Source organism: Ascidiella aspersa, chromosome 2, assembly GCF_963924565.1.
Source record: "Ascidiella aspersa chromosome 2, kaAscAspe10.2, whole genome shotgun sequence".
Lineage (NCBI taxonomy): Eukaryota > Metazoa > Chordata > Ascidiacea > Phlebobranchia > Ascidiidae > Ascidiella > Ascidiella aspersa.
The window spans coordinates 5,751,554-5,895,732 of NC_139448.1; the positions used below are offsets into that span (position 1 = coordinate 5,751,554).

At 36.0% G+C, this 144,179-nt stretch overlaps 6 protein-coding genes across 8 annotated transcripts in view; 3 read left to right on the forward strand and 3 right to left on the reverse strand.

Moving 5' to 3' along the window:
- LOC146163309 (low-density lipoprotein receptor-related protein 2-like) overlaps positions 1-9,368 on the reverse strand; it is a 20,812-nt gene extending 11,444 nt beyond the window's left edge. Inside the window, exons 1-7 of one of the 2 annotated variants that reach the window (XM_083381662.1) lie at positions 9,029-9,368; positions 8,775-8,943; positions 7,863-8,093; positions 6,742-6,885; positions 3,733-3,886; positions 491-635; positions 41-169 (exon numbers count right to left, since the gene is read on the reverse strand). In XM_083381662.1, coding sequence (XP_083237788.1) covers positions 41-169; positions 491-635; positions 3,733-3,886; positions 6,742-6,885; positions 7,863-8,093; positions 8,775-8,943; positions 9,029-9,101 — 1,045 coding nt within the window. In that variant the 5' untranslated portion in view covers positions 9,102-9,368. Of the gene's footprint in view, positions 1-40; positions 170-490; positions 636-3,732; positions 3,887-6,741; positions 6,886-7,862; positions 8,094-8,774; positions 8,947-9,028 lie in introns of both variants that reach the window. The other variant, XM_083381661.1, reaches the window with a different exon arrangement.
- Positions 9,369-15,759: 6,391 nt separating this feature from the next.
- On the forward strand, positions 15,760-33,008 carry LOC146163310 (uncharacterized). The gene is made up of 10 exons (XM_083381713.1): positions 15,760-18,925; positions 19,636-19,752; positions 20,389-20,537; positions 21,180-21,225; positions 21,529-21,687; positions 22,457-22,542; positions 24,910-25,066; positions 27,020-27,110; positions 30,057-30,363; positions 32,160-33,008. Exons 1-10 carry the CDS (start codon positions 15,818-15,820, stop codon positions 32,248-32,250), a joined length of 4,311 nt encoding a protein of 1,436 aa, XP_083237839.1. The 5' UTR covers positions 15,760-15,817; the 3' UTR covers positions 32,251-33,008.
- A 2,964-nt stretch (positions 33,009-35,972) lies between these two features.
- Positions 35,973-42,395, forward strand: LOC146163311 (kelch-like protein 23). Its single transcript, XM_083380439.1, has 7 exons — positions 35,973-35,999; positions 36,161-36,311; positions 36,730-36,947; positions 37,654-37,741; positions 40,257-40,421; positions 41,113-41,266; positions 42,290-42,395. The coding sequence occupies exons 2-7, from the start codon at positions 36,197-36,199 to the stop codon at positions 42,393-42,395; spliced, it is 846 nt and encodes a 281-aa protein (XP_083236565.1). The 5' UTR covers positions 35,973-35,999; positions 36,161-36,196.
- A 1,228-nt stretch (positions 42,396-43,623) lies between these two features.
- LOC146163312 (ATP-dependent Clp protease proteolytic subunit 1, mitochondrial-like) lies at positions 43,624-48,968 on the forward strand. Its single transcript, XM_083380440.1, has 5 exons — positions 43,624-43,668; positions 46,804-47,059; positions 47,657-47,844; positions 48,227-48,332; positions 48,683-48,968. The coding sequence occupies exons 1-5, from the start codon at positions 43,624-43,626 to the stop codon at positions 48,790-48,792; spliced, it is 705 nt and encodes a 234-aa protein (XP_083236566.1). The 3' UTR covers positions 48,793-48,968.
- Positions 48,969-49,856: 888 nt separating this feature from the next.
- LOC146163313 (podocan-like protein 1) lies at positions 49,857-74,596 on the reverse strand. 2 transcript variants are annotated; one of them, XM_083382026.1, is made up of 12 exons: positions 74,439-74,596; positions 71,276-71,338; positions 65,697-65,835; positions 64,817-65,022; positions 62,027-62,220; positions 60,466-60,605; positions 58,014-58,146; positions 53,934-54,076; positions 53,315-53,521; positions 52,489-52,648; positions 51,748-51,883; positions 49,857-51,158 (listed from the first exon to the last, which is right to left on the reverse strand). In XM_083382026.1, the coding sequence occupies exons 1-12, from the start codon at positions 74,539-74,541 to the stop codon at positions 50,875-50,877; spliced, it is 1,908 nt and encodes a 635-aa protein (XP_083238152.1). In that variant the 5' UTR covers positions 74,542-74,596; the 3' UTR covers positions 49,857-50,874. The 2 variants fall into 2 exon arrangements, with proteins under 2 accessions (XP_083238152.1, XP_083238153.1); XM_083382027.1 differs by lacking the exon at positions 71,276-71,338.
- A 20,386-nt stretch (positions 74,597-94,982) lies between these two features.
- LOC146163314 (phospholipid phosphatase 5-like) lies at positions 94,983-98,665 on the reverse strand. The gene is made up of 6 exons (XM_083381627.1): positions 98,325-98,665; positions 97,528-97,636; positions 96,919-97,094; positions 96,309-96,427; positions 95,819-95,989; positions 94,983-95,209 (listed from the first exon to the last, which is right to left on the reverse strand). The coding sequence occupies exons 1-6, from the start codon at positions 98,405-98,407 to the stop codon at positions 94,986-94,988; spliced, it is 882 nt and encodes a 293-aa protein (XP_083237753.1). The 5' UTR covers positions 98,408-98,665; the 3' UTR covers positions 94,983-94,985.
- Positions 98,666-144,179: the final 45,514 nt, after the last annotated feature.

Genomic DNA, 144,179 nt, shown 5'->3' on the forward strand with positions numbered 1-144,179 from the left:
AGAATGCATTTCACGTTTTGGTTTTATTTCGTTTACTTACCTAACTTCTGACATCCAGTATCTCCAACCTTGCGATATCCATCGGAGCAAACACATATCCTACTAGTGTTTACTTGCGCCAGACAAATGTGGTCGCAAGGTGGCACTGCCGAGCAGGAACCAAGTCGGTCTGGTGAAGAAACGACGATAAAATACATGAAACAAAATTTTGTACCATTTCAATAGACAACGATCAAAAGTAAAGGGACGTTTTATGTCAATACAATTACCACAGTCGATTAGTATTTTTAAACGTTATATTTTAGCTTTCTGTTGTTACAATTCTCATAATAATTAAGGATAAAATACCTTCCGCTAACTTAGCAAACTGCATGTAAGTCTGCCAATATATTTGTGAGTGTCTGGAAATTCTCTTTATGAGGTCTGTGAGCAAACTTTAAAAGTTGTAGTTCACTAAGAATACTGCATTTTGCTTAAGTTGATCAATTACCTTCATTTACTCCAGAATTTTTTGAAACCGTTGCAGACTTGACGAGCGTGCAGACACCTATGTCTAACGAGGAACTGGTATAGCTGTCCTTGCCAATCTTCTTTATACTTGAGCCTCTATTATTTTGGCCGACATAGACAAAATTCTACAAAAAAAGTGGAGAGTATTAATAGGATAACTAGCTTTGCGGTGCGAATTGTCTAAGAAAAAGTACAGGGCATTCCTAATTAAAATCCTAAAATGCGAGTCTATATGGTCAAGTCGGTAAACGGGTGCGCTTGTGCTGTAACCACAATGGTTTTCAGGAAAATGACGAATTTGTGTTAGGTTTACATGCCGATAACTGTTGAAGCGTCAATTGTTTTACAACTGCAGTGTATGAATTCCCATTCTGTTTTTTCCAAATTAGATGATAGATTAATTAACATATATTCTTAATAGAATTTTGTTAAACGCTATTTAACCAATATTGACTTTGTCGACAGCTTTGGGCCGTCATTAGTAAATGTACTTGAATTGAAAATAGTGTGCCCACACAGAAATCCTACATGCAGTAATCCTATAGAAATCGTATACGTAACACTCCTACATGTTGTAACATGCGCTCACATAAGATAAATCATGCCAGTGTTGTAAACAAGGTATTTTTAAATGACTTAAGTAACTGCCCAGTCATTCCTAAAATTACTTTAGTCCAAGCCAAGTCTTTTCGAATAAAAAACAAGTCAATTCCAAGTCATGGTTGCCCCAAAAGACCCACTTAATTTATAATTAAAGCGAGTCAACTTCAAATCAAGTCCTTCGTAAAATAAACCGTTGACTGATAAAATCGTCCGATCATAAGCAACACCAACAGTAAAAGATATCATAAATACAAATATATAGCTGAAACACTTTAGAAAGTAAGGATCTCCCGCGGACAATAAAATATAAAAGAAAGATTCTTGTCTTCGTATCCAAAGATCTTAAGACTGTTTATTTATTAAAACAGATAAAACATAAAATCATTTCTTAAAGTCTTACAGAAATATATATATTACGCCTATAAGGCATCATCCGTTTCTGTACAAAAAACAAACATGTAAAAATGCCAATATGGGTGGTTAAAAAGTAAAATATATAAAATGAAAAATAGTAGGATAGCGTATAGGTCTAAAATCGTAAAACACCTGCAGATGTCAGATGCAAAAGCAACAACTATCCAATGGCATCAAACGACAACGTGAAAAAATGGAAAGAAAGAGAAAAAGCACGCAACTGATAAGCATGTTATCAAACGGTTTCGCAGAGCTATCATTAATGGCAAGAAATAAAACGAGACAAAAACAAGCCCTGGGCAAAAAATTTCCTTACGCGTGGTAGTATCATTTTTTGGATATTTATTTCAGCTTTGGTTTTATTAAGCCATCCAAAAGACTGACTGGCGGCATTTGTACAAATACAACAGAAAAACATTGGTGTACGTGCGGCTTTCTTTGCAGTGTTGTGGTATGTTGATCTGCATAAGGCCGTAAGAGCGCAGCTCGGTCGTTGTTGGCCGAATAATCAAACGTCTTCCAAGTTGCTCGATGAGCATTCCAACGTGTGGAAAACTTGGTTTTAGTTTGACCGACATACTGCTTGTCACACTTCTTGCAGGTGGCCACATAAATGCTGTAATGGCTACACGTCAAATTTTGACGTATAGCTGCACACTACCCGTAGGTGTAGTTAAAACAGTAGTTTGTGGCACCATGTTTTGGTGTTTGTCAAAATTGCCACAAAGAGCACATTTACCACATGGACTTGAAGAACCAATTTTATTGCCAGTCTGCATCCTTGACATACCCTTTAAAATTGGTGAGGAAATCTTTTGTATGCGATGCAGGGAGGGGCTTCATCGCTTTATCATTTTGCGCATCGGGGAATGACGGAGGACGTACTTAACATCGCAGCGTTTTGGAAAGAACGTTTTGGGCCGAAAGGTAAAAGAAAACCTCACCATCGCATTGTTTGGGCTACCGCTTTTCCATCGCGCATTTCGTTAACGCAAAAGGATAAAGCGATGGAGCCCCTTGCCTGCATCGCATACAAAAGACCGCCCACATTGGCACATTTCTCACAAATTTTAAAGGTATGTCAAGGATGCAGACTGGCAATAAAATTGGTTCGAGTCCATGTGGTAAATGTGCTTTTTGTGACAATTTTGACAAACACCAAAACATGGTGCCACACACTACTGTTTTAACTACACCTACAGTCAGTGTGCAGCAACGTCAAAATTTGACGTATAGCCATTACAGCATTTTTAGGCCACCTGCAAGAAGTGTGACAAGCAGTATGTCGGACAAACTAAAACCAAGTTTTCCACACGTTGGAATGCTCATCGAGCAACTTGGAAGACGTTTGATTATTCGGCCAACAACGACCGAGCTGCGCTCTTACGGCCTTATGCAGATCAACATACCACAACACTGCAAAGAAAGCCGCACGTACACCAATGTTTTTCTGTTGAAACTAAAACCAAGTTTTCCACACGTTGGAATGCTCATCGAGCAACTTGGAAGACGTTTGATTATTCGGCCAACAACGACCGAGCTGCGCTCTTACGGCCTTATGCAGATCAACATACCACAACACTGCAAAGAAAGCCGCACGTACACCAATGTTTTTCTGTTGTATTTGTACAAATGCCGCCAGTCAGTCTTTTGGATGGCTTAATAAAACCAAAGCTGAAATAAATACCCAAAAAATGATACTACCACGCGTAAGGTAATTTTTTGCCCAGGGCTTGTTTTTGTCTCGTTTTACTTCTTGCCATTAATGATAGCTCTGCGACACCGTTTGATAACATGCATATCAGTTGCGTAATATATATATTTCTGTAAGATTTTAAGAAATGATTTTAAGTTTTATCTGTTTTAATAAATAAACAGTCTTAAGATCTACAAATATATATCAATCAAATTGTTTTATTTGCAAAAATTAAGATAGATACCTCAACTTTATTAAAAAAATGCTTAATAAAAAAAACTTTTTTCCGAAACAAGTCATTTGTTCAAAAGGCTTAAGTCAAGTCAAGGCATTTGCTAAAATGACTCAAGTCAGATTATTTTGCCCGCAAGATTTAAGTCAAGTTAAGTCACTTGAAAACAGTGACTTAAGAGCACTCAAGTAAAGTCATTGACAGTCATTGAATTAAGTTATTACAACACCGAGTCTTACAAATAGTATAAGTATAAAAAAAGAACATTTTTCCTCACTTTAAACGCCGCGATGCCACGCAAGCCCATGTCCAAATCGTTACAGGGCACCAATGTCTTCTGCAATCCGTCCGTAGAAACGCCCGTGATGATATCGTAATACTCTGGAATTTTGGGGTCGGATAAATCGGGGATACTGTAGAGAAGATACACCCTGGTGGTGTAAAAAATAGTTAGTTTTGCTCCAGAGATATATCAGAAATTATGAAAATCATTGGCAAACTGAATGTGTGAAGTATGAAGATATATCCTCGCCCTTACACGTTAATTTTACACTTTTTTTTTCCTAGAGACTGATGATGCATTGTTTCGTGGCGAAATGTATTTCACTTTGAAATGACTAGAACTTATAAATGACTGACTTTAACCGAGACATTACTGAAATGACTGACTGAAAGACTCATACACACATATTTGTTTTAATATCAACTGTGATCTAGCCCCTCGGAAGTTGCTTTATGACCAACGATTGCGGCTTCCGTATCAATAGTACACCGAAAAGTCATCGCAGACTCGCCGAGTCTGTCGATTTAATTGTACAAGCAGGGCAGGCCAGAAAATCAACCGGAAACAAAAAAAAAACTTGTTTTTCTGGCCTGCCCTGCTTGTACAACTAGATCGACAGATTCGGCAAGTCTGCGATGGCTTTTCGGTGTACTGAACTGACTGACTTTGATCAACTTTAACTAATATTTTTGAAAAACATTTTGATTAAAGTTTAAATATATTGCGCTTTAGTTTCATGCCCGGCAGTTTAAACCAAGTAGCAGGTGGTAAGTCAGTGGATCCCATATTTTTCTAATAATAAGTTCACGATTTTTTGTCAACCGCTTTGAAGTAATAACAAATCATTACCTGTACCTGGCGTTTTGTAGAGCTGGCAAAAACGAACACGGATGTATTGGTTTAAATTTATACGTGTTTAAAAAAGTTCAACAGTTTAATGGACGATACTGCCTGTTTTTCAACGAAGCACTAATAGCTACCATACACTTAACTTAACCCCTGTAAAAACGTCACATTTGGGGCAAAATATTGTTTAAAAGCGTTCTCTATTAAAAAGAAATAAATAAATAGTTATTGAATTAACCAGTTGGACTGAAATAAATTTATATTACAGTTTACAGTAAATGGTTTACATACGCGTCTGCAAAATAGTGATTAAAAAGCAGAAACTTGCTACCAACAGTGTTGCCAGATTGGCTTTTTTGACGCCAAATTCTTCAAATTTGGCTCTGTTTGAACATGGTTGGCGTCCAAAAATTCAGTTGGTTTTTTGGCTTCTTTATTGGCTTTTTGTAAAAGCTTGTTAAAACTAGTAAGATTGCATAGGTCTACTAAAAACTCCAAACTTGCCTCAAAAAAGGCCAAATTTACTACAAACTTTAACAAGCCCATGCTTTTCCTTAAATTGATACAAAATGCAAAAAAATACGGAAGCCGTAATCGTTGGTCATAAAGCAACTTCCGAGGGGCTAGATCACAGATGTTATTAAACACATATGTTTGTGTGTGTCTTTCATTGATTGATACGGACTGATGATCCCCCAGTGTGAAGTTGCTTGTACTAACAAAATGTGCAAGTATTGGCGCATGGTTGTTTCTCGACTCGCTCCTCTCTGAGCCTGCATAGCTCAGTTGGTAGAGCGACGGTCCCGGCTTGACCGGAGGTCGTGAGTTCGAACCTCACTGCAGGCCAGTTGTTTTTCTGGCTTGCTCTGCTTGCATCATAGATCGACAGATTCGGCGAGTCTGCGATGGCTTTTCGGTGTACTATTGATACGGAAGCCGTAATCGTTGGTCATAAAGCAACTTCCGAGGGGCTAGATCACAGATGTTATTAAACACATATGTTTGTGTGTGTCTTTCATTGATTGATACGGACTGATGATCCCCCAGTGTGAAGTTGCTTGTACTAACAAAATGTGCAAGTATTGGCGCATGGTTGTTTCTCGACTCGCTCCTCTCTGAGCCTGCATAGCTCAGTTGGTAGAGCGACGGTCCCGGCTTGACCGGAGGTCGTGAGTTCGAACCTCACTGCAGGCCAGTTGTTTTTCTGGCTTGCTCTGCTTGCATCATAGATCGACAGATTCGGCGAGTCTGCGATGGCTTTTCGGTGTACTATTGATACGGAAGCCGTAATCGTTGGTCATAAAGCAACTTCCGAGGGGCTAGATCACAGATGTTATTAAACACATATGTTTGTGTGTGTCTTTCAAAATGCAATAAACGTTCATGTTTGTAAATTAAATTTCTCGTTTTGCAGCAATTTTTCTAATTTTCTGTCGGTTTTGTAAAATTTTTTGCAATTTTTTTTTTTGTAAATTTTGTTTGGCAATTTTTCTCTTTTTGTGTTAGTTTGATCTCTTCTGAACATAACACTCATGATTTTTTTGAATAAAGCAAAAAAAGCCTAAAAAAAACAAATTTCATTTGTATTTTTTTTTGAAAAAATATTTTTTTTTTCAAATTTGGCTTTAAAAAATCCTAACTGGCAACACTGATTTAGCTTTTTTTTTTAAATTGGCAATGATTCTAAGCAAGATATGTTTTACACACTTGGCAAATTGCAGGCAATACAAAGAAAATGGCACATACTTGAATTTGAATTTTTACAGAAAGTGTTGATCGCTTAAATAGTGAAGTGGATAAAGTAAGCAAAGCCCCGGTTCATTACTTTTGGCGGGCAGCACAAAAAGGTTCCGAAACACAGCGATTTAGGGTGAGCTTATCAAACCAAGTAGTTTTTAAGCTGAAATCTTCTAAAAATATTACATTTTCAGCCTAAAAATCGTAGGATAATTGAGTTTTTCCAAAGATAATTTTCAATTAATATTTTGCTTTTTCTGGCTTTTTTATTTGCGGTTTGGCTTTTTTTTCAAAATTTTCATCTCGCAACCCTGGATAGGCCCACCAAAGGTTTTGGATTCTATAAGGATACGCCATTTTATACAAGTTACAAGGTTACACTGATAAATAAAATCAAAAGGATGTAAGTAAGAATCTTACTTGTCATTTTCGTTGTCCACAGTAATGTGATCGATACGTTGCAAATAATTGTCATCCTCCAATATTACCTTTCTCTCTTCGCCTGCCAAGTTGCTCCGGATTAATCGCGTTTGGTTGAAATAAAGTGAAGAGAAAAACAAGTACCTAAAAATACTTGTTTTTGGCCAGGCATGGGATACAACTACTGACAAATTTAACACCATATTTGTCAAACATAGGGATCATAATATTAGCTCGTATTCTTTAGATTTAAATAGGTTGCCGAAACGTTGGTTAACTATTACAGCTACCAGAGGAACAGTTTTTGATTATTATTACTATGTCTGGAAAAACAGTTTATATTGGAATTATACATTTTGCTAGTAAAATCAGGGATCATTATGCTTTTATCAAAAAGGTCCGGAAACTGCAATACCCTGCCGATCGCCGCCAGATATATAACTTTGAAAATTGATGATCGCCGGCCGGATAGAAAGTTTTATGCCGAACTTTTTTACTTGATTGTTGTTAAATGAAGGAAAATAAATACCTTCTTAGCAAAAACTGTATTCAGTGAGACTTATGAAAGGATTGTTTATTTAATTTTGCACCTGGTGTTCAATTACTTCCGACATCATATCCACTGTATTTTATCTTAATTTGGAAAATATGCGACGGGCTGGTAGAATGAACTCACGCGTTAAACAATAATTCAACAATTATTTTGTTTAAAAACCTTTAAACACGAATTTTGTATTGCGACTTTATTTGTTAAGCTTTTTAAAACGAGTGTAAGTAAAAGAGAATAAATGATAAAATCCCATATTCCTAATAAATAATTAAATAAGTTATTGGACTATTTCACGTTTTTATATATTAAATTAAACACCACCATCGCCATAGTCAGTATGTCGGGAATACAATTATGCAACATTTTTACTTTGAAACGAACTTAACCCTGGCCATATTTATGCCATAATGCTTATTTTTTCTAGTCTGCCCTGCTTGCATCAATGATCGACAGATTCGGCGAATCTGCAATGGCTTTCAGTGCAACATTGCTTAGAAGGAAGATATTCTAGTTTCAAACGTACGTTGCTCAAAATACTACCAGCACTTTTCAGTTGAACTTCATATCCCACCTGTTTGGCGGATTTACAGCTATAGTGGTGATCTCAGCCCGGCTGGTGTAAATGCTCGTGGAGTAACGAAACCGATCATCCATAACCAGAATGGCTTGCACGTCAGCGTCGATGGCATACAGGTTTCTGTTGATCCAATCGTATGCGATCCCCGTGAAGCGTCTTCCAGCTCCCGGCACGTGATATTCGGTCGTGTTTGTCACCGTGTCGTAGGTTCCGATTTTGTACGACCTAAAAGTTTCCCTTGTTGTTTGAAATTAAGGCAAGGGGGTCTATTGTAATAAATTAGCACCGAATTACTTTTTGCAGCGATTTTTTAACTGGATTTTAAGATTAAACTTGATTTTACTATGGAAAAAACAATGAGCCAGGCAGCTTATGTGTGGCACCTGCACAGTACACGGATGTTGCATGTTTTTCTGTAATTTCTGTAATGTAAGGCTTCTCAGGCCAGTGCGGTAAACAAGTCATTTTAAAATTACTAAGGTGGTGAAGAGCAGTCAAGAAATTTGAAATTCTTTTGAAAAAAATGCCAAGTTAAGTCCCAGTCCAAGCATCAGTTGCCTAAATCGAGTCATTATTAACTTTAATTGACTTAAAAATAAAACATTAAACTATCAAATTGTTAAACTCGGCCACTTATGAGCAATATCTAAATTAAAAAAAAATGAAAAACGCAACGTATAGCAAGCAAGTTGTTTTACGTGCATGCAAAAAATCGAGTTATTTGACTATAATTTAAGCCAAACTCAAGTCATTTGTCCATATACCTTATGTCAAGTCAAGTTATTATTGAACCGAGACAACTTAAGTCATGAAAAGTCATTTGAAAAGAGTCTTCAGCACTGAAGTCAAGTCATCAACTTGAGTCTTTACAAGACTGTCTCAGCTTGAACGCTCAACCTTACTGACCGGGAACTTGTAAAATAGACTTTGTCGGTTCCATGTTTCGGTTCCATAACCACGAACTCGCCAGAAGTAAGAAACTTTACTTTGTCAACTTCGGGTTCAAGAGTAGTGGTGTTCAGCGGCACTGAATAGAGTCTCAGACAAGACGACATTAGAAGATGAGGCGGCTTTTCTACTAAAATAAAACAAGATTGATCATTAAGCTACATTACAGACCCGTGCATAGTGTATCAAAGCAATAAAACTAACGTAGTTACCTGCTGGTAAAACCTTTTTCACAAAATGACCGGTGATAAGAATAATCAGAAGGAAATTTCCGAATGCTCCCATCCTAAAGTCTGCAAGAAGATATTAATGTCGCGTCAAATTACATCTAGTATTGCAGTATGCCAGACATTAAGTTGGCGCTAATCTAATCAACCCTAAGCAATGCATTAGTAAACATATAAAATTCTCAATTATAGGCAGGGCCTATAATACTCTTCTTTTAAATTATCAACTTTTTGCTCTATTATCAGAGTAGAAAACACATTGCCTAAAACTACGTTGACTAAAAAATCAATTTTACAATTTGAGTCTCATGTATAGGCCTACAACCACCGAACACTGCATCCGCAATTTCAAATCATAACGACAAGAACTGACTGCCTATCCGTTGTCTGTTATAATTTAAGGCCCAAATCCCAGCGGTTAGAGAAGCAACGAACAACACGTTTTAAACCAGTTTTCTACGCAAGTGGCGGTTTCTCTTGCGTCAGCCGCTGTTTTCAATGCAATTCGCTGATCAAGTCCGCGATTATCTCGGCTTAAATTTGAGTGCATATTCTGTGATTAAATAAGACCTTTGCGCGTTGGATGCAAATAGTCAGGTGCATCTGAAAATTATCTAACCTCAAGAAAATTTCATCTTATTAGTTGTCTTTTAGTCCTAAATTAAAGCTAATTATACAGAGAACGATGTTGAAAATTAATAAAGAGTCATTTAAAACGTTTAAAATGCTACCTACTTTTACTTCTAAGTGGGTTTGATAATTTTATTACGTCTTACAACAACCTCCAACCATTTTGCTCCAAAGCTAATAATTATGTTCCGAGCAAATTGAATGCCCTGTAATATTAAATCCAGTTCACGGCTATTGCAAATCAAGCTTACTCTTAACTGTATGTTATCTGTTAAAACTTTCAAAAGTAACGTAGTCAACAGTAAAAAAGTGAACATCTAAAGAAGTCAGCCAGCGAAAAACGTTTAAAACTATTTATAAACGGTTAAATTTGTCTCCAACATTATTTTACTGTGGAAAATATATTTCTCTGTGAACCGGGAAACTGATTAATCACATCTTGATACTGAGGAGGTTGAATCAAACGGACCATTTGATCAGACAATGTTTCGATCAGGATGATGATGTCTTCATGTCGGTTAGGATTGAACAACACAAATGCAGTACTTTGTTCAAATCTTTGTCGTGAATCATATTAAACACCGCGACACATGTTTTGTGTGGTTATATATGCGACATATGCTATACAGCAGTGGTTCTCAACCTTTTTTTCACTACGTACCAAAACTTACTGCGTACAGCGTACCACCCAAAATGACTTCGCGTACCACTGGTGGGACGCGTACCACAGGTTGAGAACCACTGCTATACAGACACCAGCCACTATACAGTTTGGTGGGCTTTGATAAATTTCTTCGTGATTCGAATCATACAAAATATTGTAAAAGCACAAACGTGGCATGGAGTAGATCAGTGGACAGTGGTATTCAACCTTTTTAACAAGCGACCCCAATTTGAATGAAATGAAATCTGACTTTACATTACGACCCCATTTTTTTGGCGAATAAAAATATTTCAATTAATTTTGGAACAAAGTAACACGATACAATATGTGTAATTTATACACAATTCCAGAGAACTGTGGCTATACAAATGTGCAGCAAAATGATGGCCTGTTGGAAGTTTTAGTTAATATATAAATTCGAATTTAACAAACGAACGAACACAAACATTTCAGTTTGTTTTAACGGTAAATTGCATTCAGTGCGATGGTTGCGCCTGCACAGTGCACAGTGTCCACGTTTTTTAACAAACGCGGCCCAGTTTAACCGCATGTCATGCTTTACTTCCAAGCGATTGCGATCGTTATTATGGCTCGTTTCGCTAAATCAAGCTTCATAAAACTATGTGGTTGAAAACGGAATGAGTATTTCAATAACATAATTAAGCAGATGGGGTGTTGATTACATCACATTGATTCGGCAGCTCTTATACGAGCTAAAACAGCAATTTAATGTAGAAGAAAAGTAAGCTTGTCTCCCCTATGCACTTACTCAAAATAAATAAATCGTACTAAAACAGTAGAAATGTGATGAGTTATTGCGAACCCATAAAAATTTTAGGCGACCCCCCTTGGGGTCGCGACCCACAGGGTGGAGACCACTGGAATAGATATACAGAATTGCATCTTTTGTAACCTGCGCAATGATTCTATAATGAGCAATAACATGGGACTTTACATTTAGTTTTGATTCAAATTTCTAAACTGTTGATTTAAGGTTCCAGACCGCAAGTCATTGAGAAATCATAGACAGTCCCGAAATAAATGTCATAAAAATGATAATAAACGAGATAAACACGCGTCAGAAGGCGATAATTTAGCAGGGAGGCATTAAAATACTGCTGGGGATTCGGACTTATTTTTACTGGGCTTCAATAAAGCCCTTTCCACTTGCAGAGAAAGTCATTACTTTCCAAACCGTGGGGCGTACGCAACCGATCAGACGCCAGTGACATCACACGATTAAATTACCTGCAAAAAATTAACTTCAAGTCACCTAGATAATATTGTTGTAAGTATTTAAACATTTAGTGCGTTATATGTTCAATATTCTAGTATAGCTTACTAATATATACATTTAGGGCATATGAGACCATCTCCAGGAAGTATTACGGAACCCGAATCTGTTTTTTTTAATTTAATGGTAAGACTAAATACTCATGCTGTTGATCTTCCAATTATAATTATGGTTGTCTTTAATGTGTGTATTTTGTCCAGTTACGTTTGACCAGGGAAAAAAAACAATATTTTTTCGAAAAGTTATTTTTTCAAATTTTTATCATACTTCTCTCTTTTTCCAATTAGGCCTACCTGTCAACTTTAAATGGTAGAAACAATTATGGTTCCACGTGATATTCCAAGTCATCATGAACAAAAATATTTCAAAATAAAAATCTTTCACAATCCGATTCCAATAAATGTTTTCCAGAGCACAAACTCAAGAAAACAAATAGAGATGAAACCATTTTACGTGTACAATAAGGAAATATAACCAATTAAATCAAAAGATTATATCCGAGCATAGCTGCCCAACAGACCTGGTTTATATTTCAAATCATTTTAGGGACGCGTTGAATGGAAACTAGATTTTAAAATGTGAAAACAACTGACACATACATACAACTATTTCAACATCTTTACTTTATAATACCTTACTAACCGTTTTTTTCTGGCAAAACTCTAAAAGATAAATGACTGATTTTTACTCAGACAACAAAGTCGAAAGTATATAACTCTAAAAGATTAAGATTTAGTTTTTTCTTGCCTAGTGGGACTTTTTGTTGTTTGTGTAGATGACAAGGTTTAGCTTAGCTATACGCACGTCGTTTGCGTATATCTATACCAACAGGGAATTTCCACAGCCTCTCATGCCTGGCTTATTAGCATACAAATTTCAGTGTTGACTTTAGAGAGCCTCAAAAATGCAGCGCAGTTATTCGAGTAACTATGCGTAGCCTGCATAGCGTGGGCCTATTTCCGGGTTTTAAGCTTTAATTGGTCGCATGTTTCTATAAGATGAGAGCAAAACAGCATGATCTTGTAGTTTTATGTCATTTTACCGTGGACAAGCAATGAAACATGCACACACATTACAAGCAAACAATTTTTATGTAGTTTCAGTTTGATCGTTTTAATTTTATTATCTTTTAGAAGTATGCCTCCCGTTGGCTTTCAGTTTAGTCGTGGCAACAATAAAGCATTTTCAATGTTGCCTAGGCTATATATAACCGATATAATTAACTATTTTTTGGATGAAAAAGTTTATTTCGGTTATAAAAGTACAAGGCTGGTATTCCTAATTCAAATTCCAAATTCGAACTGGGTAGGTAAAACTAGCCGAATATTGTACATAGTTAGGCCTGATTATCTTGGGCCTGTGCATTGGGCTTAAATAACCTAAATTCATGTAAATATGTAATATTATTGTCACCTCATCATAAGGAGAATATTTACTATGTTCTTGTCTATTGATGCCAATCGATTTGTTAAGGACTCTTTCTCTTGTTTTTTTTGTAGACTCTACAAGCCTATGCTGACTCCACATTTTTGTTTGTTTAAACAGGTCTCAGCCTTTCAAGCTACATGCGACGTTTATTTAATCAGTCGCCGTAATTGTTCCTGAGATGTCGAGTTTTACAACGATCGGTAATGGGGCACGCCTACCACTTCATACAGGTCACTGCAAACCGCAACACTGTCCCTAGTTAGCCTATGCAAAATTTCAGCTTGGGTTTTAACGAAAAAATGTTTAGTTGCAAAAAAATAATGCCAAAACTGCTAAAACACAATTCTGTTTGTTTATTTTTATTGGCACTTTACCTAGTTTTTGAGTTTAGGTAGGATATGAATACCTTTTGGGTTAACAGGCTTACTTAAAACCGGCGAAAACTTATCATAATTTAAACAAATTTTCGTTTATGCAAAACTTGATCAAAAAATCCTTGGTTGAAAGCGATTCTCTTGTGGCTTCCGTACCCGCCCTGTCCAAATTTTCTAGGAAGTGCAACGTACGTATCACGCGCCATAATTCTGGTTATGGCGAACGTATTACAATCATATTTGTGTCTGTTACTCGTAGGATCACAAAGTTTGTTGACTTACAAGGCAAAGCCCATGATTCAAGTGCAAACGTGTCAAATTTAACGTTGATTTCATAAACGATTTATGCCTTCACGTTAATTCACTGCGATTAAAAAAAAAAAACAAGCTCGTACTGACTTGAAATGCATAACAGACACTGGAGTGAGAAAACCAGCATATATATCCCAGTTAAAATAGCGGACATTAACCAGCGTTATGTGTTGCCAACGTGCGCAACTGCGCTGTACCGGTAGTCCATTTGCGCAGTGAAATTGCTTTTTGTGTACGGTAAAAATCTGCACGTTATCTGGACATGAATTCAGCAATCAGCTTGAACAACGTTTATAAACATTGGAAAAGCTCAAAATGGAAGCCGTTAGTTATACTCACACGCACTTTGTTCGTGTTTGGTAAAATGCCACGCTCAATCTACTAGTTCACAAAGTTTGAAATTCGTTCGACTATCAGCCATAAGAGATTCATTCAACCTCACCAAAAGCAAACATTTGCTAGTTAGTCAATTTCCTTACAGGTAACGTTGACCAAAACAACCCAAGCCGCTTTGAATCGTTTTAGTTGTGGTTCGTTAGAGAGAAACCAGCACCCAGACAACGTTGCGAAGAAAAGAGCCATCGAAACTGCCAGCAAATCCGACCTGCGCGTGTGTGTGTGGCGCGCGCAAGTCCAATGCACCTTTACGGCGGCATGGCGTTAGTAAAGAGACGCCCAAGTCTAGAACAATTTGAGCCAAACCATCTTTCGCGCCATTATTGTGTTTTTGGAAAAATTTCCCAGCCGGGTTTTTAAAAAAAACGTGACCTATGTTATATAACGTATGCTGTCTGCGTTTTTTTGGCTTTTTAGTCTTATGTACGTTGCTAATTGTGGGTGTTTTTGTTCAAGACGTACACCCATCGTGTCAGAGGTTTATAAGCTGAGGGGTGTTTCCCTGTAGGCTTTCTGCAACGCTTTAGAATAGATTATAGACGGCCATTTGAGTGGAAAGATGGGATGACTCTATTTCTCATGTGGCTTATTTTAAACATTAGGTTATATGTGGTAAAAGTTTATTTATTTTTACTGAATTTAACTGTAACCATTTTTAAATAACAAAGTGTAAACTAGTTTAATCAAGTCAAAAAGTATAGAGATGAGTTGATTTACAAAGCAAACTATTCATCAAATATTTTTTTAGTGAGTGTGTATTTCTATGTACACCATAAAGTTGCCTCATCAACTAGTAAGGCAAAATAGTAAACAGATAAAATATGTTTTGTATTACAGTTGGATTGTGGTGAAAAAACGCAATGTATTACATACTCCTAAATGTATACAAAATAAATTGATTCTAAGTTTATTGGTGAAAATAACGGCCCAAATAGACATAAAAAGCGACATGCTTTAATATTCAAACGTTTCGGCAAATGCTCATGCCATCATCAGTGAAACATTTGAATAATAAAGCATGTCGCTTTTTATGTCTATTTGGGCCGTTATTTTCACCATTAAACTTATGAACAAATCCGTATATAGTGTTCCAAATTGATTCTAATTCCTGCAGTATACTGCGGGCACAGTCACAAAACCTCAATTAAATCTGTTAAATGCTTACCAGAATATTAAACAATTCAAATCAATTGGGTATTTATTTTAGATTTTACATGATTATATTTGCTACTGTTCCTCAGACATAGTTTGTATTTGTCTTTGGTTACACACCCAAGATGTATTTTATAAGCAAGATATATATTTTTTTTTATGAATTAGTAAACAGCACACCTAAATCTGTATGACTTGTTAGCATGAGTAACTGAGGTGATCATAATTAAACCACAATTGCAAACCTGAAAATGTTGCATTGCACACTAAAAATCTTGGTGAAAAATTACCTTCAATGCAAAAAATCTGATTTTGAAAAATATTTGAAAAAGGCAAATTCGAAAAGTCGGACAAAAATTTCAAAAGTTACCTAGACTGCCCTGTTTGTTTAAATGCTAATGTCAAACTGTGTTTTACCAAGTGTTACATCTAAAAAAAAAGAAAATTATACCTTTTAGGTTGATAAACAGATGTTTTATTTTTGCTACGCGTTTTATAAAGTGAACTGAACTCGACTACTTGTGATGAACAGCACTTTAAATCATGGGATTTTAGAGAAAATGTTCTTCGAAAATGGAATAACCGACCAACCAGTTGAAATGGCTGATAAGCAAAGTCCTACATTTGTAGACGTCCACGAACTAATAAAGGCGTTAAGTGCCCGAATCGACGCAGTTGAATCGACACCTAAACAACTACCAAACTTTGATCTGCTGTCAGATGCAGTTAAAACTTCAAAGCCGCCAGACGAAAAGGCAGTTTTACCAGACGATGAAAATAAGCCGTGCAATGAGGTTATGGATTGCACGGATGATTTTGAGGACCAGGAAAAAGGGACAGAAATAAATATTGAGACTGAAACTGAGGATTTTATATCTGATGATGATAGCCAAAGCTGTGGCGATTTTGAAACAGAAGGTGATTTTGGAGTCCCGAAGCGCCAATACAGTGTCATGCATTTGGTTTTGCTGAAAGAAAATGGAAAGTACCATTGCGCCGAATGTGAATTCATAACGCCAAAGTACAAGACATTTTATAGTCATTACAGAAGGTGTCACAAGGAAATGGCGTGCGACATGATGAAGCGCTACTTTGAAATCAACCAACAACACAAAGCTTCAAAACGGTCTTCAGAAGCGACAACAAATGTGTCGGAAGAGAACGGCGATAAGGTGAAGTACATCTATCGCTGCAGCCTCTGTAAGTTTGTTACACTGAATATCAAAGGTTTCAAAGTGCACACAATGCACAAACACAATAAGCTAAGCTACACAAACGTTGTCCGATACCTACCTATAACCCATCCGAAAGCGGCAGTCTACTACAAAGCCTTCCTGAACACCTTAAAAGAAGGCAAGCAACGAAGAAGTGTCATCAGAATTTTTCGGCGAATGTTTTACGAGCAGAATAAAGAAAAACAGGATGTAGATTCATCGCCCATTAAAAAGCCTGATGAGGCAAATGGAAGTGAGCTCGACTACTTAATGATGAGATGCATGATGTGCCCAAAAACATTCATGTATCCAAGCTTTCTACATAAGCACTACTCAGGAGAGCACTCCACTTGTGGTCCAGGTCGTCATAATAGCGACAAGCTTTTGCACTGTGAGCTATGTTCCTACACAAGCGAAAGCTACCGAGAATTACACCACCACTTTGAAAGGAAACACGAATTCTTTAAAGATAAATTTACAATTCCTCTTACAGATTCAGAACCAGAGGAAGATATTGTTGAGAAACCCAAAGAACTCCCCAATCTGCCTTTGTTTGACGAACAGCAAATTAAGGAATATTCGCCTCCTACGCCTGAAAAAAGTGACTGTTCAAGTGACCCTCCAGATCAGGACACGTCGTTTTCTTGTGATCGCTGTTCCGCTAGGACCGTAGATTTGGAGAGCCTATTCAACCATTACAAGCACATACATACGCGAAACTATCCAAAATTTTTCTCCAATCGAATTTTCAATGAGTATCAGCAGAACGTTGTGATGGTGGAACTGCCAAGTGCAAACTTGAGCCCGGATTGGGTAAAAGGTTGGATGAATGAAAGTTGCACACGCCTGGTTGTGGATCCCATTTATTTCTGTCAGGCGTGCGATTACAGCTCGTATGTATTTGCGTCGCTGACGACTCACTACGTGAACCGCCATCCTAAAATCACCTGTTCCCTAGGCTCCGTTACCATTATGGAAAGCAATAAACTAGAGTTGAGTAAACCGAATGGCGTCTACGCCACGTTGCAGCGTGAAGTCCACAAGTGCAAAGTGTGCTCTTACAGCGCCTGTCTCTTTAAGTCTATGCAAATACATTATAAGAAAGAGCATCCAGACATTGTTTCTGAAGACACTAACTACGAAAGCCTCATATCCGACTCTTTTACTAACTGGTGCTTTAAATGCACGAAGACATTCGACAAGGCCCATGACCTGATCAGCCACATAGAACGCGAACACTTGAAGGATGTTGTAAACTTTTCCTTGTACAAAAGTGGGGGATACCAGTGTCTGCTTTGTCAAAAAGTTCTCAGTCAAACTGCAGATCTGGTTGAACACATGGCCAAACACGAAGAGGATTACAACACTTGGTATCACCAGAACTATATAATAGCCTACTGCTGCTCAAAATGCCGTCGCGTCTTTAAAGGCAAGCGCTTTATGAGACACCACTACACCAGAATGCACGTCAGTTGGAACAGCTACATTTTCAGAGATGTTAAAGTGCCAAAACGATGCATCGATTCGGCAGAAAGGGACGAGGTAACTACTGATAATGAAATGACTTCAAATGAAAAAGACATTGATACGGTGAACATCGCAGCATCAGAAACAGGGGTTACAGAACTCGCAGAAGCTAAGGAAGAAACCAGTGACGAATATGCAGTATCTGTAACAGAGATTAAAACTGATGACACAAACAATATAAAATCCAATGTATCCCTGTCCAGGCGCCAATATACATGCCATATTTGCGACTTATCCACAAGGAATAAACTGGCAATGAAGTTGCACATGAAGCGTTTTCATTCCCGTCAGGTCACGGACAAATTTATCGAAAGCCTTCACGTGACGAACACTGGAATAATCGAAAACAGTTGCTCGCATATTCCTTGGATGCGAAAGTCGCCAAAGGTTTTCGAGAATCACGTCCGGCTCCGACACAACGTTGTTGAACCCCACCAGTGCCCGCATTGTCCGAAGCGCTATATCTGCGAGGTGGTGCTTCGTATGCACACCAGAAAAAAGCACAAGCAATTCAGAGGGTCCAAAAAGTATATTCCTAAAACCAAAAATGTGAATAGTGTTTGTTTCAGCTGTACGCACAAAAATATTATGACTCGCAGCCCAGACATGTACAAAAGACACGTCAAAATCAACCACAACCAAGTTAATCCGTTCCATTGTCCTGAATGCCCCAAGGTCTATGTTTGTGGCAGCATTTTCACACTGCACCTGGAAAAAATACACAGCTTTAAGCAAGCGCACAAGATAATACGAAACTATTGCAGGCCGCCTCAAAACAAGATCAAAGAACCTCAGACTCAGCAAGTCGTCAAACATTCAGAAGTACTCAGCCAGTCAAAAAGACCAGTCAAAAAAGACATAAGTTCATCTAAGGATTACTCTAACCCTAAAGTAGGCATACTTAAAAATATCGGTCCTGATTCGGTAAAAAACATATTGTTGAGTTTTTTTTTAAATAATTGCTTTTTTCATAAACAAGATTTTCTAATCATGATTTATATAGATTAAAAAATAATTCAAATTCAAATCTACATTTAAATTTTTTTGTCTTAGTTTAATCTATATTAGTTAAATAGCATCAAAAATTCACTTTTCATACTAACAGCACATTAAAATGTTGTATTAACAGTTGTTCATATATCAGGATAATGTTGCTATTATTTATAAGTTGTTTCATTTTAATACTGGTATCATTGTAATTCTAGCCCCAACAATAAAGTTTTGCTCCTTAGATAACTGGCTTTTTTAGTTAGTTTAGCAGTGCTTCCCAACCTTTTTCTTTGCTACCCACTTTTAAAGCAAGTTTTATTGAGCGACCCACTATGAGATATGATATGACCAAACGAATAAAGTTACATAAACCTGCATTTTTACTACTACTGGTGTACATACTGATATTTTGCATAAATGCTACGTAATGATAATGAATTAATTTCCCGGTCTACTAGAAAAACTGTAACATTTAGAAATGCTTTGCAACCCACCTGAAATAGCTTACCCACTGGTTGGGCAGCACTGGTTTAGAGCATCCTGGGCACTGCTTTGAAGCCTTTAAAAATACATTGTTTTTTCTGCATTGACAACCTGATTTTTCTTCGAAGAGTGTTATAGTGGCGGACAACGAGTGGCGATGCATGTATTGCGACAACGTCGACCAGCTGTACGAATGCTACAAGACGCTAAGGGCTCATGTCAACAAAGAACACCCGGGTCAAAATGTAAAAATAACAACTTTTGTGGATTGTGTGTTTCCCACGAATTAAAAACAAGTTGCATGGTAGATAAGATTACACTTGTCAACTTTAAAAAATACAGTTTTGTCTACAGTTCCACTCGATTTTAGTTTTCAAATAAGAAAAGATCTGCTATTTATCAAAATTGACAATATATATATATATATATAGTCTATTTTTTCTCGTAAAAAGTCACATGATTGTTGCTTAAAATTGTAAAACACAATCATTATGACGAATGTACCACATTTAAACCAGGAGATTGAATATCAAGGTAGGTAGCTTGTTGTGCTCATTTTATAAAATAAACTTTTAATTCATTGATTTTTATTTATTTGAAATGTCCACAAGACGCTACCTAGGCTTTGATATTTATTTTAAGTCCACTATAACCTAGAACAATTTTGCCCCAAAGCACTAGCTATTTTCCAAGTAGTTTTAATAACACGATTTTGGTAAAAGGTGTTGGTTTCTCATCAGAAGAATTGGTATATACATCTATTTTTCTATATTTGCTCAAACTTTTTTAAGTATATGTTTCACAAATTTTAGTTTATTTTAATTATGGAACAAAAAGTTTGTTCGGTTGTACATTGTATCAGCCTAATTTTTTTCGTTTAGTTTATTCGATGTCGTTGGTGCGATCACGTCAGTAAAGCCAGTGTCGAAAACACGAACCATGTCAAAATTCACCAGCACTTCATCAGTAAGCAGATGCAGGAACTGCGGCAGATTTGGCGAAAACGTCGACTCCAGTCGTGCATGTGGGGGTAGGTGTTGTTATACATTAGTATTTCACAACCTTTTTTGCTTGCGGCACCCTATAGAAATTATAAATAGTTTGTGGCACCCTAGCTTAAATGCGTGCTTTTTTGCAAAGTGGTTAACTGTAACGTTACAAAATAGGAGATTGAAACAGCCCATTAACTGTGCAACAAGGTTGAAAAAAAATTTTTTGCACATTTATCGTACACAAAAAATCCTCACCGATAGAGCAAAAATTGGAATCCTAAAGAATTTGAAATATCTCTCAGTACCCTTGTATGTTAAAAACGGCACCCTAGACTAGACTGCGCAGCACCTGGTTGAGAATCACTGGTATACATACTTAATGAAACATATTATCTCTTTAAATTTTGTTCCGGCACCCAAAGCCAAATCTTTTAAGAAACCTGTTCCTTATAAAAATAATTTTGAACAAAACGTCAAAGATCTCTGATATTTTTGTAATGATTTGCTTGGTTTTCTAAAACCTGGTTTTATTTTAAATATTTTTTGGTGGTTTAGAAACCAAGTTTTACCCTACATTTTTATGTATAAAATACAAAGCCTTTTAGAGAACCATAAAAAGTAATTTGTTTTGTGACTTTTAATATTAAAAGGATACTTAAGATAACAGTCTTTGTATTTAGTTCCCAACCATCGAAAAGGAAAAGTGATGTTCCTGAAGCTATGGAGGTTAGTTCAGATTTGAAACTAAACCAAGCTTTCTAAACCTAATGCAAAATGTAGATTTTCGAGTGCTAACTAATTAGTTTGTGGTTTCTGAATTTAAACATCAAGACTTAATAGTACCCTATATAAACCATATATATGGGGAATGTGCTTCCTGTAAAAGAAAAAATTCTTCAATCTATTTTTTTAATTTGATGAGTAGTAATTTAGCAGTAATTAATTTGCTGCTTTACAGGTTGTCTGACAACCTTGTTAATGATTTTCTAAAATGACTTTGTTTTGTCTCTAACAAATTTTCCACCCAAGGTTAATGACTCAGTGCAACCAAACGTGGATAGTGACTTCAGCTCGACCCAAGAAACAACGAGTTCTTCAATAATCCCCCTTTCCCCACCTTCTGGCGATAACGAAAAGATGCCACGAACTGCAAGAAAAACGATTAAGCGTACCACCCACACAACCCAGGTATTATAAATATAAAGATTCAAGTGCAAAGTCAAAAACACAAGTGTCAAAATGTTTGCATTAGTATTTTTTAATGCATAGTAAACAGCCACGTTTTTAGTTTGTTAGGATAAGTTTTTTTTAATTTTTCGCTTTGTATATAAAGTGTGTTTAAACATTGCTTGTTGTATGGTACTAGATAAGTATAGGTGATTTTACTACTAAATTGATAAAGGAATTTGAGCCACAAATTTCAATCCAACGCAGCTGTCTTTATCTTGAAAGGTAAATGGTCCAGAAAATAATAGGACACAACCTTAACTGAACTTTATAACGCCGAAGTAAATTAGGTCCAATAACCTGATAAAATAACTTATCGTTTTGGTTTTATCTATTTTACTGGTTTGAGCATAGTAATGATAGCTTTTGGTACTACATCAGATCCAATATTTTTATTCATGATATCTGGTATCTGGCACAAAATAAAATGTCAAGTATCATCCATCCATCATGAGAATCAATAAATTCTAAAAGATTGCTGGAGTATATTTTGGAAATCCAGAAACTTAACTGGAAAAATCGGCGTTGATATTATTATGTTTATGAACAGTTTTTATCTCAAAATTATTTTCAACTTTGTTGCCTTCGTGGCGTACATTTGTAAATTCTTAACATTCTTTGTAATTTGCTTTAATTTCTTATCATAAAAAAAACCTTTTTAACTCCCATAAGTTTTGTATTGTGCTGTGTAGAAACTTATAGGTTGACATGACTGTTTAAATATTTGCAGGCAAATAAGTCTTTAATGAAACCAGAAACATCTACTCGTTCCAATCTAAACGACGGCTATGTTGTTCTACTGGATGGAAGGCTTTTGTAAGTAAAACAGCGCATTAAAATAGAAGAAAAATCTTCTTAAATGTTGCAGTTCGTTTTAGTTGTTTCATCAAGTCATTTAGTGATTCACATGTTGTTTTATTTGCTTCACACACTCACTATTTTACAAATTGGGTAGTTACAGTTGCAGTCATTTTTAACTGCCGAAAATATCTGATAATTTGGATACATGAAGCCTTGGATACACAGTTTTATGGCTTAATTGAGTTGATGGGGAATTCCAATTTTTTTGATCGTAGAACATTAAAGTATAACAAAATACGCTTTGTGTGAAACTTTATCCATAACAATCCACTTAACATTCACAATTTTTGGCTTTAACTAGATCATGATTAAGTTTTTTCTCTACAGAAAGCTTAAAGAACGTTGCTCCTGGTTATTTAATAAACCCGCTTGTAAGGCTACGGATGGAATACTTAGTTTTAATCCGTTTCACTTCAGCAGTTTGAGTAGAGATGCGTTTCTCTTATCTTATTCAAGTTACTTGTCGACCTTGTTCAATTTCACTTCCCGTTTCACATTATCTGTGATGCTTGTTGAGTCAACAATCCTTAAACTAAACAATAGAGATCGACCGAGACCACGTTTTTAGACCGATGCCGATTCCCGATTTTTTACAATTTTGTCAACCGATACCGATTTTTTATATACCTGGGAAATGTATAAAACTTTAATTAATCGAAAATGAAATTCAAATAACATTTTAGTTTATATAGCTTTATTAATTAGTAAACTATTACTTTTCATATTAACTTGGCGTGATGCTAAAAAAAATTTAATATGAAAAAAAGGCAAGTTGTTTGCTGTACAAGAAAAATTATATTATATTTTTGTACTAAAATATCGGCCAAAGTATCGGCCTACATTTACCGATACCATTATATCGGTAAAAGCCAAATATCGGCCGATATTATCGGTGAACCGGTATGACTATATTTCAAAAAGAGTTGTTTACCAACAAATCCCAGGACAAAAATTCTATTTTCGCCATAAGTGACCTACAATCTTGCAAATTAAAAGCAAATTAAACTCTATTCTGCGGTTGACATCGAGGTTAGTTGCTCTACTTTACCAACTTTGTAAATTTGATTTTAAGTTACCAAACAACTGGTATTAAACACTCGACCGTGCGAAACATTTTTCATATACCTAAAACTACTTCGTCAATTCAACTTTCATATTATAAGAGCTGCTGTCGAGGTATAACTACTCAACATATTTGCTAAATCTAGTTTTGCAAACTTCGAATGTTAGTCATTAAAACTTTTTTTGCAAGGTGTACTTCGATTTAAGTTTCAACGGAACTTTTAACGCACCCACGTTTTTCAAGTTTTTCGAAGGCCTTTTTATCCCACTTCTGGAAGTACTTTTAAGAATTAGCAGCTACCTAATAAGATCAAATAATTGCGTCATAACGTTAAACGAAAGTACATTTTCTAAAAACTATGTCGTACACCATTTTACGAAAAACATAAAAATAAAACAAGTACCAGGTTACCACCTTTTAATACGACACTGGCCACAACAAAAATAATTTAAGTGACTACCTTTAACAATATATGTTAAATTTTTGAAATCGTTGAACGTTTTGATGCTTGTAATTTATCGCACAGCAAACAACCCAAACAAAACCAATAGCACTTTAATATTTTTACATTTAATAATATTGACGAAAATGATCCGAAATGTATTCAAATTCAAGCACGTAATTTTAAGGCAACTTATTTGCGTAGGACAAACCAAGTAATTTTATCCAATTGACTTCAGTCAAGTAATTTGTCCGAAATCATTTGACAACAGTGACTTAATTAAAAGCTAAGTAATTAATCCAATTCATGTAAGTCAATTATTTTTTCTCGAAGTCATTTGACAACATTGACTTAAGTTCAAGCTAAGTAATTAGTCCAATTCACTTAAGTCAAGTAATTTGTCCGAAAGTCATTTGACAACAGTGACTTAAGTTCAAGCCAAATCATTTTATCCAATCTTCTGGAGTCAAGTAATTTTGATCGACAGTCATTTGACCAAAAACAATGACTTAAGTTTAATCCAAGTCATAAGCCAAGTAATTTGTCCGAAAGCCATTTGACAACAGTGACTTAAGTTCAAGCTAAGTAATTAATCCAATTGACCTAAGTGAAGTATTTTTTGACGAAGGTCATTTGATCACTGTGACTCGAATACAATCCCAAGTATCCAAGCTATTTTATCCAATTCACTTAAGTCAAGTAATTTTGCCCTAAAGTCATTTGACAACAGTGATTTCAGTAAACTTAGGTAAAGTAATTAATTACAACACTGAAAAAATCCCGCCAAACACTTCAAAATCTCCTATTTTCTATCCAGATGCAAGTTCTGCGACTACACTACGATCGACCGCAGTCGAGCCCTGATCCATATTCACGCCACACACGCTCAGCTGTCCAACTTCAACTGTCGACTGTGCGCCTTCTCCGGTCGCCAGTATCCTGACGTCAAAAAACACCTCACCGAGTACCACAAGGTGGAGCTCCTGCGCGTGATTTTGCCTTTTTTGTTTTTTTATTTTTTAGTTTTAGATCTAATCAAAAATAGACATACAAACACATATGAATATCAAAGCCCATACAGAAGTAGGTATCATTGAAACGTTCAAAATGATATTACCTCTGTATGAGCTTTGGTATTCTTATTACGACACACACATATGTGTTTGACCACTGTGATTTAGGTGTAGGGTACACTATGCACGGATATCTAAGGTAGCTTGATGATTAATGAATTGCAAAGCCAAAAAGGTCGAGTAGATCGACATCATTTTAATTACGACGTTTCGATACGAACTTGTATCACCTTGAGTTATGAAGGTGGATGTCGATCTACTCGACTTTTTTGGCTTTGCAACCCAATGTCAACTGTGATCTAGTCCTTCGGAGCTGCTTTTTGACCAACGATTACGAATTACTTATTATCAGTACACCGTCCCAATATGGTCTGAGGTCGTGAGTTCGAACCTCGCCACAGGCTAGTTTTATCAGCAGGATGTAGCAAGCATTGGCGTATGGTTGTTACTCCAATCGCTCCTCTCTGAGCATGTGTAGCTCAGTTGGTAGAGCGGCGGTCGCGGTATGGCCGGAGGTCGTGAGTTCGAACCTCACCGCAGGCCAGTTGTTTTTCTAGGCTACCTTGCTTGGGTGAGTCTGCGATGACTTTGGGCGCATTTTTAAATATCTCGATTTGCTGTAAAGTATTAACTTTTAAACCATTCCTGACTTAAGCATAATGGTTTAAAATTCGGATCCCAATTTGTACCTTCCATTCGAATTTAAAACAATTCTTTAAAACGTAAACGTTGTCAATAAAATAAATTAATTTTTAACATTTTTAAATTTTATCCATAAAAAAAATGACTTGTAGAGATTCTTTAAAAAAATTGCGATATAATATAGTTGCTTTTTAATTAATTGCTTAATAACGGTATGGTAAATTTAAAATAACAGTAATTTATTTAAATATGTATTTTGAACTAAATAAATAAATACGTAAAACTCTGGTGTTTGACATATGTTTTACAGCAAAAAATCAGATCTTGAATAATCTTTAAGAATTTAAAAAAAAAATGTGCTAATCTTAAATTAACAGAACATTTTTAAAGCGTTAACTTTTCAATGTAAATTTTGAAGAACTTAAAAAACACAGCGAGTGTAATAGAGATGTTCGAACAGTTTTTTAACCTGTTTAACTTTCGTGAAATATATTCGACAGTGTAGAAAAAATGCCCACCGAAGAAAATTCAGTAAGTTTTGGGGGACTGGCAGAACATTGCCTTGCTAAAGAAATTTAAAAAAAGCTTGACAACACTAGTTGTTGTGGGCCCAACTGAAATTTAAATGACTTTGATTGCGCACACATATGTGGAAATGCTTTAATATGAAACATTTGCGTTGTTGGTTCGTATCGCCGAACTTAACGCACGCATAAACCAAGCCAGCCATGTGAACCTTTCGCAGCGACCCAAATACTAAACATAATTATAATAGCGAAACTTTGGCGACTTAATTCTCTTGGCAAACTTAAAGTGGACAAAGCATGTCTCTGTGCTCTGCTTAATGTTTGCAAGTTGGGGGAAATCTTGCTGAAAACCATTTTCATTAAAATCTATAATGTAAAGTGGTACAATAGGTCACCCAAAAGAATCAAAGGGTCACTGGATGATTGGTCGCGACCCATGAGTTAAGTACTTGAAGCACTGGTTTACTACTTGTATAACGATTGATGATTATAATTATTAACAAAATGCTTCTGAACTATTTTTAACGCAGTGGGCACTTAAATCCTTTAAAACACAAAATGTCATGTGGTTTGGGTTTCATGTTGAAGTTGAATGTTTTTCGAACACGTTTGTTCGTTCTCTATTAGGTTCCGCAAGATGTTTTTTGTTTTATCGTTCCAACGCCTTGTATTTTGCTTGTTGCAGATGGAGAAAAATCACCACCTATGCATTGACCTCTCGATCGATATACCACAGGAAGAGAGGCAACGCTTTAGCAGCGTCGAGTCCAACAAAGGTTTGTAGCTGCGCCACATTCCTGCTACAGGAAGTATTGTAGGAACGATTTCCTCTCTAGCTTAATTGTAGGCGTGATTCCGAATGCTATCAAGAGCAGTATGCGACGAAGCGCTCGTTTTACTGCAGTTGCCAGAAAGTGATACCATTAAGACCAGTTAGTTGTCGAACTGGACAAAAACGTCAGTCTAGCTTTTTTTGCTTTTTTTGCTTTAAATGACAAAATCATATAGGATAATGGCAACTTAACATTCTGAGCCCGTGTATTTCCATTTTTTACAATTTCCCTAAAAAATCTTGCTCAGAATTTCATTAAATCTGACGATGTTAACAAGTGTAGTCGGCGACCTGCGACGAAGCGCTCGTATCATTGCCGTTGTCAGAATGTGAAAGTCATATTAAACTCATTAAGACCAGTTGTTTATCGAGCTGGCTAAAAACGTCAGTCTTTCCAGGGGTAGCCAACACGTCGATCGCCACATTTCACCTGGTTGATTGCGTTGAATATGTGTTACGTTATTACAATAGCTGTCGCACACAAGCGAAACATTAAAATGACCAAATGTTGCCTGGACAAGCCTAATAAAGCTTCCTTTGACGTAACCAATTAACCTTCATTGCTGGCTTGGAATGCCATTCACGTTCAAAATGTTTAATAAGGGTTCTTGTGACTTCTTTACCGAACCAGTCGACCGTGGGCCTAAAAATATTTTAGTCGACCGCAATCAAACAGAAGTTGGCTACACCTGGTCTATACCATGGAATGGTTCTTAACCATTGTTCCGTGTCGTTATAAATACTCAGCGTGGGGATAACAGCGAAGCTTTAGCGGTCAAGTTCCCTTCAATAAACTTTTTGGCTTTACGTGACATAATCATATAGGAAAATAGCAATTTAATATTATGAGTCCATGTATTGTATTTTTCACAATTTTCTCAAACTCGAAAATGTTGCTCAGAATCTCATTAAATCTAAATATGTTAACTACTCTAGACAGCGACCTAATGGGTCCAGAAGTCCATTCTATATTTATCTTGGAGCGTCGTTTTAGTTCTATATCACTTACTTATCTTGTTAGCTATAAACCTTTAACTTAGAATCTGCAAGTTTGAAACTGTCAGGTTAAACATCTTAACAGACATTTGGGAAGATTTTTTCGTTTAACTTAGGTAACTAAGTTTTAAGAAGTTAGCTTAAGTTCCACGTTTTTTTTTTCATTAAATATAGATTGCCAGACCATAAGTTTCAAAATAATCTACAGAGTTAATCAGTGTCTTACATAAAAGCAAATTTGAGTCGCAAGTGGCAAAGTTTACCAACAACATATCAGTTTGTTGTGTTCTTTGTTTTCAGATACTTTCCGTCTGTTTTAGTGCAAGCTCACAACTTTCTGTTCCTGTTTTCTGTAGTCACTGTTGTATATCTCAAGTGCAAAAACATGACAAGTACTTGAATTTATGCTCTAATCGTGAGATGACTTGGACAACTAATAACTTGCACTAGGACCGGACCTGTTATTTATTCTAAACTAGTTGACTATTTAAAAATACTTGTTTAGAAAACTGTCGGACAAAGTTTTAGACAAGTTTTAGCGGCTAAGTATTCTAGTCTTAGACGATTGGGTGCGAAATGTAGTTTTAGGTTTTGTGTGCAAAATGTAGTTTTACATTGAGCATAGATAAATTCTCGTTTAAAGGAATATGGTATCCCAGTTGTAGAATCAGAGGGGGAATCGTTTCAACATGGAAAGGTCTACTTTTTAAACATAAAGGCAAATCAAAATAAAATAATTATAAAGCAGCCAATAAATTTAAGCCTATAAGTAAAACAGTCAATTAGTCATTTATTTTAAGGTAAAACATCGCACAAACCGTAGTTTTAACTTCACTTAATCTACCTTATAGAAGGTTTTTTTCAGATGTAATACTTAGATATAGTTATATATAGTACCTTTAAATTGCCAGTTAAAAAATAGACACTCCAAACAATATTATTTTTAACTCCTAAGTTAAATATTTTTTTTTGCAAAACATTGGAAGACCAAATATGTTTTGTTGTTGTAAAAGATCACATGCTAGGATCGATACAGGAGCTTATAGCTTATTAGATTTTTTTCTTTTATAGTTACTGGCAAAAAATATATATAGCTTCGATCAATTGTTTTAAACGGATTTAAAAGAATAATTTGTTTTCGAAAAAATATCTTCGATCAGATTCGAACTCGCGACCTTTCGTATTTTGCCAAATCGTTTAAATTGTGACAGCTAGAAACGAGCTTATTTCGATTTCAATTGTTGGATTCGAGTTATAACTGGACGCGAATATTTAAAATGTTTCAATTAAGTGTAGGATGTCGGAAAATATTGCCACGTAGATCGGAAACGTTGATCTAGCGGTTACGTCCAATATTTCAAAAGCACGCTGTCTCTCCAAAGCAACATTTTTTATCGAGTGAATCGTGATGTCTTCATATAACCCGCAGTACTGGACAGACAAATACCAGGCGATTCTTGATTACTCGCTCGATTAAATATTTCCACCAATATAAGTTGGGTTATTTAATACCGTAGTTACAACTCCAACGTATAATATTTAAAAACCTTAAATAAACATTTGGCTTCGGCCGGATTCCAACCCCGAACCCTCGGAATTTTGCACACCCATTACCTCGCAGGTTTCATCGTTGTGTAGAGTTGATGTTGCTTTAGTTCTATTTATTGTGATATTGTAGTGATTTACCTTGTCTTGTAGGGGTGCCGCAATCTATATATTATTTCTTAGCGGTGACGCAAGCCAAAAAAGGTTGAGAGCCACTACTGTAGTTACAACTCAAACGCCTGCTATTTAAAAAAAACCTAAAAATAAACCTTTGGCCTCGGCCGGATTCCAACCCCAAACCCTCGGAATTTTGCAAAACAATATATCAGAAACGCACGAAACTTCGCAGGTTCCTCTCGTCAAACGCGCCGCGTGGGATTCGAACCGGCGCCCTCAATTCCGGTAGCCAGAAGCGAGCCGCGAGATTCCGACGACCCAGAAATGGACTTTATGCGAGAGACGACCTCGACCGCGTACGGCAGAGCGGAACAGACGTCAGAAAAGTCCACGGGAGGTCGTCAGTCTTCCTCCTTTAAGGTGGTGAAACGAAAGGGCAACGGCTTTAACAGAAGGTCTGATCGATTTCGATGCAAATATTGCGACGCGACGCTGCCTTCTACTTATGAGATGGAGTACCACATGCGCAGACACGAAATGTGAGTCTGGCTGGTTTAAGTTTAATGAAATTTGTTAAAATTTTGCTTAAATTCTTCATTATAAACAAATTGCAACGTAAGACGATTTGAATTACCGGTCGAAAGATTTTTATCAACGCAGCATTTAGGGCAGTGGTTCTCAACCTTTTTGTACCCGTGGCCTCCTTTTAATGCTTTCAAATAGTCGCGGACCCCTTACATTTTTCTGTTGTAAAAATGTCTGTGTTAAGTTCTTTTTAATAATTCATTATATCTGCCTAGTGCACCTTATGTTGAGTAAAGTAACAGACAACACCAAATTACTTAAGACACGTTGTTTTTAGTGTGATTTATGTTGCTATATCTCCGAAGCAAGTTTTAAAAAGCTTTTTTGTGGATTCGGTTATGATTAACGCACATCATCTTTGCGAACGATCACATTTACCAAAATCCAGTACATGTGAATAATGCTGCCCTCCGTCTTACAATCAATTTATGTTACATCACTAGGGCGATTATTTTTTGACCTAAAAATTAAGAAATTTTGACACATTTTGACCTAAAAGTAATTTAGTTTGACAAAATTTTGACCTACTAGGAATACATAGATTTCAAAAATACTTGTATAAAAGTACTGCATTAACGTTTCGTCGTCGTCAGTCATTTCTTGTTGATGTTTTACTGACGACCAGTGGATTACAAATTTAGTTATTTTTTCGGGATTATGCAAATCTTTTAAAAATGCTTAGTTGATTTTTATTTATTTTTTATTTTTATTTTTTTTTTAAAACACAAACAAGGCAAAGGAAACACGACATTAGGTATCTTAGAAAATTGTTGAGCAAATAGTTTGGTTAAAATATATTAAAAAAAAAATTAAGACCTAGCATATTTATCGAAATAGAAATTAATTGCAAATTACCACCAAAAAAAAAAAACGCACTCAATACTGTTCAATACATTTGTTGAAATCAGAGATACACAACTTTCTGAAGCAATAACGAACTTCGCGACAACCAGGCCTGGAAGGCAGAGTTGTATAAACATGTCATTTAAAAATGACTTAAGTCCTAGTCAAGTCGTTTGTAAAATAACATAAGTCCAAGTCAAGTCTTTTTGAATAAATAACAAGTCAAGTGCCAGTCAAGTCATAATTACAGCAAGTGAAATTCAAGCCACGTCCTTGTTATAAATATAAAACGTTTTATGAGAAATAACTGAAGTAAAACAAAAAGAAAAACGAAACACACAGCAAGAAAATTGTTTGTGTGCAAAAATTTGGGGAAATAGCTCAATTTTATCAAAAACTCCTAAAGAAAACGCTTCATTTCATGTAATTTCGTAACTTAATTTGATGATAAACTGAACGACAATTTCAAACAGCTCACTACAGCTTTTGTTAATTTGGAAAACGACGTCTGTGGATTTTGTAAACGATTTTGAATAAGTAATTTTGACAAATTTTTGACTTTTTTGACCTGTCAAAAAAAATCTCCCTATGCATCACAATAAAGTGTTACGTCACACCTAATGCGATTTACAACATTTTTCAATGTAATTTTATCACTTACTAAGATTGTGATTATGCATGTTTCCCAGCGGAACCCCGGTTGAGAACCACGGTTTAGGGTAAATCAGAATGTTAGATGAGAATTTAATTTAAAAAAACAGTCAAATCGCCAATTGGAATAGAATTAAAATTAGCGACATTTAACTCCTAATACGCTGAATTCAACATGAGGAATTCTCTATACTCACCCCATCTAATTTATTGGACTTGCCTTCCAGCTCAGCATCATGAAGGTTTTCTTTTTCAGAGGAACAATTGAGCAGTCGAACTTCATGGAACATCCATGGGCGATGCCGAACCTCCACAGTTTCGCCCCGCGTTTTCCGCCTCATAACTGATGACGTTACTGGAACAACTGTTTTTTGTATTACGTCATGCGCCTCTTTTATCGGACCCTTTTGTACGCTTCTTCACCTTGGCAATTTCGCGAAAAGAGAGCCTCAAATTTGCTTGGCATTTAAGAAATTGATTCCACGTCGAACTGTATGTGCTACAATTTGTTTTTAGTGTCACGCTCTTTAAAATGTGTCGCTGCTTAATTTTGATTTTTTTTATATGTTAGCCGTGTAATATTTGTTTAATTGTTTTTCGTCTTTCGCTAAACGTGGATGCCGCAACAATTAAAACAAGGTAAAAAAATCGTGTTTTAAGTCATTTTGCAGAAACGATATCTTGTTTTCTTTTTACTTCTAGTAGCTTTGGAACAACTATGTTTGTAATAAAATTATGCTGAAACACTGTTTTTACATATCTACTGTTTTGTCGTAAAGAACAAAAATTCTGGGTTGCCAAAGCTTCAAAACCCTGACAACTTCTAACAAGATATTACACTGAATCAAGTGAATGAATTTAATTCTTAGTGAAAACCATGCTGTTTTTACACTTGGCCTTGTTTTTTGGAACTGCGTCTTTTGTTTTGCCATCTGTAAACCACTTCAAGAACGCCTTGCTTCATCTTTTTTGATCGTGGATTGATAACGTGATGTATCGACGTTGATTTTACGCTTATAACTTAGGAGCTATACATGCTTGTGTTCGTTTGTCGTTGCGTGTTTTAGTGTTTGAAGGTTCTTGTTACGCAGTGACAATAAACCAATTCGCTCTTTTTGAAATTGAAAACTGCTGAATCTTCGTCGAGAAAGTAAATTTTAATGTATGTTTCGTTTCGATCATTGAAGTCTCATATTTACAACTATTCTACTCCTGTTTGCCTTTTTTGTTAGTTAAATTATATTTAACATCTTAGCCTTTGTTATCCGCCATTAGATTCCGTTGAAATCCCTTGAAATTATATCGTATAGAAGCTGTCAGATCGACTTTCACAACATTGCGAAAACAACCATGTTCCTCTACCCGACGATCTAAATTATGTGGAGTGTGTAACCTTTTCCCATACGGAGTAAATGTATTAATGCGGATGACACCGTCGCCCCAATGCATTTCTCATCAACCAGATTCACCTTAACTGAAATAATAGGGACCTAAAGTCCATTCTCTACAAGTATTTACAACCTCAATCGATAAGCGGAAATAGTAGTTTGGAAAAAAGCGCTCTCCCTTCTACTACGTTAATGATAAACCAAATTTAAACCACTGTAGTTAAGAGGTCGTAAACTGAGCGACAACGCATCACACATATTAGTACTACAATTACCAGTCTTGTAAACAAGTCATTTAAAAATTACTTTTTAAGTCCCATGTCATTTGCGAAATTACATGAATTCCCATCCGAGTCATTGCAAAATAACTCACTACTTTTCAACAAGTCCAGTTCAAGTCAAAGCGTTGGCTTCAAAAATTAAAATCAAAATTTCAAAAATGGTGATCACGTTCCATTGACGAATATTCGCAAAGTAAAAGCAAAAACGAAACAATAGTAATTTAACGCTTTACATTTTATGATTGGCCTAAATAACTCAAAGTTTACAATTAAAGCACCTATTAACATATGTCAAGTCATTTGTGTAGGCGCTTAAGTGTACATAAGTCATTTTTAGACAAATGCTTTAAGTCAAATCAATTTATTCTAAAGACTTAAGTAAAGTAAAGTTATTTGAAAACAGTGACTTAAATGCGCTACAGTCAAATCATTAACTTAATTCATTACAACACTGCTTGTTACCGGTAAATTTGCAGATAAATGCTTCACACATTGGCTTTGCGATTGACACGTTTTATTTCAATATGTCCTGAAATTTATCGTCGGTGTATTGGTGTCGCGGGCCTAATACTAAAGTCTGCCCCGTGAGCCACACTTTTCTGCTCTGCGGACCGAATTTGGCCAACTGGACGCACTTGCACTCCCCAGCAATATTTAGTTAGTTGTAACTTTTAAATATCAAGATGGAAAAGGAACGTTTCGGTTCGAAACCGAACCATGTTTGCTTTTAACTTCAACTTTTTGACGTAAGCTTTTTATCAAACTCGCAGACCAGGTTTTCTTATCTTTAGCAATTACGCCCAACACTTTAAATAGATTTACTGGTGGGCCAAGTGAGTTGTACAGTAAAATCAAACACAAATGTTGCAGGAGTAAAACAAAACGGTAAAAAGTCCAACGCCTCCAAGGATAAGCGTCTGAATTCTTGTGCCGAAACATTTTTGAATGTTATGTACATAAACAACAAATCTGCGACAATTTTTTCTTTTTAAGGTAATTAAATATTATAAGGATATTAAAATCGAATGCATTGGCGGTGAATTATTTTTAAAGGGATATATGTTTGAGTGGTCATGACAGTTTTCCTAAACGACGTCATAAAGTTACGTATAACTCGACATCACAGAATAAGCCTATACCTTTAAGAAACTTGCCTTCTCGGGTCAAACTTGTGCTAATAATGTAACTAACAGTAATACATTTGAAATGACTGCGCAAAAATTTGTAGGAAAGCCATAAATTTAACTTTGTAAATGGCCTAGAATTGTAGGATACGTGACTTATTAAACAGTCTTGTGTGATTTACCGTTTGCTTGGTATAATGGCGTTTATCTATAGACAACTTTAAATGATCAGATTGGAAGGGCATATACCATTTTATTGGTATAATATGAACCAAAGATATTAAATTACCTTTGGTATGAGCTGTTTTTTTAATTTGGAACGGACATGGATGAGTGGTTATCGTCATGGCTCGTTAGCGATTCACCGCAAAATTTTGCAAAATGTAAACAAAAATAATGCCGAATTTTCCAATATAGAAAAAAATGACTCAAATATTTCCACATTGATCCTAACTGGTATAAAATAGTTTCAATCTGCAATGACGTATTCAATTTTACCCAAAGTGAAACTTTATACTTACTGTACAAACAAAAACAGGAACCATTTATTCAACATAGGGAACTGGTTGTCAGTAGGCTACTCACGTTTCACGAACTGTTTTGCCTGGGTCATTATACAATCTTACAGGTTTAGGGCGTAAGTAATTAATGTTCAGTTGGTAGTCAAATGTAAACTTGTATTAATTTTAATAGAGAGTTTTCAATTTAAAGGTTACTAACATCATATTGCTGTGGATACAGCGATATGGCAGCAGCTGATGTCGAAAATATCTAGGAGTATGAAGTTGAAAATAGACTGGAAATGCTAAGATTACTTGACAAGTAAGGTTCTGGTAAAATCACGTGTAATTTTTAATGGTTTCAAAAAGCCAGTATGCGTTCTGATGAACCTAAATTTATTTAGTATAAGTTTTATATTGTACTTACTCACCTGATTTGTAAGTTACCCACCTACATGTAGTTAAGTTGTGACAGGATTTCAAACTTCAAGTGTGGATAAAACTAAGATTACACATATACAGCCATAAAACTTGGCATTGCATACCGCAGATTTTGTAAAAGGTGACTTAAAATGTATACTGGCAAACTGTTTAAAGTGAAATTATTAGCCGGTAAAGTTTCAATTTAGTGTTGTGGCTAATAGATAGCTCATTTTGATTGACTTACAAAAATATTTCATTTTAATGTATTTACTATAATTGCAGCCAAACAAACTTTCTGTTTTTTGTAATTTGTAAAATTAAGAATCATACCTGAATATTTTTTTTATCCAAAGTATTTTGATAATCTATTCCGATCTAATGTAAGTTTGCATACATGGTTAAAATATTGGAGATAATTTTCTCTGCATTTTGAAGCCAATTTTCATTAATATTTTTGAAGTTACGATTTTCTACTTTACTACTACAATAATTTATTTGGTAATACGGGGATTTAGTGCTACTTGCCTTTGTTTGTGTTTAGTTAAAAGAGAAGTTTGCCGCTGTCATCAAAGTAGAAATGGAAGATGAAAATCTGGAAAGGGTTCTAGACTACATTTATACTGATGTTGTTAATATTTCAACTGAAAATGCCTTGGATATACTGGAGGATGCTGAGTATACACAGATTGATGGTATGTTTTAAATTGGCTTACAATCTTGATTTCTTAATGGTAAATTAGTTAGCACTGTTATCGAACACTGATTCAGTTGAGTTACCATTACTGAATTGACACTGAATTTCAAACGGGAGAACACATTAGACAAAATACATGTAAATGCCTTTCGCTATTCAGCAACAGTCGCATGGTAAACATTCCCTAGTTCTCTCCCGTGCCAAGACCTGATTTTTAACTTCAATTTAACCCTGATTTATGGATGCAAAGTAAATACACCAAAGAACGAAATAACTTTCCTTATTTAAAACTTTGATTTATTGGATTAAATATTTTAAAGCCTGTAACCTTTGTTCAACTCAATAAAATAAACTGAGCGAGCGAGCATTTTCTTATCCTTAAAACTTTTATTCTTTAAATGACATATTTCCTCTAGTTCTAAAATACAAATGTGCGAATTTCATCTTGAAAATGGTGGATGTTGACAATTGCTTGAAAATGCTTGCTTATGCCCAGCGGTACAATTTATCCAAACTGGTCGATAAAGCAAACCAAGTTATTTCTGACAACTTTGCAGCTGTTGTACAACAAGAAGATTTTAAACAACTGAAAGATAATGCAATGTCTGCAATAATTCAGCATAAAAACACCAAGGTTTCTTACAATAGATTAAATTTGTTTAAATGAATGAACATTTAAATCAAATCCATTTACATAATAGATTGAAAGTGGTAATAAAAATTCTCTTTTACCCTCATATAAGCTAGAGAAAAATTGATTGTAGGTTAACCATTATATTTAACAATAAAGTTTTAATATTAATATTTTGTACAAGAATTAGTTTTTGTGTAATAACATATATTCTACATAGTGCTATTCTATGTTAAAATAATTCTTTCTTACTGCCTACTGCAGTGGCCCCAACAACTTTTAGCTAATTAGAAACAACAAAAAAGTTATATTTTTTGTGGGACCTTTACTAGAACGTCAGCAAAGTAGTTCGCTGTCATATATTAGAAAATTATTATAGCAAAATGTGTGGTGACATTTAGACCCAACATGAATTTAATTTAGAAACAAGAGGAAATTGTGTTTGCTGGAATAATCCAATGGATCAATTTCAAACCCAGTCGCAAACCTGTATTTGTGAGTCTTTTCTCGCAACTTGATCTTTCAAATTTTTCGGGTGAATTTTTGAACTCAACCGTTATTACAGAGGTTAGTATTTAAATACAATAACTTGCTACAAGTTTATATTATTTTATTTGTGATTATATATTAACAAATTTTGAGGCTTCAAAAACTGAAAACTGATCCTTTTAACAGAATTAATAAAAAAATAAAACAATAGGTATTTTAGGATTTGGTTCTTGGAAATCATCAATGCTGCCTTGCTGTTATGGCAGCAATGAAATCTTTCCTCCCAAAAAAGCAAATGATACCAAAAGGTAATACCTGGTATATTTTTTTAGAAGAATAACTAAATAAACCGTTTTTGTTCTGAAATTTGTTCGTAATAGTAATTAATGATTAATATTTGACCTTTTTTATTGCATGTACCTTGCCTTAAAGAACCAAAAAAAATACTTCCATTCAAACAACAGCATCCGCCACAAGGTAACTATTTAGGATGTATAAAAAATTAAAAATGACCTAAAATCATTTGTTAACTGTTTAAAAAACTTACAAATTTATTTTCTTGTTTTTTATGGAATTAGGGAAGAAACAACACATTCCACAACAACCTCAACACCAAGGTATATATGTTTTAGGATGTCTTGTTTAACTTTATATTGTCAAGGCAATACTGGTGTGGGCAGTGTTCTTAGTTTTTAAGTAAAAATAAGTCAGTTGCTGTTAAATGTGTTCACTGTTGCCTGTAATGACATTTTTATTTTCATAAAACATTGAGTTAAATATATTCTTTTCGATTAAATATTATATGTTTTTTTCAAGCAAAATATACCATTATAAGTGAATTTTATGATTTCTTTGTAAGACTGGTTTTGTGTGATAAAAGGGTTCAAAATTGATATGCATGTAGAATCATTAAAAACTAGTTGCAGCTGATTTAAAATTCTGTTTGTTAAATATATATTTTAAAAAAAGTGTGTTTTTTTAAGGGTCAACAAACGTCTTACAACTTGGAACCATTAAATCACAAAAACAATGCATTCTACATGATTTTTCAACCAAAACCTACCAGAGGATGCCAGTATATCTTCACTCTTTTTTGTATTAAATCATCAAAAAAGACAAATTTTAGTATTATAGTATAACTGATATGTCTATTAGTGATAGTTTTATTATAATATTTTATTTAATTATTTTATTGTTTTTTAAGGTTTTAATTATCAAGTCAAATCAATTTAGCAGTTTCTAGCAGCGTTTGTATTTATTTTTTGATTAGGATATGCTTGTTGGTGCCAATGGGGCTACTATAGTGAAATGCAACGATCGAATATTTACATTTGGAGGAACTGCCTCTAATATGAACAGTTGCCAAGTGTTTCACTTTGCCAATAAGACATGGTTCCGTTTGCCCGATATGCCAGAACGCCGACATGATGCAGCATGTGCTGTTCATAATGGTTAGACTTTTTTAATGGTGATTTTCATATAAATAGTAAACAATCGTGTAATAAGCGTTTGCTAACCACTTATGCAGTATCATTGCAACTTCGGTTTGTGCAAAAAAAAAATGCTTGACAACCAACGGACAAAACAACTTTTTTATGTGGTCTCTTATGCTGAGACCGATTCCAGTGTTGTAATGACTTTGGTCAATGCCTTTGCACTCAAGTCACTGTTGTCAAATTACTTGGCTCAAGTCTTTCGGACAAATTAATTGGCTTGACTTAATTCTATAGAACAAATAATTTGAGTTAAAAAAAGTGTTTTTAATTAGGTTATTTATCTACATTTTGCACAACAAAAATTGCTTGCTATGTGTTGCGTTTTTGTTTGACAACACAAAGCACAGCAATGTATTTTTATTTGGATTTTGCTTGATATTTATGCACCAAACCAGGTCTAATCTACATAACTGGTGGCTGGGGACAAGACACACAATTGTCATCTTGCCTAATCTACGACCCCAACGCTAACCGCTGGTTCAAGGGCCCTGACTTGTCGCAGCCGAGATCTCAACACGCAATGGTCGAATACAATGGTAAACTGACTGAACAACTTACAAATTACATAAATATGCTGTTGCTACCAGGTATAGTATATTTTAATTACAAATTACATTCTTGCTATCAAAAGCAAGGCTGTGGAATTGGGTAAAATCAACCCGAGTTCGACTCCCGAAAATGAACCCGAATCTGACTCCATAGTCTCGACTCCGACTCACACCAAATGTGCCGTTTTCATCGAGTTCTGAGTCTGTCTCCGACTTCCCCTAATTGAAAGTAGTAACAATATAAATTTTAAATATTGATATACCTATATGAGGGATGTCTACCATTGAGTAGGGTTCCAATTTGGTAACGCATGAAAGTTAAAAGACCGAAACTAATTTTACTACAAAAACGTACTGACTTCTAATTAATATTTTACCTGCGCAATGCTTCCATGGAAAACTAAACTGTGTTTTTTGTTTGATTGTAGTAACAACACATTTCACCATAGGAGAGTGTCTTGTTTTTTCTCTTTCGTTTTGCTTAGTTGAAAAACTTGTTCTATTAAAATTCAATATACTGAAGAGACAAAAATGAAAATAAAGACACTGATTTTTGTCTTTTACGTTTTGTACTTAAATTCTATCAAAATCTTTCTGCAAAGAATTAAAAGTCAGTCCATATGTATACAAATAATATCTGGAATTATTCTTTGTAAGGACTGACAGGTGAAATAAAAGAATTTATCGCTTTTTATCGACTTTATATTATCTGACACTATATTCTAACGATCAACGATTTTTTAGCGAATGAAAAACTGTTTGTGTAAACTTTAATACAGGTTCGCTGGTCGTGATTGGTGGAATCAAGTGGGTGGCCGGACTCGATTCATGCGAGCGTTTAACAAATACTGGATGGTCGCCTTTCAAGTCACTCAGCAGTCCGAGATCAGGCCTGGCTACTGTTGTCCTCGGAGAGAGCATATACGCAATTGGCGGAAGCAATGGTATACACTTTTTAACTGTCTTTAATTAGTTGTATGGAAAGTGCGGGACCCATGGAACACCTCAATCTTGCGCAACCTGTTGGCAAAACTGAAGAAAATTTTGGTTGTGGGAATGTGATTTTGTGTACATAACTTCGTCTAAAAAGTTCTACAGCGTGCTTTGGGAAATGGTTGATTTATTACAATTTTTCACTCTTTTATGTGAAAATGTACTTTGTTAGCTTGTAATCATATTCTTAGATTTTAAGGACACTAGCATGTCAACTTTTAAGACCAGAGCACCTAATAAGGCAGTGCTTCCGAACCATTGGTGATTGAGCTGCTATTTAAGTTGGGTCGCTAAGCATTTCTAAATGTTACAGTTTTGTATCACATCGGGAAATTGTTGCATTATAATAACGTAATATTTGTGCAACAAAGTAAGAAATACGTAACATTTAGATGCGTTTTGTCGCATTAACTATTTCAGTACGTATACGCCAGTAGAAGATGCAGTTTTTATGTAACAGTTAATCTTTTTTTCAGTAAGTTGCATTTTAAATTATTGCTAAACAATTTAGTCATACCTCATTTTGGGTCACACAATAAAAATTGCATTGAAAGTGGGTCGCGAACTGAAAAAGGTTGAGGAGCACTGTAATAAGGGATTGTTTACTGGCTACGAAGTTCGCTTATCTACATATTTTTGTAGATCTGTGGTCGGACGGCAAGCCTACGGTGGAACGATACGAATCCAGAAACAACGCGTGGTGCAAAATCCAACCCATGAACCATGGACGTCAGAACCATGGACGTCAGAACCACGCAGTTTGTGTGCTGCAGGGAAAAATATACTCCGTAGGAGGGTAAGAAATAGAGCAACAAAGATAAGTCTTTAGTTTAAATACATTTTAATAAATCAAAAGCACATAGGCTCGACTGTTCAGTTTACAAAGATTGTTGCAGTTTAGTAATTAAAGTTACGAATAGTTAGACCTAGTTATGACAAAAGTTGACGTTTTGTAGTTGTTTTAACTCCATACTGTTGTAGCTATATGTGGTTTTGCCAGTGCTCCCTCTAAGAAAATTTCCAACTGTGCAAATATTTTTTGTAGTGCGCAAAAATATTTTAAGTCTGAGTTTTGATGACGTCATAAAGCGTGACATCATAAAACAAATATTCTTAAAGAAGTTGATGTGTAACTGCAATTGTGTTGTAATACATTCAAGAATATGGCAACAAAGCGGCCGCGCAATCCGATTTTTTTTGGTTAAATTGACAAAACGTCCAATTTAGCACACAATCTAGATTCGCAAAATACTCGCTCATTCGCATTTTTCAAGATGAATATGCTAACATGTGAGGGCCATTAATTGACTTCACAGCTCTATCTGCACAGAAATCACGTAAAAAATGAGGTTGTGTTAAAAATATTCGTCCCCCAAAATGCATTTCGGTTTCATGATCATGAATTATTGTCAAACACTCCACTGCTGTGTTCAGAACTTTTCTAAACTAATTTGAGAATAATGTATAGGTGCGCAAACGACAAATCTTATTGCGCAATTTGCGCATCTTAGAGGGAACACTTAGTAAAATTGCGTTAATCAACCCCCCTACAAAGCAATCGGCAATGTGTTAACGTAGCTTTTCGGCTTGTCACGAGCAGGCCTGTATCTCAGTAAACTACGAAACATTCAGCTTTACATCAAATCCAGTTACGTAATAAGTTGTGGGGTTTTAATAACACAGGCAGTGCAAGAATTTTATTTGCACTTTAAATTACCCAAATCAATATCTTAGGTGACTGGTAAACGTTTGTTTTGACAAGTTGAATGGGTGTACAGATGGTGTGTGTGCAATGTGCATATTTTTACTATGGTTACAGATGTAACAGCTTGACGGTGGAAGTTTTCGACCCAGAAGATGGCAGATGGACCGATTTTCGTCGATCTGAACTTTTGGCTGGATGCGTTTATATTGTTGCTGTTTAAACTAAGGAATTGTAAAAGCGTTTGTATATTTGAATAAAATGCTTAACAATCTCGTCTTGTTTGGCGATAAATGTGTTTTTTCTAAAAATTAATGCTGAACATGGAATTCCTTTATTATTACATCCTTGATTGTAGACCTGTGCACATGCGGCTAAACTCGGTGTTTTAATGACTTAAGTCAATGACTTAGTGACTTATGTGCACTTCAGTCGCTGATTTCCAATGACTTGACCGAAGTTATTTAGTCAAATGACTTATATCTTGGTCTTAAATTAGTGTGCTTTAATTCAACACAATTGAGTAAAATCTGTTTTTAAGCCTATTATGAAGTGCAATAAATGTTAACTTACTCATTGATTGTTGTGTTTTCTTTAAAATATTAGTCAGACTGTCTTTAATATTTGTTTTGCATTCAAAAGTCGTGACTTGAATTTGAATTTTTTTGGCAATGACTAAAACTTAGATTGTTATTGTTTATAAATAACTTGACCAATACTTAAAACTTAAGTAAACGAACGCGATCTGACTCCACGATTAAAGCAAGATGCACACCAGACGCGGTTGGCGGCAAGTGGCGCGTTTTTGCGTTCGACGGCAAGCGACGGGGTATTCACACCAGACGGCGTCATGCCGTGACGGCGTGATTTTTTAGCTTGAAACGGCTGACGGCAAAGTTAAATCAGATTTAACTTTTCCGTCAGCCGCACTACTTGCAGACTGAAGAGCTGTGTGCAGAACCTTGTTGCAACGGGACAATTTCGTAGTTTTAAGCTGGTTTGCTTGAGGATAGAAGGTTTATGTAATATTTATTTATGGTAAGGGTACAGTTTGTCTTTCCCTAATATTTTTTTTTTTAAAAGTGTCGCAAGAAGAATAAAAGACACGATGAAATGTGAATAATGTTGGTTTGATTTAATTATTTTGGTGTTGTGTTGTAGACTTTTGTTAAGATAAACTTTTGCTTAAAAAACAATGGAATTCAATGAAATGCTGATACAATTGGTTCAGGATTCTCCCTGTATATATGATTCTGGTAGCAGCCAGTACAAGGATCAAAAGCGGAAAGAAAATGTGTGGAAACATATTGCCCAACAAACTGGCCAGACAAATAAGACTTGATACCCGGTAAATTATTTTAATCATGACACGATTATCAATGTTGCAGTTGAAACTTGCATGAAGCGCTGGAAGAGTTTGCGAGACCGCTTTGCTAAAGAAAAGAGGAAGAATGAAAATGCGCAAAAAAGTGGTGCTGCTGCTGCAAATTTACAGGGTGAGAGCACTATGAGGCTCTTAAATTTTTGCAAGAGCATTTGAGGCATAAAGTGTGTGATTTTTAAAATTAATAGAAATTTTTTTAATGTGCTCTGTTGACAACTGTGATTTTTCATAGGACTGTTGGCAACTTTCGCCAAACCTCCAGTCCAATTATTAATTTCACACAAGATGAAGCTATACCAGAAGATGGTATTTTTATATTTGTTCGGTTTCAATCAATTCAATTTAACATATACTAATGTATAGTGTCTTGCACTTTTTGTATGCTTATGTGCACTTTTGGACAGTCTAGTTGTTTTCAATTTCATATGCTCCTGGTGTTGTGTTAGTGTCTTGTATTTTTATATGCTTTTTTGTACTTTTTATATTCCAAGTGTTAATTGTGTGTACTCATGGTATTCTGTTACCTCATTATATTTTTTGTTCTGTATTATTAGCCAATGTTTATGCTGTTTCTGGCTTATCAAACATGAAAATGTGCAAAAGCTTTGTTTGCTTTATTGAATATGTACAAAAACAAATTTAACAAAACAGTGAATGAAAAGAACGAGGTTCATATGTAGCAAAGGTAATGCAGATCCTTACTGGGCTTTAATAACAAATTGTTCACATTGCTAAGATATTTGTCTTAATAAATAAAAAACATGCATGACTATTTGATTCTTTACTGGGGTGGGGTTTAATATACTCCTTCTGTCAAGCACACTGACCCACTTTATTTGGCTATAAGCGTCCAAAAGCGCAAATAACCATGGACACATAAGTTATGAACCGTTACTTTTCGTGCCCTTTTGACTTTGGCAAAGCCTTTGTTCAGTACAAGATGATCCATTCCTATCCCGCTGTGTTTGCAAGACAAAAACACTTCGTCGCCGCGTCGCCAAACGCATAGCTGGTGTGAACGCCGTTTTTGCGTCAAACGATACAGGAAATTCTAAACAATTTACGAAACACGAGTATAGCAATATGTTAAGTGTTTAAAGAATACACACAGCAGGCTGACGTGGCGACGACGGGATTTTAACCCTGTGTAGCGAATTCCTTGGAACTTTGTGACCCCGTCAACTCTCTCCATTCTGTGAACAGCCTGCCGGCTGAATCGCTCATGCTGTCACTCTAATTTCCCGTCGCGTTTGAATTAGTAATTATTCACATCTGTCCGATGTAGGCTATATAAGAAATGTTGTAAATCGTTAATTTAGCAGTTCCACTGTTCACTTAGCTGGGGTCAGATCGCTACGTACGTACACGAAGGTAATTTTTGTATGTATCGTAAGTACCTGTGTAAGTACTGTTTGTCGTTTGTTGGTTTATTTGCAATAAATATTCCTTCATTGTGCTCAAAACCCACACCTGTAACATTATGGAGCAAGATGCTACAAACCTATACGTAAAAAAGACTGACGGTCTCGGGCCAGGGATTTTTCAGTTTGGAGGTCACGGGTCGAAAATAAAACTTTGTGTTAACCTTACTTGACTTAATAAATACAAAAAACAAAAAAAATCGTTAAATGAATATTTGTTTTCTTTTTTAGTATCAATATTAGGGTCATCTATGAAACATAATGCTGTCCAGAATAATTAAAACGGCCGGCAAGATCCGGTCGGTTGGTCGTAATTTGGTGTCCCCTGGTTTAGAACAAACAGCACGATAAATGTTGAGATGTCAAATACCGCGGTAAAATGTTCTTGGGTTTGTCAAGTATTCAGTCGGCCAACTTCCAGTGTTGACGTAATTAGCTGTGAAATTTGTTCACATGTTGTGGACTTTTTAAAAATCTTCATTGTACAACTTTTAAAATACAAATGCGCAATTTTTAGCAGAAAATAAGTACTTTAACTGGTGAAATTAGTGTTACTTAGAATCCTAAAAGCAGCTTTTTGAAGATGAGCAGCGTGAAATTGCTTCAGCGCATTTTTTCGGCAAAGGTATATTATTTGGCGCTCTTTTACTTATGTACGTAAACATTAATAAAAATTAACTTTCTTCAAATGCCGCATACCACAACGCATATTGTTTGGGTTATGGTGGGGGTTAGCGTTTGGTTAAGCGTGGGCCAAGTTATTATTAATAATAAACATAATATTACTTGACCCACCCTCACCCAAACGCTAACCCGCACCCTAACCCAAACAATATGCGTTGTGGTATGCGGTATTATTTTGTTTTGTTTTTTTGCATAACTTTTGACGTACATAAGCAAAAGAGCGCCGATTATTTTTATTTTTGGTAGTTTGGTAATTTTGTGGAAGTCTTGCTCTGGTTTGAACCAATCTCAATAAATATAACCATGTTGACTACTCCAGAAGACCCAACTTAATTAGGCACACTGGTCTAAGTCAAGTCATTTATGAAAATTAAGTCCCAGTCTGAGCTATTACTATGACAAGTCCAGATCAAATTTGTTTTTTACAGTAACGAAACGAATGTCAAAAATGAAGTTGCAAGGAAAAAATAAATATGGGGTAATAAATATAATAGTAATACTTGACCCACAAAAATTAGCACCCTCACTCGAATAATGTTAGAGATATAAATCCCTGGAAGAAAATGTGGTAGAATTCTAGACCAGCGACCACAAATTTATATGTTTTAAACTGTTATGATTGATTAGCACATTCTATTGAGAGTTATTTGCAAATAGCAACCATTAAAAACAAAACAAGTCAACTTAACTGTTTATACTTAAGAAAACAGTAAATACTCTAATTTTACCAATTTTTTTGATACTGCTCTACCTCAAACTTTTCATGAAAAGTTTTCTTCAAGATAGGGACCAGCTTTTATACAGGTTTAAGGTCAATACCTTTATGCATTATATTTTGAGTGTAATGTAAATTGTACAATATATAAAAAAGTCAATTTTGTTGTCCATAAAACTCCATATAAAAAATTTTTTCTCTCTCACTGACAATTATGGCCTCAATAATACCATGACAAAAAATAAAGCCCTGATGTGTAAGGCATGTGAACACTGTGTAAAAACATTTCAACAACCACTGTTGTCATCAGTTATTACTTAATAATGTATATATTGATTATTGTGGGAGGATTAAAAAAAGCTAATATTAAACTTGATTGTTGATTGGGTCAAAAAGCCATTCTAAATATAATTGCTAAAATTAACAGTGTCGCATCGCCCCAAATCAGCGTTCTATCAGTTCGTCGTCGCAATGTTGTCGTCCACTCGGTGTACCATTTGTCATCGAACAAACAGGACGAGGCGAAAGGACCTACGATATATACTCTCGTCTGCTGAAGGAGCGCATCGTCTGCCTCATGGCACCAGTTGATGACTTTGTTTCTGGCCTTATAGTGGCCCAACTCCTCTTTTTACAGTCAGAAAGCAAAAAGCAGCCGGTGCATATGTACATCAACAGTCCTGGTATGGTGGTTTGAAGTGTTGTTATATTCAGGTTGCTTTACCTTTTCGCCTTTTTTCTTCATTTCAACGAGAATCCTTTCCGCTTTTTTAGCATGTTAGTGCCGCTTGAGTATCATTTTGGCATTCAGCGACTTTCATATTAAAGGTTATCCAATGTTGTTAATATTAAATCTTGTTGGATATATGAATGGAAACAAATACTTTTACAATTTTATAGTTCAAATGTTACAACACTCATGGTCGGTAGTATATATAATAATAATGTTAATATATTTTGTCTGACAAAGGCAACCATCCATAATTCAAAATTGCTGAAAGCATGTCTGTATTTTTTCTAGTTGTGGGTTTGGAAAAACAACTTTATTTAACACTGCCCTGTTTTTTGGTTTTAAATCTCTAAAAATTTGATGTATTTATGTATCAAAATTGTCATTCTGCTGCCATCTTCAGCGTAACGTTGCAGTTAAAATGTTTTTCTTATGTGATGCTGTTGTTTATTTTTAAATACAGAAAAATTTATTGTACTTATATCAAAATTTTCATTCCATTGCCATATTCAGAAAGTAACATTACAGTTTACTTGTTTTTTTTTTGCAGGTGGTGCCGTGACGGCGGGATTAGCAATTTACGACACAATGCAGCTGATCCAGTGTCCTGTGGCAACCTGGTGTGTCGGCCAGGCCTGCAGTATGGGTTCGCTACTTTTGTCGGCAGGGGCCCCAGGCATGCGCAACGCTCTACCCAACTCTCGGATCATGGTTCACCAGCCATTAGGTGGAGCACAGGTAATAAAAGTGTAACATATGGGCATGATAAATATGTGCATCTTTTATTTTGTGTGTGACCACTTAGTGAAATCTCCTTGTAAATTAAAAGTTTGAAAACTAACGAAATTTTTTCGCTGTTTGCGGGTTACTACCTTAAGTATAATCAGATTTCTATTGGATCGCATAAAATTTCACCCCTGATTAACAGTTAATAATATAAAATGCTTAAAAGCTACATGTTGTTCTAACAAAATTGCTACTAGAAATGTACTTGAGCAGAGAACTGGCTGAGTTTGATTTGGTCAGCGACTGTGAAAGATTGCAGACTCATGGCTTAAAGCCTAAGTTTCTATTTCATACTGGTATTACTACTTTTTGTATCTGATTTTTATTTTTACAGGGCCAAGCTTCCGACATTATTATTCAAGCGAATGAAATTAAAAAAGTAAAGGAAAAGTTGAATAAACTTTATGTGAAACACTCAGGCCAAAGTTTTGATGCAATAGGTTTGTAACTTTTTTTCGTATTTAAAAAAATAGTTTTTTTCTGTTTTTAAAATCTTTAAAATCCGAAAAAGAACGACATCTAAAACAACTTAATTTAAAACAAGTTTCACTGCAAATGGCGGTGTCAATTCTGGCCAAAAAATTGTTTTCATATGTTGAACTATGAAAATAAATACTGGAAAATTAAAAGTGTTCGAAAAAAAATATTTACACCGTCTTTTTACAATATAAAAACTAGTATTTCAACAGTAATTTTTTTTAATTTGCTTTTCCTTAATTGACATGTCCTACCGAAAAAGGAAGTCTAATGCGGTTTAAAACAACTTTAATCAAACTATTTGCTTTGCCAGAAAAAGCGCTGGACCGCGACAATTTCATGGACCCATATGAGGCCAAAGAGTTTGGTTTAATCGACACTGTGCTTGAACACAACCTAGATATTCCCAGCCCGAAAAAGTGAGCACTTGGCTGAATTGAGGCCAAACAAAGTGCTACCCTTGTAGCTATATCTAACAGGTCAAGTATCTGGTTAAGGAAGGTTCCAGCATCTTGTTTCTGCTACTAGTTACGCGTTTGTTTGCATTGTTTTATTTATATTTTACTATTTATCAAGGAATAAAACAAGATTACTTTTCATATTGATACAAGTACATTCAGTTTTTATATATGGTTAGAAAATTATGCAAAAATATAGATGCCTGATTTTGTACAACTTTCAACAAACTTACAGCAATTTTAGTTCTACATTTACCAAAGCAATCCATGTCTATATACTATCTAGCGACAAAAAACCTGCTGTTAGGTGATTACGTTGACCCGAAGTTAGTTTCAAACAAATGTTCCAACTTTTACAAATCGTTTTCGCTTTACACTGAACCGCGGTTTGTGTGTAACTTTTGTTTCACATTTCCTACGAGTTGTTTCCAACCAATAAAAGTTTTTAAACATTTGGAACTAATAGAAGTTTTAAACATTTGTGTTTAGCCACAAACCACACTACATGAAAGAGAGGTGTATTAATTAAACTAATACGTTTCTGCCGTAACATCTGACGATCTTTCGCGGAACACCAGTTGCATTCACTGGACTATGTTATTGCAATAAATAAACTGCATCTTGAAGCACAATTGGGTATAAATATGAAATACCCATATGTTGTTATACTTTCTCCCGACTGATTTGCATACAAGTGGTCAGAGGCGTAGATTTGTCTTTAAAATATCGAAACTAAAGAATTTTATAGCCTACTATTTGCTGGTTTCTTTATTGTCAGTAAGGAGTTTAATATTACATCCGGGCTAAATAACTAACCTAATTTTCAAAATATTGTACCTGTTTCGGTTGTAATTTCTCCCCAGAATATACGTAGTCTTACTTGCGTGGCATTTCTTTATTTTAGGCATCAAAAATAACTCCCTAAACCTCCTACCGATTGGTCGCAAAAAGCTAGGTAAAACGCACAGTAAAACTAAACAAAAGTATCAAAAAGCTCACACGTTTTGTGATAAAAATATTTTGATTGTAATTCGTTCAGATAATTTCTTCATGTTGAAATACATGCGCGAGATAGCGTCTTCATGGTTTTGAACAAAATATACAATTAAAAAATCACAAAAAGGAACATGTACATAAAAAAATTGTGCGCTTTTTGAGAAGCAACTTTAATAACGCAATAAATAAGTTCAGCCGAGCAAGGCTGTTCGTCAAGCTAAATTCGGAAAACGTAAAGTTCCTATTTCGAAAACTCTTCAGATTTTCGCGCCTGTTTATCACCTTGTTATATAATGTTGTAAAAAAGATACAACGTCGACCAAGACTTTTAATGACCGATAATATTTGATCATTTACATGTAGGCTACTGGTTCGATATTAGTATGGTATAGGTACCGATCGGCTACCTAATTGATATCGAAAGTTAACCATGTTTTACGATCAAACACATCGATTCCACCTTGAATAGTAAATTTATCATGACAAACCTTCCTTATCCTGCAGGAAATTTTGACTTAATCTGGAAAACATACATTTGTACGTAGCCTACCCATTTGCTGGTGTGAGAATATTAATGACGTCATTTGGTATCGGGGATCGGAATGCGATAATATTTGGACAAAATATCGCCCCTCACAATCGCAATAAAATGTCCAGTGTCGACATTCCTAATGACGACGACGACCATAAATTTAGTTGAAAAGTTGCAAAAAAGGGTAGGCTATTTCAATATGTATAATAGTGCTAGACTTGTTGAAACAACGTTGTTTAACGTACTAAAAGGGATTTTTCGGATCAACCGTTCAGGAATCACAAAAGAATCTGATTGTGATATTTCGGGTGCAACTTTGGATATCTGATGGTTTGTGCTGGAGTTCTGTTGTTTCAAGTTGTAAAACTAGAACTGAGTTAATGTTACCATGTTGCCCTGTTTGCAACAGTATTGCCACATATTCCTGTAGGCGTATCATTGCTCCCACCGCAAATCCCCACAGGATCCAAATTGCATAGACTTTAGAAGTGAACTCGACATTTTTAAACAAAGCAAAACTCAAGGCACGGTACGGCGCCTCTTTCTACTCCGTATAGCGCTGAATCTCCTCGTCAAACATTTTCCAGCAGAACCTGTCAAACAAGGTCCTCGGAGCCAGTCTTCGCTTGTTTCTCTCTTTCTCCGTTGAAGCTCTTTTTCCTCTTTTCCGCCATCTGGTGGTTTGATTTCGTCCGGCAGCCGTGACCTCCAGTTGATTTCTATGCGCCGCAGTTGAGGGAGGTTGCCGAATGCCAGCTTGGGCGCCGTTTCGGGGAGCAACTGGTTGTCCAGCAAGTTGATGGCTGAACAAAAACAACAGCAAAAAATAAAATGCCGTATTTGTCAAATTATTGTTACTGATGTCGGTTATATGGTGGAACGGCACAGATATGGGTCATCGTGAAAGAGCCAGTGTTGTAATGACTTAAGTCAGTGCACCTAACCAACTGTTTTCAAATGACTTGACTTGACTTAAGTCTTTTGGCCAAAAATGATTTTTTACTTAACTTAAGTCATGATTTTAAAATGACTTGACTGGGATTTAAATCATTTCAAAATGACTTGTTTACCACTGGAAAGAGCTAAAACCGTCTAAATTTCACAATTTACTGAAACTGTAAGTTTTTGCGGAACGAACAATGGGCTAAGGCTGTTTCATGAGGTTGGTACAAGAGTCAATTCTTATCCAATAGGTTTAAAAATGAAAATAGTATTAAAATGAAAACAGGCATTCTAAAACTCCAGGACTATAGGTCAATTTTTTAGTACAATTATAAATTATTCCATCCATCATGGTTTGCATGTTTTTGAAAAAAAATAACGACAAGTACTCCCAAACAATGTTAAAGTAAACAGTACGTTTCTGGAATTTTAGGTTAACTGTTAAATTACCCTTAAGTTTGGTGGCTAGTCGAAACGCGTGCTTTGATATTGAGCCGATCTTGTTTCGTTGAAGATAAATAAACTCGACGTTAATCGGGAGAAACTTCGGGATTTCTGTCAGAAAGTTCTCGCTTAAATCCAGCGTCTGTAAAAGTAAGGTAGATTAAAGAAATGCAACAAATGATGATGTTACGCCTGTGTAGAACATAAAAAGTCGTCAACTTAATATTTGTATGCATGTTCTTTGCTCAACAACTTTACATAGAAAAAGTTTTATGAAACACTATTCTAAAATCTGGCATCATTTTTGCGACCTGACAAAGAACCAAACTAGAACAAAAACTTTGATGTGTAAATCATGCTGAACTTCACTGTAACAATTTGTTGCAATTTTGGTGATTAAAAATAAAACCTAGGTTTACAGTAGCTTATGACTTTTTAATCGGAGCCACTGCTATTACTATAGGCCTATGCCTATTTAATCGTATTTTGAGTGCCTTTTAAACAAGTTACTTTTATAAACTAAAGATCCAGTCAATATTTTTGGACATGATGCAATTCTATTTTCAAACACCATAACTCACATTTTAATCAGATTAAATAAGTTTAAACACTACAATTAAGCATAAGGGTTCCTTTTTAAGTATGACTAAATTAAAGTTTGACTTAATATGTTTTTATCATAAACACCTTTTAAGTTAGACCAATCTACTACTATTAGGCAAGAGTCCCCTGCTTGCAATCACTTACAGTAAGATGGGTGCTGAAGCCGAACACCTTGCGGGGAATCCCCCAATCCTCGAGCTTGTTGTTTGCCAAGGAAAGGTGTTGAAGCATCGGAACTCTTGCAAGCGAGTGAGGCGGAATACGCGAGATCATGTTGGAAATGATGAAGAGTCGCGTCAAGTTTCTGTCAGACGCAAAACGTAAGGCCCGTGGTATTTCTGAAGTGGAGAATTTGATCTCGGATCTTGTCAGGACATAACGTTAAGTTCGAATTCGTGCAGGCGGGGTTTATTGGTTGTTTTTAATTTATCCGTCTAGGATTAATACGCACAAACTTTGACGAGTCAAAACAAAAGTGCTTAAAGTTTGTCGGAAAATATGTTAATTGGCTTTCAAACCTGAGGAAGCTCTTAAACTTTTATTGTTTAAAACATTTTTTTAATTGTATGACTTAAGAAGCCTGTTGTTTTCGGTCCTACAACTTGTGAAACTGAAATCGTGTCTGAAAACGTTAATTAAAAAGGTACCACCCAAAGCGTTTTTCTTACAAATAAACTCCATTGTTTTAAAACAGTTATTCCAAATTTAAAATAATGCACTCAGGTTTTAGTTAGTTCTTCATCGACCCCTCAAAACTAGTTTACGCACCCCCAAAGGCCAACGGACCCAACTTTAAGAATCCATGCTCTATCGGAAAGATTTCACGACCTAGTTGGTTAAAATGTAACTCTATTATTTCAAATTCTAACCTTGAGACAGCTGTACGACCGCGAGAAGTATAAAACCACAGCTATGCCAACAGAGGCGGCCTGATTAAAATTTTCCTATAGTCAAATAAAAATGAGCTTACTTGGGTAGAACTGGTACAGCACGCAGTTTGTTTCCGGACAGGTCGATTACTGCCAGGGACTTTGCCTTGCGCAGGGCTCCGTTTTCAATGCCCCGGTTTGTGAGTCGGTTGTAGCGCATGTCAAGATGTCGAAGGCGACGCGAGGTATTGAAAGTGTCCTTGCCGATCCGCGAGATGTCGTTGCTGAGCAAGATTAACACCTGGAGCCTGTGAAAGTAGTTCAATTGTTTATTTTTCGTCAAGATTTTTTCGCAAGATAAGGCAAAAGATTGGAGCGTAAGGGTGTTAAATTAATTAGTTAGCGGTTATAAAATAAATTCTTTTTGGCACACAAAAAATGTTTGGAACTTTGCATTTAACGCTAGATTTGCCTGAAAAAGTGTAACTTGTTTATCTGGAATGTTTAAATGCTTTTAGAAAATATTTTTGATAAAAAAAAATATTTTTTTTGATAAAAAAAAAATGTGGAAATATATTTGAATATATATATATTTTTTAAGCCCTTTGGCGTTTTCACTTTCCTTTTTTAGCATGCTATTAAAGCACGTGTTAAAGAGTGGTTACCCCTTGATCCAGACAACACATCATACTCCCATCAACTCTTATATTAGATGCTTACTTTCGCGGCAACTGGTCAGGTACGGTGGTGAGGTCGTTACGATACATGTGCAAAGTGCGGAGGCGACTGAGACGGGAAAAAGCCCCCGATTCGATACCACTCGAGCGGATGTTGTTCTGGTGAAGAAGAAGAGACTCGACCCTCTGCAGAAAATACAAGAAAGAAATGAATGTTAAATGGGGGATATCCGTATGAAAGGTGCATATGTATAGGATTGCTAACTGTCGATCACACTAAAAGGAAGTTGACCATGTTTTTCGGGTGATTAACCAATGGTTTAAAACAGAAATCACTGTTTGTGTACAAAGTAACATTTTCTTTATTTAACCTTTATGGTGACTGAAATACAATATCTGGAATTGGGCTTCTTAAGCACCTGTCGGCAATGTCATTTTTCACGGTCCATGTGAAATCGATTAGGTGCTGACAAGGTTTAAGGTACTAAGATCGACATTCCACTCATTACCCTTGGTATCATGAAAGTGTGCTTGAAATAACGTTGGATGTTTGATATTTAGGTGAAATGATCCAATAGAATAGAGGTATTAAATAAATCGATCGCGGCCCAAATAGGGAATTTCAAGTACCAAATTATCTAACCACCAAATTTTAAATCGCTGATTCTGATGTGGTGTTGATGCAGCGGGCACGTTTCTCCATAGACAGCAGACGTCAGGCATTTTGCGAATGGTCTTGAAACCGGACACTGAATATGTCGCGTGGTTGGCATTTTGGAACTACGGCTCCTTGAGCATTTAAGCGTCCGGTCGAAAAAATCCGTGATGTCTCTTCGGCTTTGTCTGAAATCGCGGTGAAACTACGACATTCGATGTTTCGTCTTACAACTTGACTTTCAAAGTGATAATCGTTGATGTGCATTGACTCGATTAGGAGATAACCCTTATGTGTTCTATTAACACAGGAAGTTAAATGCTTGTGTTGTATTGAATTGAGTGGTTCAGACAGGCAAAAATCCCAACCAAGTCTCTTATAGCAATTTGTTACTTTGTTCCGACCCAGAAAACACGTGTCCCCAGCACTGCAAAAATGTGTATTTTGCCATCCATAGAATTTTTGCAGAAGACGGGTTGTATAGCTTAAAGTTCAAAACTATTGACTTTAAACCGGTTGACGTAGATGTGTTATATTTCTTTGTAAATTGACCATGATTAGTTTTGTTTTCTTGTGCAAAACAGCTTACAATCAAATGTGTTTTTAATATTGCGCCTTTTAAACAACTTGCAAATTATAAAAAGTAGTTGTCCGCCAATGTTAGTATTTCTCGAAATGTGTTCAAGTTTGTCGCAGAGCAAAACAACAAAATATACGAGACAAGTAATTGCATAAAACCTTTTTGTCTTCCTTGTGTAACATCTTGCTGGAATCCAAGATGTTTAGATTTTTAGCGAATTTAATTTGCACTAATTTGTATTGCTAATGTGTGTGTTCCTAAACAAAATATGTTTAAATATTGGCACACAACAATTCATCAAATTAGAAGACAAAATAGTGGCGGAGGATTTCCTTATAAACTTTTTGAATAAATTGGTGCAAGATGCGATCCTTAGTATCAGCATATTTGCCTGTCAGTTTTGCAAAAGCCGGAAAAATGCTTGAACGCCAACACCGATTGTTTGCCAAAAGTTGACAGGACGTTGGGTCAGGATTTTTCGAAGGTTCTTCGCCCAGGTTCGGTAGATCACTATCGGTATCGCCCTCCACGATCAAAGGCTTATCGCGGCACGAGATCGATACGCCATTTGCAACAAGCGCGTGTCTTCTTGCACTGATTTCGTGTCCAAAACACTGATAAACGCTATGATGCATAACTTCCCCTGTATAAGGCACTTACATAGCTTTATAAGTTGTGTGCTTTATAAGTTCTGTTTGAATAAATCAAAATGTACCTTTTGATTGTAAATTCTTATTTTGCACCTGAGACTATAAAGAAGTTTTACAGTTTTTTTTAGTTTTTTTTTTACAAATTTAGAACGAGGCTCAAAATCACGGCATATCGTTTTAAGAAGGATTTCATTAGAATCAAAATTATCCGGATGTCTTATTCTTGCGTTGCAGTTGTGCACAGTGGGATTTTGAAAGCACCACCCAAGGGTTAACCCTTTAATTGCCTTGTACCCTTAAATTTAAAGCACGAATATTGAATTAAAGTTCAAAGCTTGGGTTTGACTTCTGAGATGGAAGAAAAAATATTCCATGTTAAGCGTCCAAGATGTGGAACGTTTCCGACTACAACTTTACAAATTATTGACTATTGATGTATTCAAAAAGTACAGTAAATTAGCTAAGTGTCAAACAATTTCCCGAATTTCTGTTTTCATTTCTTGTAAACCGCCCTTTGTGTAAGTAGGCCTACATAACGCATAGTGCCGTTGATGCATACAAATCAGTTTAATTCTGTGTATTGGCGGAACCCACATAAAGAGTGTATTCCTTGAAGTATGCCTTACATGGGAAAAAAAGTACACGGAAAAAAATCTTTGAAACGCCGGTTATGGGGCGCAAATCCTTATAATTTCAATCTCGGTCGATCTCTGAAAGAACGATCTACAAGAACTCCTTTCATCGATATTTCCGGATAAGGTTTCAGAAAATTTATTCAGATTCAAGGTATATTAGATAAAAAATGGTTGCATCAAAATGAGCTGTAATATTGCTTCACGTTACAACGCTTAAGTCTAAAACGTGCCCGGTAGGGGCGGTTACATTAATAATTTTTTTATATGAATTTTTATATCCTGAAGATTTACAAACCTAAATTCAGCATTAATAAAATCAATTACCCCGTAACACCTGTAACAAGTGGGCATTAAAATTTACTTCTTTTGCGCTTTCGGCTGTTGAAGATTGCATTAGCATACTTCAGCGACGTCCTTATTTATAAGTTTTAATCTGAAGCCTTTTTGTTTTTTACTTTTAATATATAAGCTGGCTACCGCATTCCCGTTTTAGTTGATGAGTGTCAGCTGGTATCTGCTGCATAAACCTCGGTTTATAACGTCGTTTACACCTGAACAGCGTTTTTTATCTATTGTTATGTCCCATGGTACAACACCCGGTATGACCCAATAAATGCGAGATAAAATACCTGTCTTTTCAGCGTATTTAGGCTCGCTAATTATGTAATTTTCAGACATTTTTATTCATTTTGAGTGGGTGATTGCCTTTAATCCCAACCAGATCCGACCTGTTGTGCCTTCAACTGCGTTGCCTTCAAAGACTCAAAGTTAGAAATTTAAATCAAAGTTATAATTTGAGACGCGGTCGAAAAAAAACTTGTTAATCTTATAGAGCAATCAGATCATAGCAACACCGCAAAAGCATAAAAGGGCTTTCCTGATCTAGGATAAAGCGCTATGCGTAGAAGATGACCAAGTAAACGTTGTTCACTTAAAATTGCAATCGGTTTTATTGCACTATCGGCTTGCGGACGTTCGGCTAGAATAACTGACATCTATCTTAAGTCGTGCAGCGATAATCAGTTAAAATATAAAGCTACTACTCTTTTGTTCCTTTTTCCACGTTTATTCAGTTCAACTTTGTTTGCGGTCGATATTGTGTGCAATGTTTTTCTCGTTTCGGTATACGGTTAATATTTGAGACTTTGCCATATGGGTGCAGTTGTTAATTGCCTTTCTTTTAAAAACTGTTTTTATTTGGTTTCGTTTAAAGTTATTGGCTAATGTATTATGACATCCAGAAAATACGAAATATTTTCATGTACGTAATCCTCGTTTAAATTTTAATTAGGAAACTACTCTACATTGGTTTTGTCAAAAAAGGGTCCCACAAGACTAAACGGTTTAGCAAAAATTGGTAAAGACAAAGCAGCGGTTAAAATGCTGCAAGCGACCGGTTACTATCACAGTAAAATGAGAGATTTGTTATCTGTGATTAATGATCTAAAAAATCAATCGTTAAAATTACGCTTTTGATACAGAAATATTACTCCAAAATATTATTTATGAAAAATATTTTGAAAGAATCAACAATTCCATAACGCTCGAAATGATTTGTGAAATCCAATAAAATTAATTAAGAATGCAGAACTATATGTTTGACCTTCAGTCTTTCCATGGCCGACCTTGAAATGTTCGCAATCTTGTTTCGTTCCAGATGAACGCGTCTCAGCCTTGTAGGAAGGTAATGCGGAATCGTCGTGAAAACGTTCTCAGATAAATCCAGATACTCGATTCTAAAATATTAAAAGAAAGCCCTGGTCAGTACAAAGGCATTTTTACGAACATGGCTTAAATCTCACACTTAACCGAAAAATATACAAGTTCGTATCAAAACGACTTTATTAAGATAATGTCGATCTACTCGACCTTTTCGTCTTTGCAATTCATTTTTAGGCAGCTTAGATCTTTTTACACAATTTACCAAATTTAATAAAAACTAATTACAGGACTTCATATTCATCTTATTATTGTCAGCCTCATTGACAAACATATACCGATAATTGTTGTTCTAAAAATATTGTTTTGAAATAACTCTTTAAAATCAAAGCAATTGGAATGAACTGCCTGACTAACTATTACAGTTGACAAATTATATCAGTCTTTTACACCAAACAGGATGTTTTTAAACATGAAATTGTTAAGCCTAAAAATTGAACATCTAATTAGCAAAATGATCCATGAACAATGAATATAGCTTGTAAAAAAAAGAAAGAAAAAATAATTAAGCATCAAGCAAGTTCCATCTGAATAAGGGCGGTTTTCTAATCGTAGCCTGGGTAAATACGTTCCCTGAATTATTCTGCCAGGGTATGTCTGCTATAGGTGATATAACGATTTCTCAGAAACGCAATCTTCTCACTTTATCTATTTGGGAGGAGCATACAAACAGGTCGAGGTGGATTATTATCATACAGCGATGAGCGATTTGTCAAGCTTTATGAAAATGTATCTTTGTTTATCTAAATACCCGGAACACTAATGTGCAATCTACAAAGCAAGACGGATTAACTCTTGATTGCCTGTGAAAGCTTAACTATACTCTTAAGTACACATCGTTGTGTCAGGAAACGAATTTACATGTAAGTATAATTTATTGCGTTTTTGTCATTAGGGATAAGCACATAGAGCATTGTTTTTTCAAGTTTTAATGACGCGATGTATAGCAAAATGGTTCGCGTATACCATGGTCGGCAAAAATGTTTTAGAGATGGCGTTACAAGTTAAAGTTATAACAGGTATGCAATTAAGGAACCTGCTGTTTATAATTCAGTAAAACAAATTAAAAACTGAAATGGTGACCAAACAATTCAAGGAGAAGGCGTCAGAGCATTTTGTTTTTAATCTGTTTCCTTTAGCAAAATTCAGTTCTTTTTATATACTAAACACGAATATTTTAGGCATCCAATTTGGATTTTGTGGACCTCAAAACTTGTCCACGGACTCCGCTTCAAGAACCCATATATTTTAATCTGTTTCGTCAGCAAGAAATAGTGGTAAACACAGCAAAAAACATCAACCCCCGATCAAAACACGTCATACATTTACTCAACTTCCTTGATTTACGTCGATCTAATTGACACGTTCAGGTTCGTTTGTGAGATTTCCCGTGTTATTTCGACACGCCTCATTACAACAAGAAGCTTCAAATGTCAAGGTCGAGGAAATCTCAAAAACATTTTGCGATTTTGTCGTTCTAATCTGAGATCGGTGCAAATCAATTGAGGTGTTATCTTTCTGAATGCAGCATACTTCAAACAACAAAGTTTCGGGTTATATCGTAAACAAACCACTTTATGACCTGTTCGTCCGAAATTTTAAAAACGCACTTTTGTAGCCAGTATATACAGTATTTTTACTTTGGCAATTGTCGACATACCAGAACATTATATACAGCTTTTAACCATGTAATCTTACTAACCCTACCCTCAACTTTAAAAGAAAACAATTTATAAGGCTTCTAGCGATACGTTTTGTTAACTTTTAAGGTTATTCAGGGGGATTTTCATATCTGATACAACACATCTTGCGACTGTTGTCGTTAAACAGTGCGACTGCTGAACGTGCTTCACGTGCACGTGTTACTATAAGTATCCTTGAATTTACTACTTTAAAAGGGCTCAATTACAATAGACACGCATGTGTGTTCCATGGTTCAGTCACATACACAAAATTACACATGTGTCTAATTACGTATACAGCATCAAATTTAACATATTGTCAACCGTTAATACACCCGGTATGAGTACTGTATATCTTAGTCGTTGGTAAGTTTACCTTCAGCAGGGTTGGATTACAATATATAAAACGTATGTTAAATGGCTCAGTGGTATACACATCTGTTCAATTAGGTATGTAACATCCAATCTAACTTATTGCCAACCGTTGATACACCCTCAGTATATCTTATAGTCGTTGGTCATTTCTACTTCAGCAGGGCTAGATTATAATACATATACACATGTGTGTTCCATGGCTCGTTCACATACGCAAGTGTTCGAACAGGTATAGCCTCAAATCTAACATATTGCCAACCATTATCAAGCAGCACGAACCGGCGGAGTCCTGCGAAGGATTTTCTTGCGATGCCGTGATCCGAGAGGTTGTTCTTCTGCAGATATAGGAGTCGGACTTTTCTTGATCGGCGAAAGACTCCTTCGGGAATCGACGTGATGCTGTTGTTTTGCAAATAGACCTGTGCGGATTTGAAGGTTAGATAGAACCAAGATCGAGCATTGCCAATTGCCATTAAGTTTGAACATTATATCGGTCTCTATCTAAACCAGTGATGTCTATATACTTGTTAACCCTATAAGAGATTCGTCTATTCAAAATTAATACATTTATTTACAATATTAGGTGTCTTAGAGACGCAGCAAAATTTGTGCAGAAGACACCAAATCAAATCTCCGGTGGTTTAAAAACTTTCCTTTAACTTTTTCCACGTGTCTTTAGATTTTGTAAACATCATCAAACACGACATACTCGCAAAACTTCACAAATCTAAACTTCGATACGGGGAGCGAATTAAAATTTACCCTCTTTGATACCCTTTGAGCCCGCGTCCAGCAATTGATGGTGCGCTAATGACATTTTCATAGACTATAGATGTTATCAAGTGGCAAGCGGCAAAAAAGCTCGGCAATCGTTTCATGTAGGTCCGAGCAAGGCTGAACGTTGTGTGTGTCGACAAACAAAGCGAAGGCTTTCGACGGTCGTCAGTCATATCGACTGGACTTGATTTGATAAATAAGGCGATGTGTTTGAAAGAGCGTTTTTATTTTGACGTGTTTAGGCGAATGCTATTGACCTTTTGCCTTTGACGGAAGTTGCCTGTTATACTGGACCCACTTAAGGCGGCGTATGGTGTTTTGTGTTTATTTCTTGCTACTGTTTTGTTATTGCAAGCCACGATTTGTTTCACCAAGCTATTATAACATTTTTTCAGCCCTGTTTTTTTGGTTTTTCTATTCATTTTGTAGTTACAATAGCAGGTAGTTGCGTTTGATAGCTTGTAACTTTGTATTCGTTTTTTTATGGCAAAATGGAACAAAAAACTATTTAACATATCATTAGGAAAAAAATTGTCCTATTTGTCCACTGTAAATTATATTATATTTAGTTTCAAAATCAGCTTAACAATAGTTTCTTAACGCTGTTGCTAACCCCGATATGACATTTTAATCGTTGCTATAGGAATTATAAAACAATAGCCAAATATAATCGAGTTTCTGGCATACGACTTAATACAATTTCTAAATAATTCCAGCAGGAAGTATTATACATGTTTTTTCTTACTTTTATACCCAGGCGTATATTATATCTGCCTTTAGGTTGAAACGAGCATAATGGTTGGAGGTTTTATATAGGTGAAGTAAGAATTTTAAAGATCATACAAAAGTATTTTTAACGTAGACTTATTTCGCTAAAAGCGAATGAAGAGTTATTCGAAAGGTTCAAAATACTCCCAACGTCTATATAAGCTTTGATATCACTACTACATCTATAATTGTTTAACCGTTTCACTGACAAGTAAAGGTAAATAATACAACAGAAGAAAATATTGAATATACCTAATAGGAAATCAAAGGACCAAAAAAATTATAGGAAACATACAAGTTCAGCTGATGGAAGTGGTGGAAAGTTGACGAAGTCGTTGTTGGACAACGTCACTTCCTCCAGGTTGCTAAGGGCGCGGAAGACACTGCGCCGTACGCCTTCTGCGCTGATCCGGTTGTTATGCAGGTAGAGGTGACGCAGCTGGCGGTTCAACGCCAAGGACCCAGGGTCGATACGCTTGATTAGGTTTCCTACAAGAGAAAAACATGTTTGATTGCGAGGATTGATCGTTGCGTCGATTGTATCACCACCGAAAAAATATTACAAACAGTAGGATAGAGTCTGAGTTCATAATAATGTCACAATAGTGTCTTGCAAGGTACAATTACCTTTTGGGATTGTTTTGTTTAAGGCAGTTTAGTTTAAATTATTTTTATCTCTAGTGTCTATCGCTGATTTTGGCAACCATTTAAAACGTACAATTTCGCAAAGAAATATGTACTAAATCACACTTTTGTTGAAAAAAGTTGTAACCTTGCTGACTGATTGTTGTTCGAAGAGGTGCGCTTCTCAAGCTATTATAAAATTTTAGTTTTATCGTTGGCATTATGTTTTCTGTTGTGGAATCAAACACATACTAAGCTAATTCACCCTTTGTAACAACAATGTTGGATTGTTGACATAGAGGGCAAGGCACAAAAAAATTCAATTTTGCCACCAGTTTTATATGTTAAGAAATGTATAAGGTTTGTTTATTTTGACGGACTATTGTTATTTATTCGTTCAAAATACTGAAAACATCTTGTCAAAATATACTTAACATTTAGGTAATTCGTATAATTACATTTGTTGAAAAAAAAAGAAAAAAATTAATTTGTTAAGATTGTACATATTTCAATGCAAGACTAAACAAAATTTATTTAATTGTGAAAACAATTATTTGGACCAAACCTTAAATCCAACAAAAGTTGCACATCATAAAACAATGTTATTACCAGATTAAATAAAAAGTTAAACACTGTACAAAACAAGCGAAACATTTAAACGATCGCGCGCTATATCCGAAACAATGTCGTTACATGCCTGACACTCTAATTGAAGCCATTAGCTGGTTTAAGGGGGCGCGCTCGAAAGAGGGTAACTTGAGATTCCGTGCAGGACAGACAACAAGCTCTTAAAATTAAATGCGCTTTTTTTGACCGCAGTCATTCAACGACGGTCATCCGTTATCATTAGCCGCCATTCGTGCCACGGCCACTATGGCGTTACGTATCCGGATGGTTGTTGCACCTGTCCGTCACGGACCAGCCTAAAGGCTAAATCGCTGTTTAGCAGTGGTACCGAATGGGCGAGATGCGCTGAGTTGACCACCCGGGAGTGGGCTTTGCTGGACAAGAGCAAAGGTCGAAGGGTCAATCTTGGTAGGCCATTGACGTTCATTTGAGCAGTGACGAGGCGAGGGTGCGTTATTGCAAGGGCGAATTTTGATTGACTGCCGACTTAAGGATTTTTAAAAATGTGCTTTGTAAATGTGAAGCGTAATGGACTCCGGTTGATTTTACGTCAGAGCAGTTGTGTTTTTTTGTAGCGTTGTAATGAATTTAGTGCACTCAATCTGCTGTTTTCAAATGAATTGACTCTACTTAATTCGTTTTGGTAAAATTAATTGACTTGAATTAAGTTTTTAGAATAAATAAATTGACTTGACTTAAAGTCATTGAGTCAAATAAAAAACTTTATACCCGCGGAGCGAAACTGGGAACAATAATAGGGACACAATGCAAATTCCCATTAAAGACCATTCCCATCGGTATGTTTTGCCAAGATTATAAAAGCGGTTAATGTCCGCTGAGCAGTTGTAACCATCGTTGGAATTTTTTCAACGTGTGAGCCATTGTTGTACACTTGCTAAACAAGCAAAGGTCGAGAGCATAAATTTATCGCAAAACCCACAACTTTAATACAAAGGATTCGATCAAAATTTATCGTCGTGCTTTGGCGCTTGATAACTTGCTCGTAAAGCCTTACCTCTCAGTTGTTATCGCAGATAAATCACTTGAGGTAGCAAGTATTCGGCTGTTAACGACTTTTGTGGCCGCGTGGGTTTTATTGCACTGTTTTATGGCTTTTTCCTGACCGACGATTCGAATTTGTATTGTTAACTGAGCTAATGGGTTTGACTTTTTATGACTTTCTGGATCAAGGTTCAACGTGGGAAAGATTGCGTTTTATTGAAAGCAAACGTTTCGATCAAAGTTTGAATTGCTTTTCTACAATGTTATAAATAGTAGAATTAAAATGCGGTCACCATATTCTTATTTTACTTGTGTCTATTACGTTGCAGCAGAAATGCAGACCAGTAAATTTTAAAACATCACGTTCCTGTGTATGGTGCAATTTATTATTCGAGTCAAATATATTGAATTAAACAGATTCAAATATATTGAATTAAAAAAAAATCACTTAGGTCAAGCAATTTAAATTGCAAGTCTAAGTCAAGTCACTGATTTCTTAATGTTACGCAGCCTCAAACAACAAAGCAAAAGACTTGCAAAAGAGGAGTTATTTTTCAAATACCTTGCACGGGACTCAAGTCATTCCAAAATGACTCGTTTACAGCATTGCAAAGACGTAAGTTTACCAGGATTACAAAACAAAGACACTCCAAAAACATTCCGAGCTTCCAACCTGCCAGATGCACGGTGACAGTGAAAGTCAAGCAATTAAAGCAATTACAAGGAAATTATCCTCTTCTTTATTCAACAATCCTTAATCAATCAACATTTAAAGACGCTAGTCTACGCAAGATAACAAACACACACTCCCAAAACAATCATAACATCTAACCTGCCAGGTGAAGAGTGACCAGGGTGAGGGGGAGTCCCCTGGGTATGGTGTGCAGCTGGTTCTCGGCCAGGTAGAGGTGGTGAAGGTGGGTGAGGGGTTCAAACGTGCTCGGGGTAAGTCCCTCATCCGTGAGTCGGTTGCGGTGCAAGTCCAAGGTGCGGATGAGCGGACAGTCAAAGAAGCATTCGGATGAGAGGAACTCAAGTCTACGGGCAATAAAGTAAAGTTATGTTTACTCTCATGATGGAATCGTACAACACAAAAGCAAGGAAGAGAACATTGATGGAACAAATAAACCAAGCAGCGTTTAGTTTAAACAAAAAAAGCAAGCTAACGTTTAGTTTAAAAGTCAGCTCAAAGCTTTGGCTTCAGTTCTATGTAGGCTTCTGTATTTGTTCTACGTCTTTGGGAATAATTCATGCAACACATTTATACAAACAATGGTTAGCGTTATAAAGGAGAATATGACAACATGATTTATAATGAATCAAGAGTGCCGTTTAGTTTAAATTAAAGGAAAATTATATAGCCCTTGCTCTACCTGTTTGTACCGTTTTCGTCCTACTACCGTATCGTTTACTTAACGTCTTCTCTTAATCTTGTACGCTTAACTTAAATAATCACTTGTAGGATTTTTAAATCGCAGAGCACAACATTTGTTACTGTACGTCTCAAATGCCCAAGCTTCTGACTAACATGACGACTCAATTCTAGAGTTAAACTCGATTCCACAACAGTATCGTCTAGTTAATTTAATGATACCGACACTACAAGTTTCCACCTGTACCGCAGTATGTTCAGGGTTTCGTACAAAAATTACTCCTCCCATTATCTATAATTGCTACCAAATCTAACACAGTCTCTTTCCCAGTGTTTTCACCTGTTCTTGTTCAACCTGAGGTAGGTAGTGCTCTTCGAGATGTTACGAGGAACAAAGAGGAGTTCTGCTTCACTGCAATCCACTTCCTCGGCCGACGGACAGTGGCACGACTCAGGACAGTTGAAGATGACGTCAAAATCTACGTCATCAAAAACGTTATTTGGTTATTTTAAGCAAAGTAATGTTTATACAGGTGGAGATGTTTACAGAAAGTACCAAGTGTACATTCACTCAAAATTATGTTACAACAAGAAGAGAGCTTAAAACTTACTTCAGCAAAAGTTGAAACAATTAATATTAAAAGATTTTATAAATTGTTCCGGTCGTAAAGTGAACTGAAAGTAAAGTCGAATATATTCTTTACATATTGTATAGCAATAACATCGTTCAAACATACCGTGGGACAATGTACAGGCTGAAATAAAAATACTCAGGCACAAACAAAATAAAACAAAAGATGAAGAATAAGATTTTCCAAACAAGGAAAAATCTTTTAACAATGCATCACAAACCGATCAATATCCATTGGTATAACACAATTTCTAGGCAACATGAACGTTTTAGGAAGTTTTTATTATTTTCTAAAAATTTTTTGTTTTAATTTATGGGTTTGCGATCGATTTTTACTAAAGATTTGCATTTTGTATTATGATAAAATATGCAGCTTTTTGACGACGTAAGCTACGTAAGGCACAATACGAACAAAATTTGTATTTGATCTCAGAAAACATATAGACTTCAAATTGCAGGTTTGGAAATAAAATGCCCGAATCCCAAAAGCACAGAAAAGTTGCTTTTCTGAAAGACCAAAGGGCAAGATGTTTCTCACATCACAGTCCATTGATCCATGTGCTTTTAAAGTTCGAATTGCCACGTTCACAGTCGTAATTTGGGACCTCCAGGAAATTGCGAACAATGCGATCTGACTTAAGGTTGTAGTTTATTTAGAGATCAGTGGGAATCGGTAATGACCGGTTTGAGTTGACAAGCCAAGAAGAAACTTTTCGTTGGAGCTTAATAGATAAGTCTTGTATCTTAATATTTCCAGGGATCCTAACTTAGGCTATTTAACGGGTGACGCTACTTTTGATGGAGCGTCGTCACCACTTTGATATCTTCGATATTATGACTTTATGAAATTTGCAACCTTTGCTGAATTGTATTTAGTCAATTATAAGTATGAGAGGTCTTGACACCGTTATAGGTGCACATTCTGTTGGGTAAAAATGAAATATGTCAAGTAATATGGGACAGGTAAACTCGTATACTAGATATAAACCTTGTGCAAAGTTAATGATTTTATTTATTGGCCATTTTTTTCTCACAAGACGATTTTACAAGTACGCCAAGAATACAAATATATCCAATTTTAACTTATAGCGTTGCTGTTCAAAGTGGATTTCACTTAGAGTACATTTTAAAGACAAAAATATCACTTTAAAAAGAGGTATAGTGCGCGTTTTAAAGTTGGCAAATTTGGCCGTTCGCCGCGAGCGTGTGTTATTGTTGTTTTCACCTTTCAATGCGTAAGTATGTGGAGGTAACTCCAATTTGTGGCATCGTAAAATACCGGTTGCGCGTTTTTGTTTGCGTCCATCTGTTTTTACGATCTGTTCAAAAAAGCGCGAAATTTTGTTGAAATAAATTTTATCCAACTTCGCGAAATCAGTCAAATGAAAATAGTCCCTTGTTGGGCTTTTAGGGTAAGTGCCCCACGTTTAAGATATCTATCGCTTTATTGCAGGCATTTTATCAAGTCCAACCTAGATGCAATGCTATTATACGATGACGCATAGGTTGTCGTCCAGGTGGACAAAAGGTAACCCGCAGAGATTTGGTCTACTGCTGGAAATACTTGACACAATTGAGATTGAATCTTTGCTGTGTCCACCCACAATTTTCTCTTGCGTGCATGCAGAAACGTGCATGCGGCTGCTAATGATTTTTACTGTCCTATACAATTTAAACTAACATTAATTTATCAAAATGCGAAATGTCCTCTGCAACGAAGAATAAAATTTAAAACATAAAAATTAATTCAAAAATTAAAAATTTAATTTGTACCCATTTTGGGCAAAGTCTTACATGATATCAGGTTCACCATCAGAGTAAGGTCTTTCGGTATAACAATTCTGTTAAACAACATTTGTCGGACAGAGACAGTTTTAAGTAGCATTTTAGTCCATATAGCGCTGTTATGACATTGGTGTACGCTGTGCACGTTGTGTGGCAAAAACATGTGAGGATTTAAAAATCGATAGAACATCGTATATTTGCCGGTTAAAGTTGTTAACGTAAACGTTAGACGTAAGCTGTTCTCACGATCGTGAGACGTTCACATAATCATGAGTTGTTTTTAAGCTGTTCTCACGATCGTGAGACGTTCACATAATCGTGAGTTGTTTTTAAGCTGTTCTCACGATCGTGAGACGTTCGCATAATCGTAAGTTGTTTTAAGCTGTTCTCACGATCGTGAGACGTTGACATACTCGTGAGTTGTTTTTAAGCTGTTCTCACGATCGTGAGACGTTCGCATAATCGTGAGTTGTTTTTAAGCTGTTCTCACGATCGTGAGACGTTCGCATAATCGTGAGTTGTTTTTAAGCTGTTCTCACGATCGTGAGACGTTCGCATAATCGTAAGTTGTTTTAAGCTGTTCTCACGATCGTGAGACGTTCACATAATCGTGAGTTGTTTTTAAGTTGTTCTCATGAACGTGAGTTGTTTGTCCGTAAATCAAAACACTGCCCATCAGGAGACTTGCTCGTTTGTAGCAGGTTGAATATCGCGATTATAAAAGCAATGGGTGTTTTAAAATCGATTTTCTTTATCCCGAAAGGCTGTTGACGGACAAGTCGACCATAAAGCTCCCCAAGCCAGAAAAAAGCTTTACCCGCCATTCATAAAATGTCACAACACAAAGCAGCGAAACAACAGGACGTGCAGCACTTTGCGCGAGCTATTTCGGTGGCGAAACGACGCTCTTGTGTTTGCCACTAAGGTTTGCTTTTGCCTTTTTACGACCGCTCGATCGCGAAATGCCCATCGGAAGCGTTTTGGCCCCGGCCCTAAAAATTGGCCGGACCGCATTTAGGCACTCTTTTTTCGATTTTTATGAAGTGTACGTTGATTGCGGTCCGGTTCCAATTTATTGTCACACAAAGTCTCGTGGATGTGATAAGACTAAAACGTTATTTAAATAAAGCACGATTTCTTTTGGGAATTTTGAATATCTTCCGGTTACAGTTTTATCCACGCATTTCTATTCTTGGATCAGTTTTACATTAGCTGTTTAAAAGATTAAACGTTAAACCTGTAGGTTTTAACTTTTTAGTCGTATTTTAAACAATTTTCAATTTTCAGTAAACTTCGGACCATCTGTCCGCTTTTTATCAAAACTTTTTACCCCCGTGTAATAAATTTTGATTGGCTGTAAACTTAAAGAGCAGTAGCTCTTTTATCAAACATTTAAGCGTTATTAGTTGAGAATCTGCCTTACGAAAAGTGGTACTCTTTTTCGGTTTATTTTTGTCATATTTTTACTCAACAAATTGTGACAGAAAGAGGTAGCTGATACAAAATTAGTTCCTGGTGTTTGGCCATAGGCAACTTAAATAGGCTAATTTGGGGCGAAATCTAGCAGAAATATTTCCCAAAGAAGGCCTCTATTTCTATTTAACCTCTATTTAACGCGGCCTACTAAACAGGCCGAAAACGTTGGTTAAACCCATTAGTACCGACGCGTCCGAAATAAAAGCTTCCCGCGGGCGGGCGGTCTTCGCGCCCCGTCGATCGTGACGTAACAATAACAAGCCGCACCGGAAAAGGGCACGCAAAATTACGCGCGACGCACAACAACGAAGGGACGCGCCCATGACGTAACAATTCCACACATTGTGATAGGAACGCGGGAATTTGATGGTTCTATGCATGACCAAAGTATCTTTGTTAAAAAATAAAAAAAGATATTGAAAATGCCTTATACAGTGGTTCTTAACTTGTGTGTAATTACACAACCGGATTGATTAACAACTTTATATGAGTAAGCTTAAAATGATTAAAGATGCTATCGTTGACTTTAGAAAAGGAAAAAAATAGTTTTGTAACTTTTTAAAACATTTACTTGAATGCAAGTTATTCTAAGTCGTTTTAAAGTTGTTCATTTAATTCATTAACTGTAGGTCTTTGTGATTGAAAATATGTATTTGTGATTTACTAAAGCAGAATTTTGAAATTAATAAGGTCTTCTTTTGGGTAACAACACTAAAACGGTTAAAACAGCATCGGTTAAAAAACACGCACTAAAAACAACACAAATCAAATTCATAAAAAAACGTTGAGCGAATGTTTCTCGTTATTTAAGACTTTAAGTGAATAATCTCGAAACGCTGTTTTATTCAAACCTATTATTTTTTTCCCTAGGCCAAGAGCTATTTAACTGTAACCTATAACAAAAATAAATTGGTTCTCTGTTTTGAAAGCTAGTTTACGTCGTAGCTAAGTAATATCATTCACTTACGCAATTGTTTCATATATAGTCTATATGTATTTAGTTATGTCCGTTTGCTGAACCCATGCCATGTAAGCCTTTTGGCAAACTAAGAATTTGCGTCGCTCAATCCAGTTGAACCAATCATTTGGCGAATTGTAATCCCACAATTGGCTTACAAGCGGTAAGCCTTTTTAAAGTTCCCCCAATTTTGCGTGAAATAGGATTAAAACAACCCAGACTATAATCCCCGTGTGTTGACGTTCGCAAAGTTTACCTGGGCAAGTGGCCAAGGTAACAGATTAGAAAGTACTTTCGTCATTGGTTGCCAACCTTAGGACATAGGTTTGGCAAGTGACCAAGCTAATAGTAGCTAAGATAACGAAAACCGTAAACAATAATATTTCAACCTTTTTGATGTCGTTACATATTACACGACAATAATTTATATTTAGTTCTCTCTGTTCATGTATTTTTAAACTTGTGATCTGCAACCAATTATTGAATAGAAAATGATATTATTATACCTATAGTCTTTGGCATTCATATAAACAGTACAAATTTAAACACTTGAAATTTGGGATAAACGATGTTGGTCACAATTCAAGTAATTAAAACAATTTTTTTGTACCACGTTTTAAACAAAATATAGTACAAAGTTTTACAATTACCTTATACTCGTTCTCAGCAGTAAAGTGCAGCATTTTGAATTATTATTAACATTAGTCCAATAAAGCGTCAATTTACCTATTTTGGGGATGATTACCTACACATTAAGAACCACCGACTTAGACAATAATTGGTGAAAAGTGGAATAACCCAAAAATTATAAAGTGAACATGCAATTTTTAACCGAAAATCAGCCTGTTGAGCTGAAAAATCAGATTAAAAGCGTTCTGCCAGCGATTTTCGCATCCTAGGAATGCCAATCGCTCCCTCGGCAAAACATAATTGAAATAGTTTCAAAGTTCAAGCGGCACCCTTATGACGTGACAAAGGAGGGTCAAGGACGAAACAAAAAATGGACGAGGGCTCGTCGATAAAGGAAATCAACCGTGCGTGACGAAATCAAAGGTCATTGCCCTCTTACCGTGAAGGCTCCCTGCCTTTGAAATCCGGTGTCTTTTCTCTTGGCAAAATCCTGTGCGCCTTTCTGTGCGAGATATAACGAAAACACAGAAACGTTTTCGAGGGGCCTTGAAATTTTTGGATGATCAAACAACTTTTGTTGTTGCGACAAGTTTTTGTGCATGTGCGACAACTTGTAAAACTATGTCGAAATGTAGGCATTATTTCTTGATTTTTGCCTGTTTTTCAACGAAGATTGACTTATAGAGGTCAAAACGAGGTATGTAGCATTGGGGATGAATCATTTTATATAAAATCCCAAACAATGCACATCTCTTTTTCCTACAATACAATAAAAAGACCGTCCAATGGCGTACATTTGAAAAACAAACTTGTATGCCTAAATATTTTGGAAAACCCCTTCTATACGGACGCAACTTTTCGGCTCGTGGAGATACAACAATACAAATATTTTGAACTGTCACTAGCTGTCAGACAATGCGTTCAAGGCAGAACCCCTCTGAGGCATAGCTAGGTTCATTTTATTGTAATCCGAAGCGGACATTGTTGCCTTCGTGGCTTACCGGTGATGCCAAATCCCAAATCCGCTTATCAAAGCGAGATCGGAAAGCAGCCACGAGACTAGACAATCGTCTGGGTCGGGTTAAGCGAATCTTGAATAGACTCTGTTGTCTTTTCATGCCTTTGTAGCAAAAGCAACCACCCGTAGTTGATCCATAAATCCGTAATGAATATTTGTGTAATTTATCCTTTTTGAAGTACGTAATGCCACGGAAGCAAATTTGGCTAATAAATATGGTGCGTTACAAAATGAAACACTTCCATATGCAATATATTTTGCAGCGTCAAATTTGGATCGGGGCAACACGTTCACGTTAAAGCATTAAATATTAATCCTGCGAATACATAATGTCAAGTAATGCAAATAATTGCATTTCGCAAAAACAAAGGTTTTTTCTCCTACTTGACGAAACAAAGTAGTGGATATTTCTTTTTTTAATATTGCCGTTTATTTACCAATAAGTTTTTTGTTGAAGTCCTATTCGAATATTTAATTAGAGGTATTCATAATTCAGGACCTTTATGTGTGTAATCTGCTACCCATATTTTAGCCGGTACAACAATCACGCATGATTATGATTTTAAACACGACTTTGAAATCCTTGCCTGAATTGTGTTGCAGCATAGCTATTAAAAAGACTAGAATTTCTGTTCAAAAACTGAAACGACGGATAATCGAAAGCACAAAAATTTAGAGCTCGTCAGGCCGGTAAAACTATAAGTGACTTCAACCGGCTTCGGCTTGTTGCCAAACTGACAGGGAAGCCAAACTGCTTCTTCTCCAGGTTTATGCGTTTAAAAAAAGCCCGCTGTAAGCCGGCTTAGACCACTAGGATATTCTTGGATTTTGAAAATTAGATTGGAATGAAAATTGAAACAAAGTTTCACAAATTATCTTTGAATTAGGAGTACCCAAGCTAACGAAATTCGAAAAAAATAAATACAATATTTACGCGTATTGCCTATAATCAGTTTACTTAATATTTTTTTTTTCTTAAAAGAAAAAAATTAATGATTATAAACCTTTTCCACATGGGAAAATAGAAACACAACGTCGGTCATAGCAGCATTTTTTGGTAAAATCTCAAATTTAATTGAACTTAAAATTAGAAAACACACGAAATTTACAAAAGATGGGAATCAAAAAATGCGTTTCGCTCTAATTCGTCTAACTAGACATCTTAAACCGTATATATATCCCAGTGCATGGCAATAAGGCAGCAAATGAACCGTGGCGTTTTCCGTTGCAAAATGAGCAAACATTTTCGCCGGCAAATTAAGTTACTGTAGTAGTTCCTGGGCGAACAAAGCGGTCGCTGTATTCGCTTAAGGATACCGGCAACGCTTGCGGTGTCTATGGGAATCAACTCAAACCTCAAGGTGCTGTCTAAAAACCGGCGTCACAACAAAAAGAGGTTCAAATCGCATTTTTCGTGGTTCTGGCATTCGTGTGAAATTTTTAGAGGCGCATTACAAGACATATAATGTGGTTTTATTTTTTGTTTAAATTTGCAATATAGACAAAGTTGTCTAATGTAGTGGCGAAAGTACATTTTGTTGGACAAATGTTTTAGAGATGATTTCGGTTTCTGAAAGCATAAAAAATCTCTAATCTCATTTTCAGCAAGCATTTCCTAGTTTGTTTTATGTTGTATTCAACATAAAATAATTTAAATTTTTAAATGAACGAAATCCCGATAACGGTTTTCGTTATGTATAGATAATATTTTTATGGCAAAATCAGCTTGAGCTTAAAAGACTCATGTCTATTATTTTTTTCGTCATTTGGTCAGTCGGCATTTCACTAAAACCACACAGAAGTCAAATAAACTCTTTTTTCATTGTTTCTCTTTCGTATAAGTTTGCATATATCTATAATAAAAGGGCCAAACATTTTCCAACAAAATGACTCTTTCCACCTAAAAGCAAATACCACTGCAAAGATTAAAATTACTTGTTATCCGAGAAGCATTACAACGCCTAAGCAGTCGTGTATTGTGGCAACAGAGGTACTTAATCTCGGGTATTTTAAATCTCGGCAGATTCTCTGAGAAGATCGATCTGTCGATTGATGTCTCTCTAAACCTTTTCAAGAAATATGTGAGAAACCAAATATGCGCTGTTTTTGACTCAAAATGAGAGACAAACTTTCGTCTATATTTCAGATGAAAGGAGACTTTTTGTATGATTTATAAACAACTCGTCTTGAAGTAGGTTTTTGTGTTATAGTTTATTGTCATATTTGCATGCTGCAAAGCACACGTATTTGTCAATCTTATCGCGGTGTCCACAGGCCATTTCTTTGTCTTAAAATTACCAAAGCATCGAAGGTTTTTTCATGCTTTCTGATTTTATTTAAAAATTATTTCCACATTTATTAAAATGTAAGAGATAGTAAGCTGTATAGAAACACCGAAAGCGTTATTCCCCAAACGCGGCAGTTGAAGCTAATACTGCAAAAGTTCTGTATGTCTGAATTCCTTTGAAGAAGTTGAGCATTTAGCATCCAGGCCTAGTTGTCACAAGAAACGTGCGTTCGTTGGAATGTTTTTTAATGCTTCGAAATAAGCTGAAGTTCATGTTAAAACATCAGACGCGCTTACCGACTTGTTGAACCGAACCGCCGTGTCCACCTTGAGCCGTATTTATCCAGCAGGACAGCACCAGCACTGTGAATATCCTCGGGGCCAGAGCGCAGAACGCCATCAATCAGAAGTGCTCTTTCTTGCAAACACAACACTAATGCAGTGCCACATTTACACCTTAATCTAATTGGCAAAACAAAAGTTTAAAATCTACTCTGGATTATTTACGAACGAGGAACTTGTATAGTTAGATATTACAATAATTGTTACCTATAACAGTGCTTCCCAACCAGTGATCCGATTCGTGGGCCGCGAAGCATTACTAAATGCTACAGTTTTCTTTTAAATAAAGAAATTATTGCTTTATCATTACGGTACGTAACAACATTTTTTTTATTTTAATTTATGTAACTTTATTCGTTTGGCCATATCTCATGTGGGTCGCATCGCACGATAAAACCGGAATTAAAAGTGGTCGCGAACTGAAAAAGGTTGGGAAGCAATGCTCAATAACGACAACAAACATTTCATGCAAACGTAGTCCTGCAATAGATACTTCCTTTCTACTTTTTTTTTTCGCAGGCTATAGTTTTTTCGCAGGCTATAATTTTTTTCGCAGGCTATAGTTTTCCTTTAACATATTTTGTGTCTTATATTCGGAGCAGTTCTAGCCTTACGTCATTCCTTGGTGACACGAGTTGCCAAAACGAACAAATCCCGTAAACAAAATCAAGCGGTTAGCAGCCAAAGTTTCCGATTAAGCCACAACTACCTATGATTCCTACGAAGGTCGAACTAACACTTGTATCCTGTCTAGAGAGATTAACGCGTTTCACCGCAACAGAGAGGCCGGGTAAATAACGCGGTACAGCGGTAGTGCGCCTAAAACGTCCGGCTGTAATCCGCGCAGAACGCAAACACAATAATACCGCGAGACCAGAACGTTGCTTGCTCAAAGGTTTGTGGCTTGTCTATGTAGCCTACTGTTTCTGATGCGTCTGCTCAGCCGGTCAATGTGCATAAAACGCGGGTTTGTAAATGGCTTTTTGCTGTCTGTCCACTTCGATTGTGAAATTGACTTTTTTAATGCAGGTAGGATGTTACGACATTATGAGAATTTTAATGGAACGAGTAAGCTACATATGACCACAAGTGTATAAATACATTTACTTCCAAAAGTGAACATTGATTTACTTGAAAATTGAAGTGTAACTATCTATATTGGATTGCGAATTGCTGACAATTTTTATGTCTGGTTTTCGAGTGTGAACAGCCACCAGTTTAAAAAATTAGATTTTATTTTCCAATATGGTGAGTACTTAAACGTTGACGTAACCGTTGTATGCGCCACTGTGCACCTTTCCATGTCCACTTAGTCAGGTAATATTCTACGGGGGCTGGCGTTGAAAATGCAATTTAATTTTGCTCTGAAATAAATGACTCGTTTGAGACGAGACAGTACGATATTCTGACGCCCTCTTTGCTGAAAAATCTGCATTAACCACCGAGTTGCAAAACGTAAAATAAGGTAAAAAAAATTCATTTAACGGACTTTCCGGCTCACTTATTTTACTACTGCGTCAAATATACAGCTAAACCTAAATTCTTTGACAACTCAAAATCGCTTCCAATAAACGACGGTCTACCTTTACCACTGCAATGTATAATTGCAACAAAAAGCGTCCAGCGCTTTCACTAGTCCCTATATCTTCTTTCCAAGCAAGCGATTCTCAAGGAGCAAAATCCTGTGCATCCCACAAACCTTGACACCGCTGATCTTTTGAACAACTACCCACCGCCGTGCAAAGCGCCACAACAAGCGTATTAAATGCATTGCCTCCCAACAGAGCGCCACAAAGGCGCGAGAGATTAGACAACAGGGTCAGTATTTGAGAGGGGGTAAAACAGAAGGGGTGAACCGCGAATCCCTGGGTGGCTTCGTCAGTCTCAAGTGAAAGGGACCCTGTATGTATTCTAAATCTGCGCCAAAGTTTTAAGCGACAAAATTTTGGCACTCCAATATCAACTAAATGTGAAATTAGCAAAGTAAGGCCAAATCGATATCGCTTAATCTTTGAAGCTTCCTGAGACACATTCAAACTAGCAGGGTTGTGTAAAATATTACAGAAAAGTGTTTCATCAACATTAACATCATTGCAGTCTTCCATAGTTCTACAAACGATTAAAACTTAACTTGGCCCCTTTGTTTTGTTTAAATAATTTTGTATTGCTAAAGGAGGACACTGGTACGTTTCCTGGTTGTAGCCCCTTAGGAAAAGTATGTACCAAGGCCCGTTAAACATTTAAGCACGTATCTTCCAATGATCAGATACAGATTTATAAAATGGGAAAATTTTTGAAGCGTTCATCTACAGCCCCTCCCAATCGTTTCCCTAAACGTCCTACGCTTGAACTCTGTGCGTGAATCCCTCCGACCGACCCACAGGTTGCTGGGTGGCTTGTTAGTCGGTGCAAGCGATAAAACACCGTAACTAATCGGGCGCGGTACGATAAAAGCCAACGCAGACTTGCAACAGGCCAAGGCGGGAGGGTTTAAGTCGAATCAACCGCGAACCTAATTCGGCGTTTACTTTCCTTTGCGTTTCGCTGCAAGCGCGTTAACGCAGTTTGCTGCCAAGAGAGCGGAATTTTAAGCGTGTTTTTCGGCCGGGAAAGGGTTACTTTTTACCTTGCAAGTCTGCAGACCCTTTGAGTCGTTAAGGTGGGGTTTAAATAGGGGTTATTTACATTCCAGTGACCGTGCCCGATCGCCGTTCAGGTACAAGGACTTCAGGGCTTCTGAAAAACAACCTCTACCAACTAAGTTGTTGCCTTACTTGTTTCGACATGTATTTTAACATAGGTAACTATGAACGGATCTGTTTTGTAGCTTGATAATGAATTTTAAAGCCAAAAAGATCGAGTAAATCGACATTATCTTGATAAAGACGTTTCGACTCGTACTTGTATCATAACGATAATACAAACCTACACGTTTACAATGAATTTGAAGTTTAACTTTAAACCAAGAATTAAGAGCGTATTTTAAGCCAAGAAACGTTGTTTCGGGCCGAATTTGAAAGAATCTTTGTGAAAGATAGCACAACGTTTTCCCTTTGTAGTTTTCGGCCACAATTGGAACTCAAGAAGTTGATCACCCTGAATTTGTAAGTAGTTGAAGTCTCAACTAACATTTTTATACCAAACTGACATATTCAACAAACTAAGAAATTTCACTGTCTGTTTTATACGCATTCAAATCCTATAGATTTTAAGAAGATCAACAACTGGAAGTCGATTACACTGGCTTTGTCGCTGTAGTTAAATTCCAATCCACTTTTTATGAAACGCCCCTTAACTTAGTTAATTGCTGTAAATTCTATGGCATTTTTGCAACATTGATAAGCTTTAACAAGACCGTGCTTCATTCGACCAACAACGGTATCCGATGTGAACGATCGTTAACATTAAAATAAAACTTGTCGGTCAATACTGCCATCCGATTTGCAACTGTTTATATTTATTTAAACGGCTTCTGACTATAAGTGTGTTCCAAACTTAAAGAATCCTTGAAATGAGAACAAAAACGGAAAGTGAAAATTTACCTAACTGTCTTACTATTTATAGACCCAACACACTGAAATCGATGTGGTACCGAAACTTTGCAGTGCTCACCATATCTCGCCTTGGTAATCTAGCAACTCTTTGACGGGTCTGCCAAGTACAAATCCCTTCGCAAATATCGCTCCGTGCGGAACCTTAAATTGTCGATCTTTGTGGCTTTTACCACGATCTGAAGATTGCCTAAGCATTGTGTAGCTGTCGTTTACAGGAAGTGGGACCAAGAAATACAAAATTTTACAAACCTAATGAAAGGTAATAAACTGTTTGCCTGGAGGTCTCTCTGATTCCTTGCTGTTCCTGCAATATCCGTGTCGCTGCGATATTTGCTTTTTCATGTTTTACACGAATTTAAGCTTCACCTTGACGAATGAACATCGCTTACTGACTCGTGTTAAAACAAGACCTAGGTGACAGCTGTGCAAATAAACTGTAGCGATAAAAGACGAACTCAAGCTCTGTGTAGAGTTAGTATAGAACTTGACGAATTGCAATATAAGAAAAAACGATGTTGCCTTGAGAATATACCTCGCATGTAGTATTTACAGCGTTCCTTATGAGATTTCACTTCAACATAATTTTGGGTATGTTGCACTTCTAATTCAAACTTTTCAAAACAATATATTGACTTGAAGTTAACGCCTTGGCTTGGACGTTCACTAATAGCTAACAAAACCAGTCGGTCTGTAAAGGATTTTGCTATGTAAAGACTAAAGTATCTCATCTGCGGTAAGATTTGAACCTACGACCTCGGTCATACCAGCGATTATGGTTAGCCAGAAGGTAGAAATCGTTTCTTTATTTGCGAATCATGGCTTGCCGATCGCTGCTCCGCTGACGCGTGTATAAACAATAAGACTGTTGGCGAAATATAATTTTTTTTACAAAGTTCTAATGCTGTGTTTTGCTCAGGTCTTACAACTTTTAGTTTTATTGTCTGAAAGCGGCAAAAATGCGGGTCCACTGTAGGCAATCAGTTACATTGCCGCAGCTTGGCAGTGATCACCTCGGCAAGAAATTCGTCCCAGGCGATTGTTTACAACACCAAGGCCTCACACGAACTCGCTTGCCAAAGCTATATACAGTACTGAAAAATCCACCACACGTACAGCGAAGCGTGATTTATACGCATTCGGATCAATGAAAACGAGTTCTGTCTTAAAATGCAAATCCCCTGCTTTGTTTTTGCGCTTTACGAAACCGCTTCATGTTTCAACCGCCGAAATCGATTTCGCCGGGGTTTTACATGCGCGATAAAACAAATAAAGCACACCTCGAGCATTTTCCATTCCCTTATTTGCCGATGCATCGCGCTTCCGGGAAACCTAATGTATTTTAAATTGCCGCCGTTGGTTTACGTCGCGCAGCAAGTTCGTGCAGACCCCGGTAACACCTCGGCCAAAACACTCGGCTAATCGACCCCAGGGTCGCTTGATTGATTTGGCCGGATTTGGGCGACTGATTCGCCGTCGTTGGTGGCCGGATTTCCGAGCCCGCTTGAAATCGAGTTAATCCGCTTAGCTAGGTCGCGTCTTTGCGCTAAAGACGCCCTAGGGCATTGGATCGCCAACTGACCGGATTCGCTGACCGAACCTATTTTGGCCGGATTAAACTGACCGATACTATGTAACAGAATCACTACATTACCCATGCCTTTGCTGTTGTTTGCTGTTTCGTTTGAACCTACAGAAATACTGGAATACGTGTAGCATTAAACAAGTATTGATTCAAAATCTTGAAAATACAAATTCAAAAACTTGAAAACGTAAATTTTAATTTCAAACCGTATTAAATATCCTGCTGCTGCCAGGCATTGTATTAATTCTAAAACTGTCGGACGAACAATTTTGGTATGAAATATCACTTGTTACATATTAACATTTCCAGTGTAATTGTTTTTTAATCAAACAAATTTGCGTTTATTTTAGTAAAGTTGATCCTTACCATTTACTATGAAGCATCAAAATATATACTTTACATTGGAACTCATTGAAGTATAAATTAGCAAAGTTGTAACAAGTAAAATTTTCAAGGGAGAAACGAAAGTCTGTATTAAATATATTTTTATAATTAGTTTTGCCCTTCGTCATTGCACAAAAACTCTTTAAGTTGACATCGACTCCATTTTAGTCGTTTGAAAGGCAATTTAGTTGGCCGAAATATTTATAAACAAATAAATGCAGCCTCTAAAGAGGCATGGGTTTAAATGGGGGCGTGAGACAGAAGGTTTGGTGGGGTTCGTTTCGCGCCCCATAATGCTGGGGTCAAGTTTGCGATTTCTACCCGTCACGGTTGTGACGTCACAGAAGCCGAGTCGTAGTCTAAGTGACGTCATACTTGGTAAATTGCGAAAACGTGCGGGTAAATTATATCAACACAAACGTTTTAAGCATTTTATTTGACAAAGATTTTTCGAACTTAGCACCAATACAAAGTTGAAACATTTTTATGAAACCCTACAAGATATGCTTCGCAAAATATTTTGTGGAATATTGAAATAAATAAATCGGCTAACACTTGACATAAACTTACAGAGCAGCGCAAAACTAAAATCCTGCCCGACTAAGCCACGAATTTTATCAAAAAGGTTTTCCTAAACTATAGTCGTGTTTACCGAATTGCGCAAAACCTACATTCTGTGCATTATCGATACAACAAAAGCATAAAGCTTAAAAAGAATACACAAGATATCATATTGGGCAAACAGAAACATGGGTTCATTTATAGTTTAGAAATATATTACACGGCTAAATCGTAGGTAAAATAGGGCAGTTTATCATCAAACCGCCCACACAAAGTTGCATGTTTATCAAAGATATCTCAGACCATAAGGAAGTTTGTTCAACATGTGGGCACGTGACTCTATTCAATTCACTTAAATCCCAATTAAACATTGACTTTGGCAAAGGTTTCATTTCGATCGCAATAAAGCTAGACACCCTGACACACAACGAGTATCTAAACCGCAAGTCAAACCTTGCTATTTGCACACCAGGGCCTATTGGCGCATTCTGCGGGCACTCAGAGCGAAGTCATGGCGCCTCCCTTGCGTATTGCAGAATCGAGTCGCGTACATCCGATGTTACGATACGCAGGGTGTCTAACGTTTGCGGAATTTTATCTAAGTCTTGCGGGACACGTTCGGCCGGGGCAATCGACGGAATAACGACTGGCGTGACTCTGCGAGTATTTTACGGGCAAAGCGCACGAAATGAAATTCCGATTTTCCGCGGAGTGCTGTTGTTAAATCTGGGCACTGGTGCACTGCAAAAGTAAATACACGAACAGTCACACAATCTCCACCTAGTTTGCTTTTACCTGCACAGCTTTGTGCAACAGTAGCTGGCGTACAAAGAAATTTCGGTTGGTAAGCACATCTAATATTTAATTAAAGGCAAATTAGGAAGGAAGTAATTCATCTTTTCTTAAATATACTGATTTTGCTTAAACACAGCTGCTGAAGTTGATACACTGCTCAACCTGCAAAATACGATTTCTAGAACATGTACAAAACATGTACTGTTTTTTAATTTTTTACTAAATTCTATATTAAATAGTTAAGTGTAAAATAAGCACAAATAAACAACTATAAATCGTTTCATGTCAACACTGCTTTTCCACGGAAAAAACAAATTTTCGACTTAAAACAACCTTTATCTTCTGTTAGGACGCCTAAACAAACCTTTGACCTTAAGGGTTTTAATATCCTTTCCTATTCATTGCGCAACAATTTTCACGGTTCAAACTTAAAAAGAGACAGCTATACTTTAAGCAATCAAGCCTTGACTACAAAACATATCTCCGACGTCGAATCGTATAAAGATCTACGGTTAAGCGATAAAGCATCTGCGGGACTTTACGGTCGCCTTTGCGGCCTAAGGCTTTTACCTTTCTCGCTTTCAGATAGCGAAGTCTCTCACTCAAGTAAAATGACTGAGTGAAATCGCACACAAGCCAGGCGGCGCACAGCCCAGCGCTTCTCAAAGAGACCAGCTCAATTTAAAGCCCCCGGTCGCGAGACTTAATTGACGCAGACGCCGTCGCTTTGCGTAGGAAAAGGGCGTCGCTTTGAACGTGTGATTTCGCGTTTTCATGCCACAGTGGCTGTGAATTGTTAAATTTAATTGCTAAATAAACTACCACTATCGCTGCAACAAAGTGGCGGGCAACAGTGCTACGATCAATTATGCACCTGCTTTTATTTAATGTTCACATGCTTTGAAGTGACGTATATTCGGTTTTGCTGAGGTCGTGATTTCGAATCCCGCCGCAAGCTACCTCTTTCTGTAGATGTTTTTTCGCACGAACTTCTTGAATTAAATATCGGCAAATTTCGGGAACGGGCTTGTAGCGTACTTAAGGCGAAGGCGTGTAACAAAAACACAATCACAGTTTTGTAAATCATAATGCCGCTTTATGTTATCCAGCCTAGGTATTATCAAAAATATGGGTAACTTTAGCTTTAATTTCGCCAAACCTGTATCATTCTATGGGCCTATAATTCTATGGGCTTATAATAAATAGAACTGATTTGCGGCCCTTGGTAAAACAGGTCAGATGCTACCGCAAAACATATAATAGAATGTGTAGTGCGAATAGGAACAGGATGATCTCGCGTAATACAAATGGCTGTAATATTAAACTGGCGTCACCTCCCAATATTTTGCGTGCGAATTGTCGGACACATAGGGGTGCGTGCGGCGTGGGTAAACGAAAGCTCGCGATTCGTATCGAGTACCCCCTAATAGCGCCCCAAATTACCCCTTTCGTTTATGGGTCAGATCCTGATTTTGCGACAACAACCATATTGCGTGTCAAAGTAATCCAAAGCCTCTGGGATATGACAAGGCTTCGAACAATGGACATGCTGTTCTTGCTGTTTTAACCAGCAATCTTGTCTCGCGGTGGCCAGATATTCTCTGTAAAAATGAAAAAAAAATTTGGGTTTTAGTAGAAAGTTTTCGTGTTTTCTCTGACGGTAATTATTCCACACAAACTTTTGCAGCCAGAAAATACAGCCCGAGAAAAAAACACACCCTTTCCAGGTTTGGAGTGATGTATTTATCAAGTTAATCTTTTAAAAAATAATGTTAAATCAAAGAAGTACAAATTCGTTTAAAAGATACAGCAAGATCCTCGTACTAGATTCTACTATATAACATTGTGTAGCATTGTACTGTATTGATATACATTAGTAGTTTCGACGAGATGGACTCTATATGTTCCATTTAAAGGTGGTGAATACAGTTTTGTGAAACCCGCCTTCAGATTTTACGTCTACCAAGACTTGAAATGAATTAGAGCCTCCGTTCATTCACTCTTACAAATTAACGCCAATCTTCGATAACCAGAGTCGCACCACAACAATGTGGAACAGCATAATACTCAAAACTAGCAATTCAGGTCAGACACTACAAAGATCAAAATTTAATGACGATACCATTGCTGGCGAAATATATATATTGATATATATATTTTAAGACCTTTAGATAATGTCCTGAATTAGACATATTCTAGATTATTCTGCCTTTAGGAAATTAATGCCGACATTTATCTTGCATTGGTCAGGTTGATTTCTAATATCACATATTCAACACAACAATATCTCCACATAAATTGAAACCTATATATATATGCTGTTTGTACATCTTGAAACATCCGACAGCCAATAGTCAGGGTTGCTGCTTTAGGTTTAATGGTAAGTTCGAGTGACAGCCGGTGTCTTTATGAAAATCTGAGAGCGGAAATGTCCGTAGCTTTGACTGGCGTTTCCAACAGCCCCCTCCCCCCAATATACCCACAACCAACACGCTATAAACACCATAAATGCCTGTCACACAAACACCGCGACTGGGGGACGGCGTGAATGACTTTGACGGAATGCTGTCGGTCTTAAACCTTGGAAAGCCGCCTTTATAAACCAAGGAAAGCCTGCAGAAAATCTTATATATTGGCGATCGATTTATTGCTTTTTAACGCTCGCTTAGGTTTTACCACTGCGGATCACTTTCTGCATCCTCGAAGTATATAGTCTATTATGACTAAATATCAATATTCATCGCTATTAAATATGAATATATTGCAACATTTACTTTAAAGTGCATTTGCGGGATTGGTTGCTCACTCTGAGTAACATTCACTATAGTGTATTTATCTAATTTTAAATAGGGTAATCAGGTGGTCAAGATACAATTTGTTTTATAATAGTGCTACCTTATTACTCTCTTTAAAATATTAGGATTAATATGTTCTTTCTTTTTGGATATAAACAGCTATAGCTTCTCCCGTCATTTCGGTCTTTAAAATCCGGCAATGTTTTGCGAAAACGCGTCCGCTTTTAGCGTATTCGACAAAAGCCAAATATTTCGCACATAATCCGGTATTCGTCTTCATAGGCGCTAAAAGCACGCATTTGCATTGAAAGTTAGGATGTGGCTTTGCCAATACTCACCCGCCTAAGTCGGAGATTTCAACACTTGGATCAAGCCTGGAATCTAGCGCCCGCTTCCCGTAAGCCTTTATTGACAGACGAAATCTCAAATAACTCACCAAATGTCAAATGCCAAGTGCTTTCATGGGTTCTGGGTGCTCCTTAGTGGGAAACCCGGGTACTTTTATTGAGTTTTCGATTGCAGGAAATTGGAAATTAACTTTCCAATGTTCGACGACTTGCTGCCTGACTACACATGGCGTGAAAACTTAGTAAGTCGAAGGTTGGCCCTTTCAAATTCTTCAACAAGACTTTGGTTTATTTGTAACGTGCTATTTTATCGAGGTTATCAAGTTTTGGGAAACAACATCACGTGTTTAGGTAGATCGGTAAAATATACGTAACTCGTTTAGCGAGCCAAACATACACAACCTTTTGTGTGCTTTTAACGCGAGACTGTATTGCCAAGTTTAATTCATACCTTTTTACAAAAACGTCTTTGTTTTATACGTAGTTTTTTTCAAGTGTTTTGATATCTCAACCGCTGAAAAGTCACGAAACAACGTAGCAGCAAAGAATATTAAAGATGCCGTCAGAACATACAAAGGACTCGATTTAAATCTCCTCAACCAGTGGATCACGAATTTGTTTTATATGACCTACATTTTAACGCCAATTTCTGCATGAAAAAGGTACATATTAAAGTGTTTAAGACCTATTTCATAAAAAAAAAATTGAGTTGTATGTGTTCTAAGATTGAGTTGTATGTGTTCGTTGTGTTAACTGAATTGCTGCCAAATCACCGTATTGTGCGCCCTAAAACAAAATTCTCGGAATAAAAGTACCGCAAGGTAAATAAAGACTGACAAAAACGTGCTGCAAAGTAAAACAAAACTTGAGAATCACTGCTTTAAAAGGTAGTCCGTGCGCTATTCGACTCGAAAAACATTGTGTGACGACAATGAGTAAGGGTGGCTTGCGCGTTGGTGAGGCTTAGCTAAGTGCGACATGCAATCTTGCGGAAACTCAGTCAATAAACACACGTCGGTGAGAGCAATACACGCCATTCCACCGAGACCCTCGACAACACATGAAATTCTACGCGGTGGGGCTTTGAATTCGAGGCTTGGCCAGTCAGAAACACACTTTTCTTATTAGGGAAAGGTAAAATAGGGGCACGCGGAGCCAGTATTTGTAAAAGTGTTTCAATTGAATTCGTGTTTTGTGTAGATAACTCTCTATACGATTTTTAGTTTTACAAAAAAAGGAATGATTCCTGTTTTCTACAGCGAAATTTAGTTTTCTGTTTTTCTTCAAGATGATTGCTTGTTGCCTTGTCGTTTTTCATATTAAGTATAAAGTAGCGTTTACTGTGCCCCTCTGAAACGATGGGCCTCACACATTATTCTGAAACTAACAACTATACTTCACTAACAACTATATGGAAGGAAAACACCAACAGAGCGCCTATCTGCCAAAAACATGCACTTCACAAACCAGCTGCATAACTCTCCAAACACAAAAACAAATGACCAACCTCCTTGATAGTTTTTAATCATTACAGAAAAAATTACACGAAACTACCCAGCATGCCTTGAACAAACAAACTTGCCACCACACTGCCACAAGCGCAGCACATTGAACAAAGCAGCGTCTCTGCGGGTTTTAAATCATTACGCGAAAAATCGAACGCGGCCCGTCTTGACCTACCGCTAATCTACGCCCTTGACAAACAAAGAAGTCAAAACAGCTATACACAACGCAACAATATATAAACTGTTGCTACCAGGCATAGTAATAAAAAACAAAAAACAGCTTCCCTGGTAATTGTAATTGTATTTACCAGAGAAGCTGTTTTTTATTTGTACAACGCAACAAGTTTCCACGAAAGCTCCAACTTTGATGTTCCGAGCTTTTTTGACCTTTGTCCACTCCTGCTTTAGCAGCATCATGAAAGCCCACAGCAGAAGGTTGCTATATTTAGAGCTGGAAGCGAGACCGCAGACACAATATTTGATCTAGGTGCTGCGGGTGCCGACATTTGCCGCAAACTGCCGCAAGATTCCGCAAGTCACCACGAAAGGTTGTGGAGATTTGCGGTATATTTTTGTGATACATGCAGGTGTAAAGGAATATGAAGTTTTCGTTTAGGAACGCAGATATAATTTCAGTGATGAAATCAAAAAGTTACTTCATAATGGGACGTTTCAAGCTAGTAATTATGAATATCTCGATATTTTACGAAGATCCCCTAAAAAGATTTTTGGTCTTGAAGACCAGTGTCGGCATGCAATTTTTAGTTACAATGTACTAAATTGATTTTTAGTTACAATGTACTAAATTGATTTTTAGTTACAATGTACTAAAATCTTCATGTTTAAAAAAAGTCGATTTGTTAAAAAATCAAGATGTTAATTAGGATTTCATGGCCAAAAACGCGTCCACGCAACCCAAGGAGTTCACGGACCCCAGTAACACCTGTGACCTTTGCTTTTCGGTTGACAAATGGCTATAAAATGTGATGTTTGGCACCTATACGGTATTTGTGGAAGCAGCAGGGAGACGATAATACTTTTGTCATTGTCCTACCTAAACATTATCGACCAAAATCGCAAGTGACCGAAGGCCCTTCCACAATGGATGCGACAATATTTGTGAATGGTGAGGTTCAAATTTGCACTGGGCGAGAAAGTAAACACGAGTACGTCCGATTCGATAAGAGGCGCATCCACAAATTGCGGTTGCTTGGTGTTGGGGTCCAAGTCAAGACAACAAAGTATAACTACACAAGGGGTGGGCAGCCTTTTCTAGACGCCGGCCAAAATCAAACTCAGAAAGGTCTCTGAGGGCCGTTAAATTTTAACTGTGGGGACTTTACGGATATTTATACCAATAGCGGCGACTGTTAATCAAGGTTTAGACCAGGGTATTTTGCGATTAAAAAGGGGTAAAATCTATGTTTTACGCTTGGTTCACGACTTTTTACCGTATGTCGAAATAAAATACCTTTACCGTATGTTGAAAAAAATACTTTAACGTATGTTAAATAGACAAAAAGTATGAGGAATGGTCTCGTGCCCAGTTTGTAAATTAGGTCGCGGGCCGCTTGATTTGCATTGGCAGGCCGGATCTGGCCCGAAGGCCGTAGCCCTCCCCTGAACTACAATATAGTTTGTTATTTTGCGGACATGGCTTGTGGCCGCGCATCAAAAATGTGCCTCCCAAATTCCTAACACATAATGAGCAAAGGTTGTCTGCAAGCCATTACCGAACACGGGAGTTTTCGGATTAAAGCTAGGGATGTCCGGTATTTCGTATTTTATCCCATACCGATACCGGATATGTTTGGAAAAAGTACCGCTGTTGCAATCCGTTACCAAATGACGTCAATATTATGGGCAAATAAGCTAAATTGTTCAAATGTGCATTTGTAATGTTTTCCGGGTTGTTACAAGCAAAGACTGCTTAAACGATAAATAAATTGTGTAGTTCCCTTTAGTGTAAATATGCAATAAATTTACAGTTACATTGCAAACCACGGCTAAAAGCTTAAGTTAATTTCATCCGTGTATCGAACAAGTTCCCATATACCACTTAGTATAGGGAGTCGGTCCCGATCTGAATTTCTCGAACATCCCTATACGTAACGCAGTGCCTTGCTTAACATGCAATACACCTATATGTAGAGTGGAATTTGTACTAAGAAGTAAAACAGAAATGATTAAGTCTTCAGTATTTTTTTATAAATTATTTTCTATTAAACCATATTAATAGCGCATTTGGCATACGATAGTACAGTCGTACCTTTGGTCTGAAGAAACGTGTTTAAAAACAAAGTGTCGTATCCAAATAAGTTATTTATTCAACTGCTAAAGTTTAGCCAAATCTTCTTTGGCATAAAATAATAAACCCAAGCGTACTCAGATACAGTTGTAAAATAGCGCAAATGCATTAACGTTGTTTTTTTCTTGGCCGGTGCGTACTTAAATTGGCCCTGAGAAGGAAGGTCCGTGTTTAACGGAATTAAATAAGAAGAAAATAGCAAGGGCACTAGTGCAGTGTTCCGAAAAGCGCCTATGTCGATGGAATGCCATTCACAAAATCAACAAAAGTTCGAGGCAAAAGGCACGTGCTGAGCGAAATTGGGGCGTTCCGGGCACCGCCCTATTTGTCGTTCGACGCTTCTGACATATTCGCATCAGTGGACAGTGGTTCGCAAACTGTGTATGCTTTGCCACGCCAGTTTCTATTGAGAGATGCATGAGCGTGCCCCATAAATCTTGTAATTTGGCAGGGAACCGATTCTTAGGCATGTAGACAAGCATACGCGACCGACAACACCAAGGTATTCACCGCAGACGTAAAAAAATGGCAAATTTAAATTTGTTTATAGCAAAACTTACAGAATTTAATGTCGCATATTTTTATTTGTTAAGAGAGCCGAAAATTAAAAATAAGAACCACTGGCGTAAAGTTTAGCACTGCCTGTTGTTAGCGGTTAAATGCTTGACAGTTTTAGCAATACATTGCAAGGCATTCATTTCCCATGTTCCCATTTCCATTAGTCCAATTTTTTTTAATTCCTTCTTAAACTTCTGCACTACATTTAAACTTGGATAACGATTTGCGAAAAAAATTGCTGACCCACTGCCATGAAAGGCCAACAAATCACTGCCAAGGGTGTAAATCCAGTTCTGAAAGCCGCTGATTAAAATAGATAGCTTGCCAGCTATAGGCCACATACATCCTTGTGGCATATCTCAACAGACTGGTCGTGTTTTGATGCTGCAAAGCTATAGGTCTTGCCGCCAAAACATTTCAACCGGAAGCTTTACCAGAGAGGGTTAACGTCACGGTGCTCACGTCACAATGCGACCCCTGTTCGCGTCACAATGGCGGCTTGTTCGCCGGACGGTGTCAGGGCGATGTCAAGGGGTGAAACCCTACACCAGTCAAGCGAAGGATTGATGAGTGCACAGGCAAAGCTGCTGGAACCCTGGCTCTGGCTAGCCGTGACCGGTAATGGGCGACCGCGAATTAGATTAACGACTGAAATTGCGCTTGGGGGACAGAAGTGCTGAGATATGCAGTAGCAAGCGCGCTAGGGATACTTAAAGGGTAAATATTTGGGCGGGGGGTGATTTGTCTATACTTGGAGGACTCAAAGGCTAAATGCCTGGCGCATTAATAGGGTAAACGCTTGCGGAAATGGTGGCGTGTTGCACTTTATATGCCATAAAACATATACGTCATACGTGTCTAACTGTCTATCTTTGTGGTTGATTTGTTAATTGGCCAGCAGGCACACTGATAACAGTTTACACTTATAACATTGTAGTTTGCTTACCTCACATTTTCGGTTGTTTTAATTTTTCTCATCTGATAAAAACCGTTGCGGCTACGCGAATGCTTGACAATTTTTACTATGTCGTTTGTCGTTTGTCAGTTTAGAATAAGGTATATTAATTGACGATAAAACATTGCGAACAAAATATTATATCAAAACAAATAAATTTGCTAGTCAACGGTGACCAAGTAAGACGCCTTCCGTAATTCTCAATTTGAAGTTAACCGCAAATAGCCGTAACACGTAACAAACACATGGGTTATAGACATTAATAATACTCCGATTTTTCCTCACTAACACCCATACTCTTTCTCAGCTATATATTTGTTGTAAATTGTTCACACGAACCATATTAAGAAGACTATGCATTAACGTGAATTTAAATTTTCTCAGGGATTTGTTACATAAAAGCAATTACGCTGTCCAAGTCTCTAAAATCAAAGGACTTGTTCTAAAAAAATAATATGAACCAAGTTGAAACTGATTCATCCAGAAAAACACAAATACAACATGACAGTAAAAGCCAAATAAAACTGCTATAAAACACGTGGCCATCTACACTAGACTATGTTCTGCCTTTAAAGTTTTGACCCCCTTTATTTCCTGTGATCAACTGATTGCATTTCGAATCATTACTTCGCCTCGTTTGACCGGTCGCGTGTTGAGGTCCACAATTGCGTAACATGCCCCTTTTCCGTCGGTCCGTGTTTTTCTCAAGTCGTGTCAGGACACGGTTGGTTTAACGTGCCCCCTCTAAGGACGCCAGCTGTTGTTTCGATAGGCCGGAAAATACGGAAACATTCCGTAAAAATAACGCTTGTCCAACGCGCCAGTCTGAAGAGGTTTTTGTGACTTCCGACCGATTGTATGCCAGCCTTTTTTAGCGAACTTATAAGATAAATATAGAAAATAGTTTCATAGGCAAGACACTCTTTAAAATAAACTGGCAAAATATTAAATTGAGTTTGTCGAAAATTCAAAGGTTTTTGATTTTTTCAATAATTTTCTAGTCACTTTGTTTTACTTAAGGAACTGACGATGTTACTATAGGCGAAATATATATTCCTTTTAAAAATGTTTAATCCTGGTTTTACTCGTTTTGTTTAAACTGAGTTTTATTGTTGATATACGCGTCAGCGGAACCGTGATCGACAAGCAGAAACTGCTGCCAATGGCTTTGGATTCCATAGAGTTACGCCTTTTTTTAAATAATATATAATATTAAGGTAACATTATTACAAAAAAATTGGAGCGAACAAGCTTTGAAATCTTGTGAGAATTCTGACCGATCACATGCTGTTGATTATTGCAAAATTCAAATATACCGCCAGTTTTTCGAAATTTAGTTTCTCAAAGATTTTTGTCAAAGCGAAAAAAGTTTTTTGGGTTCGTGTATATTGCGTACAACTTGTGTGTGACAAGGATGGTATTTTCTTAGGCCTAATCCAAACTCTTAACCTTTGCCCCCATTAGCCCAAACCTTTGTAACACACAACATAACTAGAAAAAAATAAATTTAACTTTTTCGTGACCGCTGTTTGCACTTAAGGGCGCCACATTCGTCAACCTCAGCAGTTCCAACATATCGATCTTTACCGACGGCCAATTTTACCTTGAAGTTAGGTTGCTTCTCCTAATGCCGTCGTATGTTTGCAGTTCGCGGCAAATCGAATCAGGATTTCTCGCGTTTGCTTTCCTACTTTCGTTCACACGGTTCTTCCCCTAATTATGAGTTTGTCAGAGCTGTAGCCTACTCGCATGGAGAGAGTCTCGCTTTTAGCTGCTATTTTTAACTGAAGACTGAGGATGTACGATAATAACAAATGGAAATCGGTCCTCGATTATAACATCAGCAAACTTTTCCGTTCCTTTAACTGTGATAACAATTTTGGTCAACTGCCAAGTTTCTATATTTACTTCCAGTCACTTTTTACATTAAAGTTAACTTTCTATGTTGTAACGCTTAAGTAAATTTTGACTTATTTTTGATATTTTTCAACAGTTAACGACGTAACTTTTGATCGTTCGAAAGGCCACACTTTGCGCTAAAAATATCGCTTATCAAGATCACAATATAATACAGAACAATGGGTATCGGCTTAAGTCTTTAAAAAGGTATGGCCCAAATATAAGCATATTTATAAATGCAAACCTAAAAAACATGTGGCACTGTTGACAAATTATATGTATAATATGAAAACATGCTTCGGCCTAATGCCGTATTTACATTTGGCTGGTATTTGGCTTTTAATAAATTAAAATTGTTGCTTATGTTGGAACGTTTTTCTGATTATCATTTTCTTTCTTTATTTTTTTCCTTGCCTTTCTTTTCAAAATGTTCTAAATACGGGTTTGTTTTGTTTATTGTTTAATTTTAGGAATCCCAATTCTTTTCCAGGATTTAGAATAAGAAAGACGAATTAAAAATAAAAAGGGTTTATAAAGGAAAAATCCTGAAAATGTGGTTATAAATAAAGGTTTAATGACTTGTTCAATCTGTCACGTTAAAATAAATGCATTTCGTTTTAATGCTGCTGAAAGGATTTTTGTTAGAATTGATTTTAAACGCAAAAAGCAGATGGGCCAGTGGACCCATTCAAGCGTAGAGATAGGAGGGTATTTTTAGATTGTCTGCCGTAAAAAACTCAAGGTATATGGACATTAATAAAGTTCTCTTGGAATTTGCTGTTTTTTGCAACAGTAGTATAGTTTTAGATAACTGCACGTCTAAAGCTTCTTGGGGACCTGTGTCACGGTAAATGTAGAAAAAAAACTAAAACTAAATAACGAACTTTCAAAGTTTTTGGGTCTCTTCGCAAAACTGATCTTCAAACCCTTGGCAAAAGCTGAAACACGTAGATACCGTTTTCTAAGTTTTAACTGGTAAAAACGCATTTGTTAAACAAGATGTAATATAAAATGTAGCTTTAGCCATATTTTGTAAACACACGTTTGCTTTTATTTTATTTAGGCAAATATACCCGCTTTAACCGAAATTGACGTCAGCCCACGAAAAAAATTATAAACACACACAGTTTTTTAAGAAACAATTTGGATTTAATAAGCATGTAAATTATTCCACTCGTTTTTGCAACTACGCATTTTTGAATTAATCAGACATTCCCATTTTTTCACAATAAATTATAAAATACAGATGCCAGAATTATCGCAACATCGCTTAATGGCAAACAAACTTACATATTTTTACATCTGACAAAAGATGAAATTAGATAAAGCTTGCAGCAAGGCGTCACGCCAATGACAAGAAAGTGCAAACTATAAATTATTGTAATACGAAAATTGCACTTGCGGACTAACACGGTGAAAAATAACACGTTGGCTTAAAACTCTGAAAATTCTCACGTTTTAAAATTATGTACAGTGCGGACTTACAGAACAAAAATATATTTTGATATTTTACGAACTTTGAAAATAGAACTAGGCTTTAACTAATGATCACGATATACCACTGGGCATAAGTGGTAGACAACTTTTCTTTGAAGTTTTATTGAATACCGGTATATATTATTTCTTTAAAGAAGATTAGTAAAAAAATGAACATTTTTTGCCACATCCAACATAATGTTATTTGCACCACATCAAATAGCAAAAAGATGGAAACAAAAATAGGAAAAATGCTCTAACATTTAACTTCAACCACAAGTTTAATTCATTATAGAAAAAGAAAAACAGATTAAAAAAGTAGCTTCAGTAAAGACAGTTGAACCCGCTTTTGGGGCAAATAGAGTACAGGCGCTTCTGAGAAAGTATACAGCGTGGGATCGTACTTGTGCTTAATTTACTATTAGTGTAGTTCAGGGGGTCACCAACGACGGCCAGTTGACCAGATCCGGCCAACCGGGTCAATTTATCCGGCAAGCGAGCTGTTTTCTCATTAAAGTTAATCGCATTTGAAACGTCGATTGTAATTCAAAAATAAATGTTCATTAATCTGTGCGGCACTTCATTAGGCTCACTACATTTTTTTGCAGAGTTATTTATATTATAATTAAGTTGATAAAGTTCGACAATTAAAATTAGGCCGACCCGCGATTTTAAACCATAACGTTCTGGCCTGGGAACTTCAGTCTTTAAAAGTTATTTGGCCTTTTATGAGAAAAGTTTAGTGATGTACACTGTCGCACTACGCACCCTACACGCCATTCACAACTAAAACACTAATTAACTCGCCCTCTTTTTGGTATAAAAAAGAAAAATAAGGAACAACATTGGCAAAAAATCAACAAATTTAAACTAAGACGTGACACCTCGTATTTAAAAAAAGAGCTCGCGGGCCGGATGATTTTCACTGGCGGGCCGCATCCCGCCCGTAGGTTGGCGACTCCTGCCCTAAAGTATAATACATTGCTATATAAAAAACAACTTCAAATTCGACATAAATACCAAATCTGAGTCAAAAAAATAATTAATTTAGGTCCATAGGAGCTCACATTTTTCCTTCACAAAAAAATTTCACATAAGTGATGCGAGAATTTGAATTTTCAAACGATATCAATTTGTTGGCAGACCTTAATTTAAATTTGCTATACACACTTATTTATAAGCGAGTATTGAATCCGACGGCCGTAAACTTGTATATATAACATGCATTTAAAAAAATATGACTTGCGTTGAACCAAAATTAACTAAAAGACAAAGTTTTGCAGGAAATGGAAACGGGTCAATCGCAATTGCTCCTTTAAACATAACTCATTGCTATCTAAAAATAAACACAGAATCCGACATAAATACTAAACCCGGGCCAAAAAATAATCAATCCAACAATCAAAAGTCAAAAATAGACTAAGCAATGCAAGAACTGGAATTGTTTTTTAAAAACGATAGCAATTACTCCTTAAAACCTAAAACCTTGCTATCGGAATTACCACACAGAATCCGACATAAAAACCAAACCCGAGCGACAAAATAATGACGAATCATTCCAACTCCGACAGAAAAAGCTTCAAGCTACAAATAATTTCAACTTAGACAATTCCTTTTGTCTGGAAAGACTCCCACTCCAAAACGAAAGTTTACTTCAAAGTAATACAAGATTCGCACGAACCGCAAATTGTTTTGCATTTTCGCATGATTGAACGTACGGTTAAAATTTTTTTTTTGTATGGTTAAAATATTTTTTTCGTACGGTTAAAAAATCCGCAGGAGCTCACATGAGCTTCACAGTGGAGCTTGTGGGCAGGAGAGGAGCAGAACTAGGTGAAGATTTAGAAGAAGAAGATGTTGGGAAGAGATCGTGGACGGACTTGGCTCCCTGCATGGTCCTGGGCATTGCGTGGGGTTGGTGCGGGTTTTCGGCGCTCAGGGCAGGGTAATACTGTCGGTAGCACAGGTAGGCGATGGAAAGGCCGAGTAGGGAGCCGACAACCACGTCTAAAGAAAAAAACATTTAAAACTTGTTTTTGTTCATCAAAAAAAAAAAATAAATAAATAAATAAATTCAATATTTTTTTAAGTTTCCCACATGATTTTTTTCACATTTTAGGCCAGGAATACAAGGAGGCTGTGGAAAAGCTTTAAAGTTAACGTATGAAAGGATCAGGCTGATTTTACATACGACCTTAATTTCAAGTATAGTTAGCAAGTAGGCTATGAAAAGGCCCGAAGCGAACCTACAGCCTCGTCTGAAAAACAATTCTGTTAAAAATGTGCTGGTTTTTTAATGCTGGCGTATTCATCGAACATTTCGGGGCAGTCGCACAAGCGATTCAATATCTTCAAACTAACCCAATCGTGATTGTTATGTCTAAAAAGTTGATAAGAACAAAATAGGCTACTAGTTATAGAATTATTGTTTAATAAGTCGCCAGCTACATTTTAAGCACATATAGGTGTAGGTAAGGCATAAAGGCAAAATAACCAGCATGTATAACAAAAAACAGTTACAAAGGAACACAGGTGTCATATGTGGTAACAGTGGCAAAGCCTCATTCTGTACCAGCAGTTTGAGCCTATACACTTAGTTGATTTTTGCTGCGTTACCTTGCCAGTGGTGCATGTAGTCACAGGTGCGACTAACGCCGACCATGGTTGCCAGTAGCAACGGCGAGAGGCTGACCACCATCCGCCAGGTGGCGCCACGTCCCGCCGGTCCAAAGCACTGAAGCTTGCCGGCCATGTAGAAGGCACAGAACCCCAGGCTGACAAAGGCGACTATCGGAAAAAAAAAAAGATTGTGATGTCAGAATTTTGAAAATACAATTCTCCCAAAAATCTAATGCAACTGCAAAATAAAGGAGTAGACAAAAATTCAATTCTTCTCCTTTGCATGTTTTTATATTTTTTTGGCATTATTCATTACAAGTTAGTTTTACATGATTTTCTATTTTTTGACCATCTTGATTAGAAATGATTTCTTCCATTCAAAAAATACATTGAGTAAATTTACTGGAAGTAATTTTTTGACTAGCCTATAGTGTCATTCGAAACACTTTTTTGGTGCGGTAGGTGATAAATGAAGAGCGCTTCTTACATGATGAATGGCCACTTGGAAAGCTCTTTCTTCCTTCTATAACTGCATCCGGTGATCCAAGGCATTTCAAGTTATAAGTGGATGGTTGTCCGTCAGGTGGGTTACCATCTGGATAACATCTATGTGTCAACATATTGGCACAGGTTTAATGAAAGGTTTAGTTAAGCTTTGCTTAGCAAGGCATTCCATAAAGTTTACAAATATTTAACAGCTGTTCTATACTAGGCACAATACAATAGGTTGAAATCCATACTTTTGAAAATAATATTCAATTTTAAACTTTTTCTACATTGGCAGTGGTTGTCAACGGTTAATCGAAGGTATGTGTCACCACGCCCACTATAACAAAACCAAAACCTGTTTCAAAATACACTGAATGCCTCTGGAAAGGTTCTTTCAAAATATTAACATCTCATATTTCATTTAATTAATAAGGAGAACAATTTAACCATGACAGAAAAATTATAATATTATTTGATAATTACATTAAACAAGAAAATTGCCTTTAAACTTTTCACCAAGACTTGCCCCTCTATTAAAAAACTGTCAGAACTGGAGAGATGGCAAAAGTTGTAAAGTTGTACTACAATATTACAAGTAACTTTTGTACCTGAAGTAGAAATCTGGCCTTGGTCTTCCGACTGACAGCTTTATTGCATTCGTGATAATACCATTGAGGCACAGGGCCAGCGACGATGCCAATATTCCTGGCAGGAAATCATTCTTTTTACCTCCGAGAACATCGAATAAAACAATTGTCACAATCGGAGAACACACAGCAACCACCTGAAGTATATGTTAGAGAATTAATTATACATCATTGTAAACAAATATTTGGTTATTTTCGCTATAACCAATTATATTTAGGTAATATGTTTTATAAAATTTTGGTACAGCTTTGGTCATTTTTTTATGAAACAAAAGTGATTTTAACAAAATTTTTTTAGAAAAACAATGTTTTTAAATCAATTAATTATATGTAAACTTTAAATAAATAGTAGCAAAACCAAAAAGCAAATTAATCATTCCAAGATTTTAAGGCATTAAAGAATAAGTTGACCATCTTTATACTCAAGCATTTCATGCAACAAAATGAATTTCCTAGCCAGATATTTATATAAGTGGAATGTTTCAAGTTATGCCAGCATTGTATAAATATACTAAAATTAAAAAAACATTTTTACTACATTTGTAATTATATAATTTCTAGATTTCATACAAACAACTTAGCGGTCGAAACAGTAGTAACAGCAGCATGGGGATTTTTGTAAAGCCACCATTCTTCTGGTTGTATCACTCTAATAAAGGGTTGCTGCCATTCTGTATAACTGCAAAAGAAAATAAACCAGATTTGTTTACTCAAATATACCAGAAAGTGGGTGCACTGCTAGATAAATAGGGGTAACAGATGCACCAAAGCTTATGGTAGACCCCACTGGTCTAATATAAATAGAAAACTGGAGCACATAGTTGATTTTTTCAGAGAAAAAAAAAATTAAGTTAACTTCTTTTCCACAATGAAAATTTATAATTCTATTTTTGCTAAAATAAATTGAAATAATACCTTGTTTCTAACCAATAAATGTAAGTAAAAGGAATTGAAACCTTATCCAGCCATATAAGTCACATAAGTGTCTCATATATAACATAGTTAGAAAAAAAAGGACTTTATGAGTTAATTTAAAAATTTGCAATTATTCAGTCTGCATCTGTGATGGCCAGTGTGCATTTTGTTACAAGTGCACCCAGAGAGTTTTTAAAGCAATTTTTGTGCACTGCACACCACACCTTAATTAGTAAATTGCCACATAAATTTCAAAAAGAAAGGTGGCAGAATTCCCAAAACTCTTTTACAAGTCACAGGTGTGCAAAAAAACTTGATTGAACACCTCAACATTTGGTGTTGTACACACGAGATTTTGACAAAAAGTACAATAAGACGCAGACTTAGCTGGCATGGGCATTGGACAATCATCACAAGACTTACAAAACACGAATTGTAACGATAGTACTTACAAAAATGCTGCCAGGAGACCAACTCTAACGAGAATTTCCAATGAAATGAAAGTAATAGTTTGCCTTCCGAACGACCAAGACATTGTAAAAGCGAATATTAAAGCTGTTTGTGATCCTTCGTATTTGATCCTGATTCTAATTTCTTACAGTGAACAAATCTGTTTTTAAACTATCGTTATGCGCAATTGGTCAAGCTTCTCAAATGAAAAATAGATAAAATGTAGAATGTTTGGAGGACAAGAAGGTAAACAATTGTATTGCCTAAATCCAATGATATTCTATTGATTCATAAAACGGACTATTACAATTTAATTGCATATTATAAGGTAGTTAGTTATAAAAAAAACCCACAAAGTTTAAAATCATGATCCTTTCATACCTGACGTACTTAACTTTATCCACGTATTTAAATTTACTGCAATAACATATTAATTAATTATTATTATTATATGAGAAATTCGCAATCGTATAGTTATACAAAGAAATATCACTTTGTGTAAGTGTACCAGGATTTAACTAATTTGAAATTGCATTCAGTACTGATAAAATAACCAAAGTCGAATTATGAAATAAGATGCCTTAAGGGTTATTCCCCATTGACATAGTTCGGTACAAAGTCCATAGAAATTATACGTGATTTCTATAGAGACTTTGACTGGGATATGTAGTTCTGGTTAATGAGATTTAAACCTCTTTACTCAGGTTAATGAGGAATCAATGAGTTTAAACGCTTTTTTTACTGTAATATAACTTGGTCCTGATTTTGTAATATTTTATATCGAATGCTATGCCTCCTTCGACAACCAACAAAACAGGGGCTACCCCTACTTTGCATAGCTGCGTAAATACTCTTTTTATTTTCATGACGTCTTGTACGCTATGTACGCCGTTAAAATAAACTGTTATAAAATGGCATTTCCAATGGCGCTATGTCAAACTAGTGATGACTATAAACTTTCTTGAAGGTTTGCAATAAACTGTATAATTCGACGAACAACCAGGCATTTTGTAATGCTTTCCTAACAAAATCAAACACCTATCGTATTTTGGAACAGAACTTGATTATAGTTGGAACAGCTATAGTTTGATTATAATTGTAATGTTCAGCTATAGTTGTAACAAACATACGTGGAAAGGAGAACACAATTAATAGCATGATGTAACATTACAACCCAGCTAACACACAACGTTTTTTCGACGTTCGGATTTTGTTTTTAAACTAAGTAAACGTTGTGGGAATGTGTCCAAACGAACGTTAAGAAAATACGTCGAGGCTGTGTTATCAAAACGTAATGTAAAACGTAGCACTAACGTCAAAATTAACGTTAAGAAAAACCGCAATGCGACCAAATTTCAACGTCATTTGTAACGTACAAACAACGTTGATTACAGACGTCGATCTTAACATGTTTTACATTATTTTGGACGACACTTCGAACGTTTGTTGAACGTTATTTTTTAACGTTGAGACGAACTACAATGAAACAAATTTACAACGTCGCAGGTGAAATGCAAATAACGTTTATTACTGACGTAAAATCTAACATTTTTTAGACCGGTTTAGACGTGTTTTACACGTTTAATTTACGCTGTATATTTAACGTTCCGTAAAACTATAACGCAACCAGCTTAGAACGTCATACGTGACGTAGAATTCACGTTCATTTCTGACGTCACAATTAACTTGTTATAGACAAATTTTAACGTAACTTCAAACGTTTGATTAACGTTCTTTCGTAACGTTGAAACAAACCAAATGCAACTTATTTCAAAACGTCATAAATCACGTACAAAAAACGTTGTTTACTGACGTCAAAACTAACGTCTTTTCAGCCACTTTTGACGTCGTTTAAACGTTTTTTCAATGGTATTCTTTAAAAAAATTGTGGCGCACCACAATGTAACCTGATTATAACGTAAAAGGTGACGTACGAACAAGGTTAATTACTTACTTTGAGGCTCATAACTTGTTTTAGGCTATTTTGTACGTCAGAGCGAACGTTTTGCTAACATTATTTTTAAACTTTGTGACCACCATTGATGTAACTAATTTACAACGTGATACGTAATGTACAATCAACATTAAATTCTGACATCAAAGCTAATTTCTTGGAGACCAGGACGCCATTTTAAGCGTTATAATAACGTAAATTTACCGTTTTGACTAACTACAATGTTATATAATTAAAACGTAAAACGTGACGTAACAACAACGTTACCTTTTGTAACAAGGATAATTTTTTTATGACTATTTTATACACCATTTCTAACGTTTTAATAACGTCATTTCTCAACCTTATTGCAAACCTTAATGTAACCAATTTAGAACGTCATAGGTGACGTACATGCAACGTTAATTACTCACGTCAAAGTAAACTTGATTTCATTTCATACGTTGTCGTGAGAAACCACAATGGATCAAATTTATTAAATCATACGTGACGTACAATCAACGGTGATTTCTGACGTCAAAGCTAACTTATTTAAGACCGTTTTGGATGTAATTTTAAACGTTTTAATAACGTTATTTCTTGACGTTGCGACAAACTAAGATCCAACTAACTGACAACGTCACGCGTGAAGTATAAATGACGTTGAATTCTATAAGGTCAAAGCTAACTTCTTTGACAGCATTTTGGACGTGATTTTAAGCGTTTTAACAACGTTATTTTTTGGTTTGTAACTAACAACAATGCAATCTAATTAGAACTTCACGTGACGTAAAAACTACGGTAAATACTGACATCGAAGCTTACTTGTGTTTAGAATTCGTCATTTTTAACGTTAATATAACGTTATTTTTCAACGTTATTACAATCTTCAATATAACCAATTCAAAACATTATACGTGGCGTATATGCAAAAAGCAATGATAACTGTCGCTGAAGATAACTTATTTGAAACCATTTTAAATGTTATTTTCAAAAGTTCCAATAACTTTATTTCTTGACATTACGAAAAACTAAAACGCGACCAAATTTGCAACATCTTAAATGATCGTAGTCATTTCGAAGGTTACGGCAAACCACAATGCAACCGGATTAAAACGTTAAACGTGACGTATACAACAAGGTATATACCTGACATCGAGGTCAACTTGTTTTAGACTATTTTATACATAAATTAAAACATTTCATTAATATTGTTTAGCGTTGATACAAACGTCAAAGGAACACAATTAAAACGTTAAACGTGAGGTAGAAACAACATCAATTAGCCTACTTACGTTGAAGGTAACTGATTTTAGACGAATTTTCGTGTCATACACAGTTTTTTCGACTGAGCTGAAGTACAATCGAATCAAAATGTCATATGTGTCGTATAAAAAACGTTGTTTACCGACGTCAAAACTAACTTTCCAAGTTTTAATTTTCGTTAAATAGAAATGCTCTCTTTTAAGGAATGCGTCGGGATTATGTAGCCTATGTACAAAATATTTGATTTTTCTGTAATGTGTTTTGATTAACTTTTTTAGAAAATGTAAAGAAGTATACTTAGTTATGCTTACATAAAATAGAGATGTGACTTAATTTAAGATAGCATTTTAGTAAGGGTAGCATTGTCTTTACATGAAACAAATCGCATAAAAAAGTACTTAGCGCAGCGACCGCTATAGACGCAGTTTCCTGGACAGACAAGAATGTCGCTCCCTGCTGCTTTTTTTTCGCGGTTTTCGAACGGCGCGTAAACTCGTGATTGGCCAATATGCGGATGACATCACAGTCCAGTTTGAACATTTGCTATCAGGACATTGGAATTCAAAATAAGTTTGGCAGCTCAGCGCTAGAGTGCTTGTTAGATATTTAGGTTGTTTTCCTTAAACCATGAAGATTAGGGTTACATAAAAAGATTAGGCTTTGTTATCAAATATATTTTCAGGTTAAATAGTCTAAGCTGTATTTGTAGTTTTATTTATAACTTTTATTTTAAGTAGAAAAAAAAATAATTTACTGAATAAATGACTTTAAAGCCTCCACTAATTTTCATCTAACATAGAAAAACAAGCTCTATTACCTCTGTGGGTAATTGCAGGCGCTGGTCTAGAATTCTACCACAGTGCACAATATTTGGGTTAGGGTGCGGGTTAGCATTTTGGATTAGGGTGGGTCAAGTATTTAATAATAGATACAATAATACTTGACCCACCCTCACCCAAACGCTAACTCGCACCCTAACCCAAATATTGTGCGTTGATTTAATCATTGTGGTAGGATTCTAGACCAGCGCCCAATTGCATTCTACGGCGAGTGAACACCCAAATTTTTTAGACAATTTTAATGCAAATCTTGATCTTTGTATCATGCCAGCGTAAATACCTTGGGTGTGCATAAAACGCCAAATGAACACTTGAAAATTTATTACTGAAGATCTCGACTAAAGGCTTGATTAAAAGTTCAAGGTGGGATTTGAAGAAGGGTACACGTTAAAGATATTCCTCATGAACTTGGCTGCTCATCAATATTTACAGGTAAATTAGTGATTAATATTTTCAAGATTTTTGTTAATTATTATATTTATTTGACTCTTACTGTTTTGTTTTATGCTTGCAATTGCCCTAGATGCTAACAACAAAGACTTTAAAATGTATCCTGGCTGCGTTTAAATTTCTTTATTTGGGCAGCAATTTTTTTCAAAACCTACCAGTGATAGTTATATAATGTCACCACAATTTTAATTTTATATATTTCTGACCAGTCTGCATTCTGTGGACCAGAAGCTACACAGCACAAAACGCTATCACACAATAAGTAAAGGCAAAATAAACATAATATGACAGAATTATTGGGAAAAAATTATACCATAGACTAGTACTAAGAATGGTCTATATTTTTTTAATATAAAAACAAAGTTTAAAACTTGTAAAAAACACTAATATTCATTATTAAATGTTATTAATTGGCAAAAAAATGAGATAAAAATTCTTGATACTAAATTTTACCAAACAAATTCAGGTTGCACAAGAAAATACATTAACAGTGATATAAAATTTCTGTGCTTGGTTAAATTAGTAAATGGCACATCTAAATTTTGAAACTATGGTTGAATTGTGTTAGGATTCCAAACGTCTGGATCATAATATTACCAATAGTGAGAACAATTAATCACAAAACACTTTGCTGACATGATAAAAAAATCAAAAGCATTAAATAACTATCAGGTTATTTTAAATTTTTTGTTTAAGGCAACCAGTTGGGCATTTATTGTACCATGTAGAAGCACGTGCATCATTGCAATTAGTTTATTTGGCTTTGTTCATTTCGACTTGGTTTCATAAGGTAAATGAAGTTAAAAGTTATGGTTGTAGTCATTAATCACATTTCCCAGTTAATGCAGCTTAAACAGATGAAAGTTGGATGGGGTTTTCCTTAGCTTGACAAACACATGAGCCATTTTTATAAGGTATATATTCCCCTGTTCGACCCTGTAGCCCTAGCAGTCGCTTCCTTATTCCCTAATTTTTATATTATTTGCCAACAGCTCTCTCGATGTATCACACACGCATTCAGATTCGGATTAAACTGATGGATTTTCGTTTTACACCGCTGGATTTGTATTGTTCTTATTTTTTCAATATGTTGTTGTTGTTAACGTTACTTTCCTGTTTTAATGTGCATTGTTTTACACATAGTCTGTGAAATGCAAAACTTTTTAAATTTTGTCTTTTAGACTGTGTTAGTGTAATAGAGCAATTTAAGTAACACTATAAAATTCGTGTGTTTTGCAGGTCCACAGACCAATTTTCTCAGTTTTCTTGTCTTTTTTACAGTTCTTTATTGTCAACATTTTTATACTGCCGTGTTTGTTTTACTTAATACTATATTATTTCTATATTTTCCTGGATGGTAATTGTTTAGAAGATTTAGTAAGAATTTGCAAGTGTAAATAATTACAGTCAGATATGTCACAACAAGTATAAGTGTTTTTAAAGTTCAAAAAAATCATTATTATGTTTCTTTTTTGCGCATTATACCGTAGTTGCGAACGTAATTTGTAACTTCATTGCAAACGTAATTTGTAGGGCATGGAGTCCAAACTATTACGCAAACATAACAATGTGAACGCTTTCAATAACCTAGTTTTACAACGTAGTTTCCAACGTCGCATGAACTTTGTCCGGATCACACATTTTTACGTAAAAATAACGTCTGTGATAAACTTATAAATAACGTCGCTGAACATCGTAATTTGCAACGTCCAATCTACGTCGTCTGGAATAGACACTTCTACGTAAAAACAACGTTCATGATAAACGTATAAATAACGTAGTTGCACAACGTCGCATCTAGGTCGTAAAGTGTCGACGCTTTTACGTGAAAATAACGTTCATGATAAACGTATAAATAACGTCGCTGAACATCGTAATTTGCAACGTCTAATCTACGTCGTCTGGAGTAGACACTTCTACGTAAAAATAACGTTTATGATAAACGTATAAATAACGTAGTTGTACAACGTCGCATCTAGGTCGTAAAGTGTCGACGCTTTTACGTAGAAATAACGTTGGTTGCAACGTCTTATCGACCAAACTTAAACCAAAAATCTACGTCGCTGCGACGTCAAATTGTTAGCTGGGAAAATACTCAATTACAATTTTGCAAAACCAGAAGTGTGCAACATTTTTTTATTACCAAACAAACTTACTCTATGAAAACTTATTGATGAACACAACTATCTTATAAACTTATACGATTTATGAGATGATATCACATTTGGTAAAGTGAAAATCTAATAAAAGTTCTCTTGCCCAACTCAGCTAGAAAACTAGCGTTTTGTTACCGAAAAATTGGTTGTGTAGGATTGCAAAACATCTTAACTATAACTGTTTTGTTATTATGGTCAGTTAGTCAAACACTGTTATTGTTTTATATAGCCTATATGCACGGTCATATGAGTTATTGACTATATATAGACGAGATTTACAGAGTTGCAATATTTTCAGAAGCTGTTGGATAGCATATAAGCTATTTATATTATATTGGAGAAATCGCCATTGAAAATCAAAAGCGCACATAGGCAAAGACACTCAGTCAACACTTTAGGTTCGAAACTTTGGAGAACAATAGAGAAATTACGTCAGGAACTGATTTCTCTCTAACGAGCAATTCACATTGAAGCCTATGACTCTAAAAGTAAATACAGCGTCGGCCTATACACTGTGCGAGAAATTACACAATGGCGGTCACAGAACGACAACTGGAATTGAAACCTAATCTCACAGTAGCCTATGACGTGCTGGCCGAAAGCTATACAGATTTTTCTAACTGCTGAGCCAACATATTAAGTTGTGATATTTATGTGTTTTTATTCACGGGTGAAAGTTCCCGAAGACATGATGTAGGTTAAATATCAACGTAACGAACTATTAACAAATTAACGTGAATTCATTTGAGAAGAAAAACTTCAGGTCATCAGATTAAAATAAAAAAAATACACCATCGTTAAACAGTGTTGTTTTACATAAAATGTCAAACTGTAAAACAACAACAAATTAAAACTTAATAACAACAACAACAACAACAACAACAACAACAACAAAAATAGACATATTATATTAGACCACATATTTAAAAATATGCTACAGGCGACAAACCTAAACCAAAAATTCAACATTTAATTTTATAACAGCAATTGGAATTCACGTAAGGCTTAAATTGGAGTTGAACGAATTCAGTTTAAATTTGAAAAATTAATGTCAGACTTTTGAAACTGTTACAAAGTAACGATGGTATCACGGCAATACGAGCCATAACTGTTGAACCAGGAAAATAAAAGAAGTAATAGCAAGTAGTTTTGCTTTTTAAAATAGTTGTATTTTTGACAGGGTTAGAAACTGGTGGTAGCGTATATTACACAACTGTTAAACAAGAGACGAGTCGGTACAGTAAATAAAAGGCCCATAACGTGTATATTTAATCTGTTGGTGTTTTGAATCCAAAAGCCCGAATAATGATTATCACGAGTTGGGGCCTATTTTAAACCAGGCGTAACTTCTGGCGGTTAATTTGTTCGCAAAACGTCGGTTTTCGACGCTCTTTTGTATAATTCGAATCTCCAGGGAGCCCCTCACATAACAGGTTTTCCCCTTGCACACATACATAATTTCGTGAAAATCCTTTTAGTATTTCGTGCGTGTGGGAAATAATTTATATTTTTTTATATAATATGCAAAGCAATAAAAGCAATATTTAGATACGAATAATATAGAGATTATAATATACAACTTATTTTTCAAATTGTTTAGAATTTTGGGCGGCATCACTGGTTTAACGCGAAGCAATTTAATGTCTACAACAACAGTATTTCTCCTGACTAATAAACGTGCATCTGAGAAACAGTTCACAAAAAACAGAGCGATATATTTTAGAGTTAGACCGCGGCCGCATATATTGGCTCCAACTCAACGTTTTCCTGTTCCACTACGTTGTTGCCTGATTCACCGAATTCGCAATGCCTTCTGTCCTGTGAACCTCTGTCAGGCACTTTGGGACTGTCAACTTGTTGTTTAAGGGTGTCACCTTCACCAGAATATTTTTATGTTTGCTTTCACAAAATAACATTGCCAACATGTGGTTGAAGTCAGTCTTTTTTTTTAGATTTTTTTAAATTAAATTGGAATAAAATTAGAATTTTTTAGTTTTTCCAAACTAGATTTAAATTATAATTAACCAATTCGTGATAACTAGACATTGAAAAAATAATTTCAACTAGACATAGATGTGTGTGTATCTTTCATTGAATTCCAACTAGAATTACATTTAATTAATTCACAAACAATGGCAAATATTTCAGTGCTCTAATGTTCCTATTGTTTTCTTTGCACATTATTATTGGTCGCCAAACTGTAAAATTCCCATACAAGGCGTTCCGACCAAACACTATTAATTCAATTTTTTGTTACGACAGACTAAAACTGCATTTTTAGTAAAATTGAAAATAGATTAGAACTAAAATTTCAACTAAAATTGTGAATAATCCACATGCTAAATTTGAAATAACATTAGTCGCATTTTCTCTAGTTCAATGAATTGGACAGCTAGAATAAACAAGTTGTCCATGGCTGGCATTTTCACAACGGGGGCAAAATGAATTGGTTATAGTTTGTTAAAAATAATACCCTTAAAAAATGATTTACTGCATTTCTTACCTGCGCCTTCTTTGGTGGAGCAGAATAATCTTATTTTTTTCGAAATATTCCTGAAAAAAAAAACGTACAATTTTATAGTCAATGCTTCATCGGCATTTAAAGCAGGCCTGGAAATATTGTTTTGCTGGAATCCATAAATGACATCATCATATCCCTTGAAAAAGTGAACAATGAGAGTGTAGTCATTTATGATACATCGATAGAGGGAAAGTGCGTTACAATGAAGCAGGGTTGGGTAGACGGGAACCTATTATATAATGGATTTTAATTTCATTGACTTCCTCAAGCGCAGGGTTGCCATTCGCCTGAATTTTTCCATAGATATCAGGAATTAAAAACTTTACACGCGCGAAATAATTTTTTACTTGAACAATCAAGTTTAGGACAAAACAGAACAAAAGGTTGTTTCCTTTCAATAAACTGAAGCACACAATATTTCCATAGTACATGTTATGTGCGAAAAACGGGTGGTGATTAAATATGCGGTATATTCGTAGGGAATTTTGACGATTGAAGTGTTAACCCTACACCGGTGTTCTGTCTAAGGCGTTGGTCACAGCCTTTTTAACTTGCGAAACCCCCCAGAAAACATAGCAAGGGGGTTAAACCAGGGCTGTGGAGTCGGTTAAAAAAAAAAAAGTCCAACTCCTGTCAAAAACATTATACCATTTTCCGAGTCCGACTCTGGCCAAATGGACTATTTCGCCAAATCCCGAGTCGGCTCAGACGCTACAGCTAGCATTTCATCCTTTTATGTAACTAAAATAACGTGGATATTCAGCAATTCACTCATAGGTGTGTCATATAGTTGGTCCACTCACAAAACGTGGTTGCAAAATAGTGCACCTATGTTAATCAACCTTTGCAATTTACAGTTTGCTGCCTTGTTAGTTTTAAAATTTAGTAATGCGCGTGAGTACGTCGGAGTTGGTACTCAGGCAGTTTTGTATGTATTCTTAATCAACAAGATTAAAACAGCACCCATCGACTGCTTACCATCAAGGACTCACATTTTGTTATTTTAATAAACATTCTAAAGCCATATTATTTGATCAAATCGACAGATCGCTATTCCTAAAGGTTTCGGCAATACCTCATGCAATCATCAGTGTAAAAACTTAAGAGACGATAAAAGCGATAAAACATAAAAATAAACAAGGAAAAAGTAACGGGAAAACGGCGACGTTATACAATATTTTATCACTTCTTGTTAACTTGAATATTTAGACTAATGATGGTATAAGGATTGCCTAAACTTTTGTGAAAAGCAAAATGTCGGTTTGATCAAATAATATGGCTTTTGTATTTTTATTAAAATAACATAAATGCTTGTCGAATGCTAATATAAACAAAATAAAAATTAAACTGTCATAAAAGTTTACAAAGCTGACTATATATTTTGTTGTTGTTTGTTAGAATAGCCAATAGCTTTATTAATAGCCAATCGTCGACTATATTGTCTTTTAAGGCCGCGTTTCAGTTTCAATAATGAAACAAGTCGTTGGTCAGAATAAATGACGCGCCGTGGTTTGGTGATCTGGTTTGAAGCAGTGTTAGAGCAAGACAATTCCAAGTCAAGACCTTGTTATCCAAATTGCACGTTCCCGTCCGATTATGAATAGCCCACATAAAAATACCAAACAGGCAATATACAGCAAACAAATTTTTTTTGTGCAAAAACTAGGATAAATATCCAAACATTTATAAAAAAATTGCCTTAATTAAAACACTTCATTTCACCCAAGTCAGTTAAAACAGGGTTCCCAAACCTTTTTGGACCACGAACCACTATTTGCGAATCTGTTTTTTTAAGGACCGCAATACAAAGAAATAAATAAAACCGAATTTTATTTATTTACAAAACTGACAACATCAATTGGACGGATGCCATTGATTATTTCTGCTTCGTTTCACTAACTTTTGCAGAGGAAAACGGTTGGAATGATCTCAACAAAACCGCTTCCTAATGGCGATAAGAAAATATAATTACGTCATAGACGAGGAATAAGAGATTTTCTCGTAAACAACTTTTTGACTACAACGAAGGCGCAACGAGTAAGATTTACGATACTGGATAGCAAAAGCTTTCGGAATCATTAAGTTGTGAATAACTGCGGCAATTATCTTTAAAAAGGGTACGTATAGTGCACAACGTATATCTGTGAGTTTTTAATTTCTTGTCATATCGCCACAGGCCACCTGTGCGGTCGTCGCGTACCACCAATGGTCCGCGTACCACAGTTTGGGAAACCCTGGTCTAGAAGACCCTAATCGGGTCATGGCATTTTGATCAAGACTTTAATCAAGTCAAGTAATTTGAAAACAATGACTTAAGTGAGCTTGTCTTTACTTAAATGCACTGAAGTCTCTGTATTTAAATCACTTGTTTGAGGTAAGTTGTGTGGGCAAAATGACTCATTACAACACTGGTTCGAGGCAACGAACCTTTACACACAATGAGACGACTCACTTTCTATAAGCGACGGAAACAGCAAGCAGAGTAACAACTAGGGCTGAAAGAGGAAGAGCAATTGAGATGGCCAAGTCGGCAGAGCTTTGTCTTTCCTGTGTTGCTGGAGCATTGTAATTCGTGGAGGATTTCGGTGTAGCAAGAAACACAAGTAATAATCAAAAACAAAACTTTACAGTGGAGTTTAATGTAATTTAGATTTCTGAGATTTAAAAACTTCCTATTATTCGGGATGTCCCGATAATATCGGATTGGAGCCGATACCAAGTGGTATTATCGGCACTCTTTCGATACCAGCGTGGTATAGGTACCGAGTCGATACCAATTTAATATAGGTATTAATATAGGTATCCAATTTAATACCAGCCACGATTTGAAATCAAATTCTACAACTTCTATAGTACCTTAAAAGGTATTTCATTTAAATATTAGAAGGTTAACAGATAAAGGTAATTTAATTCTTCATCAAAAGCAAAGTTTGTCCTAATAACTTGCATAAATTAATCGACCGATTCGGTGAGTCTGCGATGGCTTCCGGTGTATTAATGGAAATCAATCGTAAGCACGCTGAAGTAAATTTTAACTTTAAAACAAAAATAAAAATGCCTTTGGAAGTTTTGGGTACGTCTAATCGTCTATGTTTAATAGGATAATAACGTTATTCGGTATCAGAGAGTATCGCGATACTCTTAGACCAAAATATCAGCTATTGGTATCGATATAAGAAGTCGGAAAATTAGAATCAGATATCCATGTAGTTGTCACCCACCTGGGCCAGCAACCTGATCTTTACTACGGTATGTTATTTAAGCACATTGACTTACTTTTGCGTTTCATGGTTTCTTGTGTGATCTTGTCGTTTCCTCCTGCCTCTTTTGGTTTCACTTCGTCTTTTTCGTTGTAGTGGAAACTAATGACAGTGGGTCTGATTGGAACAACCGGGAATGCTAGATAAACAAAACATAGTACTTTCTAAATAGCCTATTTGTTTTCAATATGAGGCCCTTCAGAAATTATAGGTGTTCTTTAAACATCGTCGGTACGGTTTCCTGGAGATACAATTTCCTTAAACTGATAATAGGTGGCTTAAAGCAGGAATGTCCAACTAAAATATGCCGACGTGCCAAATTTTATCTAATAACTTGTCCCGTGCCAAAGTTTAGCAACTATTTTTTGGTAATATTAAAAGCGCTTTTATACAAAAAATAAAAACTGTATGTATATAGTTTTATAATATCGGAAGTAATTGTTTGTTGTCGTAATTGCGGGGTTTGTTCTGTATTGTGAATAACAATGACAATCGGCTGCATAACAAATTAGGTTTTTTGACTATTGGCTGTATTCTTTGGGGGCTTGCGTGCCATTTTTTATTAGGTCGCGTGCCACATTTGGCACGAGTGCCTCATGTTGGACACCCCTGGATTTAACCTATCTTAATCCTTATCCTTGCATTAGACCGCCCTATTATAAATTACTGTTTCTCTATATAATATAGAAGGTGATTAATAGCAGAAGTACAATTTAACTTAGTTTCAGCCGTAAAGTGACGCTAAGAAAGTGTTACCTGATGTCGTTGCTTGCTCCGGACATACGATTCCTAACGTCAAGACGCAACCCCAAGTTAATTGATCATAATCTCCTATAACACGCCGATACCGAAGAGCGGATGTCAAACTAGCAAGGCAGAGCATGGACAGCGCTAACTTCAACACTTTAACGTACAACATCGCACGGTATTACAATTAGGTGAAAATCTATTAAAAAAACTGTATTATTTGTAACGTGACGTCGCATTTCTGCATGCATCCAACGTTTTACGTCCCTACATAGGAATAATTTTATATCAAAGCTTAGATGCAATAAGGAGCCAGCAATGAAAATACATTTGGTGAAGTTAACTCTTAAGGTACGTACCGTACACTCAGTGTTGTAATCAAATTAGTCAATTGACTGAAGTGCACTTAAGTCAATGACTTGAGTCATTTTGGCAAAATGACAAGTCATTTGGGCAAAATATGTTGACTTGGTTATTCGGACAAATTACTTAGGTTGAATGAAAGTGTTTTCATCCAGCACTTTTTTATAGATAGGGTAATTTGTCCCACTGTTTGCACATCAAACAATTTGCTTACTCTATTTGGCGTTTTTTGATATTTTTAAGTTAAGTTACTGCTCATAATCGGCGTAGGAATTGACTCGGAAATTGACTTGCTCTAATTATGACTTGACTGGGACTTGACTTGTGATTTATTCAAAAAGACTTGACCTCGACTGACGTTATTTTACAAACGAGAAGACTGGAACTTAAGTATTTTTTTATTTTAAATTACTTGTTAACAACACGACTACACCCGACCTATTTGCAGCGATATTTTGCGTAAATCAAACACAAGCCGTTCTATAACATAATAGATGATAGTTGATCAAAGCAGAGTACCAATCGCTCGGTAAATGTCAAGTGTTTATAATACAATCAAACAGAAATATAATACAATCAAATAGAAAATGTCATGTTAAACACTACACTGTTATACCTGCTTTGGTAAACGATTCCCAAAGAATATGGTATGCTATGTTGAAAATAAGTAAAGTGTTATTAAGTTCAAAATGATACCTACTTCTGTATTGGCTTCGATATTCTTATTACGTCCTACTTCAACCTCAAACCATTATGCTCCAAAATATGGCATATATTGCCCTTCTTATTAATACGAGTATTCATAGCTTATGGCAACGGCACCATCTACCACTGGCAACTATGCAAGTGCAAAAATACAGCCTTTAAACCCTGGTTATTAAATCTGAAACCTTGTTTTTAAATTTCTGTTCAACCAACATGTATGTGCTCGGAAAAAGGTTTTCTTTTGTTTTAAAATCATGGATTTTACAACAAATTTACACGGCAAGACAATCGAATATAATATTTGTATTTTGAAGACGTTTATTTAAGGTTCATTCTAAAAGGCTGTACCGTTCATTCTAAAAGGCTGTACCGTAAAACCAAAAATGCACTATGATCCTCGTTTTCTAAGTTTATTCATACCACCACTTGTGCGTAAATGCTATTGAGTTTATATAGGACCTGAACACAACACTAAATGTTATTGAAACGCTAAATATTTGATAGCCATGCACAAACATCAATTCTCATCCTGCAAAAACAGTAATGCAAGAGCCTATAAAAGCTCACAATCTCAACATTGGAATAATCTACATCTTATCAAAGGCTGTTCAACGATGGCGAATAATTTATGAAACTTTCATGCACATTAGTAAGTCACAATGCGGAAGTTTCGGTATACACTTGATTCCTATTGTTACATAGATTAGTTGGCGGTCGGTTTCGAAACTTCTTGCTTTATTTAGCGATGTTAAGCATAGCAGAATGCATTGAGGGCACATTCTGTTACAGAAATGGTGGCAAGCGAATTTAATTAGATTTAAATAGGTTAAGATTTTTATCTCGAGTGGGTAAGAACGAAATAGCGCCACCCATCAATAAAAAAAAAATTCGCGCAACGCTTAGGCGGAAAACAAAAAAAATAGAGTCATTAAAAGTAATTGAGGACTGCAATACCTAATCCTAATGCCTATATGTGTACATTATTAAATGCAATACTTCACACATAAAGGAAGATTTTGCGCTTTTCTGTTATTGTAAGTCAAACACTCGGTTTTATTTCGTTTTGGACGCAGAAAACAACGCCAAGTTGCGAAAATTAGTACAAACATTTGGGTTGTTATAATTCAATTAAGCGCCGCTCCAGCTGCAAAAGTTTGGATTTTCCCTTATATTTATATTTGTCATCATTACCATCTGTCATTTGACTGGAATTATAAGTTAAGCTTGACAACTTAAAAACAATATTAAAAAAAATATTATTATAATACACAATACAAAATAGAATCAAACAGTATTAGCAAGTTATTAATATACTAATCGGTTGATCGGATTGTTGTTTGGCAGAACTTTTCTTTCAAACTAGTTTTTAAATGGCAGCCATACTTGTTTGTAGCAAAATTGTAAGTAGGCCTAAATGATTATGACGTTCTTTAAATACGCGGATCATCGAACGCCATCAGTGCTGTTTATGAATACCAGTCGAACAGCTAATAGCTTGACATGTTGCCTCTTATGAAATCTCATATGTTTACAGCAATGAAACCTGAACACACATATGTGTGTTTACAACTGAAATCTAGCCCTTCTGAAGCTGCTTTTTGATCAACGATTAGCTTCAGATGGGCTAGATTTCAGTTGTTAATACACATATGTGTGTTCAGGTTTCATTGGATAATAATATGGTACTGTGAATCCCCTTCAATTTAAGTTGCTTGTACTAACTGATTGAGCAAGCATTGGCGTATGGTTGTTTCTCGACTCGTTCCCTAGGCTCAGTTGGTAGAGCGACGGTCCCGCCTTGACCGGAGGTCGTGAGTTCGAACCTCACTGCAGGCTAGTTTTTCTCAAGCTTGCATCATTGATCGACAGATTCGGTGAAGAGTCTGCAATGGCTTTCGGTGTTTACAGCAAACGTTAATTAAAAATAAATGAAAATTAAGTACGCCGTTAGATGCACAAAGTGCTATAAAACGCTACGTTGCTCGCAAACGGTATCTGAAACGAATATATCGCTTTTGTTTCATATCGGTTACGATTTAACGATCGTAATATCGGACGAGTGCCCATGGTCACCGGGCATCCATAATCTTTGATATACTTTCGCAAACGTAGATTATTAAGAACTTTGAGTAACAGCACTCGTATTTCATAAAAAAACAAACGTTCAACAGTAAGAATTTTTTGTATTTTTTTTCTCACATTAGGTGTTTCTTGTTATTCTTCTATTTTCCTCTGATTGCTATTATCCCTCACGCTTTGCCTAAAGGCGCCGTGCTTTTTTCTTCGATGATGATATAGTAGTCTTGCAGTCTTGTGTTAACTTGTCATTTGATCAGCATTTTAAAGTAAGCTGCAGCTTTTAGGTTTAACAGTAACTGTTTGTTTAGTAAAGAGTATTCGTTTTGGTAAGAAGCTTTTATGAACTTCTACTCAAGGTCATAAACGTATATCATCAGGTAAGTGTTTTTAAGTTTAGTTGGTTTGTAAGCAGAATTTTTTCCACCATAGAACTTGTTTTGAGTTAAATCTTTTGTTTTCTGCTAACCTGAAGTTACAACTAATGTTTCTGTAATATAAGCTTTTATATTGTTTCACATTGCAAAATAAAAGCAAGACACATACATATTACGAAAAAGTTGATTCAAAGGGATTAAAAGAAAATATAATTACCTAACAGAATGTTTATCGACTCGCTTCCCTCTAAGCCTGTGTAGCCCAGTTGGTAGAGCGACAGTAGGCCGTGAGTTTGAACCCCACTGCAGGCTATAGTTGTTTTTCTAGCCTGTCTTGCTTGCGTCATTGATCATTTGATTCAGTTACTGTGCGATGGCTTCCGTTGTAATAACAACGACCTTATTATTTTACAATAACACTTGCAATAAGGCATTTTGACTAGATTTTAATATAGTGTGTTTATGGTACTTCGTGCTGAACAAGTAGAGTTTATTAACAAAACGTTTAGACATTTTTAGTAAATTCAGTGTTACACGATTGAATTATTTCTTAAAAACTAATACAATCAGATCCAAATGCACCACAGACCGTTGCAGATAGCTTACAACTACACAAAAGGAAGGTTCTTACATAATGGAGCATTTAGACCAGGGTTTCCCAAACTGTGGTCCGCGGACGACTGCACAGGTGGTCCGTGGTGATATAAAGAAATTTTCACACACGTTGCACAGTACGTACCCTTTCAAAGATAAATTACACAACATAATGATTTCGAAAGCTTTTGCTATCCAGTATCGTAAATCTCCCTTATTTCACCTTCATTGTAGTCAAAAAGTTGTTTACGGAAAAATTATCATATTTCTCGTTTATGACGTAATAATATATACTTGTGTGAGAGAGCATTTTCAGCTCCTCCAACATGAAGACAACATACAGGTCCAAACTTTCCGTGAACTCTGACTTTCGAGTTTGCCTTTCACAAATAACACCGAGAATTGATGATTTATGCAGAAAGAAGCAATCGCATACGTCTCATGACGTTGTCAGTTTTGTAAACAAATGAACTTCGGTTTTATTTACGCTTGCTTTGTTTTGCGGTCCGCGAAAAAACAAATTTACAAATAGTGGTCCGCGGTCAAAAAAAGTTTGGGAAACCCTGATTTAGACAATTAAACTTTAAATAACACCCTATTTACAACAACGTTAAATGTTAATGATAAAACTTGCCTCAAATTAAAGGTTATGCATTTCGATCAATGAATATATGTCATGAGCATCGGTAGTCTAAAACCCGAACGTGGTTGATTTTTAAAAGCCGCTTAATGTAGCCTATATATTTGAAGATCAAAAAATTTCTAAAAACTAAATATTGCATGCTTATACAGTTTGGGGTTGCATGAATAGCATTCAAATATTCAAGCAATACGAGTAATATAGGCATGTTTTTACTTACAATTGATCCAATCGTTAAGTAAGGGAATTTTACGTTCCTTTAAATCACTTCGTGCGCTTGTTTTTTAATTGCACAGAGGCCGATTTCGGAAACAAAACATCTCTTGCGGAAAAAAGCTCATAATTTTGCCGTGACGCTTATCAAGACTTCCATAGTTCCCATGCGTGGACTTCAACAAGGCAGCATAAAGATGCGGTAAGCTTATAATCTTTTAAAAATTGAAAAAAGCAATTAAAACAAAAATAATGCGCAAAACACTATGTTGATTAAATAAACAGCCGAAAAAATAACTAAAGAAATACGAGTAATATATGCATGCTTTAACTTTTCAATTAGTCAAAATCATTTGGAGGACATTTTTACTTTAAAAATACGTGTTTATTTCTTGAGATCAGTTCTTGTGCTTGTTTTTCAAATTGTACATAGGTCGAAATCTTAAAACATAAAAACTCATAATGTTGCCGCGACGCTCTTCAAAGGTTATTGAAAATGTTACGATCAAAAACAGCTCCTAACCTTTTACTGATGCACAGTGAGCACATAATGCAAGAAAGTTCTACAAAGGAAATAATGCGTCAGCAATACAAATCCCACGGATGTTTTGCACGAAGCCTTTTCGGTGGTCAACCAACTGAACAGTTTTATAGCGGTTTTTTAGACAAACTGATATGGTATACGTGCCGGAGATTACGCTATAGTGTTATTCAGATATTCTTCTTTGCGACACTTTGTGGCTTGGATTTTGGACGCTTTATCACGGCTGTGTACATGTCGTTGCTGGTAGGTTGGCTGTCGGGAGTTGCAAGGTGACCAGATGCTTCGTCGGCAAAGTTATAGGTTTGTGACGACCCTGTTTCATTTTTTTGTGGTTCAACTCCTTAAAATCATATAAATGGTATACCGCTGCAATCATAACCGACTTTGCGTGTGATATCTGCACCCTGTTTGGGAATAATTTATCTGACGCCTTGGACCGTTATTACACCGAAAGAATTGTTACTTTACACACACCTGACGCAATCTCTAAAGACTTTTTGTAAAAGTGTAAGCACAACAAATTATTCGAAGCTCGTAAATTTCCGCATTGAAACCTAAAGGGGCGTATTTCATTGCATATGTCTGATTAGGCCGGGCTGGCAACTTATAAAATTCAAACCCAAAGAAAAAGTTATTCCATTGCCAGCAAAACACAACGTTGAGGAATTACGTTTTTAGTTTACAATTTAAATCGTAAGCACAGACGGAAATTTGCAATATATTGTGTCCTAAGTTGCACAATCAGCCTAATCGTGGTCATTTTAAAAGTTTGTGATTGAAATAAAAGGTTTTGGACACGTTAACATCCTCTTTACACTTAGTAAATTAAATATAGGGCACTTTAAAACCATGAAATCTTTGCAAGTTATTACTTTCACCGTTTTCCACTTTTCTTGGTATCCAAACAAAGACATAACGACTTCTAAAAACAACATGGCTCGATTTTCTTACCACGTGTTGCTTCGGAGTAGACCGCTTCCTGTGTGGAAAGGGATACGTTGTCTTCCACCGTGCTGTACTCCACACTCAATCCACCACTTGTACCTTCGTTTTGCCCATAAGTAGCCGGATTAACTGCGGTGGTTGAGGTTTCCATTCCTGTTATGTTCAGGTGCGAATATTCGTTGTCGTATTGTTGCGCGCTTTCGAGTTGCAGCGTTGAGTATTCTTGCAGCGGTTCTGGCAACTCGTAATCATTTTCCGCTTCATCCTGGTCTGTACGAGTCGAAATAACTTTTAAATGAAGAAACCTATGCAAGATATGAACTTAAAAATAAAAAAAACGAATTAAATATAGTAAAGTTACACTTTTGAATTCTACGGCAGGAGCAAAACAGATTACAATTTTGTGAGGATTTCGGTCAACTATATGAGGTGATTGAAGCATAACAACCGGATGTTGCAGTTGGCATACAACAAATATCAAATTCGTAGCAGAAATAGGCAGCATTTTATGGACATTCAAATACCTTTTATATTCACAAGGATACCTATGCGTGCACTTTTTGGGACCTTTATTATTCATTCTTGGTCTATATATAATGCCTCATATTCATGTAAACACATCCAGGCCGATCGATCGTTCACAAAAGGTCGTTTAGCGGTTAAAATATCTCCCATAATCATGGACTGAAAATACAGTAAAAAAAAAAGTTAAAAAAAATATGTTTAACTTAGAATAAACCGTTATGTGGTTGTGTTGCAGCTGTTTTAGTCGCCTCCGTCCTTCTACGCTTCCTGAAATGGAAGCAAAGCACAGATAAACAAACCACGGTAAAGCATTATTAACCAATGCCTTCCACCCACCTCAGACAATGCACAGCAGCAACTACTGCGCAACAAAGAAGTACAGCTCCCGCGATTGAAGCGGCTAATGTTGTGGTTAGATTTCCTGGGCCTCCAGATGACATGGTTGTGCTGTAGACTACAAAGCAAACACGTGTAAATCTCTTTTGATAACAATTTGACCATAAACGAGAAAAAGGTATTACTCCTGTTTGGTTGTCAATTAAAAGAAAAACCCAAAAAATTTCGCAGCTAAAGCCAATTTACGATTAGGCTTACCATACTCTATTTGGTTATTAGGCAATTTTAAATGAACTTATATTTACCTTGCGATCCAGTTTCTGTTGCTATAATAAAGCTTTCTGTCACATGTGAAGTCACACTGTCGTTGTGGGCCTGGTCTGTAGACCATTTGTGTAATCCGCCTTAAATAGTTATTGGCAATAGTTAAATCAGTGTTTTTTTTTTACTTGGGGGCGCACCTAGAGGCATTTTAAAACGAGGCGGCGCACTTTTTGAGCGAAGCGGGCGCGAAATATTTGAGCTCTACCTGTTTTTTTCTTAAATAGGTTGCAATTTTTTATTATATAGGCTTTATAGTATATTTAAAGAGACTCCACCCTTGAGACCAAAATAAGAACAACATTAACTTGGCAATAAAAGACAGTTAGGAATAGGGCGTAAATAGGACTAATACCTAATAGTCGTAACAATGACGAAATCGGAATAAGACCTAATTGGACAAAATAAGGCCAGATACAACTTTATTTAACACCATACGTAACTATCACCAACTTCCCGAATATTTTCAACCTTATTATTATTAACCCAATTGCTAACACCACCAACTACCCGCCCATAAGCCCAAACAGAGGCAAAAAAACAGGGCCAAAACAGCGGCTCCCAAATATCGGCAGAAAACGGCCAATGCCAAACAGGTGTCACCCAATCATCCCATACCCTAATCATCCCATACCCAGTCTTGGGCGTAATATTGTCCATTTAGTTCTTATTCCGATTAATTTTGGGCTTAGTTTGACATGTTTAGGTCTTATCTAGACTATTTTAGATCTTTTTCCGTCTGGTCATTGCTGCGAATTTGGCGTTATTATGTCGGTGGTCTTATTACTATGGTATTGTAGATTATCTGATTTAGATATTGCTGTTTTGTAGGTCTTATTATGTTTTCACTTGAAAGTACTGTGGAATCAATAAGCTAAGCTTAATTGGAAGGTAATTTCTAATTAGTGTTAATCCACTGTAAATATTAAAATTGCAGCGACTAGTATATAGTGGTTTGGTTTCCTGAAAAGTTTCCAGATGACATGACTGCGCTAAAGTCTACAAATCAAACCCATTTTTTTTAAACCATTTAGCGGTATTACTCCTGTTTGTTTGTGAAGTACAAGAAAAGCTAAAATTTTCCAGTTTCAGCAAATTTGCTATTACCTCACTCTATTTGGTTATTAGCAGTTTTAAAAGTTCTTATATTTACCTTGCGATCCAGTTTTTGTTGTTATATTAAAGCTTTCCGTCACGTATGACGTCACGTTGTCGATATGACCCTGGTCTGTAGACGAATTAGGAAATCCGCATTAAATAGTTAATGGCAATGGTTAAGTCGAAGACAATAGTGAACTTCTTGTAAGTCTTATGTGTGCTTTACCTGCCTTATTTACCCCGGGCTCCAAAAATTAGGGGTTTAGCATAACAAGTTTGCTGAGCAATAGTAGCACAATTCTTAACATCTGTGCAACCTTGTGGGTACGTTTAGTTTTCTCATTTTAAACGTTTATAAAGAAAATGTTTATTGTACGCTTTACGATACCTGAAATGCGTGAGTATTAGCCTGTTTCGAGACGTTATAGTTAGACAAGGGCGCATTTTTTAACAATACAGATTACATGTTTGTAGCACAATTTAAGCCGCTATCAAAATGCGGAGTGTGTTCAACACATTTACAACAGTCTTGTAGTCCTAAACGTTCAACCTTTGAAAGACCTGTTAAAACGTTGTTGGTTGATAAAGCGTAGACTGTTGTCGCAATGTTTGTAGAAACTTCATTTTGTGACTCGAGAGTGGTGAACGGTTGTGTTGTTTGTGGTGGAGCTTGTTCTACAAATTAAAGCACGTGATTTGTATAAAGTCAATTTTAAGTGTAAATAGTCAGACTTACTGGTCGTTCTCTGGCAAATGTATTTTTCTGATCGGCTACATTGTATATCCACCCAAGGATAGTCCTGGTCAGTTTTTTCTATCGCTGCACAGTCCTCCAGCCAAAATCCGTCGTTCGGTTCTCCAGCTTTCCAATTTCTATAATTTAACCGTAATCCGTCCAGCCATTCGAATTTGTTGCCAGTTGCTCTTTTCAATCCGATGTAATATAGTTCTGTAGCTGAAAATACATGCGCAATTACAATACGTCACAACTCACGCACTTCTATGAAACTGTTAGGAAACATCACCTGTAATAGTTCGCAGTTCTTTCGTTAAAAATGTTTGAATCTTCGACGAGTTGACTTTCGCAAGAGTTCCATTCAATTTAACACAAGCTGCTAAAGCTTGGTTGAAATCCTTTTTGTTGGTGGTTTCAATGTGGTATTCCAGGTTGTCCAATTGATGCCAAATAGCGAAAGCACTACCAAAAAATGTTAAAACAATTGTCACACAAAGCAGCTTATTCATCCTACAGTATATAAATATTCTGTGAGCTGAAAGGCTTTGTAAACTGAATGAGCATTATAATAAAACTCGTACGAGTGTTCCACAAAGAGCAACCTTGTGATAACCTCTATACTATAGTTGCATATAGCCTATTGATTTCAGACGAACTGCGAAACCACCTCTTCCTATAACTGAGTGAGTGAGTGTATGTGACGCATTACACTTTGCAAGATACTCAGCAATTGTGTGGGACAGTGCCCTGGCGGAACTGTTTATAAAAGCGTGTCAGTTTCAAATAGATTTTAAAAAGTTCAACAGAGTAAAAGTGCGTTAAAAATGAATTCTTTTTAGACATGAATGAGTGCTGGCTCGCACTGCTTGCTCTTTTGCAATGTTCTGATACTCGAAACCTCAGTAGCTGAACGGGGTCGATGATCTTGCAATATTCCACACCATAGAGTTTTTCGTCTTCCACCAGTATATCGGGGGTTAACATTAACTCCGGGCCTTGAGCTTGAAGCAATTAAAAAAATTTAGTATTTAATTTTTCTTTGTGCTGTCATATATTTTAGCTCGGAAACATTTAAATTCGTAGTAACATTGCTATGTTTGTATAAAGCCACCAGGCACAGTTTTACGTTTTGTTAAGCTTATAAATTGATTTTAATACTTCCAATGTTTTAACGACTAATGATCGTGGAAATATATATATGCCTTTTTTAAGGTATGTTTAATTGTAGACGTGTTTTGACATGTTTATTTTTATAATTAGAACATGTGTACGACTGCCGACTGTCGTACGTTATAAAGCTTGTAACCAAAGTATACAACACACCTGAATTACATAAAAAAACAATATCCGGTGGTAAGATGTTGGTTGACATTTTATTGATCTAAAATATCTACTTAAAATGAGTAAATGGTTTTGCATTGTTTACTTCACGCATTATCCTGTTATAAAGTGAATTATCTCTAATGTTTTGGCACGATTTTAGCACTATCTCATGTTCCAAAACGCAAAATAAAAGAAACCTAAAATCTCGGCACTCCAATATGTTGTTCTATCCGTTTGGTTGCAACATTGTAACTTTATAGGGCAGTGTTTCTTTATTTTTTAGTTTTGTTCACCCCTAGTTATCTTCAGACTTAATTCTCATGTTATGACAAAACTGTCTCGTCTATATAAAACAGCACAAAATGTCTTACTGCAGAGCTATCGTCCATTTCTGACGATTCACCATTATTCACCCCTTTTGGTTTGTCCACCCTTGCAAAACTGTTATTCACCCTAGGGTGAACCATCCACCTGTTTAAGAAACATGTTTTAGGGTGTTTGACGGAACTTTCGCCTTTGGCACAAAATACTACGTTTTTTTTAAATACGCCTATCAACGGTAAGTGTCGCTTTCTCACTACTAAGAAATCTAATATTTGCGCTGGCTAATTTGCACAGAGCCTGACTTCGGGAAAACTCAGTCAAATCGGCGGGAACTTGAGTTTCATTTTGCCGCGACGGCAATAAACAATAATCACTAAATTTAAGACATATGTAGTAAGAATAGCAAAGCCAATGCTGAAGTTTAAACGTTTCGTATATCTCTTTATTTGTTTTCAATATCAGACATATGGATGCTTAATCCAAATGTTGATCATGCTGTTTTATATAGAGCTCATGCTGGTCATTTAGCGTTTCCACAATGGCTAAACCAAATAGCAAAAGTACTTTGAATCAGATCAAAAACAACAATCGTAGTAAAGACGATGCGCATCATTAACGGTGGTGAAAACAACTAAATCCCAATCTTAAAAATGTTACTCAAACAAACCTTGCCTACATCTAACCTCATGATAAGCTATTCAAACAGCGTAATGCACAGGGAATGTGTGTAGTAGAACGATAAGAAGGTTAATTAAGGTAACTTTTAAAAACTCGACGGTAACTCAAAGCGTTTAAGAATCGTTTCACACCGAAACCAAAAAATAAATGAAAATAAATGCTAAACAGATTTAGAATTTTGTACGTTAACTTGAAACATAGTTTTTTCAGTCTTCCAATTGACTTTGCACAGAGCCTGACTTTAGGAAACGTAATTTATTTCGGACTTACGATGTATTACATATGGCCGTGACGTTGATTAAACCTGAATTTCAACTTTTTTTTAAATTCATTTGCCAAACTTTTCAAAAACACAGCAAAAGCGAGGATATTCAGAGTTTTTTTCAAAACATGTTTAAAAAAACTTAGCATCAATGGGACATAGTGTAGTGTTGGGTGATTTGTTGACAAAGTCCTACAATAAGAACGATGGTTGCTTATAGAACACTTTTACTGTGAGTTATCTGAGGTGTGTTGTTAGGATTTTCAACATTTCAAATGTTCTTCTTACGATAAACGAAAATCCCATTGTTTCAACTATAATATACACTGTCCTGCTTTGCATATTATTTTCTCAAATAAGAAACAACGTACGTCGATGTTTGCGAACTACTGTAGTTTATTATGTTAAGTCAGGGGTCAGCAGAGTGAGTTCGAACGGCCCGCTGCAGATTTCCTTAACGATGATAAAGTGCAGTTGAAAATTTGTCGGATTCAATTACAAATTAACTTTTACTTATTTTTTTAAACTGAATGACAATTGATTAAAACTCAATACAGTTGTATAATTGGTTATAATTTATTCGTTAAGCAAAAATCGTGTGAATTAAGTTGGACAGAAAATTTAACTCCGGCTCGCTATCGCCCGACCTTACAGATAATTCGTCCATTTATGTCAAAAGTGGTGGCTCCTGTGTTAAGCCCTGTAGAGAAATTGGGCTCCATAAATTCTTCAAGTGTTTCTTTAAAAAGTGTAGGATTAAGTTACATCGATTAAAAAATGCAGAATGTTTTATCATATTGAAAATTTTATGAGATATAGAAAAATTTACAGTAATTTGTGAAACGTAAGTCACATAGAAAATCGTGTGTTATTTTTTAGTGGCGGAAAATTTATAGCAACCCTTTTAAAACTATTTATTGATACAAACTTTTTACAGTAGTTAAACAAACACTTTTTCTTGTAATTCGCGCGATACAAGAGTTGTTTTTTGTGCTATTTAACAAACATCTGTATACAGTGCGAATAACAGTATTACTCATGAAGCACATTATTTATGAATGTTGTTTTAGATGCTAAGGTCAGGTCTATATGCGATGGAAAGCGAGTCTAAAGTTTTAGGTAATTACCTTGCACAGAACACCAACTACACGTACAGAAAATATAAAAATGAATTAGTCAGGAAGAATAAAACTCTCAATTTACGTCCAATATTGTTTATACCGAGAAATTAACATTTATTTTTCTAACTGCTGTAAGGAGGCTTTCACTGGTATTGCATTTGTTTGGGCCTAGAGGTTAAATTGTTCTTGGGTCCTAAACTCGACGTATCCCGGGTCTTTTTTCTCATTTTCCTGGACTGGAAACACTGGGTTGGGTTTCACGTAACCGCCTTCTTCTTCTTCGTGAGTACATTCTTCTGGACCTTAAAATACTATGGATTATCATGCAATTTGTTAAAAATTGATAAAGTATTTTTTTCTTAGGTTTTCTGTATATATTACAAACTTAATAATTTTGGTACATCACTGATTGTTGCTTAAAACGTTTTTTGAATTAAAGCATTTTCATTCTGCAGCGGTATATGAGAATTAAGGAGACAAGTCATAATTTTAGACGATTAAAATAAAAAATAATTTAGGCTTACTGTTAAATAAACTTATTAACCTGCTTAATTATCGCGTAACAATTCCTAGATTTGTCGATATACTTTCGTTACATCTTTTATTAGTTTTTTTTATTATAAGTGTTGCATTCAGCGATGAGTGAAATTTCAACAGCTATTCACTTCGAATTATTCCCAGATTTATTGAACAGTATTTAAATAATCTAACAAGCAAAGTTTCGCATATTTTAAGGAGTTTAGTCTACTCTAGAGAATACAATAGGAGTTTGCGAATTTCCGGTGGTAGTTTAGATTGAAAATAGAAACTTTCAGTTTAGAATCGCGTAATAACTATCCATTTCACGGTGTATTTCGTGGCATAGAATTTAGTCTATTCGACTCATTTCGTATCCGTTCATTTTGGTGCCAACACTAAAAGGAGGACTAGTTATAGTGCACCTAGCATTACGTTTACCGTTGGTGTTAACGTAGATATGTGATGTGCTTGCTATGGGAACTTCGTAGGCACTTTCCATCACCACTTCAGAATTCTTTTTAGGGAATCTAGCAATTTAGGAAATTTTTAACTCTGGGTAAATGGGCAAGCTATTGATATTAATTACATTTACAATGTCACACAAATCTTTTGTTTATATTAAGGGCAAATTAGGTTAATTTATGTCTTTTTACTTTAAAAAATAATAGTTTCATGAGCATCAGCTTATTGAATTTCTATAAATACCCAAAACACGTTAAACATAATAATCATAATACGTTTCGGTTGGCCATCCTTGCGCTTATTGGCAAAAGTGAAAATCTAAACAGTTGTTTTGTTTATATTAAAACGTTGTCACCCATCTCGAGCAACAGTTTTTATTCGGTTGTATGTCTTTACTTGCCTTATCTGGTGACGTAGCTGAAAAATATTTATGCCAACGGATGCCAACAAGAGAAGAACAAGAACGACTACCGCTATGGTGAGACCGTGGGCAGATTCCGTTTTAACAGACCTGTTTTGAGCTATGAATAGAGCAATAGTTAAGTGTAGTTTTCTAGGTAAATTTTATTTCTACAACACCCTTTGTTCTATAAGTAAAAAACGTCTTGAGTAGGGTATGACTAAATTTACCACTTTTTATAGAATCCCGGTATACACTTATATATTCCCATTTTGCCAGCATTTTATCATTAATGCCATTTTTAAACCGCTTTTTGCGTATTGCGTCGCACTATTTTTGGTGGTGGCGCAAAAAGTGTCTTAGCGGCAACATGTTTAGGTCCGTGCTCCGCAACCTTTTTCACTTACGGTACACCAACAGAGCCTGAACAAATTCGGCGGCACACCTCCGAAATATTTGACGACCGACAATAAGCAACATAAGCAAATATATTTCTGGTTTTACGGGTTCTTCTGAAAATATCTTAAGACGGTTGAGGTGCTCAAAGTGCACCCCGTGAAGTAGCTGATAGGAAAACATTGAAGGCTTTAAACAGCATATTACAAAAATTGAAATCTGATAATTGGGTTTTGTACTTTTTTGCCTAATTTACTTTTTTGGAAGATGCTGTTTTTAACAATACTTTTTTAAAGATTATTTTTAACAATCACTGTAATACATTTACTTCATGGGTTTAAGCGTATGGATAACCTTACTTCAAACTTTGGTGTAAAGTAAACGATTACTGTATATTTATACTCCTGGTAGTTGTACGAGTTAAATAAACTATTTTATAGCGTTTAAATTTGGCGATTGAACCTTACTTAGGTTTTAAACGAGGTTGAAATATAAAGGAAAGTTGTTTTTTGTCAAAAGTAGCATTTAAAAAAAAGAAAAAAATAAAGCACATTGAGAAGCATCGTGACACACCTGACGGTTTAGCGGCATAGCAGTTTGCCGCGGCACACCGGTCACGTGATGTTGTGAAGTGCTTCAAGTTAATTAGTTGGGCTTCCCCAAGGCGCAAAACAAAAGCTAATATTGCATCTAAAAATAACTCCCTAACTTAAACACGAAGTTAACTCACGTTTTAAAGTATTAACCCACTCCTATTTGGTTGCCGGTTTATGTAACAAAACCGTAGCCCGACCCAATAGTTTGTGGTAGTTTTCCGGGTTTCTGGTTTTCCAACGTTATGGATTTTGTATTTTATATTGGGATCTATGCATGTTTAAGGAAATCTTAAACAATTTTATTCTTATATAATTGGTTTAAGATATGTTTTTACTATGCTTATCTTTTTGGCTGTATTAATGACTATTTTTGACCAATGTAAAATTATGGCAAAATCACATGAATCAGAATTGTCTTACCTGGTACGCAGCTGGAAACCAAAGTAGTTGGTGCCGTGGTATTAGCTTTGCCCATGGAGACAGAATTCCCGGTGGTCGTTTGTTTTGCGTTGGTTGTAACTGGAATGAATGGCGAGGAAGTGACAGAGCTCGTTTGCATCACGCTACTTGTCTTAACAAGATCTAGAAGTGAAATATTTATTATGGCTTCACTTTAAGACTAAGGCAACTTAACGTGAATATTATATGGAGCTAAATTAGTAACTCGTTTTGTGGTGGTCTGTTGGCTTAAATTTGTGCAATGCATGATAAGGTTTAAAGTTTTTATTAAATATGGCAAAACATCGCTTGTATAACAGCCCTATTTGAAGTACAATGTTGGCCTACCTAAACTAGATAAACTATAAGTTCGACGCGTTTTTTGAAAGTAGTTTTGTATAGGTATAGCGTCTCTTTTAACGCCTATAGTGAACTTTTACTAAATTGCAATTTTTTCTTGGTTAATCTAGTTATTTTAATTTTTGCACGGGATATATGGTTATAGTGTTTTAAGTAAAACTTGTTCAATTCAAAATTAGCTGGACGCAATTTGGTGACTTTTCTCCGAAAATTTTATGGGCACCCTTAAACAGAAATCTCTGATCCTTGCCACATTTTTTCAGCTATTTTGATCTATTTAAATTCTTATAAAGAACTTGTAGCATTTTCAATTGAGCTGTCTGGTTTCTGTTTGTCTGTTTTATTTAAAAACCAATAAAATGTATTCACTCACCAATAGTTCTTTGACAAATGCAACAAAATTGGGTGGTACAAGGAATATCATACCTCAACATACTGTCACTCCAGCTCCTGGCATTTCCCATGGTGACGCAATTCTCACCCTCTCCATGGTTGTCAGGTTGATTAACTCCCCATGACTTATACACCAAAGCTGTCCCATCCAACCATCGAATCTCACCACCACTTATTCGCTTCAAACCGATGTAAAACCCTTTATTTGGAACTGGAAATAATATTAAAATGAAATACATAAACCTCAAATGTATCGAAACAGTTTAGAATAAGACATACCTGTTAAGTTTGTTAGAAACGTCTGGATCTTTGACGAGTAGACTTTGGCAAGTGTCGCATTCATTCCAGCACAAGCAGAACTTGCTCCATCGAAGTCGGTCGAACCATTAACAACAGCGTATTGTAAGTTGTCCAACTTGTTCCAATCCACAGCAGAGGAATTCGTCGCCAGAAAGAAGCACAGAAATACAATTTCAGTAAAACCCATTGATTAGTAAAGCGACTATTAAACTGTACAAAAAAGTGATTTCAATTTCGGAATTCGTTTAATTCTAACCAGTTTACGTTGTATTTAAAATCAAATGATATTTTAAATCGTGCAATATTGTAAGTTGAACGTATATATATATATCTAACTGTTAAAAGACAGCTGCAGTTTAGCCGAACTTTAAATACATACCACCAGCAATAAGCCCGATGTATTGTGAATACTTATAGAGTTTTTGCGTAGTTATACACAATGAAACAAATCATTATACCGTGGGCTCTTCGTGACTATAGCATGCTACGTCATTGTCTGGTAGGTTGTTAAAGAGGCGGTATGGCAAACGGCATCAAGCCTACATCGCGCCTAACGTTGCATTATATACGCGTTCATAGCAGAGTAAGTTTTCTAAGTCGCGTATTGTAAGTCAATACACAGAATGTATTCATGACGAAAACAAATAATAGTTCATGATAAACCGGGACGCCGTTCCGCCTTACTTCGACAACTGCCATATAGTTATAGTAAAGCAAAAAAAGCGCGACATTTTATTGATTTTGATACATATATGTTATGCTCTATATATGCCCTTATCGGTGGCTTTTCCAGGCAAGCCACCCAAATCTCTATATTGCGTTGCGCCTTTGTGCAACCTTGTTGGAAAATATGTGTCATCATACAACAATACAGGAAGGTTAATTTAAGACACTGCAACACAACAAGGTAATTTAAATTTGAAAGTGTTGAATGTTTTTATCCCGAAAAGTAAACCTTAAGCATTTCATGCCTATAAAGCCAACCTTTGGCGAATATGTACTGGATTATAGCTAAAGGATTTTCGTTTAAAAACAAATATATGACTAACTTCGAGGAATTTTATTCGTTTCGGCGGGAAAACGTATCTCATTTTGCCGCGACGATCTTAAATGTGAATATATAAAAACAATGAGTGTTTATTTATTCTTGATTATTTTGAACTATTCCCTTATGCACACCTTAAACGTGGTTGTTTTGTATTTCCGTAAAGATCTTAAACGTTAAAAATGTTTTTACATCAACACCGCGTGATAAATAGCTTCCTGTAGTTCACAGTCCTGTTTACGACTTTGATCGTTGCTGACTTTTATAAATCGCATGTTAAGTCTTAGATTAGTTGTCAAGTCTTAGATTATAAAACAACCGCTTCTCAAACATAAGATTTTCGTAAAGAGTTGTATAAATTTACAATGTATGGAAAATTTCCACCTAAGTATACCAATTTGATTTGTAATCGACAGTAACAATTCAATATTGCAAACATAATACATTTTGAGTTTATTTCAAAATACACAAAGTGCTTTAATGTTTCGAGATATTTTTGGTATGTTTAGTAAACGTGACGTAAACAAATTCACTATAGGCTATGTCAGGAATGGCCAAGCTTTTAGCATAATGGGCCGCATTGCCACTTTCAATATTTCGATGGGCCGCAAAACATTTTAAATAAAAGTTGTGACGTCATAAGTTACATCATAAAACAACTCAACTTACAAACACCCGCTCTTCGATACTGAACTCATGCGCCAATATGCAAGGGCGAAAAATTGAGTTTACATGCCGTACCATGCCATGGTAAAACACCCTTGGGCTGATATTAATTCTTAAAACGGCCCGCAAAAACACACATTTAGAAAAGTACACACTTACTTAACAATGACGGAGGCACAAGTTTTCAATGGTTGTTAAAATGCCACATTAGACGCGAATGTAGTCTCAAAAAATATAAGATTAAGCCTACATCAAATACTGTGCCCTCTACACGTTTTGATGATAGTCGAAACAATTGTTTTGATTAAAGGCTTCTGAAAACTTTTTAGTAGCGTTTAGCGAAATGCTAATATAAATCAAAATAAACCGACTTCTAAGTAAAACCAAAAACAATTTGTGTTGGCTAACATTGTGTGGAACTTTAAATTGTTTTTATTTGTAACAAATCACAAAAACAACACTAAACATCAAATTAAAACAAGACCTGAAATTTGAACAAAGATTAATAATAACCGAACATAATGATAATGATGTACAAATAATGATGAGTAACAATTAGGACGCGTGATTCACTAGCAATAAGAAAACAAAACAGTTCAGAATGCTGCGATCATAGCAGTTATCTAAATATATATAAAAATGTTTCAGTAGGGAACGTTGAATGTCTCATTTCACGTAAAATATCTCCCGAGAATTAATTTAACCCAACCGTGTTTTATTGGTAATTAATTTGCTTTAGCTGATTAGCATGATTGACCTGGCGACTTGAACTCGACGTATCCCAGGTCTGTTTCATCATTTCCCTGGACCGGAAACACGGGGTTGGGATTCACGTAACCGTTTTCTTCGTCTTCGTCAAAACATTTTTTTAGGTCTTAAAATATTATAAATTAAATATGCAATTTGTTTAATAAATATAATTTTATGTTGCGTGTTTTACTTTTGTTGGTAACGTAAACATGTCACTATGCCTGGTAGCAACAGCATATTTATGTAAACATGTCACGTTCTGCACTACGTGTTTACCGTTGGTGTTAACGTAGACGTGTTTTGGACGAGATGTGCTTGTTATGGGAACTTCGTAGGCACTTTCCATCACCACTTCAGAATCTTTTTTGGTAATAATCTAAAAATTAGGGGCTTAGTTATATGTAGCTAAATGGGCAAGCTATATTTATTTTCCTGTTACAGGATAAACTACGGTATATAAGTACGTAATATTTGCAAAGCAAAATGAACTTTGGTTTATTTTAAATTGATTTACGTGCTAAGAATGTTATTTAATTTACTAATAATGTCCAGTTAGTACAGTGCAGTTTAAGATACAAGATTTAAAAAAGGAACTAATTTAATTCTATTAGCACCAGTGTTTTATATTACTAAAGATACTGAAATATCAAAAAATGTTTAAAAGTTTCAGTTTTGTAGGCAGTCATTAATATCGTATAGTTGTATGTTTTTTTTGAGTTGTCACACATTAAATAATCTTAGCAACTCTTGTATTATTCAAGGCTAATTTCTCGTGGGCGTTGAAATTATGCTGTACCAAGAAATAAAAAACACGCAGTATGCAATCACAATTCCAATGTAAACCAATGATGGCTACTTGTTTGGGGACGCTAGCAAAATGCCAACGCAATAAAGCAACGCGTGCATAATGCGTGCGCCGTGCATGCTCTAGAGCAGTGCAGTGTCTTAAAGTGCCACAACTTAACTCAGTGTACGAAATTAGAAATATGGGCAAATCCATGACAGTTTTAATATGGTTGAATGTTTACTTGCCCTTTCTGGCGACAAAGCTGAACAACATTGACGCAAACTGATGCCAATAAGAGAATTGCAAGCACGATTATCACTATGTTGAGGAGTTGACCAGAATCCTTTTTAACAGGCCTGTTTTGAGCTGTGAACAAGGGAATAGTTATTTTAATCTGAACAACACTTTATTCTAAACATTCTTCTGCCAATGTTAAACTCTGATGTGTAGTCAATTACCTACAGGTCTGGATTAGATTATAATACCGTCCGTGTAATTGTTAGATATTTGATCGCCTGTTAAAATATAATTCTTTATAATAAGCTTTTGTTTGATATAAGTAGATAAGTATCATAAGTTCAGTTAAACAGAGCAGCTTACCCTGGAGCACGTTAATCTTTATAAATCTTTATAAAGCTAAAATTAATAAAAACGTTATAATGCCTGAACATATATTGTTTCGCGAAAATTACGTATAGTTGGGTCTTTGTATTCAAAATTTGTGTTTCTGTTTTAATAGACATAAATTACTCAATAATTATATTTTAAACTGTATTTAGATGCCTTGTTTTCGGAATACGCGTAAAATATTGCGTTAACCGTTTCAGTTGCTTGGTTTGGCACTGCGATCGTGTTTAACCTTTCTACCCACGAAGGTGATGCATCGGACATCGTGGATCTCGATTTATTTTGACTTAAGTGTCGCTTATTTTGTCAACCAACCTTTGCAATTTGCCTGAAACCTTAACTTAGAGTTTCACCACAGACTGTATATGCTTTTGTAGCTTTGCCGCGTGGCCAATTATACAGAGTCGTGGCGCATTTAAGTTTTCTTAGCGGCATGTTTCGAATGCGCGGAAGTAATTTAATTTTAATAGATTGACTTTGCCCTGGCGTCCTCAGTGCGCAAAAACTAAAGCTCTAAACCGCGTCGCGAAATGTATATAGTCAATAGTTTAAATGCGAATAGGTTGTCTATTTAATTTGCAATGTTCACTTCTTATTCCTTGTCACAGTCGTTCAATATTGCAAGACCTTGGTAATTCTACTTCTAATTTTTTCTTTTAAGTTTTCTAGTGCTAGGATATTAACGCGCGTTGCATAAAAGTGAAACATATTATCTTTATTATTACTTGTATAAGAATCTATTTTGGCACCGGATTTTTGGCCCTGATTGGGTTTTTTGGTGGTAATGGATCGGGTTAAAAAATGGGTTAGACTATTTTACAGGTATATCACTTCTATTGTAGTCTTATTCGGAACTGTGTTTTATCCCGATTGTGATGTTCTTCTTATCACGGAGTTATAAATGGAATCCAAATTTTCACACATTCCTTCTTTTTAAATCTATTCAACAAAATGAGAAGAAGCAGATTTGTCTTACCTGATATAGTGGTGGATTCCAAAGCAGTTGGTGCAGTCGTGTGAGCTTTGAAAACCGTCGTCGTTTGTTTTGCGTTGGTTGTAACTGAAGTAAATGGTGATGAAGTGACCAAGCTCGTTTGCATCACGCTACTTGTCGTTATAAGTTTATCTAAACACAAAATGTTGATTGGATTTACGTCAACGCGAACAACTAATGTACATGCTAATTTTATACAAAGAACGTTTAGCTTAAAGTATAGGGTAGTTGTTTCTTAAAACTGATTTTTGAACATTGTCATTGTTTTAATTTGTTTTGGGGTTTTATTTTTAATGGAATTAAAATTACCGGAGCAGCTGTTTTTTGATTTATATTACTATGCCTGGTAGCAACAGTTTATATATTGTCAGTGTTTATTAAATACATGCACCACCTATAGAGAATATAACATTCCTATGAGACTTAATTTTTGCAAAAATAAACTCGATAAAAATTCTATACGGCCCAATTTTTATGTAAGTTTTTCAACCTAGAACGTCTTAAACATGCAATTGATGATGGTTCATCTAGTAAGTTTATTTTTTGCGCTTGGTGTGAACGTATAACTTCTTTGCAATATGGCAGCTGTATTTTACGTGGTACTTGTATTACACGATATAACCTATTAGCTTCGAGCGGGTCTGACATGTTTTATGTACAACTATGGAAGCAATTACCCTCACAAATTATTTTGACCATCATTCAATTTTGATTTCGTTCAGGAAAACAAAAAACAAATTTAGCTTCATGTAGGAAAGTAACGCTGGAAATGAAATATTCTCACCACTTGGTCTCTGACAAATGTAGGTTTTCTTGTTGTCGCATCGTATGTTATTCCAAGGATACTCCTGGCCACTTTTTTCTATTTCTGCACAATCCTCATCCGGCCAAAAGTCGTTTAGAGCACTATAATGCGACTCGTACGACTATAAGGTTTATAGCAACCTTATGATAACCTCTTATACTGTAGTTACATTTATCTTATTGCTTTAGAGTCATAGCTTTCCTTAAAGAAACCGCCTCTTCAAACTTCTTAACGTTTGTGAAGAAACGCGCTATACAAAACATCAGCATGACCTAACTGAATTGTTTGTCACAATTATAATATTTTTTGACAATTTTGTTAATGGTAACCAAACAGATACGATGGAGATTTACTTTTTTCATGTTGCTCCTGTGTTTATATGTCTATGTTTTGCCCTAGGTCACCTGCTCCTATGTTTATCTTTGAACGTGTTTACTTGATCTACACAGAAAATCTATTTGGCATCAAATAACGCGAGAAATTCCAACGCGGAACAAAGTCGAACAGAGCATATGATTTTAGAAAAGTTCAGGCCTGAACATCTAACATTTTTATTTAAGAAAGCAAAATAAAAAGTAACGTCGGCTAAATCTACGCTTCATATTCAGTGGACCACGTTGTTTGCTTAGGTGTTCCGTGTAGTTGTAATGTCGTTTTAGTTTTGGCTTTGCCAAGTTGTGATTATCTGTTCCAGCATACACTTTTATTTATATATTTATTGGTACAAATCAAGTTTCTGTTCCGTATACCACAACTATGGGGATGTACGATACTACTCGATCTATGATGCAAGCTGGCCTGCAGTGAGGTTCGAACTTGGTAGAGCGACGGTCCCGGCTTGACCGAAGGTCGTGGGTTCGAACCTCACTGCAGGCCAGTTGTTTTTCTGGCTTGCACTGCTTGCATCAGAGATGGGCAGATTCGGCGAGTCTGCGATGGCTTTTCGGTGAACTATTATTGCGGAAGCCGTAATCGTTGGTCATAAAGCAGCTTCCGAGGAGCTAGATCACAGATGTTATTAAACACATGTATGTGTGTGTCTTTCATTAGACGCCACTTATATGCTTAAGAATAATAATAGGAAACACTAAAATGTTCACCTACTGATGTACCTGAATAGTCTTTTACAAGTGTCTCCTTACAGTTTACGTGTTGTTATAATTAAATAAAGTGGCGCTCCAGCAGCAAATTTTAGGATTTTCCCATATATTTGCATTTGTCAGCATTACCATCTGTCATTTGACTGGAATTATAAGTATAACTTTGACAACTTGAAAACAATTAAAATATTTAGTTTTATAATACACGATACAAGATGGAATCAAAGAGTATTAGAAAGTTGTCAATATACTAATCGGTTTCTCGGATTGTTGTTTGGTAATACTTAATAAAAAACAAACGTAAAACAGTGATAACTTATCAAACTTAAAAGAGGACTTTTTACAGTTTAAACATTAAATTATCAAAATTTTATTTGTAGCGTTTTGTATTTCTTTCTCACATTAAATGTTTCGTGTTATTCTTCTATTTCTTCGCTGATTTCTATTATCCTCACGCTTTGCCTAAAGGCGCCGTGCTTTTTTCTTCGATGATTGTATACAAGTCTTGCAGTCTTGTGTTAACTTGTCATTTCATCAGCATTTTAAAGTAAGCTGCAGCTTTAAGGTTTAACAGTAACTGTTTGTTTAGCAAAGATTATTATTCGTTTTGGTAAGAAGCTTTCATGAACTTCTACTCAAGGTCATAAACGTATATCATCAGATCCTAAGGTAAGTGTTTTTAAGTTTATAGTTGGTTTGTAAACAATATATTTTCCACCATAGATCTTGTTTTGATTTAAACCTTTTGTTTTCTACTAACCTGAAGTTACAACTAATATTCTTTGTGATATGAGCTTTTATATTGTTTCACATTGTAAAATCAAAGCAAGACACATACATGTTACGAAAAATGTAGAGTTGTTGTATAATAATACTGTGTTGTATAGGATTGTTGAGTGCGACCTTTATGACGTATTGCTGTGCCTGTATATAACCGCCACTCTTGCAGTACTTGGGCCTGCATTACTTGTGTTCTAATACGTCGCTGTGTGTCACGTACCCTGCCAGTAAATACTACAAAAAAGATAATTCAAAGGGATTTAAAGAAAACACAATTATCTAACAGAATGTTTATCGACTCGCTCCCCTTAAGCCTGTGTAGCCCAGTTGGCAGAGCGACAGTAGGCCGTGAGTTTGAACCCCACTGCAGGCTATAGTTGGTTTTCTAGCCTGTCTTGCTTGCGTCATTGATCATCAGATTCGGTTACTGTGCGATGGCTTCCGTTGTAATAACAACGACCTTATTAATTTACAATAACACTTGCAATAAGGCATTTTGACTAGATTTTAGTAGTGTGAGTTATGGTACTTTGTGCTGAACAAGTAGATTTATTAACAAAACTTTTAGACATACTTAGTAAATTCAGTGTTACACGATTAAATTATTTCTTAAATATAATACAATTAGATTCAAAGGCACAGCAGACCGTTGCAGATAGCTTACAACTCCACAAACGCGAGGTTCTTTACACAATGGAGCATTTATCAAACTTTAAATAACACCCTATTTACAACAACGTTAAATGTTAATGATAAAACTTGCCCCAAATTAAAGGTTATGCATTTCGATCGATGATTATATGTCACAAGCATCGGTAGTCTAAAACCCGAACGTGGTTACTTTTTAAAAGCCGCTTAATGTATATATTTGAAGATCAAAAAATCGCTAAACTAAATATTGCATGCTTATACAGCTTGGGGTTGCATGAATAGAATTCAAATATTCAAGCAATACGAGTAATATAGGCATGTTTTTACTTACAATTGATCAATTTGTTAGGTAAGGGAATTTTACGTTTCTTTGAATCACTTCGTGTGCTTGGTTTTTTAATTGCGCAGAGACCGATTTCGGGAAAAAAGCTCATAATTTTGCCGCGACGCTTAAATCAAGACATACATAGTTTGTATGCGTGGACTTCAAGGCAGCATAAACTTGCGGTAAGCTTATAATTTTTTTAAAAAGTGAAAGAAGCTATTAAAAAAAAATAATGCGGAATTAAACACTAAGTTCATTAAATAAATAAATGAATAACTAGCATTAAAAGAACAAAAAAAATACGGGTAATATTTGCATGTTTTTACATGTTTGGGACAATTGGTCAAACCGTTTGGTTGACAATTTTACTTTAAAATACGGGTTCATGTCTTTACCATTTCTTGTGCTTGTTTTTCTAATTGTACTGAGGCTGATTTCCGAAATCATAAAACGATTATCAAGACATATTGAAAAAGGTACGACCATAAACAGCTTCTACAGTTTTACTGCGTGGGCACTTCAATACAGCGTGACGTTGCGATCAGCTTATGTCGTACGGGACACCATATAATTCCTGCATTAATACGGGGCGCCATATAATTCCTGCATTAATACGGGGCGCCATATTTCCTCCAATGTGAAACAATGGGTAGAAGGTATATTAAGAGCATAATTAATTCCACGACGTCCTTCAAGTGCAAGGGTGAGACATAGTCAAGTTAATGCGTAAACGAAAATTGTGCGTCAAAAAAATAAATCACGCTAATTTTCTTACACTATTTTTGGTGCGTTAAGGTGGTTGACCAACTGATCAGTATTATGACGTAGATTTTCAGTCAACAGAAAAACTGATATATCGTATATGTGCTTTGGATTACGGTATAGTGAATTTCAGATACTCCTCTGTGCGATATTTTGTGGCGTGAGTTCAACGATTCAACGCTTTATAACGGCCGTGTATACATGTCGTTGTTGGTAGGTTGGGTGTTGGAATCTGCAAGGTGACTAGATGCTTCGTCAGCGAAGTTGTAGGTTTGTGACGACTCTGTTTCATTTCCTTGTGGTTCAGCTCCTTGAAAATCATACATAGGTTATACCGTTGCACTATAAATATGGAAATTTGCGTGCTATCTGCACCCTGCTTGCTCGGAAATTTCCGTATTGCAACGTAAAGGGGCGTATTTCATTGCAAATGTCTGATTAGGCCGGGTCTGCGGACTAATTGCCAGAAAAACAAGTAAACAGTGTAAAAAGTTTTGGTCAGTTTGATTTTATTTTTTGGAAAAACTACATATTTAGAGTTCGCGTGTTTTGAGTCAGATGCAAAAAAACAGGCGGGTTATACCATTTTTGTTCGTAAATTGAATTTGGGATCATTAAAACCACGGAATCTTTGCAAGTTTGTTACTGTTTTCCATTCTACTTGGTATCGCTCCGAAACACATAACTACCTGTAATCATGCTTTCTCTTTAGAATATAATCATTTCCATAATTTATTTAATGTCTTACCACGTGTTGCTTCGGAGTAGACCGCTTCCTGTATGGAAATGGATACATTGTCTTCCACCGTGCTGTACTCCACACTCAATATACCACTTGAACATTGGTTTTGCCCATTAGTAGCCGGATTAACGGCGGTGGTTGAGGTTGCCATTCCTGTCATGTTCAGGTGCGAATATTCGTTGTCGTTTTGTTGTTTGCTTTCGAGTTGCAGCGTTGAGTATTCTTGACGCGTTTCTGGCAACTCGTACTCGTTTTCCGCTTCATCCTGGTCTGTACGAGTCAAAATAATTTCAAATGAAGAACCGACCGGCCTATGCAAGACATAAACTTAAAAATAAAAAAACGAATTAACAATAGTAAAGGTACACTTTTTAATTCTACGGCAGGAGCAAAATAGATTACAATTTTGTGAGGATTTGGGTAAACTATATTAGGTGATTGAAGCATAACAACCGGATGTTGTAGTTGGCGTACAACAAATATCACATTCCAAACAGAAATAGGCAGCATTTTATATACATTGAAATACCTTTTTATTCACAAGGATACCTATACTTGCACTTTTGGGGGGCTTCATTATTCATTCTTGGTCTATATATAATGCCTCATATTCATGCAAACTTATCCAGGCTGATCGATCTTTCGCAAAAGGTCGTTTAGCAGTTAAAATGTCCCACATAATCATGGACTTAAAATACAGCAAAAAAAAAAGTTAAAAAAAATACGTTTAACTTAGAATAAACCGTTATTCGGTTGTGTTGCTGCTGTTTTAGTCGCCTCCGTCCTTCTACGCTTCCTGAAATGGAAACAGAGCATCGGTAAACAAACCACGGTACACTTTTGCATCAACCGAACCTTCCACCCACCTTAGGCAATACACAGCAGCAACTACTGCGCAGCAAAGAAGCACAGCTCCCGCGATTGCAGTGGGTAATGTTGTGGTTAGGTTTCCTGAAAATCTTCCAGATGACATGGTTGTGTCGTAGACTACAAATCAAAAACGATTTAATCTGTTTTTTGAAACCATTTGGCGAATGGTATTACTCCTGTTTAGTTGTAAATCAAAAAAAAAATAAAAAAAATTCGCAGGTTAATCCAATTTCCTATTACAACACTCTATTTAATTAGTAAGCGGTTTTAAATGCACTTATATTTACCTTGCGATTCAGTTTCTGTTGTTATATTAAAGCTTCCCGTCACATCTAAAGTCACGTTTTCGATAAGAGCCAGGTCAATAGACAATTTATGTAATCCGCATTAAATGGTTGATGGCAATGGTTAAATCGTAGACTATAGTGAATATTTCGGAAATCGTAAGTGTGTTTAACTTGCCTTTTTACCTCGGGCTCAAAAAACGAGGGTTTTGGCACTCTGAGTTTGCAGTTATATTGGGACAAATCCTAATATCTGTACAACATTGTGGGTAGGTTTAGTTTTCAGATCACTCTTCGATTAAATCACGGGGATATCTTACATTTTAAGGTTCATATAAAATGGTTAGTGTAGGCCTAACGATAATTAAAATGCGTAAATATTAGCCTGTTTTGAGATTTTAACCTAGAAAACAAGGTGGCACTGTTATATAATATTGATTGTATGTTTGTAGCACAACTTAAGCCGCATATTCAGACATAATCACCTTCAAAATGCGAAATTTGTTCAACACATTTACAATAGTCTCGTAGTCCTAAACTTTTAACCTTTGAAAGACCTGTTAAAATGTTGTTGGTTGAAAAAGCGTAGACTGTTGTCGCAAAGTTTGTAGAAACTTCAACTTGTGACTGGAGAGTGGTGATAGTTTGCATTGTTTGTGGAGATCGTTCTGCGAATAAAATTACGTGATTTTCAGAAAGCTAATTTCAAGTGGAAATAGTCTGACTTACTGATCGTTCTTTGGCAAATGTATTTTTCTGATCTGCTGCATAGTATATCAACCCAAGGATAGTCCTGGCCACTTCTCTCCATCGCTGCACAGTCCTCCAGCCAAGCTCTGTCGTTCGGCTCTCCAGTCTTCCAATTTGTATAATGCAACAGTGATCCGCCCGCCATTCGAATTTGTTGTCGGTTGCTCTTTTTAATCCGATGTAAAATGGGTCTGTAGCTGAAAATACTAGCGCGACTACAATACGTCACAACTCGCACACATGTATGAAACTGTCAGAAAACACTACCTGTAATATTTCGCAGGTGATTCGATAGAAATGTTTGTATCCCAGACGAGTTGACTTTCGCAAGAGTTCCATTCAATCCAACACAAATCTCTGAAGCTTGGTGGAAATTCTTTTTGTCGGCGCTTTCGATGTGGTATTCCAGGTTGTCCAATTGATGCCAAATAGCAAAACCACTACCAAACAATGTTAAAACAGTTGTCACACAAAGCAGCTTATTCATCCTACAGTATATTGCTGTGTTGTGAGCTGAAAAGCTTTGTAAACTGAATGAGCATCATTTTAAAACTCGTACGAGTGTTCTACAAAGAGCAACATTATGATAACCTCCAATACTGCAGTTGCATAAAGCCTATTGATTTCAGGCAAACTGTAAAACCACCTCTTCCTATAACTGAGTTAGTAAGTGTATGTGACGCATTACACTTTGCAAAATACTTAGGAATTGTGTGGTACAGAGCCTGGGCGGAACTGTTTACAAAAGCGTTGTCAGTTTCAAATAGATTTTATAAAGTCCAACAGAGTAAAAGTGCTTTAAAAATGAATTCTTCTCAGACATGAATGAGTACTGGCTTGCACTGCTTGCTCTCTTGCAATGTTGTCATACTCGAAACCTCAGTAGCTGAACGGGATCGATGAACTTGCAATATTCCACACCCTTGAGTTTTTCGTCGCCCACCAGTATATCGGGGGTTTACCTTAACCCTGAGTCTTGAGCTTGAAGCAATTTAAAATTTTTCAGTTTTTAATTTTTTCTTTGTGTTATCAAATATGTTCCATCGGAAACATTTTAATTCTTAGATGACATTTCTATGTTTGTATGAAGCCGCCAGATACAGTTTTACGTTTAGTTAAGCTTATAAATTGATTTTAACACTTCCGATATTTTAACGACTAATGATCGTGGAAATATATATATGTCTTTGTCAAGGTATGTTTAATTGTAGACGTGTTTTGAAATGTTTATTTTATAATAAGAATATGTGTACGACTGTCGTGCGTTTTAAAGCTTATAACCAAAGTATACGTAATTCAACACAACTGAATTACAAAAAAACTTTATGCCGTGGTTGGATGTTGTAAGATTTATTGATTTAAATATCTCGAAAATGAGAAAATTATTTTTGTATTGATTTTAAACTTCAAGCTTAAGCAAAACACTGCAGGTAAGTATAAACATTGTTATGACGGCTAAACGCGGAAGTAATGTTTTGGCAAGATTTTAGCATCTCATGGTGCAATACGCAACATAAAAGAAACCTAAAATAACGGCACTCCATTATCTTTTTCTAGCCGTTTTGTTGCAACATCGTAATTTTGTAGGTCAGTGCTCCTTAAATTTTTTCCTTAAATTTTGCTCCAGATTTTATTAACCCTTGTTTGATGATATTTTGACGGAACTTTTCTCCTTTGGCGCAAAAATACCGTTTTTTTTAAATACGCCTATCGCTGGTCAGTGTCGCTTTCGCACTACTAAGAAATCCAATGTTTGCGCTGGCTAATTTGCACAGAGCCTGACTTCTGGAAAACTCAGTCGAATCGGCGGGAACTTTAGCTTCATTTTGCCGCGACGGCAATGAACAATAATCACTAAATTTAAGACATATGTAGTAAGAATATCAAAGCCCATACTGAAGTTTAAACGTTTCGAATAACTCTTTATTTGTTTTCAATTTCAGACATATGGATGCCTAATCCAACTGTTGGACATGTTGTTTTATGTAGAGCTCATGCTGGTCATTTAGCGTTTCCATAATGCCTTAACCAAATAGCAAAAGTACTTTGAATCAGAGGAAAAACAACAATCGTAGTTAAGACGATGTACATCATTAACGGTGGTGAAAAAAACTAAACTCGCAATCTATAAAATGTTACTCAGACAAACCGTGCCTACATCTAACCTCATGATAAGCTATTCAAATAACGTAATGCACAGGAAATGTGTGTAATAGACCGTTAAGAAGGTTAATTAAGGTAGCTTTTAAAAACTCGGCGGTAACTGAAAGCGTTTAAGGATCTCAATATTTAAGTTTTTGTTTCTCACCGATACCAAAAAATAAATAAAAATAAATGCTGAACAGATTTAGAATTTTCTACGTTAACTTGAAACATAATTTTTTCAGTCTTCTGATTGACTTTGCCCAGAGCCTGACTTTAGGAAACGTAATTTATTTCGGACTTATGATGTATTACATATGGCCGTGATGTTGATTAAACCTGCATTTGACATCTTTATTAAATTTATTTGCCAAACTGTTCGAACACGCAGCACAAGCGCGGTGGTTCAGAGGTTTTACAAATTTATGTTTAATAAAACTTAGCATAAATTGGACATAGTGTAATTTTGGGTGATTTGTTGGCAAAGTCCTACAATAAGAACGATGGTTGCTTACAGAACACTTTTGCTGTGTGTTATCTGAGGTGTGTTGTTAGGATTTTCAACATTTCAACGCAACGAATATGCACTGTCCTGCTTTGCATGTTATTTTCTCAACTAAGAAACAACGTACGTCGATTTCTGCGAAGTTTATTATGTTAAGTCAGGGGCCGGCAGAGTGAATTCTATCGGCCCGCTGCATATTTCCTTAATGATGATAAAATGCAGTTAAAAATTTGTCGGATTCAAGTACAAATTAACTTTTACTTAATATTTTAAACTGAACGGCAATTTATTAAAACCCACTACAGTTGCATAATTGGTTATAAATTATTCGTTAGGCAAAAATCGTGTGAACTAATTGGACAGAAAATTTAACTCCGGCTCCCTATCGCCCGAACTTACAGATAATTCGGCCATTTATGTCAAAAGTGGTGGCTCCTGTGTTTACCCTGTAGATAAATTGGGCTCCGTAAATTTTTCAGGTGTTTCTTTCAAAAAGTGTAGGATTAGGCGACATCGATTAAAAAATGCAAAACGTTTCATCATTATTGAAAATTTTATGAAATATAGACAAATTTACAGGAATTTGTGAAACGTAAGTCACATAGAAAATCGAGTGTAATTTTTTAGTGGCGGAAAATTTATAGCAGCTTTTGTAATTTATTGATACAAACTTTTGACAGTAGTTAAACAAACACTTTTTCTTGTAATTCGCGCGATACAAGAGTTTTTTAGATGCTAAGGTCAGGTATATATACGATGGAAAGCGAGTCTAAAGTTTTAGGTATTTGCCTTGCACAGAACTACACCTACAGAAAATAGTGCGAATAACAGTATTACTCATGAAGCACATTATTTATGAATGTTGTTTTATATACTAAGGGTCAGGTCTATAAAGCGAATCTAAAGTTTTAGGTAATCACCTTGCACAGAACCCCAACTACACCTACAGAAAATATAAAAATGAATTAGTCAGGAAGAATAAAACTCTCAATTTACGTCTAATATTGTTTATACCGAGAAATTAACATTTATTTTTCTAACTGCTGTAAGGAGGC

Bases quoted from the DNA above. Each gene is read 5' to 3' on its own strand.
- LOC146163312 (XM_083380440.1), top strand. From the start codon at position 43,624: ATGAAAATGCGCAAAAAAGTGGTGCTGCTGCTGCAAATTTACAGG. The intron at 47,060-47,656 runs GTATGGTGGTTT...TTTTTTTTGCAG, and splicing joins TATGTACATCAACAGTCCTG to GTGGTGCCGTGACGGCGGGA. The intron at 47,845-48,226 runs GTAATAAAAGTG...TTATTTTTACAG, and splicing joins AGCCATTAGGTGGAGCACAG to GGCCAAGCTTCCGACATTAT.
- LOC146163314 (XM_083381627.1), bottom strand. From the start codon at position 98,407: ATGTCTTGGTCGTTCGGAAGGCAAACTATTACTTTCATTTCATTGGAA. The intron at 97,637-98,324 runs GTAAGTACTATC...TTTCTTTTGCAG, and splicing joins GGTCTCCTGGCAGCATTTTT to TTATACAGAATGGCAGCAAC. The intron at 95,210-95,818 runs GTAACGCAGCAA...TTTTTTCTTTAG, and splicing joins CTACATGCACCACTGGCAAG to ACGTGGTTGTCGGCTCCCTA.
- LOC146163311 (XM_083380439.1), top strand. From the start codon at position 36,197: ATGGAAGATGAAAATCTGGAAAGGGTTCTAGACTACATTTATACTGAT. The intron at 36,948-37,653 runs GTTTCTTACAAT...TAGGTATTTTAG, and splicing joins TTCAGCATAAAAACACCAAG to GATTTGGTTCTTGGAAATCA. The intron at 37,742-40,256 runs GTAATACCTGGT...ACTTTAATACAG, and splicing joins AAAGCAAATGATACCAAAAG to GTTCGCTGGTCGTGATTGGT.
- LOC146163313 (XM_083382026.1), bottom strand. From the start codon at position 74,541: ATGGCGTTCTGCGCTCTGGCCCCGAGGATATTCACAGTGCTGGTGCTG. The intron at 65,023-65,696 runs GTGAAAACACTG...TATTGCCCGTAG, and splicing joins CTCAGGTTGAACAAGAACAG to ACTTGAGTTCCTCTCATCCG. The intron at 53,522-53,933 runs GTAAGCATCTAA...CTACTTTCACAG, and splicing joins CCTGACCAGTTGCCGCGAAA to GCTCCAGGTGTTAATCTTGC.
- LOC146163310 (XM_083381713.1), top strand. From the start codon at position 15,818: ATGAACAGCACTTTAAATCATGGGATTTTAGAGAAAATGTTCTTCGAA. The intron at 21,688-22,456 runs GTATTATAAATA...AAATATTTGCAG, and splicing joins GTACCACCCACACAACCCAG to GCAAATAAGTCTTTAATGAA. The intron at 25,067-27,019 runs GTGGAGCTCCTG...TGCTTGTTGCAG, and splicing joins ACCTCACCGAGTACCACAAG to ATGGAGAAAAATCACCACCT.